At 39.8% G+C, this 144,179-nt stretch overlaps 3 protein-coding genes across 11 annotated transcripts in view; all 3 read right to left on the reverse strand.

Annotated features, from left to right (window-relative positions):
- Positions 1 to 48,912: 48,912 nt before the first annotated feature.
- rbm6 (RNA binding motif protein 6) lies at positions 48,913 to 66,692 on the reverse strand. The gene is made up of 23 exons (XM_077198161.1): positions 66,616 to 66,692; positions 65,819 to 65,929; positions 63,039 to 64,584; positions 62,618 to 62,707; positions 62,365 to 62,434; positions 60,925 to 60,998; positions 58,656 to 58,727; positions 58,249 to 58,537; positions 57,999 to 58,156; positions 57,786 to 57,886; positions 57,552 to 57,615; positions 57,199 to 57,283; positions 57,044 to 57,108; positions 56,811 to 56,934; positions 53,028 to 53,125; positions 52,637 to 52,933; positions 52,386 to 52,529; positions 50,636 to 50,707; positions 50,175 to 50,411; positions 49,947 to 50,021; positions 49,677 to 49,753; positions 49,519 to 49,570; positions 48,913 to 49,425 (listed from the first exon to the last, which is right to left on the reverse strand). Exons 2-23 carry the CDS (start codon positions 65,863 to 65,865, stop codon positions 49,333 to 49,335), a joined length of 3,930 nt encoding a protein of 1,309 aa, XP_077054276.1. The 5' UTR covers positions 65,866 to 65,929; positions 66,616 to 66,692; the 3' UTR covers positions 48,913 to 49,332.
- Positions 66,693 to 66,998: 306 nt separating this feature from the next.
- camkva (CaM kinase-like vesicle-associated a) lies at positions 66,999 to 93,575 on the reverse strand. Of its 4 annotated transcripts, none has more exons than XM_077198142.1 (12): positions 93,389 to 93,575; positions 75,573 to 75,934; positions 73,984 to 74,091; positions 73,631 to 73,762; positions 73,335 to 73,409; positions 72,759 to 72,897; positions 72,396 to 72,516; positions 70,380 to 70,455; positions 69,876 to 70,012; positions 69,705 to 69,783; positions 69,281 to 69,368; positions 66,999 to 69,006 (listed from the first exon to the last, which is right to left on the reverse strand). In XM_077198142.1, the coding sequence occupies exons 3-12, from the start codon at positions 74,076 to 74,078 to the stop codon at positions 68,755 to 68,757; spliced, it is 1,194 nt and encodes a 397-aa protein (XP_077054257.1). In that variant the 5' UTR covers positions 74,079 to 74,091; positions 75,573 to 75,934; positions 93,389 to 93,575; the 3' UTR covers positions 66,999 to 68,754. The 4 variants fall into 4 exon arrangements, with proteins under 4 accessions (XP_077054257.1, XP_077054255.1, XP_077054256.1 ...); XM_077198140.1 differs by having other exon boundaries at positions 75,048 to 75,934; XM_077198141.1 differs by lacking the exon at positions 75,573 to 75,934.
- A 37,343-nt stretch (positions 93,576 to 130,918) lies between these two features.
- mst1ra (macrophage stimulating 1 receptor a) overlaps positions 130,919 to 144,179 on the reverse strand; it is a 17,705-nt gene continuing 4,444 nt past the window's right edge. For 3 of the 6 annotated variants that reach the window (XM_077198149.1, XM_077198145.1, XM_077198150.1), the window contains exons 3-21: positions 139,891 to 140,064; positions 139,384 to 139,509; positions 139,048 to 139,212; positions 137,539 to 137,699; positions 136,602 to 136,737; positions 136,390 to 136,526; positions 136,088 to 136,258; positions 135,875 to 135,968; positions 135,590 to 135,793; positions 134,894 to 135,040; positions 134,645 to 134,798; positions 134,430 to 134,519; positions 134,155 to 134,349; positions 133,956 to 134,036; positions 133,261 to 133,442; positions 132,884 to 132,993; positions 132,564 to 132,729; positions 132,218 to 132,354; positions 130,919 to 131,643 (exon numbers count right to left, since the gene is read on the reverse strand). In XM_077198149.1, coding sequence (XP_077054264.1) covers positions 131,430 to 131,643; positions 132,218 to 132,354; positions 132,564 to 132,729; positions 132,884 to 132,993; positions 133,261 to 133,442; positions 133,956 to 134,036; positions 134,155 to 134,349; positions 134,430 to 134,519; positions 134,645 to 134,798; positions 134,894 to 135,040; positions 135,590 to 135,793; positions 135,875 to 135,968; positions 136,088 to 136,258; positions 136,390 to 136,526; positions 136,602 to 136,737; positions 137,539 to 137,699; positions 139,048 to 139,212; positions 139,384 to 139,509; positions 139,891 to 140,064 — 2,844 coding nt within the window. In that variant the 3' untranslated portion in view covers positions 130,919 to 131,429. Of the gene's footprint in view, positions 131,644 to 132,217; positions 132,355 to 132,563; positions 132,730 to 132,883; positions 132,994 to 133,260; positions 133,443 to 133,955; positions 134,037 to 134,154; positions 134,350 to 134,429; positions 134,520 to 134,644; positions 134,799 to 134,893; positions 135,041 to 135,589; positions 135,794 to 135,874; positions 135,969 to 136,087; positions 136,259 to 136,389; positions 136,527 to 136,601; positions 136,738 to 137,538; positions 137,700 to 139,047; positions 139,213 to 139,383; positions 139,522 to 139,890; positions 140,065 to 144,179 lie in introns of all 6 variants that reach the window. The other 3 variants (XM_077198144.1, XM_077198147.1, XM_077198148.1) reach the window with 1 other exon arrangement.

The raw sequence follows: 144,179 nt of genomic DNA on the forward strand, positions 1-144,179 counted from the left end.
TACCCCAAATTTTAAGGTGAAAATGGGAGAATGAGGATTTAATGTTAATACAATTCCCAGATATTAATTTAATTTCATGTCTCAGAATGTGTATTTCTTGTTTGTAATTTCACCATTGTAACACCATAAAATATTACTGAAGTAGGAATCACCACTGCTCTTCACCGAACGTGCCAAATCTGCATATGTAATTACAATCGTTCGGAAAACCTTGCTAAGGCGAGTCTGAGGTGATAGAGAAGGGTAGGGGGAGGAAAAAGTCTCGGTTACGTATGTAACCCTCGTTCCCTGAGTAGGGAACGGAGACGTTACGTCGGATGATGACGAATGGGGTTTCGCTTAGAACGCCTATCGACTTCGAGTATTACAAAACGAGCCAATGGCAAAGAAATGCCATGGGTATGCGGAATTTGCATAGCGTATCTCCGCCTTACCTCGTGGGTATAAAAGGAGGACGCCGGCAACAGGCAGATATGTTTCTTCGCTGAGGAGCCAAGACTGAGCTCAGGCGATCCCCGCGGTACAGCGGAGAGTGGCAGGAAGACGTAACGTCTCCGTTCCCTACTCAGGGAACGAGGGTTACATACGTAACCGAGACGTTCCCTTTCGTTGTCACTCCGAGTTACGTCGGATGACGACGAATGGGGTTACCAGTCTAATAACGCCACCTTCTCAGCTGTCTTCCAGTGCCCTGCGTAAATCTGAGATCCCTGTCGTGAGACTGGCACGGACGAAGGACTCCTATTTAGCCCAGGAATACCAAGGTTCACTGGGGAGCATATCCCAAAGTTTAGGGGAAATATGCAATTACTGCCAACCCAGAGGGGGGGACTTAGAGGATACACATATGACCCGAAGGAGACATATGGAGAACACTGGGGTGTCCAGCCGCAGGTGGAATATTTCAACCCCAGGGGTGGCAAGGTGGCTTGCCAAGGGAAAGACACATGCTCAAGAGGCTTACAGTGGAAATACACATGTGGGGGTCGCTCAGAGGAGGGACCGTGCACACGGGAGGCACCTAGCCGACGCGCAGGCAATAGACACTGGCGCCGACATCAGGAGTGCTGGAGGAGCTCAGGGCTTTAGGGGAAGCTCACCTGAGGAGAATATCGCACGTATCCAGTCCGTGGAGTGGAATGGCGAGCAAGCAAAGACACCTGAGCGGGTCCGGTACTAGCTGGTTGAAGCGAGTACACGAGAGGACACTGGCTCCACTCGGAGATTATAGAATCTGGCGAATGTGTTAGGTGTCGCCCAGCCTGCAGCTCTGCAGATGTCTGTTAGCGAGGCGCCATGCGCTAGAGCCCAAGAGGATGCTACACTCCGGGTGGAGTGGGCAGTCACACCAAGGGGGCACGGTCGACCTTGCTGCTGGTATGCCAAAGCAATGGCGTCCACTATCCAGTGAGACAACCTTTGCTTTGAGAGAGCCTTTCCCTTCAGCTTCCCACCATAACAGACAAAGAGCTGGTCTGAGGTCCTGAAACACTGCGTCCTGTCTACATAGGCGCGGAGAGCGCGTACTGGACAGAGCAGTGCAAGGCTGGGTCTGCCTCCTCCAGGGGCAGCGCTTGCAGGTCCACCACCTGGTCCCGGAAGAGAGTGGTAGGAACCTTGGGCACGTATCCAGGCCGGGGTCTCAGGATCACGTGAGAGTAAGCCGGCCCGAACTCCAGGCACGCTTCGTCAACGGAGAATGCGTGCAGGTCCCCTACCCTCATGATGGAGGCCAGTGCAACCAGGAGCGCTGTCTTCATAGACAGGAATTTAAGCTCAACTGATTGCAGGGGCTCAAATGGAGCACTTTTCAGGGCAGTTAGAACCACTGAGAGGTCCGAAGAGGGAACGAGAGGAGGGCGAGGCGGATTTAGTCTCCTCGCTCCTCTCAGGAACCTGATAACCAGGTCGTGCTTCCCCACCTACTTACCTTCGATGAGGTCATGGTGTGTGGCAATAGCGGCAACGTAGACCTTCAGGGTGGAGGGAGACAGCCTTCGCTCCAGCCCCTGTTGAAGTAAGGAAAGCACAACGCTGATCGAGCATCTCCGGGGGTCTTCTCGGTGAGAAGAGCACCAGCTGACGAAGAGGTTCCACTTCAACGCATAGACGTGTCACGTGGACGACGCTCTAGCGGAAGTGATGGTAGCCACCACCGCTGGTGGTATGGTACTCAAACCTGCCTCATCCCATCGAGGAGCCACACGTGGAGGTTCCAGAGTTCGGGACGAGGGTGCCATAGGTGGCCCCGTCCCTGAGGAAGAAGGTTCTTCCTCAGAGGAATCGGCCAGGGAGGTGCTGTCGCGAGGAGTACTAGTTCGGAGAACCAGGTCCGGGCGGGCCAGTACGGCGCGACCAGAATGACCTGCTCCTCGTCCTCCCTGACCTTGCGCAAGGTCTGCGCAAGAAGGCTCACTGGGGGAAACGCATACTTGCGGCCCTGCGGCCAGCTGTGCGCCAGAGCATCCGTGCCGAGCGTGCCCTCGGTCAGGGAATAAAACTGGGCGCAATGGGTCGAGTCGTGGGAGGCAAACAGATCTATCTGTGCGTCCCCCAACTGGTCCCAAATCAGCTGGACCGACTGGGGATGGAGTCGCCATTCTCCAGGGAGTGGCTGAAGCCGTGAGAGCTCGTAGGCTGCACAGTTCAGGGCTCCGGGGATATAAATGGCATGAAGCGACCTCAGATGCTCCTGACTCCATATGGGGAGGTGGCGAGCGAGTTGCGACAAACGGCGGGAGCGTAGACCACCTTGATGGTTGATGTACGCTACAGTGGCGGTATTGTCTGAGCGGACTAGTACGTGTTGGTTCTTTAGCACGGCCCGGAAGCGGCGCAAAGCAAGACGTAGGCCAGCAACTCGAGGCAATTGACATGCCAGAGGCGACGGGGTCCTGTCCAGGAGCCCGCGGCAGCACGTCCATTGCACATGGCACCCCAGCCCGTGGAGGAGGCATCTGTCGTTACAACAACATGCCGCGAAGCTCGTTCCAGGGGCACTCCGGCCCGTAGAAAACTGAGGTTCGACCACGGGGTGAAGGTCTGATGGCAGGTCGGAGTAACTGTTACTCGGAGGGTGCCGTGTTGCCATGCCCAACTCGGGACTCGGAAGCCAAAGCTGAAGCGGTCTCATATGAAGCAATCCGAGCGGCGTTGCCGCGGCTGCAGAAGCCATATGCCCCAGGAGCCTCTGAAAAAGTTTCAGTGGAACCGCACTCTTGCCCTCGAACTGTCTCAGGCAAGTCAGCAGTGACTGCGCGCACGCTAGCTCGTAAGCTGCGCGGACATGGCGACCGAGTCGATATCCATACCGAGAAAAGAGATCCTCTGCACGGGGCAAAGTTTGCTCTTCTCCCAGTTGACCCGAAGGCCCAGACGAGCTAGGTGCCGAAGCACTAGGTCCCTGTGTTCGCAACCTGAACTCGAGAGTGAGCTATGATCAGCCAGTCGTCGATATAACTCAGGATGCGAACCCCGTGTTCCCGAAGGGGAACAAGGGCAGTCTCGACGACCTTCGTGAAGATGCGAGGAGACAGGGCTAGCCCGAAAGGGAAAACCGCGTACTGGATGCCTGCCCCTGAAAGAAAACCGAAGGAACAGTCTGTGTCAAGGAGAATAGAGACATGAAGTAGGCGTCCTTCAGGTCGATCGCTGCAAACCAATCCTGGGCCGTATGCATTCGAAAATGCGTTTGAGCATCTCGAACGGCATCCTGTGAAGGGAGCGGTTCAGCACGCGCAAGTCCAGGATTGGCCGTAACCCACCGGTTTTCTTGGGGACAATGAAGTAGGGGCTGTAGAAGCCGGACCTCATCTCGGCTGGAGAGACAGTCTCGATTGCACCCTTCGCCAGCAGGGTGGCAATCTCTGCTCTCCTGATGGGGGCATAGCCACCGACAAAAGTGGAGCGGACTCCCCAAGCGGGGAGGAGACCGTGCGAACTGAATCGCATAGCCGAGCCTGATGGTCCACGCGACCCAGCGGGACAGACGGGGAAGCTCTAACCAGGCTCCCAGGAACTGAACCAGCGGGATCATGCGAACCACAGGCCTCCCCCCGGAGGGGCAGCGAAGCGGAGTAACTGCCCCAGACGTGGACGGCATAGCGGCCCGATGTGGGGGCACAGTTAGCAACCGCGCCCTGGCAGAGGGGCCAGGGGAGGACCAGGCTGGTCGTCCCGCGGGGGCCTGCTCTGCCAGGGGTCTGGCGACAGAGGGGGAGAGGGGCGAAGCGGTCCGTGGACGGCACGCCATGTCAACCACCTCTGGGATAGAGGGAGACGAGGAGAGCACGGCTTGTGGGCGGCGCTCTGTGACGTCCGAGAACTCTGTGCTCAGAGACGGGAGAGTCAGCTCTTTGGAGAATAAGGATTCTTCCCCGGCCCTCCCCCGGGGAAAGGAGTGGTCCTGCTACCAGCTCCTGGAAAGAACTGAGTCCCATCTCTGAGGAGCCCAACTCAAGAGCGCCGCTTAACCCGGCGTGTAGCGGGGTGCGGGGCTGGAGAGGACTGTGGCGTCCGACCGCGGCCTCCAGAGCCGACCCGGGTGAACGGGCGGGGTGGGAGCCTCGGGAGGGCGCCTTCGGCGGTGGGCAGACCGAGGGATCTGAGCGGACGGCGGGGCCGTAGGGACAGAATCAACCTCAGTCTGCTCATGGGCGGCTGAGAGCTGTTGGGCAAGCAAGCCCTCAACCGCACCGCCGAAGAGGCCGACCTGGGATGTGGGAATGTCGGACAGACAGGTCCGCGCGACATCCAGCACATCAGACAGGTTCAGCCACAGAATGGTGAGCATCACCTGACCCTGGGAGCGTACAGCCACTTTCGTCGCTCAGAGAGCAAGGTCAGTGGCGGCGCGCAGCTCAGTGAAGAGCCCTGGGTCAGTCCCGCCCTCGTGCAGGTCCATGAGCATCTGGGTCAGGTGGACCAGCAGAATGACCATGGCATGCAGTGAGGCGGCTGCCAGTCCCGTGGCGCTATAGGATCTCGCCACAAGCGTAGACGAAAAACTACAGGCCACGGGCGGGTGCTTAGGATTGCGCCGAGAAGAAGCACTCTGAGGACACATAGCATCGCAACAGAGCGTTCAGCCGGGGGGACCCCAGTGTACCCATGGGCAGCGGCCCCATCGAGGGGAGGAAAGGCGGATGAGATCAGCGAGCGGTCCCGAGAAGACAAGGGGGTCTTCTTGGACTTCGAGATCTCATCATGCACGTCCGGGAAGAGAGGTATTGGGGTTTGCCGTGGACGAGGGTCTGCGGCCTTACCCAAAACCCATCGTCCCAGGAAAGCATGGTCGTCATCTCCGGATCAGACTCAGGCACAGCCGTATGCACACCGGAAGGTGGCAGCTGTGCGAGCCCTCACTTCCAGAAGACTCAAACCCACCTAGTGATGCTGCAACAGACATGGCATCTTCCTCTGTAGCTTCAACTGAAACACGCGGGCCACCAGAGGGTAGACTCGCGGGAATCAGCAGTTCACTAGCGGGCACCGTCATTGAAGAGGGGGGCTGGGGTCACGGACACATAGTCGGCGCCTTGATCCAGACCGTAACCCTCAGGTCACCCTGGCCACCAGCCGAAGATCATGGGGTTGGATGAGGGGACTCTAACTCTTACGAGTTCACTGAGTCTCGACCTATATATGACGCGATGATCACGTTCCCAGCGAGAACATGAGTCACCCACGAGCGCTGTTCAAGCATGATCAAAGCCCAAACACACTAGACAGCGCTCGTGCCCATCAGAGTCTGATACCAGTCCGCTATAACCAGAAATGCACGGGCGAGCCGTCTTTAAAAAGACGTGCCGCGTGCGAGCTCTTTTATGAGAGGAGAAAAAAACTCCGCGATGTTGAAGCACACAGGGAGACACACACACACACTGGCAGATCACTGCACAGATCAGCAGGCACTGTGAGCTCGCTGCAGATCGCTGTCACACCAACACCGGAGAGAGAAGCTCGTCTCGTAGAGCGAAGTCAGAGATGACTGTGGAGCGAAGAAATACTCTTGGCTCCTCAGCGAAAACATATCTGCCTGTTGCCGGCGTCCTCCTTTTATACCCACGAGGTAAGGCGGAGATACGCTATGCAAATTCCGCAGACCCATGGCATTTCTTTGCCATTGGCTCGTTTTGTAATACTCGAAGTCGACAGGCGTTCTAAGCGAAACCCCATTCGTCGTCATCCGACGTAACTCGGAGTGACAACGAAAGGGAACTCATAATGTACTATCTGCCTTTATTATGGAGAGTAGAGATATTGTATATCTGATTGTAAACAGATTTACCAAGCTACTATTCAGACAGCAGCTACAAATTAAAAGTTGGATGTAGGCTACAGAAATCAGCTAGGTGAGTGAAATTATACTTGCATTGTCTTCTTGTACTTGTACTTTAAATTCTTAAAATTTTCTGTATAATAGTGACCCAAAAAAACAAACATTTTAAAGCAGTTAAGCAAAAAAAAAAAAAATTGTAGACTGCTACAATTAAGTGTGCCTCCTCTATTTTAAGCCCCACCAGCCACCACTGTGTGCCACATGAACCATGCATTGAATTTGGCAATGAAAATAGTGAGACAATGATAACTCAGGTAATATTTCATAAAAATGCTGTTTGAAAACAAACACAGAATCACATGTTAATGTTTTGGAAATTAAGGACACCTGAAAATCCCACACAAAAAAAACTAAATTGTAGTAATTATCACAAATAATAAGATTTTATCTTTGGAGACATGCTACAGAGCACTCGTCTCGATACGAAAGCATCCTACACGATTATTTGCTGAACTAATAATCAAAGAATTTGAAGAAAAAAAAGTTTATTACAATTATTACCCTGAACAAATGAAATGCTAAAGAGCTCTCTATGTTATCTGATATTTTATCGGTGTGTTAACACATACTTTCCTCTGCACCATCTTCAGCCATCTTCCTAATCTTTCAGACTCAAACAAATGCAGACACTTTGTCTAAAACAAAGCGAAGGAATGGTCTCAATGTCTAAGCGTCACTCTCAATACTGTTGCACGCCATAGAGATAATCGTCCAGGAACGCCTTTGTTCCTCAAGAGTGATGGGGGTATTTGACTTAGCATTTTTTGATGGCACGCATAGACTCCATAGCAATGCCATGTACAGTATGTATAGCATAAAATAACATCCGTAGTAGCTATGTTTGTCTGACTTATGTTCACGCTGACACTGCCAAAAACACATAAATAACATACTTGGTGATCATTCAGGGTCATTCAATCAAACTTGGATAAGTCAAAATTCAAAACTTAAATCAAAAGTCTAAAGCACATTAAAATTGTAGAGGATATCTTTGCTCTATTACACCCACACGAGGGAAATACAAACATCAAAGTGTGCAGGACACATGATTTACCCTAAAATGAAAACAAAACAGTGGAATTACCAGAAGGGATCAATATCTTTCCCGGTTTGTGTGTTTGCCCTGCATTGCGTGAGTAGATGTCTGTTATTGCTGCTTTTTTCAAAGCTGTCAACAGACAGCAGAGAATAACTATGTTTTGATTACATCATGCTGATATTGCTGCGAAGAGAGAAGTTGAAAAAGAGGCACGCTATACAGTAGGTTATCCTCCCATCTCGCCCAAGCGTGATTGGCTCACTCCCACAGATTCGATAACATCATTCTATCTGTGCTCATGGAGATTTTTGACTGTGGAAAATCTGGTTTAATGGTTTAATGTGCTAATTGTTCTATACAATTTACTTTTCTGTGCTTTTCACTAATTATATTTACTGTGGGGTCCAAATTTTTTAATTCATGATAGAATTTAAACCTGCAAATATAAAGAACGTTGGTGTTACTTTACAATAAAGTCCTGTACATAAACTTTAACCCTCAGCGAACCAATCAAAGATGTGATGTTATTTGCATAAACACTCAAAATGTTGTGGAATAAAGAAATTCCACATTCAATCAATGCTGACTGAAAGCTCTAGTTAGTTATACTGTTAGGAAAATAACCTTTTTTTTCTCTCAGCTAGTCAATTTAGTGCCAAGGATAAATCTAAAAACGAACGGAGATTGATATGCTCTGGGTTTTGTGATTTTCCCTTAAGTGTGCTAGCTCTCAACTGTCTCTTTGAAATGCTTCGTAAACAGTCTGCAAACCATCGGAGAGCAAGTTTTCTCTTCATCATCCAAATGAGGAAAGATTTCTCCACTTAAATGCGGGCTGTACATAAAACAAGAAGTATCAGTACTGAGATGCTATCACAACAAAAGATTAAAAGTCAAGTGGATCTCTCTTGCTCATCAAGAGTTATGAGATCTGATGAGACCAAAAAATGTATAATCTCAGACAGTTATCTAAATTAGCAGCACGAATCAAAACTTAGTACACTGATGAGGGGGGGGAAAAGGTTCAAAAGTTTGTCAGCAGGTTAGCTTAGCACAGATCTGTTAGCCCCTGTAAATAGATACCAAAACTACACCATACAGTTTTAAAATCATAACCATTGCAGCCATTAAGCTGTGCATTCAAATAGATTAAAATTGATTGCAAGTAACATATATATATACCACTTACATTTATAGGCTACATGTAGTACAACAGCTTAAAATAGTCACTATCGGCCATCAGCCAATGAGCAATATCATGACGTAATTTTCAGATGGTTCCAAAATGATTTGTCACATAATTTATACAGCTCAGGTAATAGGTTCAAAAAGTTATGTGGTCCCTTATGCAAAGACTACAGATTTCCAAGTATCCAAGAAACTGCCATTGAGATGAATGGGAATGCTAACGGATAGCTTATCTCAGGTATTGAAGACCTCTTTGAGATAGATAGAAAAAAGGAGCGTAATAGAAAGAGATGGCAGCCCTCTAGACATTTCGAACATACACGCCTCCTCAAGTTTCTCATGAAGGCCATCAGAGAGACACCACAACATGCTCATCCCTTTCTCCTGCACATTCCTGCTACGCAGACCTCATAGAGCGGCACTGGGATCCGCTTTCAGCATCAAACAAGATTGCCAACGGGTCTGTCGTCAATTGGACTTAGCTCCAGGGCCGGAGAAACTTGATCTTCAGCATATAGGCTGGGTCGAGGGGTACAAGAGTGTAGGAGAAAAGAGAAGAGTCCCTGTTTGAAACTGAAGGAAAAGAAAAGGAACAGAATACTGTGGGAAATGGAAGTGGAACTGGAAAGCACCTTTAAAAAGTTGAGTTTGTTAAAAGTGTGGGTCTCTAAACCTAAATTATGGTCAGTAAAAAGACACTATAGCCAGTGTTCTCCATCAGTTTGAAGCCATTCAATTCAAGCAGAAATGGCGTGCAGTCTTCATTTAGCAGCTAAGGGCTCAGCTTCCATCGAGGAAGTTCATTTAGATATTGTGGAACACATCCTGTAACTGTATTAGGATGCTAGAGTCAGTCCTTATCTGACAGATCAGCTTTGAAAAGGGATAGGGAAGTCGGCTCACCATCTGTAAGAGGCTCAGGTTTCATCACAACTTGTTGCCTGGTACTAAATAAACTCTGGCATGCTGTGTGTACACTCTATCCTCGTCCAAAGGACCGCTGACCCCGGTGAGGATCTTAACACCCAGGGCCCCTCCTATCCATGAACCTAATAGGAACATATTCACCGCTTTCTTCCCCCTTGAAGGTGGCCTCCACCCACCATTATGCAAACAAAAATCACTGCTCTGACAAACTGACATTGCAGTGATAATGAGACAACTGTACAAGCCTGCTGCCCATTTTCCTGGACAGACAGAAAGGAGGAGGTTCAGATGGATTGATAACCAGTGAGTGAGTTATTTGTTCTGCTAACTCCCTGACCACATGTTTGCAGCCATAGAGCATGTTTGTGTACAGTTCAAATTGAGCTACAGTAAAACTGAACTTGTGAAGGTACTCTCTAATGACTAATAATTGAAGAAAAAAAAGTACAGTCAAAAACAAGCACCAATGGGACAAATATACAATCACGCACATTCACAGATTATGTTCTTTCATATTAATTTGCTGTGAAAAGGAAGCTATGCAACATGTGACAAGGAATCAAAGAGAAAAGTGAAAGACTGTTATTTTGTCTGTCGACTGCCGATGATGCATTTTTAAAACTAAAAATGTCTTCGTTAATTGACAAATAAAAGCTGAAATAAAATGAAACTTCAATGAAAACGTCTCAGGTTACGACTGTAACCTATGTTCCCTGAGAACAGGGAACGAGACAATACGTCAACGACGTTATGGGGAACGCCTCAGGCGTGACAGGTGTCTGAAATCACTATCAAATCACGTCAATCATATTGACCGGCGACAGCCCGTGAATCATTAGCGTGAATGATTAACGTGCGACCTGGAAGTATAAAGGGGCGCCTTGCACACATGACTTTCACCTTATCGTCTGAAGGGACTGTACGGTAGGCAAGCCCCGAGGCATTGCAGGGAGACGTATTGTCTCGTTCCCTGTTCTCAGGGAACATAGGTTACAGTCGTAACCTGAGACGTTCCCTTTCGAAGGGAACTCAACAATACGTCAACGACGTTATGGGGAACGAAATACCAACTCCGCCATGCTAAGGGTTCATGCCAAGTGGCAGTGACAACTGTCAGAACCAGCAACTTCAAATGAAACGCTAGAACCACTCACCCTCAGGTCACACTGGGCTGTCAGTGACAGCATTCCCTACGGCCATAGCCCAAGCTACAGCCTCACAGAAAAACCTTCATAAATATGGTTAAATAAAAGGTCTACCTGGGCCGGCTCCGGGCCTGGGACCACAGCTTCTAATTAGAAGGGGTCCCTTCTAGGGAATGTGGCTAGGGAACCCGAAGGAACCCCAGCCAGTCACTATTCAGGGGAACGTACTCACCCCGAAATGCCACCAGGACGGCCTGACCTGCATCAGGACATAGACACTTAGTCTGGCCAAATCCTGTCTGTCTGAAGACAGAGCCTCTGGACAACAAAGCCTTAAGAAAGGCATCCAACCCGAGGGACTGCGAAGCTGGCAGTGAACCACTCGGCCCGGATCTCAGAGACGGGATATCCCGGAGAGTATGACTCAGCATAGTGCTTTCCGACCCTTGCTAGCGAGGGGAGTTTCTCTACTCGATCCACGGATCAACCCAGTGTCTGTGTTTCAAAACACTGAGGAGGCCTGTGAAGGCCTACGACCGTCTGACCAGACTCAGGAAGCCGCATGCTCATAGAGACCCTCGGTGAGGGGAGCACAAGGTCTGCCTGGTAGACAAACCAGGCTGTAGGCAGAAAAGGTTCCGGGAGGGAACCAATAGCAGAGAATGAACACTTTAGTGAGCCAGGGCGCAAGCTCGCCTTCAGCAGCTGCCTATTAAGGCTAGCTGAAACTGATAGCAAGAGACCACTAGCTTCATAAACCCAGCACCACTAGGGAACGTTACAGGGAGGCCCGGAGAGGCCTACTACCTGATAGCCTACGTAAGTGGGAATTCACCTTCAGGAAGGCACGTGAGGCCTAATACCTGATAACCAAAGTATGTGGGGTGCTCACCTTCGGGGAGGCCCAGAGAGGCCTACTACCTGAAAACCACTACTACCTGATAACCACAGTACGTGGGAACTCACCTTCAGGGAGGCCCGGTGAGGCCTGCTACCCTACAACCACAGTATGTGGGGAGCTCACCTTCAGGGAGGCCTGGAGAGGCCTACTACCTGGTAACCACAAACTGTGGGAACTCACCTTCAGGGAGGCCTGGTGAGGCCTACTACCTGACCGTTCTCAATCAAGGAGGCCTGGAGGAGCCTACTACCTGATAATCACAGTATGTGGGAACTCACCTTCAGGGAGGCCTGGTGAGGCCTACTACCTTTGACAGCCAAAATATTTGGGAGCCCACATCCTAGGGAGGCCCAGAGCGGCTTACTACCTGACAGCCACAATATTTGGAAGCTCACATTCAGGGAGGCCCAGAGAGGCCTACTACCTGATAGCCAACGTAAGTGGGAATTCGCCTTCAGGGCGGCCGGGTGAGGCCTACTACCTGATAACCATCTTAAGTGGGAATTCACCTTCAGGGAAGCCTGAGTGGCCTACTACCTGATAACCACTGGTAGCTTTGAGCCCTGAGTCCGGGTGATAGTATAAGGTGGCCTGCTAAGGCCAGCCAGCTGGGGACTCGCCTATCAGGGAGGCCTGGTCGGGCCTACTAGCTAATAGCAAGTCATATTCTGCCATAAAGTACACTGTTGGGAACCATACTACACAAGCATAATTTACTAATGGGCTTCCAGTAGCGCTATAAGGTATGTCCCACAATGTTGGGACTCACCTCCGAGGAGGCCTGTTTAAGGCCTACTACCCATCAGTGAGTCAACTGCCCGAACCACCAAGGCCAACCACGTAAAGTGAGCTGGCCTACAGTGCCCTCTAGGGGGCTGTCCAATCAAGGAGGCCTGCTGAGGCCTACTACCTAATGGCCTTCGTTGGCAGAAAAACTGTTTACACAGCGCCTACAGCATCCTGGTGCCTAATCACATTGCCCATGGCAGTGTACTCTGCAAGAAAGCTAGCACCCTTAAAACAAGGGGAGTACAACATACGCCACTCTGCCTCAACGGAGGCCCCAGTTAGTCAGGGGCCTACCATCTATGCATGGGCGTCAGCTCAGGGCAATGCTCTGGCTTCAGGGGAGCGTACTTCGACCAAAGAAGAAGTGAAGCTTACTTCATACTCGACCCGAGCCATAGTGGTGCGAGGTAGGATAAAACAGAACTGGGAGTGAAGTGCTCAGACCTACCTGTATCACAGGGTCACCCTGAGGTTACCAGGGTGCGGGCCTGCCAGCGGCTCTAGGGGTGACAGAAATGTATCTGTGCCCAACCTAGGGGAGTGGGGCTTGAATGAAAGCCAACCACCTACAACCTAGCGCTCGAGCAATAGCTCAGCGAGGTGAGTGAAGCCTAAAATGGCGGCCTAAATCCGTAGGCCAGTTCTGCACGGCAGGGTCGGGCAGGAAACCCAGTCTTCTTCGTGAAGCGAAAGATGGCCTAACCCTGCTCAGTGAAGACATATATACCACGGAGGCCTATTTGAGGCCTACCATGTCCTTATAAACCATCCTCAGCACCACGCTGCATTACTCTAGTCACCCCAGAATGCAGAGAAGGGGGCGGGCCTTGGCCAAACGACTCCCATTGGAGGAGGCTGTTTATGCAGGGATGCTAGAAACCTACGTTCACAAAGTGAAGGGTCAGAGGAAGAAATGCTAAAATTTTTAGCAGAGCGCCTCTATTATCCCTGGCACAGCCTAGGCCAGCTACAGAGGCGGCCCTGGTGAGGGCCAGCCTGCAAGCATAGATCTAACTGAGGGCTCGGAGGAGCCACAGCCTTACTAAAGAATATAGTCTGTATTATTCCATACAAAGGGCTGCAGAATCGCTCAGCCTAATGAAAACCCAAACAGAGCTCAAGGGGCGACATACTCAGGAAGAAGTCAAACGGACCCGTGGGCCGGACATAAGATCTATCTGAAGCTCTAGCGTCAGTCAACACTCTAAGTAAAACAATTTTAAGAGAGAGACCAACCACTCTACCCTGAGGTGGCTAGCAGCCCGAAGGCTAACACAGTTACCGTTCTGGCCACCTAACGGGGAACTTCAGGGCCCTGATAATCCAATATAGTTCTCTTACCTTATTACCTTGACATGACCCCATGACTCTATACAGGGAACGAGGTCTGTAAAGAGAAATATGTTTTTTTTTTTTTAATCACAAAAAATACTCTTTGAAAAGACCAGCAGCTCACCTGCGGCGTGCAAAGTGAAGACTCGCCAGATAGTTCTTTACAAACCTGGGATCCGCCACTTTACATGCCTGAAAGGGGCGTTTCCACTAACCAAGCCTAGGTGGGCCATCAGAACATAGTTCTCATCATAGGCCCATCCCCAGGCCTGATGTTATGAACGCCTGGGGGTCAGAAGAGAGAGGGCAGATTTCGTGACCCTCCGGGGAGGTTATCCATTACCGACGCTGTGTGCGTTTGCGCTGGATAACCTCCCTCAAATCTCTTCTGTTGCGGGAGTCAAGCCTTCTCTGCGACCTGCTCCTCAAGGGAGGGGGCGCACGAGAGGCGACACTGGCTCGCTGGCCCTGCCTACGGTCCTCAGACCGTGAAGGGCCTGGCCCTCCCGCTTGCCGGGGTACAGACGCGGATTCAGCGGTATACAAGTTTTAAATGCTGCTGAGCGCGCCTTCGCCTCCCTGAACTTCCCCACTACCGCCTCTACGGAGGTGCCGAAGAGTTCGGAAGGCGAAACCGGCGAATCGAGGAGAAAGGCTTTTTCTTTCTCCCCGATGTCGGCTAGATTTAACCACAGATGCCTCTCCGTGGCCACCATCGCCGCCATCAACCGTCCGATCGCGGCAGCGGTTTGCTTGGTAGCCCGGAGAGCCAGATCTGTGGTGCGGCGCAGCTCAGCCACCGCCTCAGGGGACATCCCTGCCCCCTGCTCGAGATCCCCCAGCAGGTCGGCCTGGTACGCCTGTAATACTGCCATGGTGTCCAGTGCAGCACCGACCTGACCTGTGCCGTGTATGCTCTGCCATTCAAACGAGCCGTTGTTTTCAGCGGTTTGGATGGCAGGGTTGGAGCTTTCAGTGTCGCTGCCCGCCCAGACACGAGATAGTTCGCGAACGTCTCGTCAATGGGCGGCATTGACACGTACCCATACTCTCCGATCCCCTCCACATCAGCGAAACTGGCCCGCTGATGTAGGTGAATACGGGCAGAGTATGGGCTCTTCCATGCCGTCTCGATCTCCGTATGGAGATCAGGAACAAATGGAAGTCTCACCTGAGCTGGTGGTGTATGGCCGGGGAGAAACCGATCGTCGAGCCTACCGCGAGCGATCTCTCCTCTAGCGCGCTGCCAAGGCAGCTGCAGCCTGTTGGCAGCGCGCTCCATCACATCCACCAGCTCTGCATACACGGGGCAGGATGGCTGAGGAGGTTCAGGATCTACCTGATCATAAACCTCCTCAGCCATCTCCTGCGCGTCCTGAAGAGCATCAACTGCAGGTACAATCGGTGAGTAACCTTCCCCATCGACCTGCAGTTCGCCCTCGTCAGCCGTCGAATCATCTGAGAGGTTAACAGCCCTCTCGAGACGATCGACAAGCTCCATCTGGGAGCCCCATGATGTAAGTCGCCGATCGGCCTCAGCACGAGCGGGACCTACACCACGAGGTCCAGACGCCGGACCCCCTTCACTCGAGAAGAGGGCCAGACGAGAGCGGAGCGTTTTAAGGGAAAAACGCTCGCAGTTCGCACAGAGGGTTCCCTCGAGAACCTCCCGTGTGTGCTCTTCACCCGAGCAAAAAACGCACAGCTCGTGTGTGTCGGCCGGTGTCAGAAACCTCGGACACGGGTCGGCACACTTACGAAAACAATCTGCCTTAGCTGTGCGTTTCATCTTTCTCTTACCTCGTAACTTGAATAGCGTTTTCAAACAAACAGTCCCTGAAGACGATGAGATGATTTGTCATGTGTGCAAGGCGCCCCTTTATACTTCCAGGTCGCACGTTAATCATTCACGCTAATGATTCACGGGCTGTCGCCGGTCAATATGATTGACGTGATTTGATAGTGATTTCAGACACCTGTCACGCCTGAGGCGTTCCCCATAACGTCGTTGACGTATTGTTGAGTTCCCTTCGAAAGGGAACTAGAAATGGTGCCTTAGCAACTAGCAGAATTAAAATATTTTTTTAAAATAGATATGAACAATAAAACTTACTAAAACTTAAACTAACATTAAAATTTACAATAAAAAATATGTTAAAGCAGATTCAAAATATGAATAAATACTACAATAGTATATAAATACTACTAAAATAACACTGATGATGACCTCTGAGGCTCAGACAAAAGAGGGTGAAATTTCAGAAAAAAAGGTGCTAAGTGTGACAACCTACTAAAATCAAGTTATTTTGAGTTGGATACTCAGACATTTTAACTACAATTAAATATATCTAAATTATTAAAATACAATATGTGCAAAAAATAAAGAACTATTTGGGTATACAGAGAGGCAAGAATGTACACTATATGATGCTTGCATAAGGTTGGGTTTTTATGAACACATCAAGTGCTGTACAGTATCCTTCTTCACTTTCATCAGCAATATGTTCATTCAAACATGAAAACCCACATCAATTATTTAAAAGTTTACAGAATCCAAGGAGACCTACAAGAATCAATTTCAGCAACAACCTCCAATGTCGAGTAGCGAGTTATAAAAGTAAGTCCTTCAAGCATGCCATGAATTTATCATCACAAAGCTGTGGAGCAATCGATTGCACATAGAATGGAGAAGACGAAACTAATGCAGGGTTCAGATTGAAGCCTGCCAACTGAGGCAGAAGGAGAGGAGAAAATGATGGAAAAATCGATAGCCCCCACCTGGCACTCACCCAGGTGACCGACTTTCCCCATGATGAACAGACCAAGCAAACAGATAAACGAAGTGTTGCTCCAGTAGAGCATCATAAAGGCGATGAACCTTTTTAGCTGGTTGCTATTTTAATTAATTAAATAAAGGTATGTTAATGAAGGTGTTTTGGCTTTATGCAACATTAGTGCCCAAAAGTTATAAAGAAAATTAAGTGCATGGTCCAGAATATTATAAATATAACACATATAATGGTCTCTTTTGACTAGCAACCACCTAGAACTGATCCAGAACACCAATGTGCCAAAAACCCTTCAGACAGTTTAGCAACAGAACAAAATGAAGACATATTGTTAGCTTATAGGAGATAATAGCATGTGAAATATATTTTTTTTCTTTTGAGATTTTAAAAAGGAAGTAAAGATTGATTTCCAAAAATAAATTATTTCCCCCCTTTTTTTCAAAAGCACGTACCAAGTGTAAAACCATTGTTATCATACTAGAGGAAATTTTAGCTGAAATTATTTATAGACACGCAATTAATTAGACCGATGTCATCACCATGCATGCACATCCCTTTTTTCTATTCTTTCCATCCATACAAAGTGTCCCCCACCAGCGCACTCTTCTTTCTCTTCCTCTCCCAAGTCTGTGACCCGTCAGTCAGGAGGAGAGCCCTTGGCTCCTGTGCTCATTTAGATTTTAACAGCCATAAGTACCCCTGACAGCTGTTGCAATTGAAATGATACAGAAATAACAACAGCTGGGTGTTGCACACACACTCTTGAGACAACCTCACTATGGCCCATTCAACCATGTATCCATTTGCTTCAGGCTATCATTAGTCCAGGGGGGGCAATATTTATGTAAAAGCTCTCGGTTTACCAGGTTTACTGACAAGAGAGGGCAGACAAATTCACTTCTTATTTTCCAAGCTGTTTTTCTGTTGCTTGTAAACAGGTTGGAAGACATATTTTACGGTTTGTGGAACTTCTCAGACAGCATGATTTGTTCTTTTTTTTTGTGTACCAGTTCCAGTACTCAAAGTCTAAGGGACTTTAACAACCATAGAAATATTTACTACTATCATTACATTTTAAAAGGCTTAATTTTGCTTAGCTGCAAAGCTAAGAAAACATGTTTGTTGGTGACGTAAAGTGGCAGCTTTTACAACAAGCAGAAGTCTTTGCCAACCGACTGCATCAGCAGCCAATCAAACGAATGAACGCACAACCAGTAAGTAATCATAAAATGGGTTGTACCTTTACCTACTAATCAGACTTCTGGTGCTGTGTCACCTACTTAATATTCAAGAGCCAGAGTTTGCCAGACTGATAAGGTTGTCAGATCATTCCTATTTGCATGTCAAGTTGCAATTCAAAGAAATTGTGAGAAATGAACCCTCAGTTTCACAGACAAGGCTTAAGCCTAGTCCCAGGCTATAGCCGCGTTTCCACAGCAGGAACTTTCCCCAGGAACTAGGAACTTTGGGGTGGTACTCGGTGTGTTTACACCGCAGGAACCAGGGTCTAAATGAAGTTCCGGGTAAAAATTTCCCCCCCAGAAAGTCCCTGCTGGCGAGGTAGTACTTTTTCAGCGTTCAGGAACTTTCGGGGTGGGACTTGTGCGCTGAACATGCTGATTGGTTGAGCTCACGTCACATTTGATTCGTTGACTCCACGCAGCATTTTATTTTAGCCGCCATTTTTAAAAATCGCGCTTCCTGGCTTCGTGCAGTAAAGAGTTGTCTGGAAATTAATATGGAGTTTACAAAAAAAATACGACCAGAGCAAAACGCATTCAAAACTCAAAACAAACTCGCAGACTGGGAGGAGCAGTCGCACGCAGTTCAACGTCACCAGACTACTCTTCCCGGTACTTTAGTCCGCGGTGTAATCGCAGTAAGCAACCAGTCTGGGGCAAAAAAAGTTCCTATGAAAAAAGTTCCTGGGACAAATAGTTCCTGGTAATTGTGGTGGAAACGCGGCTTAGGATGCATGTTTGAGCTGTTTTAACTGAAAGCAGCTCTTAAAATATATTGTCTCTTATAATACAGTATGTCTTATAACTCTTATAATATGTCAGTATCATTGTTTTGTCTAAAGATAAAAAAAAACAACAACATCTATACATATTTTCAATTCATTTTAATTGTACTTCCTTACATTTCGATTCAAACTGCAATTCTGCATCCTGTTGGTTACTTCAATTCATATTCAAGATTTGGAATTTATAAATAAAATAATGAATATCCGAGTCAGATCCCCCCCCCCCCCCCCCAAATTGCTTTTATGGTTTAAAAGTTGCTTGGATGTATAAAACATTACTCTCCTCTATTTAACATCACAATAGGACAAGTTCCTCAAGAGGGTGTTCACATCCATTTATCACTCTACGGCAACACTGCAACAACAACCACCTTATTCAGTGGTTGCTAAACAAGGGAAAACATTCCCAAAATGAAAAGGTTAATGATGTTATTTACTATCATCTAAGTTCCTCAGATAATTCAGACCCAGGAGTATACAGCAGATGTTTAGTGGATACTATAGTTAGCATTTATGCAGGCATCTAAAATGTCTTTAGACAGTTTTTTTAGGCAACTTATACCAAAAAACACATTCTCTCTTAATACTTGGCAATTTTCCCTTCACATTGATCAAAACCATGGGGGTAACATTCTCACACACTTGAAAGGAGTCATCTTCTCTTGATTAGCAACCAATGAACTGAAATTATTGTTCTGTATCTACTTCATTTATTCAATAAATTCCATCTATGTCTAAAATATCATGATGGATTCTTTCAGTAGATGCTACAAGCCTCCCTTGTCCCTTAATTCATCCATCTATTCTCTTGTTGACTTGTTGACAATACCTTTTCCGGTTGGCAACAAGTCATTTTTCTTCATTTCCCTAAACTGAACAGAACTTCAGTCCAAGGCTATTGACAAATGAGAACAAAACCTGGAACTGTTCCACCAACTGTCCACTCTGGGCCCCGGCAAGCCCTCAAACTCCATGGTGGCATTCCGGGGTGGACCTAAGACAGACTCCTGAGGGGTGGCTTTGATTCAAAGAAATGCCACTTTTTGTTTCAGAAGAGAAAAGAGCAGGAAAACCTCTGCAATTTCTCACCAAGTCTGAGGAAGAGGAAGAGAAAGAGGAGGGAAGATCAGCTCGGCCGGAGTTAAACCTCTCGCTTTGTGTGTGTTGGGTTGGGTGTTGTTTTGAGGAGGTGATTTTAACCCTCCAAACACTCCCTCCTCCTCAAGGACTCCCTAGAAACCAAAACCTTCTGTCCGTATCATCTCCATTCATTTAGCATCCAGTCAAGTGGTTGAATTATTTATAAAGGCACCAATGCCTTTTAATGGCTGCTTGGAAGTAGTTTGTTGACACTTCATGGCTAAGGGAGGGAAAATAGACAATAACCCACTGTTCTGTCATTAGTGGATAAAGAAAAGGAGAGCCTTGAGAATACATACTATGCCAAACTTAAAGGAACAGTTCACCAAAGTCATCAAAGAAGTGAGATAAAATCAATACTTTACTATAGAAAGGCATTTTGTGTACTTGGAATTTTTTGTCTACGCACCTCATTTTGACTAATTTTAAATTCCTAACTATTCTTCACTATTCAGTCCTCTGCATTTAACCCATCCAAGTTAGTGCACACACATCAGGAGTAGCGAGTAGTGAACACACGTGCAAACCATGGACACACACACCCGGAGCAGTGGGCAGCCATTTTTGCTGTGGCGCCTGGGGAGTGATTGGGGGTTAGGTGCCTTGCTTAAGGGCACTTCAGTCATTTCCATCCAGTATTGAGAATCAAACCCACAACTTTCGGGTTACTTTCTGACCATTAACCACAACGACTGCCCCAAATATAGATGCTGATATTCTATACTATTCTACTGTCTAAAAAATAATACAAAATAGTACAATAAAAAATAAAAATCCATAATTTTAAATGGTACATCACTTTACATAATAATGTACAGTATAGGGCTGTACGATATCAGATTTTTCACTACACGGTTATCATGGCCAAAAGAATTCACAAAAACTTTGATATCACAACAATATATTGTGATATCTATAGAAATCTTGAAGAAAAAGTAAAATAGAAATTATATAATTTTAATAGTATTATATACAGTGATAAAAGCTATGTCGATTGCCATTGCATTATAAATATACGTGAAGAATACCTCTATGCTGCCTTCAAAAATCGATCAGATGAAGGTGTCTCAGGAGACAGGAAGTGAAGCCAACATTGGATTCGGATGTGTCTTGATTCCTTCCTACCTTGGAATGCAGCCTCCGAAGGCAGCATTTTTAAGTTTTCAGACGCAGCCCATATTAGGGATTTGCTGCAACTTCAAAGCAAAGATAATTATAAATGTAAACACAGGGAGGAAAGCACAAATAAATATACAGAATCATATGAAAATGTATAATCTAATAAACAAATATTTAAATATTATTTTAAATATTTTAATAATAGTAATAATAATAATAAATTCTGAAAATCGATATAGTACCAATATATTGTGCATCAATAAAAAGTAAGGAATTATTAAATTTATTTATAAATAAAATTTAAATGGGACATTTAATAAAAGTGAACTAAGTAATTAAATGAAGGACTTACAGGTAATAAAGACCTGCTAAAGTACTCCATGGGATACACATATCACTGGTGTATATGCAAAAATGAAAACCTTTGTACCCTGCAGGCCAACAACAATGGCTAATAACAGCCTCACAGCTGCCCTCTAGCATACTGTGCAAACAATGCACAAACATGTGACTTCCTAAGGGCTCCAGATTTTTTTTTTTTTTTTTTTTTTTTTTTTTTTTTTTTTTTTTTTACAGCAGAACAAAGTAGCCGAACTGTAAAGAGCCACCACAGCTGGAGAGCCAGAGGGCACATCAGGGAGGAAGGAAAGCCAAGTGCTTGAATGACACTCCATGGGGAATGTATTCTTAAATTTTACCTCACAATTTTATTTAATATGACAGGGCAGAGGTGATAGTGGATACTTTTGAAGGTCGTAATATTTTGCAACACTGATAGACAAATCCACAAGAGACTGGGAAGAGAATGAAAAGAGAAGCCAGATGTTTTCTCTGTCACGTTTACTTTACCATTCTTCTTTAAAACCAAGAGAATTAATCCCAGTCTTGTTTTGAATTGTCTTAGCTTGTGTTTTGTGCAGTTGTGTTGTAAATAATTTGCAAATGCATGACCATCATTTTCTTAGGCCCAATCTCCTAATTTTATTTGGAAAATATGGACAGATTTTTTTTAGACATGTCATTAAGATTTCTTTTGAATTTTTTTAATGATTTTTGAAAGAAAGGTCTTCTGTTCAGATTGCATTTATTTCACCAAAAATACAGTAAAAACAATATTAATAATATTTAAGTGTTGTGTATTATTATTACAATTTAAAATAACAGAAATTCAGTCTTTAGAGTCACGATCTTAAAGAAACATTTCAGAAACATAAAGAACATTTCTTATTACGGTTGTGCTGCTTTAAGTGTGGAGAGTGATTTTTTTAACAGTAAGTTTGAAAAAAAGCTTTTTTTAATTTAAAATATTTTGTAACATTATATATGTCTTTAAATAAAATGCCTTTTTTAATCAATTTAATGCATACTTGCTAAATAAAAGTATAAATTTCTTTCAAACAAAACTACCACATTTTGGATCCTTACATCCTTAAAAGATATCTTAAATGGTCCAAGATTGAGTTTATGGTCCTAAAAGTCTTGAACCAGACTGTAATTTGAGATGTTTTCATGTTCGTGACTTATTAAATCTAAAGAAGCTGTGGAATCAGTGAACACATTTGAAGCCAAAGGAACATGATCTGGACCAAATCACAGAGTTTGACAGACAACAGACAACTTTTTTCAATACAATGCCCATTGTACACCCCGCAATGGCTGCAAGCTGTTACGACTGACTTTGCGAACCCCCACTGTGAATATTTGTCTGTGTTAGCCAGAATCCACCTCACACAGCAAACACACATTACTCTAGCATGCCCTTCAGAGAAGTCCTTGCCCACAGAAACATATGAATTCTCCTAGAAAAACATAAGATGTGGAGAAAGGTAGAGCTAAAGTCAAGGTCAGACTTTTACTACCTTCATTTCCTTCATATTTGGCCTCTAGGCTTGTCCACATGTCCCAAATCCTCATTTTTAAAGGCTATCTGGTATGAGGCTGAATTCAAAGCACCATAAAAGCATCATAAAATTAAACTATAAAACTATACCTATATCTTCTGAAGCCATAGCTGTGTGTGATGAACAGACCAAAACACCAGTCATTATTCACTGAAAATTCTAAGATCTAAATAAAACGGTTTCTTCGAAATGTTCAATCCACCAAAAAAAGTTCAAAGAGAGAAGCACCTCTGACACTGAATCTTGAAGACAACCAATAGTATTTCCCTCTCTGTAAATATCACAAAGTACACTCTTTATATTTTAGTATATTGCTCATTGTTACCTTTGGAGCAATACGCTTTTCAATTTCTCCCACGTATAAACTTGTCGAATAAATTCTATTTTAATTCAGGACTAAACTTCATTCCGTTATGGGAAACCATTCAGCCCTGTTTGAAGACTAATTTCCTGGAAAGTCAAGTCTACATACATGTCTGTCAGTGTCATTTAGCTCTATGACTACATTTATTCTGCATTACTGTTTTTGAATGTTTCTGATAGTATCGTATTTTCAGTGACAATGAAGCTATAACAATCCACCATAAATGAGTTGCATAAGAACACACAATGTGCAGTACGGGGGTGTAAGGTCAGGTGTGTTGTGAGAGTGACAGAAAGACTGTCAGCTGGGTAGACTGTGTTGGGGGTGATGGAGACATGGCTAATATTTGAACAGTTTGATTAAGGTTCAGCTCCATTCCATTCTGATATCTCTCCCTCTACCAGACTCACTACAGCAGATAATTGACTCTTTAATAGGAAAGCAATTCAGCCAGTAAAAGTGAGTGTATTTAAGGGTGGATATATGAAATGAGAAAGGTATCACCAATCATTCACTCTTTAGGCATCAAATGGAAAACCATTCTCCTCTGCTGTTGCATGCATATACTGCTCAAAATTGGAAACTTGGAAAAATCAAATAAATTATTTACTCAAACTGCTTCTCCTAGACAACAAGATTATGTCTTATTGAAGTCTCTTGAGTCTCAGAGAGAGAAAAAAACCCTGATAGTCTCAAAAGCATATCCTCTAGAATTTCAGAAGAGAATTCAACAATGACACACAATAAACATATTTTTCAAGATTCTAAAGTGTGCAATCAAAAGAGGTATCAACATCTCGGATGGACGGACGGACGGATGGACGGACAGACGGATGGATGGATGGATGGAAATTCTGAAAATGAAATTGAAAGAACGATGGGTGGATGGATGGAAATTCTGAATATGAAATTGAAAGAACGATGGATGGATGGATGGATGAATAGAAATTCTGAATTTGAAATTGAAAGAACAATGGGTGGATGGATACAAGCAGTAGAATGATAGATATAGAGCCATGACTGCATATTCGATATATACAGCACATGTAAATAAATAAGAAATAACCACAGAGACTTAAAAATACACTCTTGTGTGCAGAACTACTTTCTTCCTCCATGTATTCAAAGCTGCTGTTGAAAGTTAAAAAGATGTGCACAAGCCTCCATTATTAATTCTAACATGTCAACGATGGCTTGAGCTGCTTAGTGTGTGAAATTGTGTCTTGAAATTACTGAGAGTTTTATGAGAGAGATGCTACACACTGTTTGTCTCCAAATGAAGACCTCTATAAATGGAAGAATGCAATTACATCTCAATGCCTGAAACTGAGGCAGGATCTCAGTCTAATGAGGGTACCTGACTGAAATAGGCATCTTTAGCTCAGCCTCTTTATCAGCGATGATATTAGAGCATATTTTAATGGCTTTGTCTGCTACAACACAAAAGATAATATCCAAAGACAAACAATATAATGAACATCTCACTTCCCTCAGCATCAGACCTAATTTCAGCCAACATTCTTCACAGACCGTGTGTCTTCACACAGCAGGAAAACCAGCAATGACTTTGTGGCATATTCTGCCTCAGGCTACAGATTGCACAGGCATAACAAGAGTCCCATCGTGACAGCGTTTCACACAAAGACATCTGTATTCCACATGCACTTTGAACATATCTTTTTTTTCCCTTTCTTTTTTGGAAGGTAATGATGACCAGGACAAACCTTAGCTAAAGGTCATAAGTAGTCATGTTCCCATGCCTTGACAGGCTGTATCACGGAATCAGAAGCTGTTTTGGTATCACAATAGAACATTAGTTCACACACTGTATCTACAAAGAACACTTCTTGTGTGTGATGTAATGTAATTCTTGTGATTTATGTTTGGTATAATGCATGGAATACATTGGCATGGTTTTTACAGACGGGGCTTAGATTAAGCCAGGATTAGGCCTTAGTTCAATTGGGACATTTAAGTAGCTTTTATACACATTCCTTAGAAAAAAACATTACTGGTATGCATCTTGAGATAAAACAATGGCACTGACATATTTTAAAATATTTTAAGACATGCTTTTTAGTCTGGGACTAGGCTTAAGCCTTCTCTCTGAAACTGGAGGTATATCTTTACCAAAAATCATTCAGAAGGCTATAAGACATGGGCAGTTTCCAAGTGAAATAAACACTTAAAGAAGAGATTCTTAGCAATAATATAATATACACTCAAATAATATTTAATGTCCATTTATTTAATTTTATACTACAGGGCTGTTGAATGCTTGATTTTAATTTTGACAAACGTTTTAAGGAATGCAATTAATTTCAGGGAAAAGCACGGCTAAAGTAGTTACAGTGGTTGTTACAAACAAGAAATACACATCCTGAGAAATGAAATGAAATGAATAACTGGGAACTTTATTAACATTAAATCGCCAAAGGAGGCTTGGGATGAGATGTGTAAGAAATTTTTCCCACACACAAGAGAGTTTTAAGGACAAAACCCAAACGTCTTGAGATACATCATCTGAAAAATGTTTTTTTTAGGTATGTTAACCATAGTATAAGCAGAATAATTTACCCCGGGCCACTTAATTATTCGAAAAATAACGCAAATAATGCTCCCTTCGCGGCCACATTACCACCTCATTATTTTGAGGTGTGCATTATTTTTCTAATAATTCAACGGCTCGTCGTCAATTATTCCTTACTTATAAAGCTGTGTAATTGGAAGGATAATGTTCAGCCAGACATTTTTATCTGAAAATAAACTTAAGGGGTTTATTTAACTATCATTATCGTCGGATATTCCTGTACTGTTCATATAATATTATCTTTAAAAACATGCCTGGATGTTCTTAATTTTCTAATAATGCTTCACTGCAGTTCTTACAGACAGTAAACCTCCTTGGACCAATTATGCTTAGATTAATTATGTTAATTATGCCCTTTGCCACCTTCTCCAATGCCTTTAACAATTCTTTTTAAAGAAAAAAAAACATTTTTTTATTTATGCAAGTGTACTTTCCTGGACCTAACAAGAATCAGCAGTTCAAGAAGCCATAGGACTAAGCAGATCATCAGTATCAACAATCATATAGGAAAAATAGATATTTTAAATTCATTCAAATCAATTTAGCACAATTACATTACAAACCCTATGAACATTCCTTGTCATTTAGATTTTTGAAAGGAAACTAAGCTGCCGGGGCTCCAAACACAGACACTGAGAGCAGGTTTTGTGTGTGTTTGTCTATGTATGTCTGTTACAGCCTTCTGTCAAGTCTTAGCGTCTTATACTGCCCAGTAGTTGACCTTGGGTGGTGACAGAGTGGGTGGAATACATTAAAAGCCCTATCGCATCTGTCAACGAGAACACTAATGAGCCGCCAACAGACGGACAGACAGACAGAGCGTGTGCACACGCACACACACACACGTCGTACATACACACACCTGTGAGTAATGAGGCATTGATGCAAAATGCAATCACTCCCAACTGTCTGTCAGGAAAAAAATAAGAAACTGTCTGGCATGAAATGACAGCAGGCTCTACTGTTCTTACACAAGAGGAGGCTGTGGATATTTATTGAGCTGCAGTGTCTATCTGGCTTGGATTGTCTGAGCAGAATCTGACCACAATGTACATTTTGAATATTATCAGCCTTAGACATAAATACATGCCAGATACACGACTAGACAATGAGGGACACATCACTGATCACTACCTGTATCTATAATTTGCAATTAAGTTATACTGCATTAATGTTTTATTGTTGTTTTGTTAGATGGCATTATAAATCAGTGCATTATTTTTGTGCTTCTGCTTTATTTGTATAACTTGTTAAATACTTTCACCTGGCACCGCAACCATCCTCTGGCTACATTTGAACTTCAGAGATGTTTATGTTCTTTCTCCAGACTGAAGAAAAAAATTGCCTAAACCAACAAAGTTTGGCAGGACATATATCGTCAACCATATCGTCAAACATCAATTTAGTTTTGGGGTTTTTTTGTCAAACATTTCTTGGAAAGATTGTTTTAGCAGAATGCTGAAACTTATATTGAGGATTTTCAATACAAATATGTATTTCATGTATTTTTTTTATTTTAGAGAAATCAATGAAATCAAGTTAATATACAAATAAATAATAAATGCATTAGGAAAAAAAAAACATGTATTAAATATAAATGTCTGCCAATCCATTTGACAGTCCGGTCAGCGTTTGACACTGCATGGCCACTTAAATATTATGAACTGTATCTAATATTTGCCTAGTGGACATTATTTTAATATGTGCCACCTCCTCTAACATTAAAAAGTTTTTCTCTTGCCATAGACACTGGTAGCCTCAAACTTTAAAGTTGCTTTGGAACAATATGTATTGTGAAAAGCACTACACAAATAAAACTGCCTATAACTGTTAACTAAATTTGTTTGAAAAAATGAAGCAGTAAATGTATAATTACCCTTTGAAGTACCTGTCACACTCATGCACATACTGAAAGGACAAAAACAAAGGTGCATGATTGCATGTATATTTAACGTCTCACCTCTTGATGGTCTGCAGTAATGTTGCGCTTAGCCAGATTCCACATACTAGGGAACCTTAATCTGTGTACATTCTCCTCTACTGTCAAATTATTGCATATAAGCTTGAACGAATTTGGTGCAATATGTTCCATTAAATAGGTTTTCAACAAAAAAAGAAATGTGTTTGCTATAGTAACTGAAGGTAGGGACTTTTAGAGCTCCACTTACAACAGTGTAAAAGGACACTATTCTGAACTGTGTCAAGGACTTCTATACATTATAATATTTACATACTCGAGTTGGCTATCAAGCAAGTATCCTGATGAGAGTACTGATCCTGCCTGTAACCTATCACTTTTTTCAGAAACAAAAGGAATGGAATTCAAGCGAATTCCGACATCGTGAAGGGTGATAATGGAAATTAGTACCCTCAACGGCGTTCATGTGAAACAATGACAGTTGACACAAAAATTGCCGTGAAGTGCAGAGCAATTTGTGGCGCCCATGTCAGAACACACTTATTCATGCAGATTACCGCTGATGAGATTCATATTCAAAAGTGGAGGCAATAATAAAAAATTAGTTGAGACGTGTAAAAAATAGAAAGTCATAAAAAAGATCATGACATTTAACTGAACAGTGAATTTGTTATGCTTCAAACTGTGCTATGTTTAGTGAGATGACCTCTGCCTGTAATATAAATATATATGCAAGTTTTAATAGTTTTAATGTGTATTATTAATATCACCTCAAACTCACTTGAATATGCAAAAACATCTATATATTAAACTATTATATTAAACAATAAGAATTATAATGTTAAATTTGATATTAGAAAATAGTACCTGCTTAAAGCAGTGATTACAAGATAAAGATGTCTATGTTTAGAAACTATGAAGATGCCTTCATGCACAGGCCCACAGCTTTGTGCTGCCCCTGCTAATGCCAGATCAGATTTCTGTGGGAGATTTATACTGGGGCAGCTGGGCAGTCTCGCAACCTGTGCTCAGAAAATCAGTAGGTGAGAAACGGAGTTGTGTAACAAAATCCGAACAACCAAATCAATCCGTCAAGCTCAGAGAACTGCAGATAATTATCCAAAAACATAAGAGGGTCGACATTAGGGAAGGTTTATCCGATCCGCTAACAATCCACAGCAAACCCGATACTGTATGCTAATAGTTCAATCTCCATCAACATGAGCTGAGCTACTGTTTTCTGCAAATAGCTGACAGTTTATTTGGTATTCGTTGTCATAGCACTAGCAGCTAGTTCCCAAATGCCAAACAAAATTCAATATATAGCATGGAGAAGGATGGCATACAAGGTGAGCAATTACTTCGTTATCCTATAATTAAGAAGTCCTTAAGACAATTCCATAAACAAGACGTTATAGTAACTGATATTCAGACAGAATTTGGCTATAGCTATTTTTGTTCAATTTAGCTCCACTGCCTCTTATTATTTGTATAGAACAGTTCAATAAACAAGAAGTTAATATATAACTTACATATTCAATATAGCATTACCCAACATCTTTGTCTATTTTTGTTCCGCCAATTAAAACATCTCCAAAAAAGTCGCATCTCCGGCCAACTTACAATAGTGGTGTGTCGTTCCTAAATGAATCGTTTGAGTTAATGAGTCGATGATTTCTCAGTCACTTGTTTTGTTCTTTTATGAATCTGGCTGCGTCAAAAATCGCTATATAGCGATTATAACTATACAGCACACCTACTATAACGTTATAGTAGGTGAGATATAATGTGATGAAAGAATTATATCCAAATTCCCAGTTCTCATAAAAGAGTAGGAAAAAAGTACCCAGATGACCTACTACTTCCGACGAGATTCTGAAGTGTGCATACGATGTACACTGCCCCATGAGACCACAGGAGAGGATTTGTTAATGGCAGTGAAGTGACACAGCTGACGTTGGTAGGTCACATGATAATGACAACATGCCGAATGTAGTTCGTCCAGATTGTATACAGATCATTCATAGAACATACTTTTTTAGCTGGCGCAAAAAAAAAAAAAAAATTTTTCAAAAAAAGTACCTACTCAAGAGAGTATGCGATTTCGGACGCAGCCAGTCTCAGTTGTTTCAAATACTTTGAGTGGATGATTCAATGATTAACACAAATAAACAAATCAGCTTACTGAATGATTTAACAACTGGCTCAAGTCAATTGTTGCCACCTACTGGCATACAGATATAAAGTGCAGAACTAACTGATGTATAATTCTAATAGACCTTTTACAAACCTTTGATATGACATTAAAAATACATCAGTGTGATAAATTTGACATGTGGATCCAATGATCTGCTGCAGTCAGAAAGTGACATAGTTCAGGACAGTGCATGTGATTGGCTTGATCAAAAGGTCAATGCAAGCATTTTATGAAGCTGATATGCAATACGGTGTGAAGTTTAACCCTAAAGCCACGTTTAACACCACAGCATCAATTACATGTTGGACCAGCGGCACCAGTGTGAAAGTCAAACGTGTGGCAGTCAGTCAGGGTGGCCTCCAGAGGCCACTTACTCTCACTGTTTGACGACAATGCCCAGTTCAGGTTTCCAGCACTAGCTGGGAGGTCAGAGCCCGAGCAGGAAAAGTGGGGTCATTACCCTCTTTTGACCCCGATGACACCTCCCTTCCCTGATCCATCACGCTCATGACACACACACTCCCATTCCCACAGTCCAGAACACACACACACACACACACACACGTGAACGGAGAGCGTTTGACATCATCTGATTTATTGTCTCGTGTATTATTCGCACAAGTCCAGGTGTGGTCAGCAACACTTTCGATTCAGTCAGACAAACCACTCTTTCAGAGGCATTAAAACTCTGTGAAGGCTTCTTTGAGACAGTCTGAAACCTGGGTTGTTTTTAACAGAGAAGCCCACCTGAAGAGAATACTTGCCACTAGAAAGTAGAGCAGAGTGAAATTATTATTTAAGTATGTGCATTATTTCGATTAATGACATAAAATGAGATGCGAACAAAATTGCCTAAATGAAATAAACACTAATTTTATAATATATTTTCTCAAATTCCGCTAAATGAACAAATTTGAAGATTAAAATAAACTGAAATTGTTATCCATTCACAAGTGTCTCAGTAGGTTACAATTAGCCATGTATTGGTTGGTTAAACATTTGTTAGCCTACCTCTAGCAGTTAAAAAACAAAACTGCATCCATTATGCGGAAGATCATTGTTTTGGTTGTGTTTCGGCTCTGCGTGACTGTGCGGATGAATTATTCTACTACTCATAAAACATTCACTACTAGGCTTAAAGTGACAATGTGTAGTTTTTAAGGTATTTTATTATCTAAAATCAATATTTTTATTCATAAATATGTCCTCAATGGTGAACAAACGCCTCTGCCAATTATCTGACTTATCCTCGTAAACGAAGAATTTATTATCTTTATATACATGTGACAGGTAGGTCCACGGAGGGCAGATAGCACTGAATTCTAGACCGACAGAAGCTTGGCTTGTAAGGCGGGAACCTTTAGGTTATAAAACCTTATAAATGTAGACGGCGAGGCCCAGCCCGCCGCCGTACAGATATCTTGCAGGGTAATCCCACTATACCACGCCCACGACGAGGCCATGCCTCTCGTGGAGTGCGCTCTGACACCCAAAGGACACTGCAGGCCCTCAAAAGCGTAAGCCAGCGCTATGGCGTCGACTACCCATCTGGATAGGCTCTGTTTTGATGCGGCCAGTCCCTTGGAGCATCCACCAAACAAAACAAAGAGCTGCTCGGTCTGTCTGAAGACAGACGAGCGGGACACATAAGCTCTCAGTGCCCTGACAGGGCAAAGGAGACTCGCATCCTCCTCATCATCATGAACCGGGAGGGCGCACAGGTAAATAACCTGGGACCTGAACGGTGTGTTGAGGGATTTGGGCATGTACCCGTGCCTTGGTTTTAGGATGACTTTTGAGTCATTAGGCCCAAACTCCATTAATGACGCGCTTACTGAAAGCGCTTGTAAGTCCCCTATGCGCTTCACTGAAGAGAGAGCCATAAGAAACACCGTTTTGAAAGACAGATGCTTCATGTCTGACAAATGGATTGGCTTGAATGGGGCACCTTTCATGGCTTCCGAAACCGTAGAAAGGTCCCACACCGGGACTGAAGGGGGTCTGGGAGGGTTCAGCCTCGAGCTCCCCTGAGGAGTCGCACGACTAGGTCGTTTTTCCCCAGTGACTGGGCAGACATAGGTTTTACAAATGTTGCTATGGCCGCCATGTAGACTTTGAGCGTGGATGGGGTTCTGCCCTTATCCAGCAGCTCTTGAAGGAAGGAGAGTACTTCTGTGACCCCGCAGTCTACGGGTGAAAAGCCCTGAGCTTTACACCAGGCAGAGAACACAGACCATTTCGAGGAATAGAGCCGTCTAGTAGACGGGGCCCTCGCCTGCGTGATCGTGTTTAACACACCCTCCGGGAGGTTAGCGGGTACCCGTTGATGCCCCATGCATGTAGGGACCATAGTTCCGGGCGAGGATGCCAAATCGAGCCCTTGGCCTGAGAGAGGAGGTCTTTCCTCAACGGTATTGGCCACGGGGCAGTGCTGGTCAGCTGCATCATGACTGGGAACCAAGTCTGGTTTGTCCAGAGCGGAGCCACAAGCAGCACTGGGCATCCATCTTCCCTGATTCGTTCCAACACTTGAGGCAGGAGCCAGACAGGGGGAAAAGCATAGAGAGGACAGCGGGGCCAGACGTGGGCCAGCGCATCCTTGCTTTTGGAGAAATATTTCAGACAGTGAGCGTTCTCGTGGGACGCGAACAGGTCCACCCGCACTCTGCCGAATGTCTCCCACAGCAGTCGGGTCGTCTGCGGGTGCAGCGACCATTCCCCTGCTGGGACATTGTTTCTGGACAGCCTGTCTGGTCCCAGATTCAGGTGACCAGGCACATGCGCGGCTCTCAGTGAAAGCAGGTTGTGTTGAGCCCAGACCAGGAGGCGTTCCGTCAGCCTGTAAAGGTTTCGGGACCTGATGCCGCCCTGGTGATTTATGTATGCCACCACTGACATGTTGTCCGACCGGACCAAGACGTGGTGACCTTTTATCTGGGGACAAAAGCACCGTAGCGCGTTGTCGACTGCCATCATTTCCAGACAGTTTATGTGTAAGAGCTTTTCCCGTTCTGACCACTGACAAAAGAACGGTCTGCCCTTGAGCAGCGCTCCCCATCCCAAGGTGGAGGCGTCCGTGGACACCACCTTCACACTCGCGGGAGTCCCCAGACTCACACCTGACTGCAACCAGTCGGTTACTTTCCAAAGTTCCAAAGCTGAAACGCATTTTAGATCGACCCTGAGGCGAAACCGACCAGCGGTCCATGTCCGGGGCAGAACTCGCTCTCTCAGCCACAGCTGCAGTGGGTGCATGCGAAGCAGACCCAGCTGGAGTACTGAAGCTGCTGGGGCCATGAGGCCCAGCATTTTTTAAAACCTTTTGAGCGGGACTATCGAGCCGCGGCTGAAGGATTTCGCGGCGCGCTGAATGTCCAGTTCGCGCTCCGGTGACAGACGCGCTGTCATGGATAGCGAGTCCAGCACTGTTCCCAGAAAAGAAATTTTCTGATTGGGAGACAGTGAACTCTTCGCCCAATTGACTGTGAGACCCAGATTCTCGAGATGCTCGAGTACAGTGTTCCTGTGTTCTATGAGCTCTGAGTGTGATCGAGCCAGAATCAGCTAATCGCCCAAGTAGTTCAAAATTCGCATGCCCCGGAGTCTCAGGGGTGCGAGAGCCGCGTCCATGCACTTCGTAAATGTACGGGGTGCCAGGGACAGGCCGAACGGCAGGACTTTGTATTGGTATGTCTGGCCCTCGAAGGTGAATCTCAAGAATTGCCTGTGACGTGACGCTTTTTTATATTTGTAAATAGGCGTCTTTCAGATCTATTGACATAAACCATTCCTCCTGGCGAACTTGCGCGAGGATTTTCCTGGTTGTAATCATTCTGAACTGGTGCTTCGCGAGCGCCTTGTTCAGCTGTCGCAGATCTAGAATGGGTCTGAGACCCCCGTCTTTTTTCGGTACCAGAAAATATCTGCTGTATAGACCCCCTTCGCTCTGAGCCTGAGATAAAGGTTCTATGGCCCCTTTGCTCAGTAGTTTGGCTATCTCGGCTCGAAGTAGATGAGATACTTCGTTTTTTACCGTCGTTTCGACTCGCGCCGTGGAACGGCGGGGGCATCGAGCGAACTGCAGCGAATAACCTCTTTTTATAGTGTTCAGCACCCATTCTGATACCCCGGGAAGCTTCGCCAATGCATCTGCGTGAATAGCTAGAGGTAGAATGAAATCTGGGCTCTGGCCGCGGCATAACGGCGGCCGGAGAGCTCCGGTGTGCTGAGAAATAAACACTGTGTTTGCAGTGTGCGAGGCGGGGGGCGCGCTGATCACAGCGGGCAGCCCGACCACGCTCAGCTTCTCTATGACAGGTTGTGGAGAGAAGGAGAGCGGGACGAGGCCCGTGGGGTTCGGCATGTCTGTGAGGGAATGTGGGCGCGGGACAGCGGGCACACTCACCACACTGAGAAAACTGTCGGCTTGCGCCGACTGAATGCGTGTTGGTTTCGTTTTTACAGAAACCGTGGGACATGCATCGTGTAGTGTTTGTGGGCACTGTGTCGTGGGCACATTCACTACATTTATTGCACAATCGACATGAGTCGATTTTATTTGTGTTAGCCCTGTACTGTGGCAGGCTGTGTCTGTGTGTGGGAATGGGCACTGAGACGTTGGCATTCTTACAACACTCTTAATACCATCGGCCGTGGCTGGAACACCAGAAAATACACTATTGGATTTATCTGGGTAGACGTAAAAACGGCTTTTGTGTGCAGGCAAGCGGGCTGTGGAACCGGCTTGTTTACTGCGAAGTACGCTGGGACAGTCGCATTGTTTGGAACTGAACGAGCGAGAAGTTTCGGTGAAAATCCGGCCGCAGCGGGATTTGAACACCGTCGCTTTCCTAGAGAGGCTAGGAAGGCTTTGAGACCTCGGGCTTGATTTCAATCCTCGGCCGGGGCCCGCGCTGAGGGGGCCGGCGTCCAGCAGAGCGAGAGCGCGGTCTTTGGTCTCGGGCCTGGCGGCGCTGAGAAGCAGGCGGCGGCGGGTGGTGCAGGCTGCGGCTGGGAGCCCCGGGCAGACGGCTGTTTCGAGCGGCCTGCTGCGGAACTAGAGCGCTTCGGCAGGAAGTGCTTCATAGCCTGTGATGTCTTCTGCACCTCGACAAATCTGTCCATGAAATCCTTGACGGCAGATACGAAAAGGCCATCTGTGGAGATGGGCGCGTCGAGGAACACAGAGCGCTTCGCTTCCGTCATCTCAGACAGCGTTAGCCACAGATGTCTCTCAGCCAGGGTGAGAGAGGCCATGTTGCACCCAACGGCTTGTGCAGTGGCTTTTGCAGTGCGTAAAGCCAGGTCCGTAGCGCTTCTTAAATCCGCCACGCAGATAGCTTACGGTCCTTCCTCGTCCATTTTACGGAGAAGGTCGGCTTGGAAAATCTGCAAGATAGCCATTGTGTGCAGCGCTGCCACAGCTTGCCCGGTGGCGGTGTAAGCGCGACCGTGCATGGCTGACGTCACTCGGAAGGCTTTCAAGGGTAGCGCCGTCAGAGCACGCCGTCCAGCAGAGGGCAGGCAGAGATGGGATGCTACCGCTGCTTCCACTGGAGGTAGAGAAAGGTACCCTCTATCTTTCGCACCGTCCACAGTGGAGAATGCTGCAAAGACAGAGGTACGCATCCTGGCCGAGAAGGGGGCGTTCCAAGACTTCGCGACTTCCTCGTGAAGCTCAGGAAGGAAAGGCGCGGGTCTCGACTGTGATGGGGCAGTGTCCTTCTTGAGGAAGCATCCATCCAGCCGGTTGCGCACGGGCTGCGCGGGCGCCTTCCAGTCGAGGCCGAGGTTGTCGACGGCTTGAGAGAGCAGACGCATCAGCTCAGATTCAATGCCGGCTCGTCTCCCAGAAGGCTCGCGGGCAGCGGGGGAAGGTCCACAGAGCTCGCCCAGTCCTCGCTGTCCGATGCCAGGATAGAACAGGCCTCGGCTGGTTCGTCGAGCTCAATGGCGGAAGCAGCGGCAGACGGCGGCCGCTGTCCATCGGTAAGCGACTCAAGCGATGCCGGCGAAGCTGGCGGGCGAACCGGCGAGCTTTGGCGGGCAGGAGAGAGCTCGGGGGGCAGAAAGGCGGGCTCCGAAAAGGATGCCAGGCGAGTCCTCAGAGTCACCATAGGCATCAGCTCGCAGTGAGGGCATCCGCCGTCAGCGAACGTGAGAGCCGCATGATCTTCCCCCAGGCAGGAAACGCAGATCACATGGCGGTCCCCGTCGCTGAGTTGGGCTCGACACGAGCCACAGGAAGATGGCCTCTTGAAAAAGACACTAGCTCTTTTATGAGTTATAAAGAAGTGTGAGTTGCAACGGCGAACAAACACTCTCAGCAGAGGTAAAGGATATATAAGCTGGAAAGCGTAGCAGGTACGGCGACTGAAGGCGGCGAGGTGAAGGGCAGCGGCTTCAGGTTCAAGGGCTCGTCCCGCAGAAGGCTTGTGTCAACGGCGCAGCTTCTCACTCTGGATCCAGCGATGCGTGAGCTTCGCTGAAGAGATGAAAATCATTTTGTATCAGCCCATATCAGCCCATCGAGCGATATTTATAGGATGAGGCCACGCCCTTTCTGGCGGGACGTGACGAAATGGGTGCGAAATACCCCCCTTGGATATGGTGTCACGCAGGGCCTCTCTCGATAGGCTGCTGCTGTTGCCGCAGGGCAGCCAATAGGCGCGCAAGCCGTCTTGCCTATGTCTACATGCTGCCACACAGCGTTTTACATTAATTCAAAATTAAGGATAATTTTTGGCTTCAATATCTCGTGGAAAAGAGGTTTTCCCCATAGCGTAAGATATTACGCAGTACGAGAGATACTCTCGTAAGAGAACCTCTGCCACTCCCACACCACACACACACACACACGTCAAAGTAGCCAGAGCAACTTTTCCCTACGAATATCAGAGACACGCACGGGCGAGTGACGCTTGTAGGCTACATCATTTCCAATAAAAATAGCATAATTATTAAGACTTCTAAATTTACATTTTCAAATCATTGTTTTAAGCATGAAACTAATGTTTAGAAATTTTACTGAAAACGAGAAAAAAAATTGAGTTATACTGCATTTGAGTAAGAATTTAATGAAAGAAAATGATAGCAGCATATATGATGAACAGCCTAAAAAAGTTCAAAATTATTTTGCCTCTTCAATTCTTATTTGTTGATTTGGAGCATTTGATACTGTTAAGCGTCTAATGCCCTTATAATAATCTACTTTTAGTGCATGACTATCTCGAGCACAAATGTAATTTTTTTTTTAAAGTTCAACAAATGCCTCTGTTTATGCACGCTAATCACTTTTAAACTGAGAACAAACTAATCTCTAACATCAATTATATGACTCTCCAATAAATTACAAATAATTAAGACTTGATTCTATTTTGGCGGTTTGACCTTTCGGGTACAAACACTCATCAAACATAATTAGGAAAGGGGAAATGAGATATTTATTGTTTGTCAAGGCTGCCTGTCATTACAAAAAAAATTCTGACAGGTCATAATGTGAGAGTGTCATTCATTAGGTTGTGTTCACCTAATGAGATGAGATGGCAGTTATAGAGCGAGACTCATGGATGAATTATGAACATTACGAAGCTTACACTATGCTAAAATATATTTTCAAATCTAACCTTTACCTAGGTGCATTTTCATAAATTTTATCTGACTGTCTGTCTATCAAAAAAATTGGAGGGAGAAATGTATCCATCTTTGTTGGCTCAGGACTGCTGTTATGTTACTATAGCAACAATACACTGGAAATACACAGAAAAACAATTCAACATTCCTTTCATTCTTTGGAAAAGAGCTTTTTAATATACAAAAGAAACAGCATCAGTTTCCAGTCGTAAAAAGGGAAGCCTATTCTGTATTCTTCCTCAAAGCCCAGGGCTATTATTCCTGCAGTCATCCTGCACAATTCCTTTCAGGTGAAATAATTCTCTCCAAACAAAAGTCTTACGGTCTCATGTCTATCGTGTGGTTTACAATATGTCCTTTCAGTGAGACTTTTTCCAAAGTTGGCAGATTACAAAAAGTAGCTCGAAGCTTAAAGAAAGTCTTAGCAAGGGTGTTGGTTTGCGTGGCTTTAATTGCTGTTATCATGCCCCATTTGCAATGATTAACAGTGATTTGAGACAGTCTGTCAGTTTTTTTTTTGCACTGTAAAAGCTGACAGCAGCAAATTGTAGTTGGATGACATGAAAGATACAGCTTATGAAAGAGGAACATGATGATTATCAAAAAACATGGCTCCTTTTTCATTAAAATAGATGGCCATAGCTACCTGTTCCATTCCAGCAAATATGTGATTACTCATGTTAGATATCTAAAAATACGCATTTTAAAAAAATACACTTCATTTGCTCTTCTCTCATGGCCAAGAAGCCTCCTTTGAACTTTAGACATTGACCTAATGCATGAGTGGCAACCAATGCATTCATTTATACGGCAGCGAAGACATGCTCCCTCCAAAACTAGCAAGCCATCTCGGGGTTATACTACGTTTTTCGTCTAAACCGGAGAGGATGTAGAGTGTATGCTTTCCCTTCGGCCAAGGTGGACCCACAATGCGTCTCAAAGTGCAACCTGACACCAAACTTTACATAAACAATCGACTGACTGCATGTTAAACGCATTTGAGAGCAGAGTCCATTAAGAAAACGTACAAACAGATCCTGCAGGGATAAGGAAGTACTCAAGCACTGTAAAGGAAAGGAATCAAGCGCTATTAAGATATAAGATGACCAAAATAACAGATTATCTCCTACCAAGAAAAGCTCATAATTAAAGTGTCCTTGTGTGTCTCACATGGGAAACTCCGTCCTAGAATAGTCTGAATGTTTAGCCCTCAGGCTGTTCAGTATTTTATAAATATATAAGCAAGTGAGGTTACAAAGCCTAATGACGGTAAACATGGTGGTCTTTGAATCCTCTCTATAGGGGCCTTTCTCTGCTGTCATCTAAAATGGAGGGTAATGGTTACTGTACACCACTCTAATGGCATGCATAAGGGTCTGCATTCTTATGCTAAAATTGCATGCTGGCCTTTCAACCTCAGGAGAGGAGCTGAGATGCTATAATAGGCTTTTAACAGCCTCTTACTATGACAACAATTAAGAAAATAAGAAATATGAGATGATAGAACATGCATGTACTTTAAGTAAACAGGCTTTAACTTTAGATCTCACAGCAGTATGTCGCAATTGGCAATTTATTCATTTATTTATGCATGACACCATGGACACCTTGGCATGTCAGCCTCCAATTTTCTTGTGTGAAACAGTAGTCTGCATTTTGTGTTATGCTTGCTTTACAGAATTTAAAACACTGTGATACGTTTTTAATTGCCTTTTGTTTCCAAACCTGAAACCTATATATTACAGTAAACCTTCCAAGATATTTAATATGTTTATATCAGCTATCTAATGCTCTTTCCCCACCACAAAACAAAATTTAAGGGACTGAGAGGCTGTAATGGAGTCGAAGTCATTGCAGATAAAGAAAGTTGACCTCTGAACCTTTAATCCCAAGGAATAATGTCAAGTTTTGATCAGGACTGTAATTTATTGCACCTTCAGAGACATTTAAAGGGATAGTTCAGCCAAAAAGGAAAATTCTGTCAGTAATTACTCACCCTCATGTTGTTCCAACCCCGTAAGACCTTCGTTCACCTTCGGAACACAATTTAAGATATTTTTTATTAAACATGAGAGCTGGATCACTCCTCCATTGGCTTCTTCGGGGATTGAAACGTGTTCCCCGAAACGTTATTACAGACATTGTTAAAATAGTCGTGACTACAGTGGCTCAATCTTAAGTTTATCAAACGACGAGAATACTTTTGTGTGCAAAAAAAACAAAAATAACGACTTTATTTCAACTATTCATTTCCTTCTCTGTGGGCCTCGACTCAGTTCACTAGTTTAACAGCATAAGCTTCTGTTTTTGTACGTCACACGCATCACACACATGACCAGTTTCGGCCAATAGTGAGGCTACATGTGACGTAGCACTGCGCTGTCCCACTACGTTAACTGACTAGAGGCCCACAGAGAAGGAAATTAATAGTTGAAATAAAGTTGTTATTTTAGTTTGTTTTTTGCGCACAACAAGTATTCTCGTCGCTTTATACACTTAAGACTGACCCAGTAGTCACTTGGACTATTTTAACAATGTCTTTAATAACTTTTCAGGACTGGCAAGTTTCAATCCAGGAGTGATCCAGCTCTCAGATTTAATCAAAAGTATCTTAATTCGTGTTCCGAAGATGAACGAAGATCTTACAGGGTTGGAACAACATGAGGGTGAATAATTACTGACAGAATTTTCATTTTTGGGTAAACTATCACTTTAAGAAGTGTATGTATTTGTAGAAATACGAAAATGAAACGTAAAAGTCTGGGAGATTGAAGTGAAGTTCCGTTAATGTTTATGTGTACCGAAATTTGTTTTAACCTTTAAACTCCATGGAAAAATACAGCTTAGAGAACAAATCCGCTATTAATATTAATAATAATATTTTTTGCAGAATATTTTTTGGTGAAAGTACTGTACTTAAATATTTTACATTTTAGGATTTTTATAAAATAAACCATTTAGAATTTTGGAGATACAGAAAACAATTAATATATTATTCAATAACATGCATGGGTTTAAAGCACTTTGAGCAATTTAAAATATTTTTTAAATAATGCATTAATATACACTCCACACAAATAGTGCAAAATAAAGCAAAATGGTTAACTCTCGAATCCAGGAGAGCCCTCATGTTTTTACTAATGACAAAGAACAATTTTGAAAGCAAACCTATTAATGGTGATTGTTTGCTATTCATTGCTAGAAAAAGGAAGGTTCTCTCAAAACAAAGTAGTCTGAGGAAGGAAGAGAATGTTCCAGCTTGAGGCGTTCTGTACGAAAGGCTAGAATAACTATATCATGTTCACACCAGCAGAAAAATATTCAGTGTGGTGTAATAAAACAGAATGATCCTAATATCGAAGCTAAAATGGTTCTCTTTCTCCTCTGCCAAGAAAAATGAAAAAATGAACACACAGAAAAATATCATTATCAAACCTCTACATCTTTTTTGTTAAATGTTGAAACATTTAAATTCGACTTGTTCTTCCTTTGTCTATCTATCTATCTATCTATCTATCTATCTATCTATCTATCTATCTATCTATCTATCTATCTATCTATCTATCTATCTATCTATCTATCTATCTATCTATCTATCTATCTATCTATCTATCTATCTATCTATCTATCTATCTATTTGTCCGTCTCTGTCGGTCTATCTATCTATCTATCTATGAGTACTTTAAAAACTTAAAGAATGGCTAAAACCCTAAAATTACTGTAAACCCCACGAAAACAACGTTACAGCTCATATATACATTTTAACAGAAAAATGAACATTTTTGTGGTAATCAACATTATTCCATAAATGCTGGCAATCGAGCCTACATTGTATTACAGTAAACTCTGAACATTCCAACCAGATATTCCTGATACTTATGTAGCACATTTACTTTAAAGCTGAACACTAGGGACTAAATGTTTAACCAGTCTATGTTCAAGCATGCCTTGGTCTGGTTTCTGATATGTTAAGTTTAGGTAATGGTCTGAAGCAAATTACGGGACGTTGCTTTCGTTTAGCGGGCGAGTGTTGTAAGCCCTTTTCAACACTACCTTGATTCGCTGCACATTTAGGGGCCCAGTGTGGTTAGGTATTACCTTTAAATGCAACAGTGGGGGCATCCCCAAGTCCCAGCCATCATTCAGGCTCACATACACACATTCACGTGTGTGCACACACTGATGGGCCTTTGCCATTAGTCAGTCGTCACACTGCAGAGTTGCAAAACGATTGAGCAGCTGTTTGGGGCTGTGGAAGAAATGCTACCATCTGGGCTTAACCTCTAGGGCATTACCACCTCTTTCCTCCCAGAGAGTCCAGAATATACAAACCAATACATGTAAGCTAGCATGCATGGGACAGCTTCCATCTGACAGCTAGATGTTGTTACATTTCCTGAAAAACTAAGTGGTGCTTGCCCATGCAAAACTTGCCGTTGTGAAGGCTTGAAGCTAGGGTTTTTGCTATCCAACTGCTAAGGTATTCTGATTGCTTTTGTTGTTTTTACTTGTTGCTATGTGGTTTCTAGGAGCTTCAATGCCAACATGAAGAGGTTGTTTTACATGCCCTCATCCTTAAAAACCAAGAATAAATCTATGCAACATTAGAGAAAATACGACACAGAAAACATTCCATGCAGGTTCATTTGCAACAAGGAAAAATATAGTTTACGCAGACCATGTTTCATGCAATTAATTACTGTCTGCTAAAAACATGAAACCTTCAAATTTCCGAAGACTATAAAGGTTTCTAAGCTTATTTCATGCTGTTCTTTCTTTTCTTTTTTTTAACTTTTCAACAATACAAATATGTTGTTCTCTCTTGGATCGTTTCTATAAAATCTTAGTCAATAAAAAAAAAACACCAAGTAGATATTGTATAATCTTGCTGATATAATTAGGACTGTAAGCAGAAAAAAACTACAACATTTAAAACCAGCCTAAGCTACTGGTTTGCTGGTCTTCTGGTCTTAGCTGGTTAAATATGGTCTCTGGTTTAATATGGTCTCTCAAAACCCCAAAACACTAGACTGTGAGACCAGCAAACCAACTTACACTGGTTTAAGATGTTTTATGAGTTGGTCATTTTCAGCATAAGAAACTTGTGGTTGCCCATAAACCTGAGCAAACATTTGCCTATAAATACATATTTTATCTTATGGAGATTTGGTATGAGGAAATTGTTTGAGGAAAGACAAAGAAATTAAATTGAATAAACTAAATAAATAATTGAAATAAGAGCCTTAGATTGACGGGAGATTGAGAGAAAAGGTGCAAATGGACAAAATAAGAATTAAATGTCCAAGGGAGTGAGCAACAACCTTTCATTTCCCCAATATATCTCTGTAGGCCAGCGGGACAGACATCTCTACCCCCAGTAAATGACACAATGACAGATTACTGAGAGCAAACAGATAGAGGGGGGAGAACAAAAGAGCATAAAAACCATACATCTCTCATAATGTTTTTGCGGAGCCCTTTCACCCAAACTCATCCCAGGATGGCATGATGACAGACTGCAGACCTTCATTCTCTCCTTTCCTCCCCTTCATTTTTGCCTCTCACTCCTCCCTGATGGTGCTAGTAAAAACTAGAGAGATGGTGCCATTAATCTCCTGTCAGAGAAGATTATACTTGATTCCAAAAGGCTAAACAAGGTTAAAGACATGCTTCACTTGCTGAAAGGCCGATGTTAACAGCCATTGCGCACAAAGAAAGTTACTTTGGTTTGTTAGCATTTATCAGTCTTGAACTGTGGGACGACACTATACTTGCTGATGAGATAAATGTGGATACTGACACTGGCTGCCTTTATGACAAAGAACCTCAGAATAAATGTGGAAATAAAGGTAGTTTGCGGTTGGGAAAAGGACAGACGTGTCAACAGTAAAAATGATTTGCTCTTCACAGCATCGTATAACAAACAAATTACTGAACCATCACTGCCTATCGTTTGCACCTTGTCTGACACTGACGTATGGAGTCAAAGTGTTTCATTAATAAACTCAGAAATGAGATGTATACATTTGAGGCAAAAAAGTAACAGAATATTCCAAATAAGCAGTCCTACCTTACAAGGCAAATGCAATGTATTATTTATGCCTAAATGAAGCTGAAAGTAACAGAAAATGGATCACGAGATCAAAGCTAAGGTAATAACTGCAAATATTCTGATTTATTAGGGAGTCAGAAACTATTGCAAAGTCCTCATGATGACTGCAATAAAACCAGCTGATGACAACTGTAAAAAGACAAATACGCTATAGCCTAAGTTAGCAGAGCAGAACGCTGCTTGCCAATTGGCCAAAGACTTGATTTATTTCTTAATCACGGTTTTTGAAGCTTTTTCCAACTGTACAAGCAAATGGTTTGGTGAAAGGATTTGAATTACAAGCCCCCTTTAAATCAAAGGTCAGAAGAAAAAAAGATGTGAAATTTCACAGATGAGCACTGAAATGTAGCCTATCGCTTTAATTTGAGACCAACCAAACGATAAGCCATATTTTCATTTCATACGATATTTTATTTACAAATGCACATACAAACGGATATCCAAATATGAACAGCAGCATGGGGCAAAAGGTCCTCATATTACAAACACTTCAGCTAAAGGTTATTGGGGTTTTTTGTGTTTTTTTTGTGTAATATCCAAGTTTTAATAGGCCTACTTGTTTAAAACAATCACTTCAGGAAGTATGAACCATATTCTGTTTCGATTAATAAAAATAAAAAAATTCTTTAGCTGAATAGCTTTATACCCATTAATCGGCATGGTAGGCCACTTCCCTAAAAAATAATTCCAGCACAGCACAACAACAAATAATGAAATCACCCTTCACAATAGATAATGCTTTACAATGAACTATGTTAGAGAGTTCAATATAAATGTTCAATAAAGTACCTTACTCACCTGTTGAGTAATTAAGAAGCCACCTCCAGGTCGCTTTTACAACATTTCAAATCCCTCAGTTCTCGCCATCTCCAACACTGTAAAAAATTATTTTTTGGTAAGGTAAATACTAATGAAAAAAAACAATGTAATTTACAAGAAAAAGTTAGTTCAGGCAAGAATAAAAAAAAACTAAGTAAATTCCATATCAGTACTTAATGCAAGCGAGTAGAAATGAAAGCGTAAATATCAACTCAATAACATTAAGTAAAAATTACTCAACTTTTCTGACACTGGGGTTCCCATCATCCACTGGACCTTGAATAATTAATGAGGTTAATTTTTCACTGGTTTCCAGCAGTATTTACACTGTTTTATCATTGCTTTTGTTGTCAGGATTTAGTAACTTGCCATTTTGTGACATTTTGAGTAAATTTTCTGCTCAAAATGACACATTCAAACACAAAAACGATCCATCAAATGTTACCGTCATTGTGTACCAAGTATTGAGGTCTTTGCATTCACCTCATGCCCAACATCTGACATGATGAAGTATAAATTACTTAGATACTCTAGGTAAAACACATACTATAAATGACTGGTATAATTCAATAAAATTGTTTGAATGAAATGTAATGCAAAGGAAATTTCAACTAAATTGATATTAATCAACCTTTTACTAGCCAAGTTAAAATTACTTATTTTCTTTGTTACTTTCACTTAACTAGGTAAAGTAAAGTTTACTTAATTCCATATTCCAAGTAAATTTTAAATTAAAGATTTCTAATTAAAGCTACTGATAAATATGTTTAGGTTTTTACTTGGCAAATCTTTGTAAATTTACTAGCATTTTCTGAGTGGAAAAAGTTGCCTAGCTTTTTTCAAGTAAATCCTACCCCAAATTTTTTTCAGTTAAAAAGCCAAGCCAATCATGATTCTCATTTAGTTACGAGCTCTGTCCATAGACTGTAAAAAACTGGCTCTGTCACATTCTCTTTTTTCAAGCTAGTTCGGTCGTTTTTAAAACAGGTGATTCCATCCATGCCAACTTCTCTAGCTCGTTGTGCAGCTATGTCAAAGTAGCATAACAATTTTCTCTAGCCTACAGATGAGACACGCAGCTTGTCTGAGTTATGAAATGTAGGACAAAAATAATGCTTTCGGAAATGAAGGCATCTTTTGTTGTAAATTTAGTAAACTAAACTGCCAATCATGTAAACTGCCGGGAGTGCACAGACGGTTTACATTCACTATTAATATAAAAGCCGATTAATATATTTGTTTTAATAGTATTTTCGTGGCGTGACCGTGGGGGTGGGAACATTTAACATAGACATGCGCATATAGACCATCTCATTCTAGTGATTAAAGCTGAAGAGGACTCTAATAAGCGTCAGCAGGACTGACTTGTTTCCTGCCTGGAAACAAATGCTGTTACGCCAAACCCCCTCATGGAAGAGGAAGGGCATCATGTTTATGGGTGCTTTTGGCTGCCAAAAATGGCTGCTTTTCAGGATCAATTAAACGTTGGATTTCTAAAAGAATTATGAGTAGAGAATGTAAGAAGTATGTAAAGTTCAAGTAAAGAGTTTTACACACCGGTCATTTGTGGGGACATCGACGCTATATTTTCACCCCCCTAAACATGACACTGAACAAAACGAACTGTGATTGGTTGGTTTACATGTCAGTCAGACGGCATCTGAAAAGAACAGGATTGAAGATGCAGTCCTGATATTCATTCCCATGTTTTTCAAACGTGCATACTTGGATACTTAGACTAGAGTTTGTTTTTGGTAATTTTACACGATTTGTCCAGATGGAAATTATTCCAAGAATCAGTTTTAACATTAAGGGTTCTAGTGATTTACTGTAGTTAGATTGTGCTGATATAATTATGATTACACATTGTGGTGGGATTATTTTCAGCTAAATAAACTTGCGGTCAACCCCTGGAAATCACAAGTGAGAGTAAACATTTGCACAGTAGGCTACTTATTAAATTGAGATTTCTGTGGGTTTTCCTTTGAGTTTCCTTCAGCGTTTGAGCTGACGGATGAGGAACGGAAGAAATGGTCCAATGCATCTGGCGCCGATCTGATGGGGAATTGATATATTTTTATATTTATATATAGAAATTAAATGTAATAAACAGATCAGTTTTCATATCAAGATGGTCTATGGCAGTAATTTGAGAGAAAAAAAGTGCCATAATAAAAAATAAATAAAGAACCTCAAAGCACACACATCTTAAACCAACCACATTATTTAGATATCAAGTCCTAATTCTAAATAGAATGAATTACGGCTTTAATTAAAATGCTCAAATAATTGCTTCCTCTTGTATTGTTGGTTCAGCCCTGCTCTCTGACTGTGTTGTGTATTTTCTGAGGGCCACCTCAAGGCTGGCCAGAGACCCCATGCAGCTCCCGCTCTATGTAAAAGAAGAAGCTTTGGCTGGAGATAATGAGGCTCCCCACACGCTTTCCACAGTCAGTCCTGCTGCCTCTGAGGACTCCCGCCGCACGTGCAGTGGGTACAAAACCCCAGACCCCCACATTCATCTTCACCGGCCCCTCTGTATCTCCACTCTAATGGTCTGGACTCATCTGAAGGCCAAAGGTAATTTGATGCGCTCTGCAGTAATGAGGATGGTGTTGCTGACATCTAGCCCACTAAGGTGCAAGACGACAAGCGAGAATACAATGATGGATTACAAAACTGAGGACTGCTAAGTCTTAGATACAAGGAGAATATTTTCTTGTACATGCAGAAAATCTGGTTGGACTAGAACTCCCTTAAGCCACCGCAGACCTTTGGCAAATAAAGAGGAAAGAAGGTCAAACCGTGAAGCCAACACTATGCATTGTTGTTCGACTTTGCTGACAGATGCTCAACCAAACATTTGGAACGTATTTGTTTGACAATCAGCAGGGTCCAAATGTCAGACATGGAAAAAAGAAAGCGTTCCAGGTGGAAAATTAGAAACAAACGTTTAGAAATTACTTTTTGTAATTTAAAATGTCTATCATAAAAACCGCTATAGATTTTTATGTATACACACTTTTATATTGTGTAAAAAAATGTATATCACAAAGGCCACATACTATCTCATACACAATTGAATGCAAATTCAAAATAGTAAGTATCTCTATATGTAAATAATATTAATATTACATTAACTTTGGCAGCCCTATATATATATATAATTTTATTTTACTTTATAAAACAATATGTTTGAGCACATTGATTGCACATTTCAATCTTATTTTAGCTGTAAACTTTCGCACTGTGAACTTAAGGATAATCTTAAAAGTCTCACCCTAGGACACGTTTTCTAGACTTCTTTAAACCATAGACACAGAAACAGGCCAAGAAGTATGTATGGGAACAAACTGAGAAGATTCAATACGACAAAAGTTCTCCCCTTCAAAAGAAGCTGGCTGAAACGGACATTTGCGAGCTTTCCTTTAAAGAATGACTATTTAAAAAGCAATTTCAGATGACAACAACCATGAGGAGGAAGGAAAGCAAGCCGACCTTTGACATGCTCTACATTATACCATGACTACAGGCAAGAGCCATTTACACATCAAAGCGGAGTCTGATAAAAAACAGAGTACTAAAATTTGCTCTGTGGAGATCTAGACGCCGTGTCCATATGTTATCCTAACACAAGTATTATCAGCTTTTATCTGTGACTGAAAAGGGAGGTGGAAGTGTAAAAGAAACCTTTTTGGGGTGCATTACTCTTTTTCCTTTTTTATGGTCCTACGCCTGATCAATCATTCAAGCATGATTGACCAAAACAAACAGTCCACATTCCTTTCTTTCAACAAGCTCAAACTCAATGGACAGAGACTATTTGTCCACCAAGAAAAGGATCAAACACTCATTGAATGTCAGGGTGAGGGATCTTTTTATTGCAGGTTCTGCTGATGTATTTCTTGCTGCTGACTTCTATAATACCTTCAAACATGTGCTTCAAAAGTTAATGTTGTGCACATAAATGTATCTAAATTTAAATAAGGAAATGACAAAATCCTGTTCCTGCAGAGTTCAGATCTAACCCTGATCAATCACACGTATCTGTAATTATCAAGTTCTCTTAAAGATCTCGGTACCTGGCTCAGTTTTGTTTGATCAGGGTTGGAGCTGAACTTTGCAGGAAGGTAGATCTCCAGGAACAGGATCGGGCATCCCTGAGTTAAATGCTTAAAACATGAAGACTCATGTTGCATAGAGGTTATTGGCTCTAATAAACTACATGATTCAACATTTTATAACAAAGCACTAAAAGGTTCAGTGAAGGCTGTAGAACTTTGAAATGTAATCTCTGCCTTTGCATGCAATGAACTAAAGCACTGTTCCTGTCAATGCATCACTTTCAAGTTTAACTCGAGGCAATCTTCTACAAAGATGAAATTCAAGACTGCATGTGTAGATTCATTCTTTCAGCATTAGACATTTCTGAGGTGCGGCTTAATGTGAAATTGAAATAGCAATGTTGACAATAGTTATGTACTGCCACCTGGAGGGTGTAGGAAAAGAGGCTCCATCCTCTTTTAGTGATTCCTGACACTTTTGTGAACTCTACAAGGAGTAAAAAGGTGTAAAAGATGGTTTATGTAAAAATAACACATTAAAAAAAAAATCAGTATATAAAGAAAACAGAATAACTGTATATTTTCAGTCACATTGAGGCAGTTTATTTACCCAAGGACAAACTTCAGTAATTTTTAAGCTCCTTAATTCAAATATTTCATTTTACAAATGAAATCCGACTTAAATTTACTACATAAAAAAGGGGGGGAAAACATGGTACATCATCAAATTAGGAAATATTTTTTAAAACGCCCTGAAGAATAGAGCTACAAAAAGAATGATTAAACATAAGAGTACATTTGGCTGCAAGGAAATAATAACTTCATTTTACACAGGCACACGTCACCATATTCACAAAAATGAGGGGTCAGTCACAATAAGCTTCTCCAGGAATTTTGTATCAGTTCAGAGAGTAAAGCCTGGAATGAGCTGCCAACAGACCACACAACACTGTGCCTGTCTGTATATATTCACAAATTCTTGTGTTCGTTAATTTCACTGTCAGTCTAGCTCATTGAAACGTGCAAACATGGCCTTCCGAACCGCCTGCTTGTATGTGGCATGATTCCAGACGACGGGTTCCTTTTTCTTCCGCTTTGGTAAAGAAACAAGAGGGAGAGAGCAGATGAAATCAATGACCCTCAACTGCCATAACTCAAAACATCCTGTAGCTGAATAGACACTCACCTCAGCGGTCTCTAAACCCAAGCCTGGTCTCTCGCTGCCTTTATGACTGTCCCTGTAAGAACACCGCGATGTGCCATGTGTCAATATTCAGGTATGAGGGTCCATATCAATGCCAAGTTTAAATGAAATGTATTAGGATTCTGAAAAAAATCACGAACCTTGAGGTGCCGGCCCATGTGTTTTGCGGCTTTCTTCTTTTTGCTTCAGGTGAACCGTTCGACTCTTTAATTTTCATCTAAAAGACAGGGGTTCAAAATGAGAGCAAATCATTTCATTGAGGACTACTGTGAGAAAACAATGGAAAATATACTTGTATTTGAGTTAAATGTTTATTTTATAAGTCAATGCTGACCTGAAATGATTAAAAATCTACTAGAAACAACTAAAATGATTCAGCTGTACATAACTGAAAAAGGGAATAATGATACCTCTTTTTCCTGGTTTTCCAGAGCCTCAAGTTCTCTCTTTGACCTTTTGATTTTTAGGTGAATCTCCATATTTTGCTAAAATACAGAAAAAAACAATGAAGGGGTCAAAACCTCACCCACAAGTTTTTAAAACTAATATATAATATGCATTTCTTCTCTATAAAATTTGAATTGCATTATGTCAACAGTCCTCAAACACCATAGAAGTTTTAGTCAGAGATTTGGTACCTTATGCAGGTCTGAGAGCTGCTGATGGCGGAGCAGAGCGTCTTTATTAGGGAACTGCCTCCTGCACAGAAGGCACGCCATCTTCTTCCAGTCTGTCAACCTGTCCTCCTTCTCGTCCGCCTGCGGCTGGCTCTTTGTGGGTCGAGCAGCTTCTTGCTTCTCATGTTTCTCTTCTTCCTCTTCATCGCTGCCTGCCCCGTAGTCGGCCGCCAACATGCCGAGAGAGCCCATGGGCCGCTGCCAACACACAGAGGGAGAGGGGGGACTTTTGCTTTCATCTACAATGACACTCACTGTAAATCTGCTTTAGTGTGGGTTATCAAATAACCTTCATCAATCAGGGTCAAGGTGATGTGTGTGCCCTTTTAGCTGTTTGGGAAAACTGAGTCTGAATTCATGAAGTTTGTTTGTGTTCATGTTAAATGTGTGTTGTTGTTGATCCTAATACTGTAAAGTCTCACCTTCAATGATTTTTCATCTTTTTGTTTCGGAGGAGCAAGAGGCTTCTTGAATAATTCATCTGCACCAGAGACCTATATGAATAAGGGAACAGTATGGAAAAATTACAGACAAAACGTTTAAAATAAAGATTTAAAATTAGCTAAAGTTTCTATGGCGTTTATAGACTTCATTTAAAAAAAACACATGTCTGGCCTATTGCATTTCCATTCTTTGTCAACGAGGATGCTAAAACATGCAGGTGAAAACAGATGAGCAAGGATTAAAGAGAAAATTAAGATTTTAAAATGCAGGTCCATTTAAATAATTTATGGGAAATTGCAACACACAACACTCCATAAGAGTAAAAATACCATGTTACAATATTTTGCTGACAGATAAAAAATAAACATGGCACATACAACCCAATCGGTTTAAGTGAAAGGCAATGATTACTTTTTGCACAACCTCTGGAAAGAGTAATGAGAAACAATGCATTCTTATATTTTAAAGAATAAAAAGTGGTTTGTAGCATGTTTCAGGGTTTCCGTTGTCCGGTAATTACCAGACATTGGCCGGTAAAAAAATGAAATGTCCGACAAAATTAAATCTGTCCGGTCAAATTGTCCGATTAAAATTGCCTAATAATCCCGCCCCCCTAACACAATCTGAATTTGAGAATAAGCCTAAAATGTATAAAGCAAAAATACACCGATATTTGGCTATGTTATAAATATAAAGGAACAGGCTCTACCGTTTGAAAGGTATGAAACAACATCGCATGCTGCATTTCAAATCAAGCGCACGCCTAAAATGGCTGTAATATAGATCTAAACAACGAACGATTGAGTGAGACGTTTCAAATATGGCCAAGCCCAGGCAGACTAGCCTTAAAAGCTTTTTTCAGAGGCCAGACGATGGTGAATCAGGAACATCTCATTATAGCCTATAGATCAGTGGTTCTAATCCGCGCACTCGTTTTTTTTTCTCTCTCATCAAAACTGAATATGTTTATCAGTGCATAGTTACAGTCTATATCAAGCAAGGACACGTTTGTGTGCATTTTATTCTGTGATTTCACCGGGATGAATAGAGTCACCACAAAGGCGATAGATTGAAATGCGCGTCCGAGTGAAGATTGCGCAACTCGCGCAGCGCATCGTCCATGCAACTGATAGCAGCGGACACGAGCGCTCTGCTTGATTTCAAAAACAACAGATTTTATCGCTAGATCTCTTATTTAATAGCAAACTAAATGAATGATCTGCTAGTTAACTGGAGATGTTTTATTTATTTGTATTAGTTACATCCGTGCCTCAATGTTTCAAAAAGTGAATGTGTCTGAAACCATAGTAAAAAACAATTGGCGGCCAATCGGACGTTCATGTTTTTTTCCGTCTATTTGAAAGTTAAGCTAATAATAACAACATGTTGCATTCTATACGGCCTGATTATGTCATTTTTTAAGTTACATAAACTGCCTCCAGTTTTCCTCAACTTGACTATTAAGAGGCGATATTTGACCAGCATATCATCAAAATGTCCGTAAAACGAAACCATTTTTTTCTAGCGAAAACTCTGGCATGTTTCTGTGGTTGCTAGCAGGGGGTAAATTACACATTTTATTTAGTATGTAAGGTTTGAGGTTTGTTTAAATTCTTAACTCAGATTGAGCCATAGCAATATGAATATTTCCAGAGCAGAGTCACCATACCTTATTTACATGGACAGGAGACAAAAAAAGAAAAGAAAAGAAAAGAAGGGTTTTCTCACCTTCCTTTCAAAGATGGCGAAGGCTGCATCAGCAGCCTTTGAAGGCCTCTGGTCATCTCCAGACTTGAAGAGAGGTGAAGGAGCTCGTACGGTTTCTTTATGCCTGTTCTGGATTTTCGCCCATCGCTCCATGTCTTTCATTATCTGATAATCAGATCCAAAATTACCCCACAGATTTAACACAGTGTTTTTTTGTTTTTGTTTTCATTTCTTGTAAGGGACAGAACATGTGATGCAATACATGTTAATACCTTAAAAGCTGCTAAACTTCTGGGCTTTTCCTCCTTTTCCTTCTCTTTTTTTTCTGCACGTGGGGCAGGTTCCTCATCCGCCCGCACCTCTGCCCCGGGCTCTGGAGCCACCTCTGGAACAACCTTCACCTCCTCCTCAGTGATGGGCGTTGCTATAACCTCAGCAACAGTTGCCACAGGAATACCAACTTCAGGGGGTGGCTCGTGAACATCAGTGGAAGAGCTCTGGACTGGGACGTAGGTTTTTGTGGCACTATCCCAGTACAGGTACTGCTGATTCTGAGCATCGTAGAAATACTACACAAGCAAAAATAAACATTATGTCATTATACACTGTATTTTATTCATATTACACATTTAGGAGAATTAAAGGGCTATTTCCTGTACTTACCCTTGAGTTGGGGTCATAGTACAGGGTAGTCAGGGGGTCATAGTAGAAGCCTGATGTAGCATCATAAAGGAATGCTGACAAATCCGGAGCATCAGATCCTGCAATAACAGGAGCATGATTATAAGATCAGATCAAAAAGGATCTTCAACTAGAGTAAGTGAATACTGTAAATATACATCTATGCAGAATATTTTGAACATTATTGAATATTAAAATTTACTCTGCCTTATTATTATGCATCAAGTTTCTTAAAGACCACAACATTGGTTTCAGAATCCCAGTCTATTTGTCTGTCAGGACAAGGGCTGAACGATTAATTGCATTTGCGATAATATCGCAATATGATGAAACACGATTTTGTAACCACAAAAGCTGCGATTACACTGGTCACGTGACACGCGAGAGAAAAGCAGTCTGCAGATCAAGCATCAACTTGGCAAGCTACGCATATAGGTCTGGCATACAGGAAAGAACACTTTATTTTTAAAGGGGTCATGACATGGTTTTTGGTTTTGTTTTATTATGTTCCCTTAGCTGCATTTATAGTATTACTATAGTTTTTTTGTACAAAAAAAATAAAAAATATAGTGATTTATGACCTTTTCCCACCCTGTTTCTCACCTCTGATTCAAACAGTCTGTTTTGGAGGTGTTTCCCCTTTAAGAGTTCAGTGTTAACGCCCACTGTTATGATTGGCTAACGTCAGTGCTGCTTATGCATAAATTATTAACATTTTGTATCATTTTTTTCATTATCATTTTGTATCACACGTAGACTACACAATGCTCCACCACGTGAAACTTCGGTCTTCCGATCTTTTACCATCGTGTCAATTCTCAATTGATTTTGATTCAAATGTGCGAGAGAGAGAGGGGGAGAGAGAGAGAGAGAGAGAGAGAGAGAGAGAGAGAGAGAGAGAGAGAGAGTTTGAAGGCGCTCGTGCGGCCGGGGCTCTCTCTCTCTCTCTCTCTGCTCGTTCTTCAGTAACATGCCATGTCACACTCATCCGATCACTCACCGTTCAAATTAAGCTTTGGCGGGCTGCATATGCTGCAAATAAACTGCATCCGACTGTTTTCCCTGATTTCTGGATCGTTCGGCAGCGTATTCAAAGACTCAAACCGGAAACAGCACATCTGCCTAGCATCGCAGTCACCTTGTAAACAGACCTACTCGCTGCACGACAACGCATGCGATGATGCGAAAGGCGTAGTTGTCTTGCGCTGGAGGCGGTCATATGCAAACGACTGGTACGTCACTTCATACCATGGATCTAGAACGAGCTGTATTTAGAGCTTGATTAAATAAATGCTTCGTTTATAATGGGGAGGACGTCTTAAGCTAAGAAACTTGCAGGAAGTTTTAATAGTACATAGATCTCTTATATACCAAAAGATCAAGGCAAATTTGGTTTCTCATGTCATGACCCCTTTAATGTATGTGATATTGTGTTACTTATTCTCTCTCCAACAATTCTGGATCGAGTCTGAGCTTAGTTTTTAAACACAGATGAGTGATAATGCTGCACGTGCTTTAGAAACAACCGTATTCTGCTTGCTTCTAATTTCTTTCTCTCTCTCTCTCACACAAACACACACACACAAACACGACACAGCTCGAACCTTCCGAAAAATAATCTTTCATAAAGTTCGGGGTTTAAGCGAATTACAAGGACAGTCGCGGGCTTCATTGCACAGGTTTTGTCGCTTTGATGTTACTCTTGCAGTGCGCGGTCTTGGCCGCCGGAATTTTCCTTACAAATGCTCCACAAAGGCATTATGTCTTTTGGAATGCAGTTGGCTTATATATTAAAAATATAAAAATCACTGAGAAAGCTGCTTTCATTTTAAAATACTTACGCGCGCTTTGTGAAGAGCGCTCGTGCATGCGGCTGTGAGCGACTCATTGGTTAAATGTACATGCATCTCAAAATGCTTTTATGACGTGAAATTAATGTTAACACTGTCAGTTATATCTTAACCCACCAAGACAAACCACATTTACAATTTCAAAAGAGATATGTGCATTAGTGTGAATGCAGCTTATCGTATCTAAACTGAGGGGGGGGGAAATCACTCCAGCTCTTGAATGAAAAACGTTCAGACAGCCTACTTTTAAATACTGAAAGCACTCTTTGTTTATTGCTTGTAATGTTTTTTTTTTTTTTGTTCCTCTTTATTTACTAGCTCTTATATTTTGAAGCTATATTAGTTTATAGCTTATTTAAAATTCTTAACATGTAATTGGTTTAATTAAATGTGTTTACATATATTTTTTATATTTTCTATATATATATATATTTTTTTTTTAAAGTATGTATATTTACACATGTAATTAAATAGATATTTTAAGTGTTAAGATTAATTAATAAGAAAAAAATTAGATCGGACCATGAGCTGCCTAAAGATTCCCATCCCTACTGTACAATGATTTATTGCTTGTCTTTGTCGACTACTACAGAAGGTAAAGAACTTAAAAAGTAATCGCATATTAAATCGCAATCGCAATATTGGTTAAAAAAAAATCGCAATTAGATTATTTTCCATAATCGTTCAGCCTTAGTCAGGACAGATGTTTTAATAGCATTCCTGATTTAAAATTAAGTAGCAAAAATGTTCAATTCATTTAGTTTCAAACTGTCAGCTTTATTAAATCAATTCAAAACTCTGATTCAACTACGCATTTGAATCATTGCTAAAAATTGTTTTTCAAATGTTTTGGAAAAATATGTTTAAGAATGTTAACAAGATAAAACAAAAAAATAAATGAATCAAGTATTAATAATAAATTATTATAAAATATTGCATATTAGCATGTAATGCTTTATTGGTTCGTATATTTATAAACAAAACTGTTTATTATTTGGCTTAGTTCACCCAAGAATAAAAATTCTGTCATTAATTTATCTCCCTCATGTTGTTCCACATTCATAAGAGTTTTGCTTCTCTTCAGAAGACAAATGAAGATATCCATTGACAAAATTCTGCTGTCCCTCCATTGACAGATAATCAACTACCAATTTGACGCTTCAGAAAATTTGCACTAAACCTCTCGATTCATAGTTTAACAATCTCTTTATGAACTTTTTGAAGAGAACAGTCACTTTATATGAACAGATTGAATTTAGGATTTTATTCACATTCATCAACTCACACATCAGTTATGATGTTACACGGCACGTTTGAGCTTAAGGTTTATTCTCGCGCATCAAGCAGGTTCAGTTGGGCTTCTGTTTATGTTCACTGATCAATGTTTATATGTGAATAAAAGCCTAAATTATATAATCTGTTCATTATATAAAGTGATCGTGTTTCTTCAGAAAATTTGGACTAAACCACTAATTTCATATGGGTTAGTTTTAAGATCTCTTTATGAACTTTTTGAAGCGTCAAAATGGTAGTTGCCTAGCTGTCAATGGAGAGTAAAGAAATAGCACAGGTTTTATAAAGAATAACTTCATTTGTGTTCCGAAGATGAACAAAAGTCTTACGGGTTTGGAACAACATGAGGCAGAGTAATTAATGACAGAATTAACATTTTTGGGTGAGCTAACCCTTTAAGTCAAATAATATACTCATGTTATTTCTATTCAGCCTTTTTACAGTAATTATATAATGCTATAAGATAGCAAGCCCTACCCCTTGACCCAAATGTTTTAGCACGATAAACATTATACTAACAAAAGAGTACCAAAAAGTACCATCAAATTAAAGCCATTGGCAAACAAAGCGTTTCCAAACGCTGCACAAAACCTGTTAACCTTTAAACGGAACAGTGCCATACCGTAGCTGTAGCCGTCAATGTTCTCCGCAGCTCCAGGGAGAGCAGCGTCAGATAAAGCTGCAGTCTGGTGCTCAGCTGTCTGGACTGACTGCACAATTGCCGTTGTCTCAGAATACATCACACCCTGTGCAAGCCTGAGAGTCAGTTACAGTCCAAAAACCAATCTTTCCTGGCTTAAATTGGCCACCCTGTCTAAAAGATGTGTCTTTGTGCTAGTATAACTAGAAAATCACCTGTGTAAAGCTTGAACTCTGCATCGCAGCTGATGACAATGTGACATCCGCTCTTATTGGGTCACCTGCAGAAAGTCCCACAGAACACACATCTAAATATACTATGCTACAATCAATTTCAAAACCATAATAATGAAAAAGTAAAGACCATATACCTTGTACAGCACGTGCAACACCCATAGTCGTATGAGAAGGCGGAGGATAATATTGCTGCTGTGGCGGCTGATATTGATGTTGTTGCTAGAAAAAGAAAAATTATATATGAAAACTTTAATACAAGATATTCGATAAGAAGATGGACCATTCACACAACGTTAAAACACACTAGATGGAAGTGAACTCCGACCATCTGATATATTTAGCTGGTTTTCAGCATCTCACACAATGGGTGCTACGTTTTTTAAATGTTGTATGAAGTTAAAGAAAGCTCAAACTTAAACTTGTTAAAAAAAATACATTCTAGGTGTCTGTTCATTAACAACTAATGTTATGCCTAAATATGACCTACCATCATAACATCTGGAGGGAATCCCAGGAGAGAAGTGTTTGACTTATCATTGTCCCTCCTATAGCTGGAGTGAAAAGACAAGTAACCTTAAAAGGCTTCAAAGCTCAATCAACAATTCAGATCGAAATTTCTTCGTCTATGTTTTATGAAATGTTTCCTCGAAGAACTAAAACCAGAATATCCATAAAATATTCTTTCATTACTTTCATATATTCCAGCAAAGATGAGACTTACTTCTGATTTTTTAAAGGCTTAGCAACCTCAGCATAAACTCTGACTCCATCAATCATGATAGGGCGGGGTTTAGTGAGCAGCTCCACCAATCGTGTCACATGCTGAATATAAAAATGAGTGGTATAGTTTCTAATGGATCAACCAACACCATTACGCTTTTAAACATATTATATTCTAGTTAGCATCATAATATTGAATGAAGGAATAATATACCTCATGCGAATCCATATCAACAAAGCAGAAGCATTTGGATCCAGGTGACTTCCCTTTAACCAGACGTACATTTCGCTCATCAAGGTACGCAAATGGATCGAGTGCTTGCAAAATTGTCTCCACGGTGGTGGTGGGCAAAATGTTCTTAATAATCATTGCTATAAATAAACAAAAACTTTAGAACAAACTGCCACCTTTTATAATTTTTTTCTTTTCTTTTAGAAAATGTCATTCACAGTTGACCACTTACTCTTACTCTCCTTGAAGATTGGATCTGAGTGTTGCAAGTTTTGTCGTGATGCTCTTTGATTGGTCCATTCCTCGGTCTGCTGCTCCACCTCCTGCTGTTGTAGCTGCTGGTCCACTTGCTGTTGCCATGCTTCTGGAGTCAAGTTGGAGCTTCTCTGCCACACACCTTGAGAGGCGGGATCCTGCACAGGTTCGGCATCAGTTTCATCCTTTATATTCAGTGGCAAGACTGGATTTGGTAACAAACCGTCATCGCTGGCTGGAGCAGCTTTTGTTGGTGATTCATGATACTGCAATCCAAATGACATTATTATATTTAAGGATTTCAATGGATGAGTTGCATCATAGTTAAAATCAATTCAAATCTCTACCATTTAAAAACAAAGCTTTACCAAAAAGGAAACTCACCTGTTCTTTCACACTTTTGTCAGGCTGGATATATTTAAGCAGAGCAGTCTTGTCACCAACCTTAACAGATCCCTAAAAAACATGAATAAAGTATTTTAATGCTAATTTATTGTCATCTTCCCAAAAAACCAACCCAACTTAAAGAAAGGTATTTCCAAAAATGCCCAGCAAACCTATTTGAGGCCATTAAAAACTGGCAGGTCTGATCTGGGCTTTGCTTATGCCCAGGTTTGGACTAAAATCTGCTTTTATCTGCCTATTTAATACAGACACTACAATGTGAAAATGTTTATGTATAGTAAAAGCTTTTTGTGGTTATATATTGTTTGTGTACTATCACCTTAATGTGAATGCTAACTATATAGTAATGTCAAACTATATACAAGAAGCAGATCCACTGCAAATTAGTCATCCGTAAACAGGACTAATAAAGAGAAAAGTGCACTTCTTGCAAGTGTGCAGACAGATAGCAGGGGAGAAACTTGCAAAAAAGTTAACCACTAGTACACAATTCACTATAATAATGGGTTGGATGGCCATAGAATTTAATGTTTAAGAGAGGGTGAAAATGGCTCAAAACAGCAGTGACATTCTATACTAGGCCATCAACCTTTTACCTTTTAAATCACATACATTTATGCTGTTTATAAATAGGGTTTCAAAAGAAACTCCATGAAATGGCTGGCCCATCGGGAAAAGTCCCAGTACTCCCTACTGTCGCCAGTTCATGCCTGATCAAAGAAAAATACTGTTTATGGACAAATGTTAAAAATAAAAAAAAATCTTTAAAAACGCTCTTCAGCTTTTAGGTTGAAAGATCATTCTAGGTAAGTGACCTAACGGTGTTATGTGATCAGCGTTTTATCATCTTACCCACTGTCTTGCTGGACCACTGTCCCAGTGATTTGTTGTAGTTTTTTTTTAAGTGGATCAAAGACATAAAGAAAAGTTTTTTTTTAAGTTATCCTGCTATCTGGCCAGCAGAGAGATAGTTTGTAGATTCAGGAGAAACAAGAACCCTGGGCAAAATTATTTTCTGAAAGGTACTTTTGCAGACATTTAACAAAAACGGGGGACATTATATGCTGATACAACCAGAAAAACTCACAGGGAATTCAAGTTTCAGCACAACTGCCAAAAAGCTTTCAACACAAACCCAAGCAAACTTTAGTTTTTGTACTCGCCTTATATTTACAGAAAAGTTTCATTAGAAATGCGGAAATACTAATACACACAAGTCTAGATTTTCCAAGTCTGAAATGTCCAAACAAACATCAGCATGGATCTCTACACATCCACATACACAACAACCATGAAGCCAGTCAAGCTGGAGTAAGCAGGAATGGAAAGAACAAGTTTGTTGTGCTGGATGAGATAAGACACCCAAACTCAAGAGGATGAAATCACAATCCAGGCAAAGAGGAATAAAAGACTTTGGGCTAAAGCAGAACCAAAGAGCACAGTTCTGGAACTCCATAACTCCGTAAGGATGAAAGATAAGTGTTGACACAGCACAAGTATAATACTGAGTCTGCTGCTGCGTGCATAACAGCATAAAGCTTCACCTACAATCGTAGAACAACCTATTAATCAAAAATGTAAAATGTGGAAAACAGCAACTACCACTTTCCCTTTAAGTCAGCAAAATATGACAATCTACAAAAGCTACAGAGCATTTCAATCAACACAGCAATCTTGAAAATCCAACGTTGAATCATTGTAATCTAAGAAAATACAGGAGGCCAAAGAGGAATGCATAATTTTGCTTCATTACCACTTCAGAATGTGCCAGTGGGAGCAAGTAAAAAGTGATCATAAGACCATGACAAGTTGGACAAATGAGGGTGAAAAAAAAATGAAGCAGTTGAAACGTTGAAAGTAATATCAAGAGTTGAAGAAATGGTTGCTGCACAACTTTTTGCACATATGGAAATCCGATTCCAAACTCAGTATGCAGTGTAACAATTCATAAAACTATGTATTTCTGTGTAAAAAGTTGAAAGCGATTACTCAGCTAATACACCTATGGCAATCATCAAAGAACATTGGATTCCTTTACACTATGCTCACTTGCTACGTCTGAAAACTAATGTTGCAAACTAAGTGGCGTGTTTTAATTGGTCATGATTAATGAGTGGGAAAGGTCTTTTCTTGAAGGTCTCCCATCTACCCCATTCCCACCCAGAGCCCAGCCACCTCCCCCTCCCCAGGCCCAAGCCTTCTTCCTGTTAGCAGACAGAGCCGTTGGATGAGGGCGAGGATGGGCCACCTTGTTGGATTCCATGAAGTGGACAGCATCCTCGAGGTTTAAAAACTCCACATAGGCCGTATCGTAGCTGTAACCTGGGAACAGCATTTGAAATACAGATGGGTTTGCGTTAGTTAATGCAGGTAAATAGGAGAATTTTCAAGAGAAAATAAGCAGTGGTTCGTTTCACGAAACATGTCATAAAGCGAATTCATACAGGATGTCTTTTGCCTGTTTTGGCACATTGTATTTCATTAGCAATTTTGCTTTTAATTGTTTGAAGTCACTGACAAAGAATCAGACCAGCCTCAACTCAGAGACACTACAGATCCCAAAATCTACATTTATAAAAAAATAAATAAAAATAGTAGTAATACAAAAAAAAAGAACCAACGTGCAAAAGAGAGCTTTATCTAACACTGATTAAATTTTAATCAGTAAATGTCTAATCACATTACACCTAAAACACATCGTAAAAGACCCACATGCAACAGCAACAAACTCGCAACAGTTTGAACAATTAAAAAATAAAGTTAAATAAAGCAAAGAAGTGTATGGGATCACATGGAATATATTGGATCTTCAAAACCCTTAACTGATTTATTAGATTATGATAAAAATCAAAACACTATTCACTAATAATTAATTGAAGTTCTAGGGATGCCATTGCTACACATGATGTCATGTTAACATCACTGCAAGTTTAAAAAAAGGAAGATAATTATGTAATTAAATGCAGTAATTAAAAAAAAGAATTATAAATTATAAAGATGTATAAGAAGAATTATTAAATAGCATTTTACAGAAATGGAAGATTCTTCAAGTTAAACAAGTAATTTAGAACTGTGCTAAGTAAAGTTGTAAAAGTATAATGACTACAGAATCTTTTTTAATGATTTTATTATAATGATTTTATTAATTTCCAAAAATGTGTATTCCCAGCCCTATATTTTTAGGTTTCGCAGGGAACACTGAACAGCATATTGGTATATTGGATAGTCTTTTGTGGAGAAAGGAAACTATTCTGGCATATTCAAAAACCACTGAAACCTTTGGCAAACGAACCCAGAGAAGAGCATTTTGCAGCAACACTTCGTAGGGCTGGTTGGTATCATCACAAAGTAGGGATGGTTGGTATTTGCGTTTCGACAGTTATTGACTTGTTTATAATGAGATCCGTGTTTAAGAAATTCCAAATTCCCTCCAAACGCATACCACCTTAAAGATGGAAGCCACTCAAAGAAAATTCAACCTCCCGCACAAGAACATGGGGAAAGGGGAAAACAAGAGATCCTGTAGCATGTTCGGAATACTGATGAGCATTTCTTTAGAAAGCAAAAGCGACTCAAATGCAGAAAGTACAATCGATGTAAAAGAGACAGTGAGCGTAAGATTCGGAGAGCGAATAGCGAAGTGTGGTTGCGAATCGGTCAACAATATTTACAATGAACAAAATCTCACCTGGCACTACGTCCTTTATTTTCATGCCCTGCATTGGCACACCATCACGAACTGCGAAAGCATCCAAAATCTATTAAATAAAAATAAATAATTAGAGTAAATACAAAGAATGCTACAGTCAGATTCAAAGACAAAAACACTTCCTTTGACAATCATTCCAGTAATTTGTCATGTTTTTTAAAATCTATTAAGAACTATTTTTCTAAAAATAGTATGAAAATGATCACAGTCTGAATAATAAAATCTTGCTCACCTGCTGCATTGTGGCAGTTTTAGGAATTCCAGAGATGGAAATGGTTTTTGTGACTTTTTCCTGGACACCTGCACTCCTGTAATCCTGGTCCTTTGTATTAAAATTCACAGCAGTTTAAATATTCAGTTGATTCGCAAGTCAATTTCTAATACTAGCGCGTCTGAATCAGCTTAATGTATTAAGTTTTAAATAATTGTTTACTTAAGATGTGAAAATAAATGTTATATTATCCATTATATGTCATATGAATTACCATATGTCACAAGAATTAAGGCAATTTAAAGCAACAAAAAAAAAATCAATTGATTTACAAAGTATTTTTTAAAAAAAAATGTATATACTTAATGCAAGTCAGAATAAAATAGCAGTTGGAATAGAAAATGATTTTCTTGCTTTCCATTAAACAAAAAAAAAATCCAACCTGAGAACCAGAGTCATCTGGTCTTTGAGCTGGACCCAGTTTGGATTCCTTGACATCTTTCTCAGGGGCTTGAAGATCCCCAAGATTGTAGTCGTATTTGCGTCCTGAGCCAGTGCGGTAATCAATGTCCCTATAATCCTGATCCTGTCTCTCACCTCGATTACCCTGGTTTTCCTTTGGCCCAGACACCAAGCTTTCTCTCGGTGGTCCCTGATCTGAAGCAATGTCACTGGATCCCTTAAAGGGCACATGATCACTTGCGAAATTATGCTCTTGTTTTGGTGGGTTCTTGTCTTGGAAATATGGAGGTCTACTTCCTGCTGGTGCAGTTCTGTCAGGCTTTTCGTCTCTGTCACTTGGCCAGGGTTTATCACCTTCTCTAATTGGGGCATTTAGAGGGGGATCAATTGGAAGAAGAGCTGGCTTTGGAGTTGTATCTCTGCCTGGGAAATCACTAGGAATATTTTTGTCCCAGTTTTGGAGTTTGGAGTCTCTTTCTGATCGATTAAAGCCTGTGCCATCTTTTCCCAGAAACCCAGACTGCCTGTCTCGGTCTCTTTCCTTGAACTGAGACCGCTCTCCAAGATCTACATCTTTTCCACGGTTAGAGAAAAACTTCTCTGGCATCTCTCTCGGGAAAAGTGGCGGCGTTCTACCCAACATCGGTGGAAGAGAGTCTCTGTCTCTCATGCCTTGGCTGCGCCAATCGTCTGAGAGTGAATCAATTTCTCTTCCTCTGAATCCCATGGGGCTGTCAATCGGTTCTGGGAATTCTCTATCCCTGAGGGTCAACTCGTCGGCTCTGATCATGGATTCTGGGCCACCACGACCCAAAGGCATATCAGGTCTTCCTCTGATATCCATGGGAACACCATCATTGTCTCGAAACATCGGAGCAGGATGCTCCCTAAAGTCATTGGAGGATCCCATGCGGTTTCTCAGATCCATATCAGATTCAAACCTTCCTCTTGGATTAAGTTGAGGAGTCACACCATGTCTTTCAAAATCCATCACTGGTCTGTCTCTGGAGGGCATGTCCATGCTGAATCCATCAATGCCACCCATTCGTGACCTCTCCCTATCTCTCATGTCCCCAATATCTCCATTTCCACCCATAGCCACCATAGCAAGTCTCCTCCTAATGTCAATGGGAGGAAGCCCAGGCATATCCATTTGAAATCTCTCCCTCATATTCATGAATCCATCCTCTGGCCCCCTCATATTACCACCTTGCATGTCTCTGCCGCCCATATCCATTGGTGGCCTGGATTGACCCATAAAGCCTGGAGAATTCTGAAGGTTGTTTCTCTGATCCAATTCAAAGCGCCTTCGAAAATTCATGTCCATTTCATCTCCAGGCCTGAAAAACTCTCGGGAAGGCTCTCTTCCTCGGTCATGAAGACCCATATCTCTCCCTCTCATATCGGGTGGGCAGTCGAACCGCCTCATGTCCATGGGTGACCTGTCCATATTCATGCCATCTCTACCTCTGAAGTCCGGTATTGGGCCATCTCTACCTTCAAACATGCCTCCACGAGGTTCCCCACTGCAATAAAACCAGATGCATTAGTGCAACCTTGCAATCTTTTACTTTTTCTCAAAATATAAACTGACTCACAAAGATGTAATTCATCACATTAACAATATACATTTTCCAAAACCAGAAACTGTCCAAATAATGTCAGAGAGTATATCTCTATATAGATATAGGTATACAACAGTACCTAGTGTTTTCCAATAAAACCTAATAGACGTCTTTGTGTAAGAAGTTTTGCTTGAAATATGTGCTTGAGATATACAATACTGTGCAAAAGCCTTAGGCCACCATTAGACTTTGTTTTAGCAATGGTATAATGACCATATATAATATTTTTTTTCAGTCTCTGAATATGACAAGAAAATACAGGAAACTTGTATGCAGTATTAAAAAATAGAAAGAAAACCTGAAAAAACGGTTTCTATATTAAAGTGGCAAGTATTTAGTGATCTCCCCTTATACTTGAGCAATAGCAGGAACCTGGCTCTTTTAAAGCTAAATGAAACCGAAAAGGACTGGAAGGCCAAGAAAACTTTCAAAATGAGTCAGAAAAGAAATCAGAGTTTCTACTTTGAGAAACTGGAAGTAGTCCAGGTCGTCACACTAAATACTGATTTTTGCTTAAAGAAGCCATTTTGTTGTGAATTTGTGGTGTACATATTTCCTGTATTTTCAGTTTGTATCTTAATAAAGAGACCAAAAAATAAATATTGATGTTCATTAAAACTTTGCTAAAACAACAAAGCTAGTGGTGGCCTAAGACTTTTGCACAGTTCTGTATTTCTTGAAAATAAAGGCTATTTGGTTTGCTACTTAGTCAGCTAGTTTGACACCGGGTTTTTTAAAATCAAATTGAAAGCTTTTTAAGATTAGCACAAATAAATGTTATATTGTATGATTACCATCTTAACAGTAAAAGGACTGTAAAATGATGTGAAAAACAACAACAGTTCAAAAACCGAAGTATTATAAAATAATAAACCTCACATTTCAGCCTTTAAATATTTTTTAAGAAAATGCAAATGGCAAAATCTGCAAGTTTTGATTTTTTTGTGTGTGTGCGATGCATACTGACCGCAATTAATTTCAGGTACAATAAAATGTTAGCAATTTCTAACAGAGTTTTTAGGTTGTCCCACAGTATAACTGCACTACAATAAAGAACCGATAGGAACATAACAATTGATGACATACTCTTGTGTGGGAGCATCCGATGAAGTGTACTTGATTTGAAATATCTTACCGAAAGGGCATTCCTCCTCGTGGTCCAGGTCTTGAACCGTTCCACATTGTGTTCCTCCTCTCCTTGAAACTTTCCCTTCAGCGCGAGTTTCGCGTGCTGAACGTCGTTTCACTTGGGAAATAAATAATATAACTGATCATTAAAGATCAATTAATTTGTCATTTAATCTATTGTCACATAACATCCGGGCTTTAAAGCTTCATTCGGATAAATAACTTATACTTCACGGAACAAAGAAAATAAAGATATTCTGTCATAGAAGGAATAACGCATTTCATTAACTATTAAACGTTTTAGAAGGCAAATGCAAATGTGATATTTGCATAGCAACACGACGAGGTCTTATGAAAACCGTTTTCATGTAATTTTTCAGGATTGAAAATTTGGGGTTGAGATTCAGACTGAAAAGCAAGTAACGTTACGTTGTCAAACCCTCATGCTAACGCAATACGTCTGACTAGTGTGAGTATCTAAAAGCGCTGAGGTCAAACTAGATGTCAAATACATCGTTGTGTGAGTAATACACATAAGCATCATGTCAAAATACTAGTTTGAGAGCTCATATATTTATTAATAAGAAGGCGGGTTATTTCTTTATTCAGCTCACAAACCCGCCCTCATAAAAGAAGGCTAACGTGCTAACTTTAGCTCTCAATCAAGACATTTTTTTCATGTCACGTAGATATGGGCGAATTAAACAACGTTTTTTTAATCCATCTTTATTTTACAAAAAGCTACAACTAAAATGGAAAATGTCTACTCTTAAACGTCTGTAAAAACAATTTAAGACGTCTCACCTATCTTGTTGTGTTCTTTCCGCGGGGTCCTTGGGGTTTAACGTTACAGACAAAAAGAGGCGGAAGAGTACATAAGTTACTCCGTTTCCGGTGAATGAGGGCTTATTGGAGTTGTAGTTTTAAAAACAAAAATAAGACGAGTTACCCTATGAAAGGACTATAAATGTAGTTCATTACAAATAATGGATATCTGTCTTTCTGTCTGTCAACAAAGTGTATTATAATTCAAAGTATTATTCATGTAATATGGATTTTTACTACTGCCATAATACACATTCGCAGCTACACAATATATGCTATCAGAGGGCACAGGTAAGGTTTTATTTGCATTTTTTTTCGTTTAAATTCAGTACTAGACCAGAAACGAAGCACTATAGATACTAACACTGTCCAAAAACATTTATTCTGCATATCGAGTAACAAAATACAGAAGCCACAAATAAACAGAGACAAATAGTTTAGGCTGAGCTGATACATGAAAATGCGAATCACACACATATTTAACGGAGTTTACGATCACTTATTTTCTGCTCTGTCTTCTATTACGAAAACTTTTCTCAGAAAAAATATTTCAATGTTTACAGAGCCTGCAGTCAGTGCATCCTAAAGAGGAAAACATAAACAGGAAAAAAAGTTGATCTGAGTCAAACTATTGCACATAGAGGTCAAACAAAATGTACGTCCTTACATTATCTTTTACATTACGGAGATAATACTAACAGAAACAACTCAGGGAAGCTATATACATTTGAGGACTATATTCAGCAAATGCTTAAAAGTAAACATGTGATTGTGATCACCATTAGGTCATGCTAAAGACAGTTAAGTAAAACTAACAACATTAAACAAATAACTAGCTCATAATGGCCAGTAGGTACAGTGGGATTTGCAGTTTAAAGACATTTTGTTTCATCTCTCTCCACTTGGACAGTAAAAATAAAGTCTGGGTTTGGCAGAATACATTAACTGGACATAATATACACAGCTATATTAAGATCATGTCGAGAACACAAATGACCATCAAGAGCAAATTGCTTGGTTACCTGTATGAAATATGGCAGGAACATCTTATCACCTGTATAGCAGTTTCACAGTATTACAGCAATATTCATATTGCTTAATTTGTACTGCACATTTACAGAACGTTCTGGAAACCCATAGTCCTCAATGTATAAGACTAAATGACACCAGTTGCATTCTATATAAAATGCAGTGCTTTCAGAATACAGATATAAGGGCAGATTGAATAAAAAGAGCTACATAATTTCTTGTAGGATTGTACAGTGGATGAAAAGAAACATGATTCAGCAGAACAAAAACACCAAATACTATTATATTGATATGATGATAGTATTGATAATAACATTATGATTTGTACATTAATGAAGTACAGCAGCAGTTTTAATTGCTAGTTAGACAATATTATGACGCAAAATATTTTAATTCAGCAGCTGTGCTCTTCTGCATCAAACAGACAATTGGAGAAGGTCTATATTAAAGTCTACATCAAAGTCCAATATTTCATAAATGTACATAGAGCATAATATAAATGTTGTTTTGTGTTTGTGGGCATTATCTTCTGTAATGGCTTTAAGATGTATCTCATTAGGTTGTATTTATAAAAAATAAAATAAAAAAAGGTTTCTAGACTTGCAATGTGGGAAAAACAAAGGTCTAGAACATATCATAGTTTTCCACTTGCAAGTTTCAGGTATGTAACAAATAAAGCTAAAAAAAATAACCACATAAACAGAACTTAACACAAACTTAAAACTAAAAACCAAACAAATAAACTGTAATGGCAGCAAAGGTTTGGAGGAGGATTTTTTGAATTTGTTTGAATTAACAATGGCAAGTTTTGGAATTTAAATCAGTATGTATAATTTGAGAAGTAACAAACAATATTTCTTTGATAAATCTATTTAAGAAAATACAGACAGACTACTATGGGTCTGGGATTTACATTTTAAATTATTCGTAGATTACAGCATTTTGCACAAATGAAAATGTAAAATGGCGATCAAGCTTCTAAGCACAATTGAACTTTGCTCCACCAATAGATTTCAATATGGTGCTGCTCTATTTTTCACTATATTTATCTTAATGTATCCAGCATTTTATTCCTCCCTAGTCTCCCTACTAACGCTGCTGGGATGTCAAAATCTCTCCATTGCACCGTGTTGGAGCTGGTGCCTCCTGCCCCTGGGCCTCGGGGTGATCTTGGCCGACCAGGGTGCTGTGGGGAGGCACTGGTCTGGCAGCCAGGGGAACAGGGGTGGTGCTGGGGGTAACAGGTCCTCCTGAGGCTCCCAGTGCAGGACTAGAGGCTCCAGAGTCACTCTGATCTGGAGCCCTGAGTCTCTTCATCATGGTGGTCACACGAACAGCTTTCTATATAACAATAATAATAATGATGTTTTAACTAATAATTATAATATTAATGATTAATAGATTTTTTAATACGTAAACCCATTGACATTTTTTGTATACACTAGTCGTATACTACTGTTTGTAACATTATAAATGCCTTTACTGTCCCTAATATTCAATTGAATGCTTGCTGAATAAAAGTATTAATTTCTTGAAAAAAATGTTTTACTGACCCTAAACTTTTGAATGGTAGTGTATCTCGACGCAACGACTAGACACAACTAGATCACCTTACCTTCCATTTAGCTTTAGCAAAGTTTTTCTCGATCTGAGCACAAACGCCATCTTTGATGTTCTTGTCTGAGGCAGCATTTCCAGATATCCTAAACAACAAACACAAAAATGCACAGCAGTTATTTTTTCAAACAATACTGCAAATATTAATTGTAAAAGGGTAACTCTTTAAAATAAGGTTCATTAGTTAACATGAACTAAGAATGAATAATACGTCTACAGCATTTATCAATCATAGTTAATATTAATTTCAACATGTATTAATACATTATTAAACAGCTGAATTTGTATTAACTAACATTAGCAAAGATTAATAAATACTGTAACAAATGTATTGCTCATTGTTAGTTAATACATTAACTAATGTTAACGAATGAAGCTTATTGTAAAGTGTTACCTAAAAGACACTGGAAAAGGCTCCTTACCACTCATGGTTGATGGCTTCCTGTGCAGTCAGTCTTTGGTCCTGGTCCACATCCATTAAACATGCAACTAGGCTTTTTGCTGCAATTCAGATGGCTAAGTTGAATTTGTGTTTTGATCACAACCCTATAGATTAATTCCAAACATACTCTACAGTGATTTGACTATTGTACCTGAATCTGAGATGTCATCCCAATAGGGCGAATCAAACTCGTATTCTCCAGACAGAATTTTCCGGAACAAGTTCTTATCGTGATTATCATATTCATCATCATCTGTCTCATCATAAAAAGGTGGGTTTCCTGACAGTCTGTTGAAAATGATAATATGACCAGAGTGTTAAAATTTCCTAGGGCAAGAAGATAATTAGGACTGCAGCATTACATGAGCAATTGATTGTTTGGGAGAGATTAGGGAGAGAATTAGATACAGAAAATGCAGTGCACTTACAGAGTGGCAATGGATCATCTAACACACAATGTGACTACAGGAAATGGAATGTACAAGCTGATGAACTCATGAATGACTCCAAGGACGTGTCAGGCAAGTGACTCCAAAACAGATATCTTTGGGGTCTACTAATAAATAAACATCTCCTTCAAGAGCACAATGAAATTAACATGTTGGACTGTCTTGCACAATGAATCAAATGTATAGATGATGACGCATGGACTCACAGGATGTACATGATCACCCCGATGGCCCAGCAGTCCACTGGTCTGCCGTATCTCTGTCTGCCAACCACCTCTGGAGCTATAAATCACCAAAAGGTGAACTTTATTAAAAATATATAGTTTAAAGCGCATATTCTTGGACATGTAATGTTTGTGCTCACGTTGGTTTCATACATTTTTGCAAAACATTTATGTAATGGCTAAAAAATGTTGTGTAACCATCCAGTAAAAGTATTTTAAGGTCCCATATTGTACACCTTTCTAGAGTGTTATTTTAGGTGTTAGGTCCTTAAGAATATACAGGTGCTGGTCATATAATTGGAATCATCAAAAAGTAGATTTATTCCAGTAATTCCATTCAAAAAGTGAAACTTGGATATTATATTCATTCATTACACACAGACTGATACATTTAATTGTGATGATAATTTTCGACCCCAGGTCGATTTTGGCCTGTCTAATTAATATTCCCGAGCCTCTCTTCTAATTGGCCAGTTACTAGGGTCATGTCTGCTGTGGCCTGCTGTGGCTTGATGATGCTCACAAAGTAAGTTAAATAAAACACCTGTAATGATGGACATTGCTGAGGGAAATGTTATCCGGCCTTGTATGTTCGAGCTGGACTCAGACCCCGAATCGGCGATAACAGGAGACAACCAACCACCTCCTCAAAAGTTTTAGAATGGTAATTTATTTATTTTTTTACTTTTTTACTTTCGGCGTTATTGTAAGAGTATTATAATTACCAATACACCAATGCTGCACGCAGATTTAACGTTAACACTAATATAAACTGTCTGTAAACAGACTTTTGATGCAACATAACCCATGCAAGTAAGCTACACTAAACGTTAGTTTCTGTTAGCAAAACAAAAGACACAGAGACTGAGTGAACTCAATCTCACCATCTTTAACTCAATAAAAAACAGCAGACACCAACAGGGCCGGTGTCTGTTACTTAGGAAAACAAATAACGTATTTTGTCTTTTTTTTTTGTCTTGTTTCCAACAGATATTCTATCAAAGGTTGTGGCAACCATGCACAAAATAAAGTTAGCAACACTAAAGTTAGCGTTGCATATCCATTTACAAACTATAATTTCAAATTATGCTGGCTCCATAATGTAACATAAAATGCGTTAGAAGTTTATTCAGCCTACGGGTTGCGAATTTGAGGTCGGACCGAACAATGTAGGGACTGCAGCATCTTTAATGAGTAGCTTCTTTGAAAAAACGGCATTGAATTGTGCCTGATTGACAAAGCAGTCACTTGTGAAATGTGCAGAACAGGTCGAACGAAATTGGTGTGGTATTTCCGAATAAATAAACATTAGCCACTAGTCTCTTATAATAATTATGTTCGGAAGCCTGTGCAATGATGTAGTTTCCTGAAATCCATCGTTTTCTCGAAATGTTTCCGTGTTGTAGTTGCTCAGCAATGGCACGTATGCGATGTTTTCTGGGGGTTGGGAGGCACGCTGGCCAGTGTTCGGGTAGTGACTGAAGGCGGTGACTGAGTAGTTCTGACGTCACATTTTTACGGAAGACACAACGGCTTGCGAAAAGGCACAGCTACTTTATGCAGGCTGTGTGCATTTGTCTGTGGATTGACTGTTTTGAAACTTATATGGTAGTTACCTAGACCTCTGTTATCATGAAAAAAGCCAGGAAATTTCACAAAATGAGTTTTGACAATATGGGACCTTTAAATAAGTTCCTGAGATCTTGAATGCAAATTTTTTAAATTATAAAACAAACTATTTTACAAAAAAATACTTTTTTGATTTTAACGTAAACCTCACAAAAAGTTTTTTTTTTTACATTTATTTTAATTCAGAAATTAAAAAAGGTGTGTATTGAATTCATTGTCTGTATGAATTTTTTTTTAAAATAACTTAAATTGATTAGTGTTACATCATTGACCTTAATATATTATGGTTATACCATTATATTTATTAATAACCATAAGTCATAATATAGGGTGCAGTTACACCTGAAAACTCTGATACTTTTTCCATACCAAGGTACTCTGGTGTGCCACATGGCTCTTTGATGAGACCATTTTCCAGTTTGGCCAGGTGAAAGTCACTGATTACAATCTTGGAGTTCTTCAGACGGTTGTAGTAGACCAGATTTTCCAGCTGACGAGGTGAGATATAGTAGTTAAATCAATAAATTGTATTAAACCTCTAGAACTTCACATTGCAAAACCTTTTATAGGAATTATTAGGCTTGTATTAAAAAACAAGAGATGAAAGTCATGTCAATGATAATAGAATTTTCCTTTTTGCGTAAATTAACGCTTTGCGGTGTCTAGTCTGAGATTGTGTTCTGGTGCAATACTATGTGGTGACCATTAGATGGAAGTGAAGCCCCAAGTCACCTTTAGGTTTCTGTGAACGATGTGGAGAGAGTGTAGGTAAGCCACAGCCTCAAGCACCTGCCGAATCACATTGCTGGTGTCACGTTCTGAGTAGTAGCCCTGGTCTAAGATCCAGTCAAACACCTCCCTTCCTGTGGCCCTGAAGTAAAGCCAAACCAAATATCCACATAATAGTCAAATTTGTGCTTGCAATGTATAGGATAATTGCACAACGATGTCCACTCTTTGGTTTATAGATCAAAATGATAAAGTTACAAAAAAAGCAAATGCATCTTTACTTAAAGAAACAGTTAACCTAAAAGAAAAATTGTCAAGATTACAACCATTTACAGTTTGAAAACCCCAGTCCCTACTACTGGGGAAATACTGTTTACTTATTTTCTATTATTCTATGTTCCACATCCCTAACCTTTCAGGGGATATATATATATATATATATATATATATATATATATATATATATATATATATATCTTTAAAATCAAATTATCTAATAAAAGTGGAAGCAAATAGTATTCATTCACATTCTTGTATGTTCTTCTCCCCTCTCACACACAAAAATCTCAAAGCACTTACAGCTCCAGAAAGAGGAAGTACTCTTTTCTCGTCTCAAAGACATCTACCAGCTGGAGGATGTTATGATGCTTCACCCTGCGGGGAGAGACAGAGAGAAACTGTGACACTGTGAAAGGAAGCAGGCTAGGAACTGAAAAGAAATCATGACTATCTGAAAAAATAAAATCATTTGCATGGTAAAGAGTTGACTGCATTCTGCTATTCTTTTTAAACAAATTTCAGCACCGAGCACCATCTGCAAGCACCTTTCTTCACTAAAATGTGTAACATGTAAATAACCTGCACGGAAAGCGTACATTTTCAAGATGAGGATCTCGTTTTTGGCTGCTTTGCGTACTTTTCTCCCATCTTTCTTCAGGAACTTTTTACAGGTGTACATTTTCAGGGTGTTCTTGTCCTTCGCCCTGAAGATTTCACAAAACTCCTCCCTGGTAATGCAGACAATAAACAGTGCTATTGAGTCAACATTGAAAATCTGGGATTTAATCTAATTTAAACCTGGAAAGAATTTTTGGAAATAATTTGTAATGAAGAAAAAAACTATATTCTTTTAGAAAAGTGCAAAAAGGAGCATTTTTTCTCAAGCATATATTTTGCACAAAAAGATTACTATAAACAGGAAGAAAATAAGAGGTAGATTTGTACTCACGATTTCACTACCTGACCCAGGTCATACTTATCGGTGACCTCTGAAGGATTGCTGTAGTCCTTCTTCTCTCCCAGAGTCAAACAGCCAAATGGCATGGCTGCTCCTGCCCTGGAAAGCAAACACAAAATCATGTTTTTTTTCAAAAGAATCGGATGTACTACTGGCATGAATGATCACAAACCATGGTTTATCGAGGCAATGTGGGTTATTACTTTTCTAATCAATTTCGATTGAGCTTATTATTTTAGTTTGGTGCGTAATAAATTTACGGCACATTGAAAGAGGGACGCAAGCTATATCTAGGGACCAGAATGAGATTTGTGCCAGTAATAAAAAAGCATTGTAGTGAAGAGTTTTGAATGGGCAAACACCACAAATATTTTCTTCTGAAAATGTTTTGAATTATATTTACTATAAGATAATATTGCAATTATATAACAGGATTGAATAAACAGCACTATGCCTTGGTACTTTTTAAATCATACCATGATAATATAATACGATACAGTTCAAAAGTTTGTGGTCAGTAAGATGTTTTCTTTTTTTGAAAGAAATTAATACTTTCATTCACAAGGATGCAATAAAAATTGTGACAGTAAAGACCTTTACATTGTTACTAAAATGTTCCATTTCAAATAAAGTGTTCTTTTGAACTTCCTATTCATCAATTCATCAAAAAGTCAAAGTTATTAAACATATTAAGCTGACCTTTGAGGGATCAAAGGAATACATTACATTTTAAAATATACTTTAAATTGTAATAATATTTCACAATATTACTGTTTTACTGTATTTTTGATCAAATAAATGCAACCTTGGTGAGCATGAGAGACTTTTGAACGACCACAAACTTTTGAACAGTGTTGTATACATACACATAACAATACGAGCAAAAATCTGAAAAGAGCTACTGTCACATCAATAATAATGTAGAGGCACAAATCAACACTGCTGCATCAGTCTAATCCTCTTTTATCTTACATGTTCAACATCGCCAAGAAAATTATCACCCTCTCAATGCACAATAACGTTGATGATTAGAGAATTTTTTGTCTTCTATCTACCCTTTGAGTGCACATTTTAATTGAGCATGTTTTGAAAAGCCGTTGATGTGTTGATGATGGTGTGAATTTAATAAATTATGAAGAGTTTTTGCAGTGAAGCCTTGCGATGCCACTCCACGTTCATTCATTGACAATTAAAATGCACACAGTTCTTTCTTTTTTTTCCTTCCATTGAGCTGCAAGTGAGCTCCGCGACCCTTTGCATTTCTCTCTGTCTAAGCCAGAACTCAAAGAGGAATAAATTCTCATTTATATGAAAGTGAGAGAAAAGTCAGTGAGAAAGAGAGAGATTTGGCAGACTGCACACTCATAACCACACATGAGTAATGCCTACAATTTATTCCAAAAGTGACAATTTCCACTTGTGGCAGGAAGTAGCTCTGAAAAATTCTGATTCTTTGAATAAGCAGTAATCATACTTATTTATGACAGATCTGAGAGCAAGCAATAGGAAAAGACCAGAGCAAAATCAGATAGATAAAAATGACACTAATTGAACAGTCTTATTTAGTTGCATTTGGATACCAAATGAGCGATATTGGGTCTGTCAGGAAAATAAACAGAAGATCCAGTTGCAAGTAAAGTATATTTATTGAGAGAGCTTGGTAGCTGATGGTAGTGAAGTCCGGTGAGAAATGCACGAGGCAGTACAGTTGGACGCTGAGGTCCAACCCGATCTAGATGGAATGATGAGGGTGAAGATGATGATGATGATGATGATGATGATGATGAAAGTAGACCGTAGTTCGGGAGATCCGGGAAATGGAAAGGAGACCGGAGAACAGGAAGCAGACGGAGCGAAGTGCAGGACGAACGAGAACACAGGAACTGGAAGGACACACCAGGAACTGCAGACAGGCAGGATACACGGAACATCCAAAAACGATCTGACAAACACAAGACAAAACACCATGAGTTTAAATAGAGGCCGCTGATCAGAATCAGCTGGCGCTGATAATCAACAGCGGCTGATTAGCGGCCACGCCCACACACACACACCAGACGAGAAAGGAGACAGCGAATCATCAACCGTGACAGGGTCCAATTGAAATAAAACATAAATTGATAGAACTAAAAATGTATATTATGCCATCATTTACTAACCCTGAAACTTGAAGAAGGGTATTTCTGCTGTCGAACACAAAGAAGATTTTCTTTTTACATTTTTGTACATTTTTCAAAATATCTTCTTCCGTTTTCCAAATGAAAAAAAAGGAAGTAATACAGATTTGGAACAATTTGAGGGTAAATTATCATTTTTGGGTAAACAATGCCTTTAAAGGTGGAATTCACTGCTGGTAAAATTAGCTTTTAATAAAACCTGGCAGTTTCACCTGGCAGTGAAACTTTTAAGCAAGTTATATTTTGAAGAAAAATAGCATAGATACATTTTTCTTTCTTGATCTTTCTGATCTGGTACCAAGATGGTTGTTCTTTCTGTTACAATTGATCTTAGAATAAAAAATATAATTTGGCCATGACAAACATGGCTTCATTTTTTGTGTGTATCACTAGAAAGCATGATAGCTTGGGATTTTCTCTTTGTGTTAGTACTTCCTTTAATGTGCACTTTTTAAAGGTTTCCTGGGGCTTTATTCCTTCGGTAATAAACACAACAGTGTTTTACATTAAAATGAACTAGTCAACTGGTGAAACGACCAAAGAAGAACACAGTGCTCAAATCTAAATGCATCACACGCAGAGCCCAAAAGTCCCCAACCAGTGTTAAATTCCCCTTATGCAGCACATCATGTGATACTCCGTTAGTTTAATCTTCTCTGAAGAGACTGAATAGACTCTCAAAACTCTAGTGAATCTTCTAAAAATGTCACCTAACTGTTTGGAGAGCTGGGTGGACAGCTATTATCTAATGCAGTATAACATACTGAAAGAAACAACAAAAATGCCTCACACAAACAAGCAATTACGCATCAGGCTGGCAGTACAATTGCACCGCTGCTCGGGTCTGACCCAACAATTTGCCAAACACCATGACAGTCCTCAATCACACTGAAGCTCCACCGGATAATGTGACAGGATTTTGTCTCTAAAGCCTTCACGCTTTTAACATTAACAAAGAACCAAGACAAAAACCAGCACAATAGTTCACATGCACTGCACGACTCTGAACTCTGCTGGGCTTGAACTTACTCTGAAACTCGCTGTTTGATGTTACAGTACAAAAACATCCTATTTTCTCTCCTCCACTCTCCCAGAATAGTCCAGAAAAGGCAGGAGAGCAGACTGAAGCATTATTACCACCCAGCAACGGAGTATCAACCAAAAAAAGTTAAGAAAAAAAGCCATTCCTGATATCCACAGTAAAGGGGGCATTACATAAATTACAGGCTGAGAGAGAGGCTGTTTGCTTTGCCCGTCAGATGAGCACTAAGGTCTCTAATTAATCTCCCTTTGGCCCCAATGATTGCAGGAGACACTAGTTTTGCAAGGCCAATATATGCATGGTAATGAGGGGAGAGAGGTGCTTTAAAGACAGTTCAGAGAACAGGAGAAGGGATGTTTAAACCTAACTGGGACTGACGTATTTAGTAGGCTAATGTTAACGCTTTGCATAAGCACTTAAAGTCTGAGTATCAAATATTTACATTTAAATTAATCATTTAGCAGACGCTTTTATCAAAAGCGACTTACAAATGAAGAGAGCAATAGACGCAGTCAAATCAACAATAGGGCAACAATATACAAATGTTGTGACCAGTCTCAGCTACACCAGCGCAGCACACATAGAAAGGATTTTTTAATATAATAGATATAGAATAGTAAGTGTTAGTATTATTAAGTTAAATGTTGGTGAAAGAGATGCGTCTAGTAGATTCTTGAAGATGGCTTATATCTTAATGAGTTAAGATATAGGGGTGCAGAGCCAGTGGTTGTTCTGTAGGGAAACATCTAGGGCTGAAACGATTCCTCGAGTTACTCGAGTTACTCGATTACAAAAATTCCTCCAGGCAAAAACTCTGCCTCGAAGCCTCGTTAAATTCCTATGACGTGCACTATACGCGCGGCGCAGGGATTTGATTGTTTCACACGGACCGTTTATTCACACGGACCTGTTCAGGAAGCATATATTTTGAATTTAGTTAGCGCGATGGCGGAGAATAAATATGTAAATAAACGACAGAAATTTTCTAAAGTGTGGGATCATTACACACTTAATTCACTTAATACACTTAACTCGGTGAAACAAGGTAACATAGTCTAAGCCTATTGATGTTTGCTGATTTTAATCCCATACTGAATTTGTAGCGATGTCGTGATGCGGTTTGACTAGATATGATTTTTAGCTTTGATGACATTTTTAAGTAGTAAACGTAACTATCACGTTCAATTGCAAGAGTAAAGCCTAAAAAAACAACCCCTTCACACACACACACACACACATACACACACGCCAGTCAGACCAATTGCAGCAATGCATCGTATGCTTAAACTTTTATGTAGCCACGCAACAATAATTTCAGCATGCATTCACTGTACACACCGTGATGGAGGAACAAATATTGTATTGCAGTCTTTGCGAGACCTTGTTTGTATTTCACGTCTGCCAAATACAGACAACAACAAAAAATTAAAGTCCCCAGCCTGTTGGTTTTTAATAAAGATTCGAGGTACTCATTTTTCAGTTAAAACGCACGGAACAAAAAGTGCGTCAGCTTTTACTGCGTGTTCAACAACAAGTCACGTTACAGCTCTTCTTCAGCGTTAAACTACCAGAATACACAAATATGCTTAGATGCTTAGAGTGGTTATGTTATAACATCTTAAAGGAAAATTCACATATGAGATAGCTTTATAACTTGCATACTATATAACTTATAGAATGTAACTTATAACAGCTTTAACTGAAATAGACAAAAGTTTAATATAACTATTCTGTTAATAAAACACACACAAAAAATATCCGATTACTCGATTAATCGATCGATTAAGTGCTAGATTAATCGATTACAAAAAGAATCGATAGCTGCAGCCCTAGAAACATCACTGCCTTGAATTTGATGTGAGCGGCAATTGGCAACCAGTGCGATTTTATGAGAGGTGTGACGTGTGCTCTTTTCGGCTCGTTAAAGACCACTCTAGCTGCAGCATTCTGGACCAGTAGTAGAGGTTTGACAGTTGATGCTAGAGGACCTGCCAAGAGAGCATTACAATAGTCCAGTCTGGATATAACAAGATTTTGGACAAGGAGATGTGTAGCATACATCAGCGTCCAAATGCTGTATAAGGCAAATCTGCAGGACTGGGCAGTTCTAGCAATGTGGTCTGTGAAGTTTAACTAATCGTCAATTACAACTCCAAGGTTCCTGGCTGTCCTGGATGGAGTTATGGTTGACGAACCCAGCTGAATGAAGAAGTTGTGATGAAGTGCTGGGTTGGTCAAGACCACAAACAGTTTTGTCTTTGTAAGATTGAGTTGTCCTCCATCCAGCAAGAAATGCCGGTCAGGCAAGCCGAGATGCAATAATCTACTGTCAGATCGTCTGGTTGGAATGAGAGGTAGAGTTGTGTGTTATCAGCATAGCAGTGATAGGAAAAATGAAAACCATGTTTCTGAATGACAGATCCTAATGATGACATGTAGATGAAGAAGAAAAGTGGTCTAAGCACCGAGCCTTGAGGCACCCCAGTAGTTAGACATTGCGACATAGACACCTCACCCCTCCATAACACCCTGAAGGACCTACCTAAGAGGTAAGACTTGAATCATTGGAGTGCTGTTCCTGAGATGCCTTTCATCTTGAGGGTTGACAGGAGGATCTGGTGGTTAACTGTGTGAAAAGCAGCAGACAAATCCAGCAAGATCAGTACTGAGGATTTGGAAGCTGCTTTTGCCAGTCTCAGAGCCTCAATAACCGAGAGCAGGGCACTCTCACTTGAGTGTTTGCTTTTGAAACCAGACTGGTAGTTGTTCAGGAGGTTGTTCTGTGCAAGAAAGGAAGATACTTGGTTGAACACGACTCGTTCAAGTGTTTCAGAAACGAATGGAAGAAGGGATACCAGTCATTTTCTAGAAGCGCTAGATTTAGAGTGGGGTTTCTTAAGCCGGGGGGGGCAGCGGTTTCCGAGCCAGCTTCTCAAATATGATGCAACATACATTTAATCCTTAAAAGCATGAATGTTTCGCCAATCATTATTACGTATTCGGTCTTTAGCGACCCAGATCTATATCTGATATTGTAGATGGATTTCTAACTGCCGCAAAAAACTCTCCTGATACTTTAATAACAATTGGAACTTGGAAGGGTTCAATTCAAGCAGATGCCTTTTGCAATCATCCCTGTTATTGTCAAAGTTCATTTCCCCAGTACATTCAGCATCTGGCTCATATTTGCGATCTCAACCATATTCTCAAACCCATTGTTTTCAAAGTCTTCAAAATCAAAATTTTGATTGCTGACAGCTTCTTCACCAAATCCCCCATCAAGTAACATTAATATTTGATTGTGTACAGTAATTGCTCTGCAGTAAATCGTTGAGGGATTCAAGTTTTGCCGATGATACTTGTATTCAATGTATTCTATTGTTTTATAACTGCAATAATTATGAGTGAAACATCATTGTGTATCAGACATTGCCACTTTGAGGCATAAAGGTGAATTGCACTTAAGTGATCTGAGTTCAATTGTTGTTGTGTAGAAAAAAATTCACATTCACATTCCTCGGGTCGAAAAAAAGTTAGAAAACAGACATTCTTTTACGTTTTTTCTTGTTATATTGTTTATGATGGATAGGCTGATGTCTAACTTAATATGAGGGGGGAAAATTAATGAGGTAGGGTTGTGAATGACGACCAGGATCGATAAAGACCCGAATCATCATTGAATTGCATTGCATCATAAGTTTTGCCCCCACTATAAAAACTGCATATTTTTGCTCACTTTGGGCTTCTGAATAAAGACTGAGGTGTTTTTTCCCTCCTCCAGGATGAGCTCCATATTCTCACCATATCATACAGAGCCAAAAAAGCTCATGTATATGATACTTAACAAAAATACATATGCAAACTTTTTCTTTATTCTATATTTTGACTCAAAGTGTTTTACAGGGTTAAATATTACCTTTATCCAAGCTGTCTTAGGCGAAACAAAAAGAGAAACAAACTGTTCAAGTGTATTTAAAAAATAATAGCTCAGATAAACCTGGAAGAATTTGTTAAGAAATGTTTGAGTTCACACCGAAATCTGCAACAAAAAAAAAAATTCTCTCTATTTGAATTCACTGTTGTCTATGAGACCAGAACCCGATTTCACCAGGTGCAACATGTTATTTGATCAACATCTTTGTTGATCCTGGAACAACATTCCAATCAACAAATCAGATTTTAGGGACAAGTTTACAGTTTATGTCAAGTTAAGGCTTACAACCAGGGTTAGGTGCTCCTACAAATGTTATTCACCTATCATTTCCCTTTGATTTTAGGGATAAGTAAGTTATAGGGTTAGGTTTAGAGGTAGGGATACGGTTAGGATAAAATTTCTGAAAAGGAATGTTGTTCGAGGATCAACAAAATATGCTGACCCAGGAACCCATCTAACTCAGCGAAATCAAGACTTGCGTCTATAAGACACAACGGGGATAGATTTAATTTGTGATTTTTCTTTATTTTTTTCTGAAAGGGCCTCATCACATCTGAGGTGCATGTAAAAATGCAATCATTACAAGTCTTAAAAAATAATGTTTATTTGGTAACACAAACATAAAAGAATCATTTTGACTGTACTGTCTCAGTGGCAGCTGCACTTTTTCTTTGGCAGCAGAAGTTAGGAAAAGGGCAGATGCGAGAACACCAGGGAAATTTATTCCCATTTTAAAGTACATTTCGAGTGAGCAAATTTGTAAATGAAAAACTCCTCAATGTTTGAGTTACTCGAGCTTCCATCAACAGGGAAATGTACTCGTCTAAATCTTTTGAGGATCGGGGGTCATCTGTGCCTCTTGTATTTTTGCATTAGAAAATAATAGACACAATATAACCCTTTAACCTGGTTTCTGATAAATTATGCAATCAAGCTTCAGTATTTGTGTGTGTACATGTGTCTCTTCGACGGGAAAGCTGTCTGTTCTCTGTAAAGCTGAACATTGAGTTTGAAGCCTTGGGCATTGTTTGTCTCTCTCTCTGCAGAGCTGCCAGCCGTGTCTACATTTGCTGTCACTCAGCCTTTTTTATAAGACATGCTTGCATGCTGCAAAGCTATATAGTGTTTTACACTGCCTATTGACCTTAACATCAAATAAGATTTTGGAATTGTTTAAGGACCAGCATTGTTCAAACAAATAATGATGTTTGGATTCATTTGTGTGCTGGGAGTTTACCTGCCCTTTTACCTGGGCTATTTAACTGCCCTAGACATCAAAGAGATTAAATGGAAAGCAAATGGAGACTTTTGTCTTCTGTGTCTCAGATATTTATTTTGAGAAAAAAAGAACGTCTCACATGCATCTACTCTAGAGATTCAAAAGAGATCTCAGCCAAGTAAGTCAGAGATTTCGCTAACACTTTACAATAAGGATTCATTTGTTAACAATAGTTAACATCAGATTTATATGAACTATATGGAAAAAATTCTAAAGTATCACTGTGAGTCTTAAGGCCAACGGCGAAGTTCTTTTTCGTTCTTCGTTTTGGGATAAAATATACTGTGATATACTGTTATCGAACATCTGACACTTCGCTTGATTTCGCTTGAAGTATATCGGGGCCTTTAAGCCATGAAAGAGCAAAATTTTTTAAATTAAATTTTCTTCAGAGCAGTTTAAATAAATAAAAAATATAGTAAACATGCACAAAATGGAACAGCAAAAATACATTTAAAAACATGCAGATTTACATACTTTTTGTATAGAGAAACATGTACGTAAATGTCTTACAATAACCCAGTTACAATTTGTCCTGTAATTCCATTATGTTTGTGTGTGTCTATGTTCAATTAACAAAATGGCATTTGAGCATTTAATACTCTAAATTGGCCATCAAGCCCCAATCGGCCATAACAAATGTGTTTTATTCTCCTCTTAGCTAAAAAATGCTCTCTAACAGCAATCAAACAAATGAAGACATAACATCAATTAGCTGTGAGTCAACAAATGGAGACAGGCATTATTTATCAAAACACATTCATATGGATTAGTTTATTTTTAGAAATGGGTACTTAGTAATCTAATTGATGGTGCATCATGTTGTTTTGTCTCTCATTTGGCACAATCATAGCATTGAGCTGTGTGTTGTAAATGTACTCTGGCCATGAAAGCTGAGACTTGATTAAAAACAAGGGAACTGTCCCAAATCATGTGACTGTGATTAATCATGGACATTATAAACACAACAATGGACGTTTCTTAGTGGAAGCTTAAAGATAATATACAGTTAAATCATTAAAAAATTAATTAAAGTCAATATTGGCAAGTAATATGCTGGGATAATGTACAGTCAGGCTTACATGCATGACACATTTCTATACCCTCTTGCCATATAATGCACAAAACTGCCGTTAAAATTGTTGTTGTAAAAATGTATTAAAGCCTGAGACATCCAGACACCTCAAGAAAGATTAAATTGCAACCTAAATGCTGCTTCTGAGTCCAAAATAAAATGAAAGATACACTTCACTGACCTACAAAACTATTTCCTAAACACATTTTACAGGTTTAAATAGCTTTAGAAATGTTTTATTAAAAAAGAAAAAAGAAAAAGAAAAGCCTCTAACAGAATGTCAGACATGGGCCTTCTAATGCTTTTCTTTTGCTTTCTAAAGTCAAATTGTCAAACTGACCCTCCCACAGAGCTATGAACAAATGATAGACATTAGAAGAAGACCTGAAGCTTACAATCTTTACGGTAATAATCTTTATTACCAACTTTTGTAATACAATAGATAAAGACCTCACTAATTTACATAAAGCAGGAGGAATGAAATTTCCAAATTTCCATGAAATTTGTATGACCTCCACCTAATATACATTCGGTGAACAGAACTCATTCACAGTGAATTCAAAACATTTTCAACACAGAAAAAACACTTATCTAGTATTATTCACCACATTATAGGGTTATTACCACATTATACTATTACAAGAATATTCTTCACAATTATATTGTGGAATAAAGTATAGCCAGATTGCGATGTCCAGAAAAAGCAAATGTGAGCTATTCATAATGACTCAAATGAGAAAGAATACACCTTGCATCAAATGATCTGAGGAAGGTGAGACTTTAAACTGACCAAATTTAGAAGTGTAAATCCATGTTTTCTGACAAGTACACTGTTAATATAACCTACACTAACAAGCCAAAAAAAAAAATCTTAGAAGATACATTTAAAATTAATCTTCTCAGAGAACTGAATTCCTCCTATTTGGTCAAAAACACGTCATATCTTACGTATGACTCTTAAATAAGGCAACCCACCAGATTTCTGGTGATTCTATAGATGACACCACAGGCCTAGCAGACAGCAGGATCCTTAGGCCTCTTCAAAGGGTGAATCTTATCAAGCTGTGGTGAAACAGTAGGTGCCAGATGGCTTAGTACAGCACCAAGACACACACTCACACACACAAAAAAATCTCCTTCTGATGTTACAACAAGGAGAATTCTGACACAAATGAAGGAACTCACTACACATTAACTACACATTTTATCCATATTAAAACGTACAACTGTACTTTTGTAGTGTAAACGGTCATATGGAGTGCGAGTCAAAACATTCCTGAGACTTAACAGACAACATCAAAGAGCACAATACAACCTTCAAAGAGGGCAGTGCATCTTATCTTACCTGTCTAATGCCTCCACAATGCCACAAGCTGCTGCAGTCAGAACCTTCCCTTCCCCAAAACACTCGTGTGGTCCCTCTGAGCAATGGCTATTTGGAAGGATTCTGTACGTATTAAGAACCCTGGATTCACTTCACACCCAGTCGGCTAATCTGTCCATTCAGTTCCTTATGTTGTTTGTTGCCTTGGTTACAGTCATACATACATGCAGTGGTACAGTACAGTGCGGCTGCTTTAGAGTAAAGCCAGCAGTAGTTGGGCTGGTGGAATCAAGAGGAGGGGAGCTGGTCATTGCGCAGCACTGCACAACACATTTAATTCTACATTTAAGGACTCACGAAAATCTCTCCCTAAGGTATGCTTGGAATATGACCAAAAAGTTTAGATTTGTGTACTTGACCAGTGTGGGAGATGACTTTTGAGAATGTTTGATAAATCCCACTGTACTATTCTGCCGTGCAAATGTAATCGGTCCAACTCGACCTGCTTCGATCATGCACAGCTCTTACTTGGCCACGTCCGTTACACAAAGGCAAAATGCAGTTACTACATGTTTTGTCAGAACTGAGTTATGACGAAAATCAAGTCTCTTTGATCATGATCTGTCCTGTGACGGATAGGTTTGGATCAACTGTGCTCAGATTCAGAGAAAACAGATTGTGACTGATATCAAATCAATCAAAAATAGTTGAAGACATTTTTCTTAGTTTCACAGTTGGAGTTGTTTCTTCAGAGTCATGTTTAAAGGCATGAAACTTAACGCAACAATGGTATAACAATGGTGCTGTGAACACCAACACATATTTTTCAAAATCCATAGTTTAGTTGATCTTGATAAGTGCTCATTGTCACAGTTGTAAACACAATGGCTTTTTTCTTCCATAAGGAGGTTTGGCATCACAACGGCTTTGTTTCCAGGCAGACCTTTAAAGAAGCCGACACACACGTCTTCTGGAAATTCTGGAGAATTCAACCAATCAGATAACGACTTTGAAACTCCCAAACTGTTTCCCATTTTGTGTGCCATATACATTAGATGTTCAGCCAACAATCCAAAGGTTGTGACGTCTGAGGCTGAGACTAAAGATAATTAAACGATTAGTTGAAGAAATTAAATGAAGCAATGAATAATGCAACACTTCCTCTAAATAAATTTGTAAGTGTCAGGGCAAATACTAACTAATTAACTGGGTAACCAACTATATGAATAAATAAAATGAAATGGTTATTCATCAGGAATCGAATGAATCATGAAAAATGATCTATATTACTGGTAGCTGGAGGGGAGAAGTTGGAAAATAAAAGGGTTTTGTTTTGTGATGTCAGTAGGAAGACAATCCTATTCGATTATTTTTTAACCCATAACTTTCAGAAAATATTTTTCACAGACTGCAGAAAAATGTTATGCCACTGCACTGAACAAAGAGTGCTGCTCAGTTAACTTAATTTCCAGCCTGTTCTGGGCATGCTTCCACCGAAAAACATTGAGGGTGGATCACTTAACAACAAGCACCCGCCTCATGATAACACCGTTTCCCAGGCAACAAAAAAGGAGGGAAAAGCAATAGCTTCTGGATTCCAACAGACTATAAAAGCAAAGATGTTGCTCTATTTTATTCTATGGCTGCTTTTCAAGTATTAGCTTGCAATGAGAGAACCATAGCACTTCTCAAGAGAAGTCTCAAATTCTCAAGCTTTACCTTGGAAGTCTTACATCAGACTGCTCTCTTGTGGAGTTGGAAATAGTTTTGGGAATCAGTGATGGGTGTATTAGCAGCAAACAATATTTCCTGAATGCTGGTAATACAATAAAACATATCCCTCAGAGCTTTCCACATTACACCACTGGGTTTCCATATTCTCACTGCTAACCCAAACCACTGTAACTGTAACAGCTAAACCTAAAAAAGAGACAATTAAATATAAAATCTGAATTAAAAACCGATATCAGACACAGTTTACAAATACAAAAACCCTCAGTCTTCTCAAAAGTATGAAGACCAACACTCAATTAAAAAAAAGAAAGATATTGTGATCAATGAAACCCTACTGAACATTCAATTAAATTGGACTCGAGCCAATAAAACTAAAATAAATAGACTCTCCAAGAGAACCATTATCTACTGTTACTGGAAATATTATGCAGATGTGGTGCTTTAATATCCCATGAACTTGTGTGAAACTAATGACTCCAACAAATCCATTAACCATGCCCATAAGTCCAGCTCCATTAGACCTGCATGCTCTATGCATCCCCAGATGTTAATGGAAATGTTGACTATGTGAAATGAGGGGGTGTGTGAAATATTAATTAACATCTCCATTTTAAATTCCCATTTATATTTGAGTTTGGACAGACAGTCAAATCACAGTCACACTCTGAAGCTAGCAGAGTAATGCTTAACCTGAAGTGAAATTTCAAGTGAAATTTCTTGTACTTTATATGTAGTTTTCGCATAAAATAACATGTAAATGTAAAATTTACAGACACAGTTGATTGCATCTCATATTCATGGTAAATAAAGTTATCAGTTTTGAAATCAGTGTATTTTCTGTCAGGAGACAGGACAGATTGAGATACTTTTGGGGGCATTAATCTAGGTCATGAGGGCATGTGTCATGTGTGATGCTGAGTTGTATGGGCTCCAATAAAACTCAGAAACTGTAGATTCAGTCCTATTATTTTTCTTCTGTAATTTTTTTACTCCAAACTCTCCTCTCTCATTCACACACAGACACATTGATACTCATCCTCTTATTTTATATCCGTAGAAGCTGCTCCAGGGAATTTGGTGTCAACTGGAGGTTTCTATTTAGACACAAATAAAACAGATGAGTTCTTGCGATCCCAAATTTCTCGGCTAAGGCAATAGTGACAGTTTTAAGCACTGATTTTATAGATATAGTCACGTGTTGAGTAGCTGATTAAGACTAAATCAGGTTATAACAGTTCTGCTGCTTAAAGGCCCACTGAAGTGAACGCGCAGCTTTGTATGAGGCGTTGACGTAATTTCCACTGAAACAGGAATCTATGGCGGGACATATTGAATGGCTCCTCTGACTTTTCAAATAGCCAATAGCGTTTAGTTTACCTCACAGACTGCAGTCGTACTGGACAGCAACATGGAAATGAATCCGAGCGCTGATACGTTGGATTCAATAGTAACGTTAGTGGTGTGAATAAATTCTAGCCATTTCATTCTGAAAATGGAATAAAACTCGAGCATATGAGGAACTGAACACACAAGCCACGGTCGCTTTGGCCAGGTGGTATTTATAGCATAGGGGGCGGGACGCTTCAGATTCTAGAGAGCATTTGATTGGACTGAAGATGTGATGAGAAGCTGAAGTCCGCGGTGACGTCATAAAAATCTGTGATCCATTTTAGCGGAAATGAGAGACTGTAAGTTTTGAATGCTTATATCTCCTAAATGCGAATTTTGTCATTGTTTTGGAATACACAAGCTTATTAATAACATTAAGGCTAACATACTCATCCTAAGAGCTAAAAAACTTAAATTTTGATTTCATAGGGCTTTTACATCTGACCATTATTCACAATTAAAAATGTATTTATATTGCATTTTCTACATAATATATCATTTTATATGTTGTAAAATAGCAGATTGACTGATGCATTCTGGAAAGGTTTTTGGCACTATTCATATATATTTTAAATACAATGCTTTTACATAAAGCCTTATGAAAAAATACCTTATGTCTAAAAGTAAAATAAACTTAATTAGATTAAATTTAGATTTCAAGATTTATAAAGACTGCACTTACGAAAAGTTTTAGTGAATTAAATATTTTAGAGCTTAGGGTTCTAAGAATAAAATTTTAATCAATCTGTAAATTTTATTAATTCTTAATTTTGTTCATTTCAATGACTTTTCCATGCCTGGAAATCAAAATTTAAAATACCGTGATAGTTCCAGATATTTCATGATTATTGGAACCTTGTAAAAAGAATCAAAGGTGCTGTATGTAATGTTTTTCGACCACTAAAGCATTAAAATACCATAATATGTATGCAGATACTTAGGAAACATTCTAAATTCACATACTTCTTTCTACGAAACACAATGCTACGTTATTGCTAATGCCAGTTATTCTATTTTGAAATGTGTGTTCTGTTCCGTGTCAGAATGTCTGTTTTTGTTTTGGTCTGTGTGATCCTGCCCACTGCCAATTTACTCCATAGTATTTTGACACCCCTGGTTGCCAGTTGGAGGAAAACACAGAGTATTGTAGCCATGGAAGCCAGCAATTGAACTGGGTCTGAGATTGCAGATTATACCTGACTAAAAAGCCTCACCATCCATCTGAAAAGCTCTATGACCAGAGGCAAATTAAATTGTGGATAAATCAACTCATAAACTTACAGTGTAAGGCGTTTCAACGTAATTTCGTATTACGTGACGTCACGAACGCGCATCACAGAACAGAGCAAGGCGAGCATTTGTGCTTATAAAACTTAAACCTATTGATTTATTTTTTAAATGACCGATCGTTTTGCTAGATAAGACCCTTATTCATCGTCTGGTATCGTTTAAAGCCCTTTGAAGCTGCACTGAAACTGTAATTTGGACCTTGAACCGTTTGGGGCCCATTGAAGTCCATTATATGGAGAAAAAGCCTGGAATGTTTTCATCAAAAACCTTAATTTCTTTTTGATTGAAGAAAGAAAGACATGGACATCTTGGATGACATGGGGGTGAGTAAATTATCAGCAAAAGTTTTTTTAAAAGTGAACTAATCCTTTAAGCATCACGTCTGAGGCGGAGGAGACAAAGGAAACAGCTCTCTCCAATATTTCTAATTTTGACTGCAGTGCCACCAGTACCCATTTCAACTACTGTCAAGATTACATAATGCACCTGTAAACAATTGCTGCATCCAAAATCGCATACTCTCTTGAGTAGGTACTTATTATGAATAAATAATTGCTTCACGGCCACTAAAAAAGTATGTTCTATATAGTATTATTAATGTGTGTAGTATGAATGTAATCTGGACGTACTATATTCGGCATGTGGTCATTATCACCTGACCTACCAGCATCAGTTGTGTCGCTTCACTGCCATTCACAGGTCATCTGGGTACTTTCGACTTCTCTTTTATGAGTACTGTGAATTCGGACATACTTCTTTTGTCACATACTGTTTTTCGCCCTATACTATATTGTAGGTAAGTATGCAATTTCAGATGCAGCCAATGATTTTCTGTTTTCCTCAAAATTACATGCACATAAACATTCAAAATTTTGGGGTTTGTAAGATTTTTATATTTTTGAAAGAAGACATGCTCACCAAGGTTACATTTATTTGATTCAAAATACAGCAAAATACAGTAATATAATATTGTGAAAAATTATTACAATTTAAAATAACTTTCTAATTGTATGTATTTTATATTCAATTTGTTTCATTGTTTTATATATCAATTTATAATGTACTTTACTATTGTAATGGCAAGGCTGATATTTCAGCAGCAATTTCTTCAGTGTCGCATGATTCAACAGAAATCATTAATATGCTGATTTGGTGCTCAAGAAACATTCTTATTATTAACAATTCTGAAAACATTTTTTTAGGATGAAAAAAGTTCAAATTAATGCCAGGTATTTGAAATTGAAATATTTAGTAAAATTTTAAATGAACTTTTCTGTCACAATTTTACACACCCTTGATGAATTAAAATATTAATATATATATATATATATATATATATATATATATATATATATATATATATATATATATATATATATATATATAACATTCTGACCCCAATTTTTTGAATGGTAGTTTATGAAACGTTATGTTAAAAAAACAGTCAGAAATAGCCAAAACTCTGAGCACTAATATTTCTGCAACAGGCACTTGAATGGTGGAAAAGAGCACATTGAAAAGACCTAATCAATGGATTATATTTAGTTTGGTTATATTTTTTGGCAACCTCCGAGACACACTGATCAACAGGTTGTTGAGAAAAGATAGAAAGATCTGGCTAAAAACTCTAACTACTGTGGCTTGTGCTCCGCCATTATAAAAGTGTATTGTTTTGATTCAGTTTTAGGAAAACTGTAGTGGGGAGAGGGAGGGTGTGCTCTTGTTCATCACCTTTGGTGCAGTGCTGGTGTTGGCTGGGGGTGGAGGTGGGCCAGGTGTTATGTTATATAAAGGGATGATGGGCCCTGCTAAAAGCTCTGGAGAACAGGATGGTGTTTTGAACAGAGGTGGTGGGTGTTTTAACCCGTGGGTTGCATTCACACACACATATACTGTACAGACACAAACACGGTGTCCGGGCTGCTTTGTGCTCGTCTTCTATGGGAGCCACAGAGAGCAAGGTCAGTTATGCTATTCTATCTATTGATGCCATAACATCATCAAATCTAGCAGATGGACTCCTTTGAGCAGATGGATAAAATTGTCAGACAACAACAGTGACAAAAAAATAAGAGGTGGACACACAATACAAACTGAACGAATTTTACAACAAAAATGAGATACATACTATTTATCTCCTCTTCCATGAGTAAAAAAGAACAGAATGCACCAACTAAACAACTAGTGCAACAATCATTGACTGTTACATAAGAAATAATTGCCTCTCAAAGAATACTGTGACCATTAAATTACAGGCTGAGAGTGTTTTAAAAATACATCCTAGGTTAAATACAAGTTAAGCTCCATTACCACAGAACAAACCCCTTGATAAACATAAAATGTTGACAATTATGGACTCACAATTGAAGTCTATGGGGAGAAGTGAACAACAGTCCATTGTTACACACACACACACACACACACACACACACACACACACACACACACACACACACACACACACACACACACACACACACACACACACACACATACATATATACCAATTAGAAATGAGCTCCAAAGAAAAAATCATACATGGCCACCAAAATATAAAGGATTATATAATTTAGCGATCTTGAAGATGAGGGAATCAAATTAAATGCCTGGTTTACTGTTATCATGTTAGTGGATTTTAAATGACAGAACCAGTATCATTTTTGACAAGCATTTTTGTTTTACTCCAAGACAACACAAGACAAGACAAAGTAGCATATTGGTTATGCACCACACACACACACACACACACACACACACACACACACACACACACACAGTCTGTCATTAAAGTTACTAGGTTATTTATATGGTTTGCATTAAAATGTCTCCTATTTGTTCACATTTATGAATTAAATAAATGGGTAACACTTCAAAATAAGGTTTATCGGTTGACTACAATAGTTAACATGAACTAAGAATGAACAATACTTCTTCAGCATTTATTAATCTTAGTTAATATTAATTTCAACATTTACTAATGCGTTAATAAACTCAAAGGTTGTATTTGTTAGCATTCGTTAATGCACTGTGACCTAACATGCACAAATAATGAACAGCTGTATTTTTATTAACTAATATTAACAAAGATTAATAAATAGTGTAACAAATTTATTGCACATTTTTAGTTCATGTTAGTTATTGTAAAGTGTTACCAATGTCATGGTGATCTTATCTCTATAATGAATGAAGTAAATTTGATCACCACAATAAAGTAAAAAGTAATGTGAGTAGTGTGTTAGGTTGTAACAGCAGTACTCTCTGTACTTTACACAATTTAAGTATATGAGTACATTTATTAACCACTTTAATCTGAGCATAAATATGGGACTTACATTTGAGATATATAGAACAAAAACACAGATGTTGTTACAGATGCTGAAACAAACCCCTCAAAATGTCAATATTTACAGCATTGGGCACCATGGTGTCATGGACTGCAAAAATTAAAAAAAGCAAAATATCAAATCTATTTACCACAAGAGTGTACGCAGCATCCATACAACATTTATATTACCTGTAGGTGTACTTTGTTTAAAAAATTACATATCACATTGTTGGCCAATACCACACAGAATTCTAAACATTCCAAAATTGCACTTTTGTCATCTATAGCAAAAAGGTTGAGACTCACTCAGAGTAGGCTAACGTTACTGCACTGGTGGTGGGATCAACTTCTAATTAACATTCATTTAAGAAATTAACTGAGGACTGATGAATTAGGCTTCAGAACTTTTTCTGTCAAGAAATAACGAACGAAAGAAAGAAACAGCAGTGTCCACTTGCGCACAACATACGCAGTGATGATTTATGTTTGCTGTAAGCATAGTTTTGACATACAGTTAAATTACAAAATTCACCTGACGGAAGTTCAAACTGTAAACACAGAGGTAGCCTATACAAGCATCATGAGTGTGCGCGGAACCTCTTAAAGTTGTTAAAAGAGTTTGTTCAGTCCGCTAGTTTTAGTTACAGGTGGTGTCACAGGTGAATTTGCTTCAGTAAAAAATAAAATAGCGAAATAGCGTCCCGTTCTGTTAAACGTAACTGACACAATATACTACAAAAGCGTTGGGTAAAATCATTAAGGGGAAACAAATATACGCATTCAGCGACAACCTTATAGGTTGAATTAATGTAACCACGAAGACTTACCGGATAAATTCAGCGATTCAGAGAAATAGGTGTATGAAGGTTGGCGTTCTTGATCGCTTCCCCCCAGAGAGTCTCCTGATGTTTGAGTTCCCGGTAATTTTTGGCTAATATTCCGCGTGCCACGCTCTATTCGCGCGCTCTGCTGCAACCCCAGAAACCTGCACTAAGAGCGCGCGCTCGATTGCTCTCTCTCTCTCTCTCTCTCTCTCTCTCTCTCTCTCTCTCTCTCTCTCTCTCTCTCTCTCTCTCTCTCAGAGGTGCAGTATAGGGTTTAGTGCTGCAGCTGAAACTGCTCTATGCTGGTTTAACACAACTATATCTAAGGATATATTTTTTTTTGCATTAAAACGTAACGTTTTAACATTCATTTACATACAGGTATTAGTATGTTGTGAGAACACAAAACGGCAAAATGGTCGACAACAGTTGCAAGCTAAAGGATAAGATAAAATCAAGCTATACCTATAAGGTTTAAGGGCCTGAGTTTGACCAAAGCATATTTCTGAAAGTCTTATGTATGCTTTTATAGAAAAGATTTATTTAATTCAAGACAAGAATAATCTTATTTAAAAAGTCACAGAGTTCCTAAGGTACAGCATAACAAGAATGATCCAAGTGCAAAAAGAAACAGCTGCAAAATAGGCCTACTCTTTTTTATTATTATTATATATTTAACAATGCCTCCTGCAATTACAGTTATTTTTGCAAAAGGGCATGTACCGTAGGCCTACTGTCTAAAATTAAGCTTTGTAACCGCATGGGTGTAATTGTGGAGTGTGTGGCATCTGTTTCTGTTCTTTTGGCTTATAAGATTGTAGCTCTTCTCACACATAACTTATAAATAGTGTGTTAGTCTTGTTCGGCTTTCTTATAGTTCTTAGATGTTACACCATTAAAAACAGTAAACCTTCAGTCATACATGTGTTAGATGGCAAAATAATCACTAGTACCATTGTCTTTTTCCCCCCGAAAAATTTAGTGATAGGGGTATGCCGATGCTTTTTTAATAATGTTTAAGTAATGCAGCTCTCACAGAGTTTGTGATGAATGTCTGCATATCTCTGTCATTTTGCCAATTATTGTAATTGTGACATTGTCTTTAAAGTCTAATATGTAGATTTAAATTTTGTCATTTAAATCGACACTTAATTTTTATATTTTCATATTCATATTCGCAAATTTTGTTTGTAAATTGTTTGTAAATATATATCACTCCAGACATCAAAAATCCTGGATAGTGAACATGCTTTTGTGTCTTTGAAAGAAGTCTCTTGTGCTCACCAATACTGCGTTTATTCAACGCATTCTCATCCTTTGGCGGCATATGTGACGCCATATGACAAAACGGCGAAATACTACGCACATGGCACCCTTTATCGTCAATATAACACGCACTGTGATGGGTAGGTTTAGGTGTGGGGTAGGGTCTGCGTCTCATATTCACGCTAAAGGATGCCAGTCAACTTTTTGACGCCTTGGGTTCGCGTGTTATATTCACGCTAAAGGGTGCCATGTGCGTAGTATTTCGCCGTTTTGTCATATGGCGTCACATATGCCGCCAAAGGATGAGAACGGGCTCGTTTATTTGATCAAAATTACAGTAAAACAGTAATAATTGTTTTCAGGATTCTTTGAGGAAAAGGTCAAAAGAACAGCGTTTAATTTTTTTTAACACCATAGAAGTCTTTACTATCACTTTTGTGTTTAATGCTTTCTTGCTAAACAGAAGTATTAATTTATTTTTGAAACGTTTATTAATTAAACTAATACTTTTATGCAAGGATGCATTGAACTGATTATTGTTTTTACCTCATGAAAATTGCTGGAAGTTTGTGACAGGTGAATGCTCAGGTTTGGTGACTTTAAAGATTGTGGATTGCTAAATACTTATAATGCTTTATATCTGGGTATAATTGATTATGCCAGACACAGAGCCAGTGAGAGAGTGTTTTTGAGTCCGCTGGTTCGTATAGCCTGTTGGAGGCTGGACAACTGCGCTATATTCCAACAGCGTGGGTGGACTCTGATGTGGTGCACCAAAGTTGTTTCATTAGTGACGCCATCCTTACAGACGGCCTTGTGTGTGTGTGTGTGTGTGTGTGTGTGTGTGTGTGTGTGTGTGTGTGTGTGTGTGTGTGTGTGTGTGTGTGTGTGTGTGTGTGTGTGTGTGTGTGTGTGTGTGTGTGTGTGTGTGTGTGTGTGTGTGTTTGTGTGTGTGTGTGTGTGTGTGTGTGTGTGTGTGTGTGTGTGTGTGTGTGTGTGTGTGTGTGTGTGTGTGTGTGTGTGTTTGTGTGTGTGTGTGTGTGTGTGTGTGTGTGTGGATAAGGGAGACAGAAAGACATACAGGACCATTCTTAAACTCACAAAAAAATGAATAGCTATGTTTAATATTTAAAGATTCCAACCCACTCTTTTTAAAAAGCTTATTTAATAAAAATAATGACTTTTAATTTCCTGTTATTTCTTTTTTTGACCTGATGTTCTGTCATTCTTTCTCTCTCATTCTCTCTCCCTCTCTCGCCCCACTTTGCTAATTATGACATTGGTTTAATTCAATCATCTGGACTGTCACTTAGCAAAGCGCAATGGTGTAAAAAAGTGAATGTCAGCCTGGAGAAATTACAAACTTTGAATGGAAGGTTCTTTTAAGTTCCTTAAAATGTTATAGTTTGAGGGTTTTGAGGTTTTAAGCTTTGTGATTGAATAGTCTATGTCAAATGGTACAGTTAAAAGGTACAGGTAAGGTGGCTATCTCAAAAGGTACAGTTAGTTTTTCAAGTCAACAAGATGCGTAGTCATGTTGTCAATATAACGGTCTCTGTAAGTATTTTCAGGTGTAAACTATGGCTACGATTTTGATGACAATGATTAAAAATGCACAAGACTGCACTTTATCTGTATGGCTATATACAAATTTCAACATTTCAAGAGACTGGACAGAATTCACAGTTACACTTTTACTGTTGGTCTGTCATCAAATTACAGTAAATTGTCATTGCGATATATATATATATTTATGAAAGTCTGTTAATTTTGCCAATAAACCTGATTAGCAATGGGGTTGAATCATTTTGATTACAACTGTGCATACATATATATATATAATGTACAGTTGTAATCAAAATGATTCAACCCCATTGCAAATCAGGTTTATTGGCAAAATTAACAGACTTTCATAAATATATATATATATCGCAATGACAATTTACTGTAATTTGATGACAGACCAACAGTAAAAGTGTAACTGTGAATTCTGTCCAGTCTCTTGAAATGTTGAAATTTGTATATAGCCATACAGATAAAGTGCAGTCTTGTGCATTTTTAATCATTGTCATCAAAATCGTAGCCATAGTTTACACCTGAAAATACTTACAGAGACCGTTATAGAGACCGTTATATAAGATAGCCTTCGCTATCTTTCTGTGTCCTGTTCCTTGCTTGTGAAATATTTGAACTTTGGCAAAATTTACAGACTTTCATTTATATATATATAAATGAAAGTCTGTAAATTTTGCCAAAGTTCAAATATTTCACAAGCAAGGAACAGGACACAGAAAGATAGCGAAGGCTTTTAAATGTTCCTAAAGACACAGTTGGAAGCATAGTTTTCCTAAAGACACAGTTGGAAGCATAGTTTGCGAGTTCAAAGTTAAAGGAAAGGTGGTTACACTTTCTGGATGGGGCAGAAAAATACAACTCCAACCAGATTTCTGAGAAGGCAGGTTCAGAAAAACCCTTGAGTGACTGTAAAAGACCTGCAGCCAGACTTGCAACAGGCACTGAGGTTTCAGCTTTTACAGTAAAGTGCATACTAAACGCATGCGGTTTCCATGCCAGAACCCAAAGACCTATACCACTACTGACCCAAAAGCACACGAAAAGTCAGCTCCAACTTTCTAAAAATCATAAAAAATAAGCCACAGAAGTTTTGGGATTCTGTTCTGTGGAGCGATAAAAAAGGGAACTTTTTGGCCCTATGGATCAGCGGTATGTTTAGAGGAAGAAGAATGAAGCATACGCTGAAAAGAACACTCTACCAACTGTTGAGCATGGTGGTCACCTGCCTTGAACCCCATCGAAAATCCCTGGTGGGATTTGAAGAAGGTGGTTGCAGCACACAAAGCCAAGAATATTATTGAACTGGAGGCCATTGCTCATTCTATTTTACATTTGGCAGACGCTTTTATCCAAAGCGACTTACATTTAATTTCAAGGTACACATTTACAATCTTATCAGTTCTTGCTTTCCCTGGGAATCAAACCCATGACCTTGCAAGCGCCAATGCTCTACTGTTTGAGCTACAGGAATGCTCATTAGGACTGGACTCAGATACGTCAGAAACTCTGCTGTCTTGTTATACATCTCGTTTGCAGCAGGTCATAACAGCAAAAGGGTGTTCTACTAAGTATTAAAGATGTTTGCCATGAAGGGGTTGAATAATTTTGAGACTGCAGAAGTCAATAAAAGTTTCATTTTCTGTGAATTTTGGGAAACCACTTGAAACATTTGATGTGTTGAGCAATTTAAATTACTTTGGTTGATTTGTTCATTGCAAACAGCAGATAGTCTGTAAATTTTGCCTGATTTGCAATAATAAATCAAATAAATAAAGTCAAAAAATTTCGATTAACTCTACATGTCTATTTGTGTTACATTATGTCTAATGAATATTTACTGTATAATGTCAAATGCAATGGATTACTGTAATACAGAATTACAGAAATTATAGCCTACTGTATAGTGAATATTGTATGAGTATATCTGTTTTGTCTACGAAATGCTTGAAGTATTGAGGAATTCTCCCGACATTCGGCTGCCTCAGCCATTGTGAGGTCATGATTGAGAACGTAATCCACAATAGTGGCCCATATTTCACCAGAAACATCTCTACAATCTTCGCCTCTTCTATACCTCTTCCACTGTTTTGACTTTGTAACCCATCCACCATGCATCATTATTCCTGCTCTTCTTCTTGCCAGCTGTTGACCCTGTTTGTTTTCTTGTTGTTCTTCCATTGTCAGAATTTGTAACTCTGTCTTGTGCTCTGTTTATATATGCTTGCCAAATGAAGCTTCATGAGATGCAAAAGATACAAAAAAGAAAAGATAGAAATGTATAGAAAATCTGCTTTTATATTACAGTTTATGTCAACCAGTTCAACCACTTTGCTTTTAATTACTTACAAATAACTAATGTCTACATGTTTTGACTATTCAACAGGGAACCAGTATAATATATTTTGATCAACATGATATTAGCGATTACACACACAGCAGAGTATTGCACATATTATTGCATGAATGTCAAAGCATTTGCAAGTTGCTCAAAAGAACGAGAAATTGGTTAACTTTATGTAGGCTACAGTTTAAAAATCAGATTTTAGATAATGTTTCAGGAACCTGAACATTTAATTCATACCAAACCAATATTTTTGTGACCAAATAGCATTTAGCATTAAGCATTTATTCATTTAGCTGACGCTTTTATCCAAAGCGACTTACAATTGCTATATATGTCAGAGGTCGCACGCCTCTGGAGCAACTAGGGGTTAAGTGTCTTGCTCGGGGACACATTGATGTCTCACAATGGATTCGAACCCAGGTCTCTCACACCAAAGGCATGTGTCTTATCCATTGCGCCATCACCACCACTATTGCGCCATCTGAACGCAATAGTGCGTTCAGATTCATAAAGAGGTGCAACAAGTTTTTTCTTTCCTAAATATTTTTAGAAAAGGGTCTTGGCTAACTCCGACATCATTAACCCTATAGTTTTCAAATGCTTTTTGCATTATGAGTTCTTTAAAGATGATTGGTTACCTTGACAACGATCGTCTAGTCTCGTTTTCTTTGTCATGCGTCATGACAGAACGCAGAGGTGAGAGTGAAACGTATCAACTAACAAGCCTTGGCTTGCTGGGAACAAACAGTCTCTATCACAGTTTTGTGAATACAAATCTTTTGGGAGGGAGATGCATTTGCAAAGAAGTGGTAAAGAATTGGAGGCCTGACATAGAGTCCTTCTAGCAGAATGAGAATAGTAGAGAAGAAAAAAAATGATATTTCATGCTGCAACCATGCAATATTTTGCATATCTGAGTATACATCAGAAAAAAACGTTGACTTTTTAACTAAAGATACACAGTCAAGTAGTTATTTATCAGACAGATTAATCCAAAGTGACACTTATTTTAGCAACAGTCTTCTTGAAAAAGGCCTTCTGAAGTGCATGGTGAGATTCAAACTTGCAACCATTCTGAATAACAGTTCATAAGAATAAGATGCTTTTACGAGTGGCTTAAACCAGAACTGTAGTATGTTGCATGTGCACATATGTGTGTGTTTGTGTGGGCGGGTGTGTGTGGTACATACGCAGAATCATGAGCTCAATCCCCTCAGAGCTTTGCCACTGTAGATGACAAACTCTCACGTTGTCATAGTTACCACAACACAGATGCCCCAGTTACGTCCAGTGCCATGAAGAGTGGCACATTCTCCATCACAGATGAAGACACATCTTTCATAGACTGAATGTTCACATTAACGTTGCATAAATGGTTTGATACGTATCTGATTAGAACAGTATGTGAACAGTTTCAGATGGTCAGATATAAAATTAAACATTTTTTCTGATAATATAACTTTATTGATGCATTTTCAGGCATGACTTTTTGAAAGCCAATCAGAAAGGCCCACTGAATTGCGTCCTCTTAAGTGCACATCGAGGGGAAGGAATGAATGGAGGACTTGCTCGCTGAATAAGTGAAATGTATGTTTAATAAGTGAATGTTTAATAATGTTGTTTCTTACAGAGCAATCTAGCACAAGCCTTCACACCGGACTCTCAAACCTGATCTAAAGGCCACTAAAGAGCACTATTTCTTTTCTTTCTTTTCTTATGAATACTAACACAACATATTTTGCTTTAAATGTGTTATAATGTAGTATCGAATATTTTGGTTTGTCTATAAGACCTTGTGATTTGTCAGTTCCAGCTAGTGTTGAGAGTTGGCTGGCATTATGATTCCCAGTGGTGACGGTTTACTTCTCCTCAGCAGAAACTCACAATGGAGCAAATATATGTTTTCTGCACAAATTTGAAATCAATTGATACAGCAACGTGATTTTCTAAAGAATTCTGTTGGCCATCCAACATATTCAGCGTCAAAGCTAGGTTGCCATGGTGATAAGCACAGAAACCAAATCAGGGTCCTTGGAAGATGAGTGTTGTGTGTGTGTGTGTGTGTGTGTGTGTGTGTGTGTGTGTGTGTGTGTGTGTGTGTGTGTGTGTGTGTGTGTGTGTGTGTGTGTGTTGAAGCGCAGACATGGAGTATAAGTAATGGAATTAACCATTTGCTCTGCCCTGATCATCCATCGGTACTGTAGGTTTTCGAGGTTAAACTATGACTCAGGCTTACTTGCGGTACAAAAAGTGTACTAGATATTATTCATGGCACAAATAGATAAGTGGCATTATTAATCTTTCTTTTAATGTACTCCTTGCACAATAAATTACAACATTATCTGTGATTGATTTGATGACTTTAAGAAATGAAAGTCCTCTATTAACCAATAGGTTTTAATATATTGTGCCTATATTGTCTATATTTGACAAGCGCCCCCATTATCTACATTAGTTTATATTAATTAACGGAAACATTCTAAATTGTTTACAGTACAGACTGTACAAGTCGTGTTTGTGCTCAATGGAAATCTCAACTATGGGTTTAAAAGGAGTCAAGGCCGATGAACAACAAAGACAGACACCAGTGAGCAGCATGTTCTCATCAACTTTTGAAGAGATTCCAAACCTCTATGACTTCCTTTCTCTGTGGAACTCAAGAGATAATATTTGGAAGAATGTTTTGGTGACTGACTTCCAGCGCATGGAAAAACATTTCTCAAAATATCTGGTTTCTATTCCTCAGAAAAAAAATCATTAATAAAGGTTTGGATGACACGAGGCGAGTAAACGATGACAGAATTAAAATTTTGGGGTAAAATATCCCTTTAAGAAATGCTTTTATTGTTGTAACCTGGCCCTTTAAGTCCCTTAACTGCCTACTGTGTTCTTGTAGCTAATTGGTGGTTCAGATACACACTCCTTAGCATAGAGCATGAAGTTACGTTTGTAACGTTAGTTGTTGTTCTGGTCGCTCGAAAGCTCACCTCACGTTGGAAAAATTGCCGTCCAGTGCCGGAGCAAGAGCGCCTGTCAGCTTCAGAAACCTGATATAAGTCTGTGTTCATGAATGTAACACTGTTGGTGAGTGCGCTGTGAACTGTAACTTACATCTGTGTCCGAAGAACTTCAGTAAAACTTGTGAAAGAATCTCCATGTCGTGGCTCATTCCACCCACGTTTCCATGTGCATTATTACATATCAACAACACGACAACTGGTGTCAGAAGCGGGGATGTGTTTGAAACAACGTGAATTAACCCAGTAGAATATCGGATATCGTTTTTTTTTTTGTTTTTTTTAAGTGGATGCAGCAGTGGCATGCTAATTTGTTAGCGCTTCACTTGAGGCCTGAGGCGCGAGCTTGCTGACATCCTCGCACCCGATGAGAACCGTGTTGACTCAACTACACTGTGAACTGTCAAGAGACATCAAGAAAATCAAATGCTCCTGGAGGCCGTCTGTGAGGATAATTGACGGAAATACAAATTAAGACAAAACTATATAAAAAGCCCTTTACCATTCATCAAGACCAGGCAGTTCACTTGAGGCCGGAGGAGCGAGTTTGCTGAAGTCCTCTTACCCGATGAGAACCATGTTGACTCAACTACACTGTGAACTGTCAGAGAAATAAAGAAAATCAAATGCTCCTGGAAGATTTATGTGAGAATAATTGACTGTAAAAACAAACATACAAAACAAAACAAAAAAAACCCAAGATAAAATAAAAAAGATAAGAAAAAAATAACCAAAAAAGAAAGAGAGAAAAAAATAGAGAAATATTAAAACATGTCCCAGAAAGATTTATACCAAGGAGCAATGGCAGCAGCAGCCCCTGATCCCGACCAACCTCCAGACTGGTTGAAGGCAATGCTTGAAAATCAGAGCAAGAATAATGAGCAACTGAGAACGATGATGACTCCAATATTGCACCATACTGCAAGTAGTACCCAAGCCCCTCAAACATCCATGTCTACGTCACCTAGGTGGGACACCCGTGAGAGCTTGCAGCCCACTTTCAGAGATAGGCGGATGCTTTACTGTGATTCACAGTTTTCCTTAGAGAATCCAGAGAGTTCACACAACATTTCAAGTGGACCGTTTGCTGCTGAGCTGGAAGTCATACAACAGAGAGCACGTACTTCAGGCCCCACCAGAGCTACCCCCTCAAATGTTAGGCAACGAAATAGTGAGCGTGGCTCTCAGCTACTGCCACCTACTTATGCTTTTGAACAAAGACACCACATTCCTCATCATCAAGGCCAACCCGTTTCTCATGAGGGTCCCAGACCAAAGCTTGCTATTTTTGATGGTAGTGGGGACTGGGAATCATTTCTAGTACCATTTGAACGGCAGGCCAGAAAGTATGGATGGAGTGGAGCCCACAGGATGGACTATTTACATTAATGCCTGAGGGGGGCAGCAATTAAGTACGTCTGTTCACTTCCTGAGCATATTCGAGAGGACTACACTCTTCTGAAAGAGCAGCTAACTCAACGTTTTGGTCAACGAGACCCCCTAACCACAATTAGAAGGAAGCTTGGAGAACTCCGCCAGTTCTTAGAGTCGGCAGCAGGATTCGCAGAAGAGGTACAACGCTTAGTCACCTAAACCTACCCTGGTGTGGACCTCGATCTGCAAGACCAACTTGCAACAGATTTCTTCCTCAAAGGGCTTTGTAACCAAAAGGTGGCTTATGAAGTAATGAACAGAGATCCCAGTTCATTAGTGGAGGCTCAAAGACTTGTAGAGGCCCACGACCACAATTATCGAGCCTCTGTGGGGCGTGATGTTGATTCAAAGAGCAGAGCCAGGCGGATTTCATGGGCAGATGATGACGTGTCCATTGAAACTCCAGCAGCCTCACGCAGGGTGCATAGTCCAAGCTACGTCACTGCAGACCAGCTAGCCCTTCTCTCACAGAAAACTGCATCCCTAACAGAGACAGTGGAGAGAATTAGTAAGAACTATGTGACTGTTGACCAGTTCCACCTCCTGATGAAAAAGATGGAGCAATTGCAATCGAAACTAGACAACCCTGTAGTTAAGGAGCCAAGAAAGCTGGAGGAAGCAAATCGGGAAAGTAGGCCAGGGCGGTCTCCAACACAATGCGGTGCAGCACAAACCAGATCCTACTCCCCAAGTCCCAGCCGTGTCGGAACAGGTTTGTGTTATCTGTGTGGTGAAGAAGGACATTTTCGCAGATAGTGCATGAGGCTGGAAACCCTGCCACCCAACTCCAGTCAAAGTAGTAAGGATCAAAACCGCAGTACTGCTACAAGGGACTCAGTAAGCTGGAGAAGTCAGTCCCCCACACCCCAGGTGGGACGCGCTACAACTAGAGGCCCAAGCTAGCTCATTGATGCAACTGTGAACAGCATTCCAGTGAAAGCCGTTGTAGACACAGGAGCTGAAGCAAGAGTTATCTCAGAAACCTTGTATCAGAAGTTTCCCTAAAATGAGCAGACGGCTTTAACACAGACATGCCTCCATAATGCAGAATCAGGGAAAGACATGAGCACCAAAGGTGGACTAAAAGTTAAATTCCAAATTGGTACCTGGAGTGCAGAATGGGATGTTTTTGTGGCTCCAATACGTGACTGTTCTTCTGGGCCTCAATCTTCTGCAAGCTGCAAACGTAACAATCCACACTAATGGCAGAGTATTAATTGAGGAGGAGCTGGTTCCTGCTAGGATCGTTGGCGGGGATGGAACAGGCTATCACGTTGCACGAGTGGTCCAGGAGACCGACACAATGTTACCTCCAGAAAGTGAATGTCTTTTCTGGGGAGAAGTTGACAATCCAAAACCTGGTGTCTGTGCTGTTTTGGAACCCTACCCGATCACAGAAACTGTGGCTTCTGGAAGTGTTGTCACAACCATGGAGCAACGGGTGATTGTTAGGCTCTGCAATCTTTCCAGCCACAAGACTACCTTACTGAAAGGAGCCTGCCTTGATCTCTTCGTTGAAACTTATTCAGATTAGAGTTTATCAAATTACACGCAGCAAGAAGAAGACTGTAGTCTTCAAGAGCAGAGTGATGACGCAGAAGACTGACAACTGCCACTGACTTGCCTGAGCGTCTCCAAGCCCTTTATGCTGCTTCAAGCGGGGCATTAAGTGAGGAACAGCAACAACGATTTGTTAAGCTCCTGCATTCATACAGGTTTCTCTTTGCCATTTCAGATGATGACCTTGGATTCTTTACAGCTGTCACGCACAAGATAAACACTGGAGCAGCTAGGCCAGTACGACAGCCTGTAAGATGAACTCCCCTTGGGTTTCAAGGAGAAGAGGAGAGGTATCTCAAAGCTATGTTGGAAGCAAAAGTCGTTACACCTTCCTCCTCAGAGTGGGCATCACCTGTGGTGTTAGTCCGTAAAAAGGATGGTGGTGTCCGCTAGTGTGTTGATTATCGGCGCCTAAACAGCCAATTAAGGCTGCTTATCCTCTCCCCAAGATTGAGGAATGTTTTGATGTTCTTGGTGGCGCTTGTGTTTTCTCTACCCTAGACCTCCAGTCTGGGGACTGGCAAATTGTAGTAGATGAAATGGACAGAGCAAAGACGGCCTTCATCACTCGCCTTTATGAATACAATCAGATGCCCTTCGGATTGTGCAATGCTCCAAGCACTTTCAGTGCACTTTCAGGGATTTTCACTTTCAGGGACTTCAGTGGGAAACCCTTCTAATTTTCTTGGATGACATCATAATCCTGGGTAAAGAGGTAGTTGAGAGCCATGATAATCTCAAAGTTGTATTCCAACGCCTTGACAGTTACGGGTTGAAGCTGAAGCCATCAAAGTGTCATCTACTCAAAGATGAAGTCCTTTTTCTGGGCCATGTGGTCAGTGGGGAGGGTATACGCCCTAATCCAGCTTTGATTAAGGATGTGGAAGCTTGGAAAAACCCCACAAGTGTGCGTGAGCTAAAGGTCTTCCTTGGACTCTGTAACTACTACAGGAAGTTTGTTCCGGCATTCTCTGAGTTGGCCAGCCCTCTAAATGAACTCCTTCGAAAAGGAGTAACATTCCTGTGGACTGAGGAACACCAAAATGCCTTCACACAGCTCAAGGAAAAGTTGAGCCACTTCTGTACCGATACTTGGGTATCCTTTTGCGGAAGAGAAATATATCCAGAATATGTGTAACTGTTATCAGGCGGGGAAGGATGTTTCAGATTTGCCATATGGAGGTTGCCAACACTTCCAAAGACTCCATGAAAGTAGGGAAAGGTTCAAAGAAGACGTTGATGATGTTGTGCCACTAGCAGTAAGGCGCATTGAGTGTGAAACAGAGGAACACAATGACATTTGCACAGGTAAAGAGATAAGGCCAGCTTCAGAGTTGCTTGGAGCCCCACGTGTTAACTGGTTAGAAACCATTACCAAACAACAACTGGCTCAAGAACAAAAAGCTGATCCTGATCTTTCAATCTTGCATGAGTGGAAAGAGAGTGAAACCCTTCCCACAAAAGAGCAGGTAGCATTGAAAAGTCCAGCAGTAAGGAAATACTGTCTGTGTTGGCCGCAAGTCCATTCACATCAAGGTGTTCTCTTCTATCGTTGGGAAAGGCCTGGGGGACTCCACCCTTCCTTGCTGCTACTAGTACCAGCTTCAATGCAAACAGAAGTGTTGCAAGCCTGCCATAACCCGCGCCAGTCTGGCCATTTGGGGGAAGGCAAGACGTTAGAGCGACTCCGTCAGAGTTTTCACTGGTATGGCATGGGTGGAGAAGTACATTTGTACATACAATGGTGCCAACACTGCAATGCTTGCAAAGTTGTAGGATCTACTAAGAGAACCAAACTTCAAAATTACCAAGCAGGGGCCCCAATGGATCGGATCCATCTCGATATAATGGGTCCATTTCCTGTGTGAAGTTCTGGAAACAAATATGTCCTCATCATCATTGATCAATTCACTCAATGGGTGGAAGCATTTCCAGTTCCAGACCAAGGGGCAGAACTACATCTAGGACACTAGTTTACGAGTTCATTTCCCGGTTTGGTGAACCACTTGAACTGCACACAGACCAGAGTCGCAACTTTGAAAGAGACTATTCAAGAATGTTTCTAGTCTCTTGCAGATCACAAAAACAAGGACGACCCCTTACTACCCTGCCTCAAATGGGCAAGTTGAGCGGTTCAACCGTACACTCCTGCAGATGATCCGCTGCTATGTGAACCAGGATCAGAAAAACCGGGATGTGCATCTTCCCCTCCTTACATCAGCGTATTGTAGCTCCCAGCATGCAGTTACCGGATTCACACCAAATAGGCTGATGCTCGGAAGGGAAGTCTACCAACCTCAAGATCTGTGGTCTGGCATAGCAGAGCAGAGATCAGATAGTTTGGGAGTTCCAGACTTCCTGTACAACTTGGAAAAAGGCTAAAGAGAAGCGCATGGCACTGCCAGAGAGCACCCCTGAACAGCTCAACAACGTCAAAAGAAGATGTACGATCTCAGGGCTCAAGAGAGGATGTATAGTGTGGGAGATCTTGTGTATATTAGTGACAGTACCAAAAAGAAGGGACAAAGTCCAAAACTCCAAGCACTTTGGAAAGGGCCCGTTGTGATATCTGCCTGTCGTGGCCCTGTACTTTATGAGGTTCAGGGGTTATGACACAAGAGAATCATGCATCATGATCGTCTCAAACCTTATGACTGTGAGGTGATTCCAGCATGGGTGAAGCGCCAAATGAGTCTGCAAAAGAGCAATGCTACCCCGGATAATCCTATAATTTAAGAACCTCAGCTTGAACCTGAACAGCTCGTAACCCAGGACAGCAGTGAAACAGATTCAGGATCTTATGATCTGGAGCCCAAGGAAAACCTGGACAAAGGAAGAAAACGTCAGCCAACAGCTCACCGACGAAGAAAAAACACAGAGAACTTTGGTTTATGTTAGACCTAGGACAAGAATAAACAATTAAGAGAACAAACAAAGGAATAGAAATGTGTAAGCCTGCCAGATACAACGATTTAGAGAAAAGAGAATGACTGTTCCAGACTTCAGATAAGTGCAAGTACTTATGGACTGTTATTTCATAGTTAACACCTTTGAGGGCTTTTCCATGCTAAAGGTACTTACTGTTCATAATAACATTTACAATTTTTAGTTACTGTTTTGGTTCCTGTTTTGGGGATATTGTACTGAAGGGACTCAGTACTGCTACAGTGTTGTAACCTGGCCCTTTAAGTCCCTTAAGTCCCTTACTGTGTTCTTGTAGCTCATTGGTTGTTCAGATACGCACTCCTTAGCATAGAGCATGAAGTTACGTTTTTAACGTTAGTTGTTCTTAGAGGTCACTCGCATGCTCATTGCACGTTGCAAAAACTGCCGTCCAGTGCCGGAGCAAGAGCGCCTATCAGCTGCAGAAACCTATTATGAGTCTGTGTTCATGAATCTTACACTGTTGGTGAGTGCACTGTGAACTATAACTTACATCTGTGTCTGAAGAACTTCAGTAAAACTTGTGAAAGAATCTCCTTGTCGTGGCTCATTCCACCCACGTTTCCATGTGCATTATTACATATCAACAACACGCCAATACAGTAGGGAACATTTGAAGTGGATCAAAAAAGTTAATCAAAGTTGTCCTAAGACAAGAACGGGTATTGATCAAAATTCATGTATAACTTTGATGAAAGGTTTTGATCCAAATGTTGACTACTGTATACATATGCATATATATATATACATATATATATATATATATATATATATATATATATATATATATATATATATTAGGGGTGGGGGGAAAATCGACTTGGACGATTCTGAATCGATTCACAAATGTCAAAAATCGATTTTCAAAAAAAAAATATATATATATATATATATATTTTTTTATATGTAGCCTATTTATAATGACGTAATATTGACGGAACGCAAAAGACGGAACTCTGAAGCGCGGAAGTGCAGTGCCCGGACCGTCTGTCTGTGGCGTGTGCACATAACAGAGACGCGATGGCTGAGCGCGAAATCCAAACACCCTCCTCGTTAAAAGCTGACGTGTGGAAATATTTTGGCTTCTATGAAGTTGAAGGGGGAAAGGAGCTGGACAAGAGCCACACTAGTTGTTAGCTTTGTAGAATAAAACTAAAATATTTCGGCAACACGACAAATATGAGAAGCCATATGACACGTTTCCACCAAGCGGCAACCTCCCTGTCTCCCTCTTGAAACCAACACGGAAGTGAATTAAACTGCAATTCATCGACTGGCCGCTTGAGGCTGACTGCAAAAGTGAGCCAAATCTGTATCTCCCCCATGTTAAAATGCCCAACTTTACAGCCGAAAAAATTATGTTTACAGCCTGGTGCCTTAAGTTGTTTTGGTCTATACAGCTAATTTTGCCCTTCATGACAACTGTGAGGGGGGTGAATTTTTTTATAACTCATCCGTTTAAATTATATTAAGCATTAAATTCCTGCATAATCAAGGGCGTGGCCACTTGAGTGACAGGTGGATTGCCGCTGCTGTTATTACTAGCCGTTTGTCTGCTCTCTGTTAGCCATCATGTCACCTCAGCTGATTCCAGCTGCTGAACTTGTCATCTCTGCCGTGTTTGTACTCTTTTCGGGATTATTTCATACAGTTTATTACACGCCGCCCTTATACCTTCGCCCACGCCGTTGGATTCCGTCGTTGTCGAGTATCGAGAGAACAACCAGCGCTGTTCTTCAGTTGTTTTCCTCTGTGAACATGCACTCATGGATGTCTGACAATATCGTTGCTTTTTGGAGTTCAGATTTAAAAACGTCTAAGGTATAGAGGCCACACTTGTTCTGCTGTAACTTACCGTTGATCTTACGGAGCAGATAGACTATGTTATAATATGCTTTTAGTGTTCAATAAAAAGTAACGTTACCGTCAGATTAAATCCTGCAGGTGTCAGTGCTTTCTTTTCGTCCCTTAAATGAGCGCGGATTTCTAGTGCATTACTTGAACTTCTTAGGTAATATCTATCAGAATTTAAAATGGACTGAATAAAGCTCTCTACGAACTTGACGTGCATTGCCGCGCTGACTGACATGTAGCCTATGCGCATTTATCACTGTCACACACACACACACACACACACACACACACACACACACACACACACACACACACACACACTCAGAGCAAATATTGTAAGTTACTGCATGAGAATAATAATGCATCACAATACACGTTAGTCTCATGGTTAGTTATGTTTTTTAACTATTATAGTATTTCCAAGGGCAAAAACATAAACTTTAACTATTGGCTTTAGGTCTACTTCAAGTCAGCTGTCACTTTAGCGCGAGGCCAGTAGCACATTAGCTTAGCCTGAGCAAACTCGATCACGTCGAGCTAGGCGGGCGTAGTTTCAGCATCCAGGCACCTCAACACCACCCACGTCCCGCCTTTTTGCCCATTTTCGCTTATCCGGGAGTGACGCACTGTGACGCGCTTCCAAGATGGCGACGAGTGACTCCGCCCACTTTAGGCTTCAAAAACGCTCTTCAGAAACCTACGGGTGACGTCATGGATACTACGTCCATATTTTTTTACAGTCTATGGTTTCCACCCAGAGGAGGAAAAACACTCGGCTGTACCAGAGCCGTTGTTCTGACGATTCATGCTACCCATCGAGATGTGCTACTTACTGGTTATGCGCATGTGCAGACTCATTTTTCTTCTGCTTACCACGCCCATAAATCTATGCATCCTTGCTGTGGAGACTTGTAGGAAACTTTGACAGGTCAAAGATGAATATTTGATGATAATTTTTACTTTTCACACCGTTTTAAAAATAAAAACAGTACAGTATACTGTACTCTTAACTTCGAATTTTATTATAATTATATTTCATATAATAATGTCATTTTTACTTGTTATCAAAAGTGATAATTGCTATATGAACTATAGTTCATTTAAAACATCAAAATATGCTCCCCATACACCTACCCTGATTTAAATGAAATAAAGATGTCATAATATTGTGAGATTTACACAATTATGGAAACAATAGAGAATGTATCAACATCCTCTGCGAGTCTGCACATGCGCATAACCAGTAAGTAGCACATCTCGATGGGTAGCATGAATCGTCAGAACACCTGTTGTTGTTATATTATTAATTTACTACAAGTATGCTCATGCTGCTAGTACAAGCACACATTTATTTTCCTGTTGGTTCTTTGCAATTTTAATAAAATATATTGTACGTTAATTCTTTATGGGTCATTACTTTGTACTTTTAAAGCAAAGTATTTATATTCACACACACACACACACAAGATTCAGATAATCGATAATCGCTTTAGAATCGAGTCGCAGGCCTCTGAATCGTAATCGAATCGAATCGTGAGGTGCCTCGAGATTCCCACCCCTAATATATATATATATATATATATAATACAGATCAACCTGATCAAAATCTGATCAACCTTTTGCACTCAAATCTGTTATATCTTTAATATAAGAAGTTATTATTCATGTTAAAGTCAGCATGGCATGATAGTCAATAGTCTTTTCTGCACAATTGAAATATATCAGAGTGAAATGACTTCTCAAAACAAGAAAAATGGAGGATGGGACTTGATTGGATGGTTGTGGTTTGCTATTGGTCAATCTCCATGTGTGTGACAGGTTGTCCCGCCCCTTCGCCATGAACACGTCATCAGAGAAAAGATGTTGCTGCAAAAGGGAGGGGGGACGTTATTTTGATGAAAGATTAGAGGGTACATGATTGAATAAATAAAATAAAAAGATAAATCTTTTATAATACATATACACCCCAATATTCCATAAAAAAAGCATTGTAAATTTTGATTTCATGGTGACCTCAAGCTTGTTCACTTCGCTGATTTTAGTGTTACTCTCAGGCACATTGGTTTTTGTTATATTTTATATATATATATATATGAATAAAAATTTACTAAAAATAATGGTAACACTTTACAATACGGGTGCACTAATATGCATTAATTCATGTTTAACTAATGCACAGATAATTATGAGTTAATGTATGACTCATGAAGAACTAAACCATTAATGAATTATTACTGCATCAGCAACTAATAAAGAGTCTATAGGATTAATAGATTAAGTAATACATTAAATGCTATTAATTGGGTTGCGGAGAGATTGTGAGATTGTGGTTGGGTCTCAGCAGCAGGAGGGATGTAGAGGTCAGTAAGCAGGGCTGAGTTGAGTAGGGGACGGAGGGGGGTGACTCTGGGACGCAAGAATCACTGTCTTCATGTTTTTTATCATTTACGTCCGTGTTATGGAAATCATTATGAACAGCAGCTACGCTAATTATTTTCCCCCCTTTTTGCTTTTCTGCTGTTATCTCAAACAGCGTTTCGTCAGCTCCAGTTTGTATCCAGCCTCCCACTGAGACTTCAGATGCCCCAATCACAAAGCCTGTGAAGAGACGACTCAACACCGGTGATATGGACCCTCTATGGTGGACGGCAATGATCCTCAACAACTCGTCTCAACACCGGCGTGATTACTTGGACTTCCAAAAGATGGAAATGGATAAATATTCTAAATGTTCCGATCCAATCTGACTTTTAATGCTGCCCGATTCATGAATCATGCACTGTCCCTTCGTTGGCCAGAGGAGAACTGGCCCTCCGACTGAGTCTGGTTTCTCCCAAGGTTTTTTTCTCCATTCTGTCACCTGATGGAGTTTTGGTTCCTTGCCACTGTTGCCTTGGCTTTTGGCTTGCTTAGTTGGGGACATTTAATATTCAATAATATTATTGATCTGCCTTACTTAAGGTGGACGTTGACGCAATTTTCTTTTAGAAACAAACTTTTGTTATATTATTTTCATGTTATCACTGTGAAGCTGCTTTGATACAATCTGTATTGTAAAAAGCGCTATATAAATAAAGGTGACTTGACTTGACTTAATTATGTGTCATTGTGAATTAATTCCTTAATAACATGTTTTATTAACTAATAGTGTAAATTAATGTGTTAATTACCACAATGGGTCAAAGCAATATACTTCAACTTCCAGTTGTCTGCTTTAATTATTCATTAGCTAATGATTTGCACAGGTATCATTATGTTATGACTTTACTTGTTGAGGCACATGACTATTAACTAATTGTTAAGTAATATGTCATTATGGTTATGGTTTTTGACAGTTGCACATGCTGTGAATGTAATGTCAGAGAGTGTTTGAAGGATGGGTAAGTTGGGCTGCACACAAATATCAGCACACCAGAATCTGAACTCCTGACCGCTGTTACACCGTGTTTAAACTGGACGAGACCATTACAGCTGTCTACACTGGACATGACAGACCATTGCAAGTCCATTTGTCCTTCATAGCAGAAGTAGCCTAAGAGCTTGGAGTACGTCAGAAATAGAGTGGCATCAGTTTACTGTCGGGGTTTTGTTGTGTCATGTAGCATTGTGGCGCATCCAGTGTAGTATCACTGATTATAATGGGTTCTAGTGTCTTTGTCCAGTCTAGACACAGTGTTATGAAATAGCAGAGCCCGGCCACATATTCTCAGTGTTCTGCCTTTAAATCCTCAAGCTCAAGTTTAACCTGATACCTGTGTGACACCTTATATTGTGCCATGAACTATTGGATGTGGCAGTTCATCTGGCACAGTGAATCCTGGTTGAAGAAGGCTGGAAATTGAAATCCATAGTGTGGATGTCATAACCAAAATTACATATTACTTAACAATTAGTTAATAGTCATGTGCCTCAACAAGTAAAGTCATAACATAATGATACCTTTTCAAATCATTAGCTAATGATTAATTAAAGCAGACAGTGAAAGTTGAAGTACATTGCTTTGACCCATTGTGGTAATTAACACATTAATTTACACTAGTAGATAATAAAATATGTTATTAAGGAATTAATACACAATGACACATTTAATTGATAGCATTTAATTTATTACTTAATCTATTAATCATATGGACTCTTTATTAGTTGCTGATGCAGTAATAATTGATTAATGGTTTAGTTCTTCATGAGTCATACATTAACTCATGATTATCTGTGCATTAGTTTAACATGAATTAGTGCATATTAGTGCACCCGTATTGTAAAGTGTTACCAAAATAATTTATATGATATTTAATGTTAAAATCTGCATATTTTAACATACTAGAGCTGTCAATCAGTTTAAAATTGTAATAGAATTAAATGCAAAATATGCTAATTGTTTAATAACATTAATGTCACATTAATATTTGCTGAGAAAATCCCCCTAATGAAGATCATAAAAAAATTTAAAAAAAACATTACATTATAGACTGGCAAACTTAGCATTCTAGTTCTGTTAACAGTTACTGGGCAAACAGATTTCCCAGCAACAGTTCACGTACTTCAATATCTATTATTTTAGATATGCACAGTAACAAGAAAAACAAATTGATTATTTAGAATATGCTGGGCTTTGCAATCTGTTATTTGTTATATGCTGCGTGTTTCATTTGATTGCTTGTCTCAGCATGCAGTTTATGAAATTAGAAATAAAAAAGACAGACAGCTCAAAACAAGAAATAAAAAGATTCAATTTCAGTAAGCACAATGTTTTCATGAAATTGCTCAAAATGTAAACGTCTCGGTTACTAATGTAACTTCAGTTCCCTGAGAGAAGGGAATGAGTATTGCGTAAGGAGCTTACGCTATGGGAAAAACTTTTCTCGAGAATATTCAAGCCAAATTTTTTAAACGCAGTGCAGCTGTACAGCAGACACTAAGCTGAGCGTCTAGAGCAGTCATTGGCTGTGCTGCAGCTACTGCACGAACCTATTGCGCCCTAGCGCGCCATATCCGAATCACAATAGCCGTGGCTTACAGTATAGCTATATAAGGCCCCATTCTCCGCCATAAAACCAGGTTAAATCGACTGAAGCGATCCCCCGATCTAAGCACAGTAGCACGGCGGGTTACGAAATACTCGATCCCTTCTCTCAGGGAACCGAGTAGTAACCGAGGCTTTCCGTTTCGAGAGGTCTCTAGTATTGCGTAAATAGCTTACGCTATGGGAACCCCTTTCGAACCCCTGGACGTCCCAAAGCCCATATAAGAGTAAAGTTATGAGTCCTAATAGAGGCCAAACCCATGTTGAGCCTTCTAGGGAACCAAGGAATGGGCCTAGAGAGGGCCAGTCCTTATATAATATGTATGAACTAGGACCAGATATATGCATTGGCCTTATAGTTATGTGCTTAACACTTATTATATTGAAAGATATAATATTGAAATATTATATTGAAAGATATAAACCTTGCAAAGCGGGAACTTTCAGGTTATAATAGCTCATAAATGTGGATGGCGAGGCCCAGCCGGCCGCCGCACAGATATCTTCAATAGGTATTCCACTCGACCATGCTCAAGATGAGGCCATGCCTCTCGTGGAATGAGCTCTGATGTCCTATGGGAGGCCTTTAGACTCATAAGCCAGCGAGATAGCGTCCACTATATAGCGTGATAATCTCTGCTTTGTGACCGCAAGCCCTTTGGAGCGGCCACCAAAACATACAAAGATCTGTATGTTTTGGATCTGTAGATCTGTACGCTAGCGCCAGCAAGAGAGCAGTTTCGAGTGAAAGATGCTTCAGGTCAGCGAGCTTGAGGAAGCGCACCTTCGGCACTCCGCATGAGTAGGGGTCCACTTTCCGAGCTGTGCACCAACCGGAGAACACTGACCGTTTAGAGCGTAAAGACGCCTGGTCGAGGGTGCTGAAAACCATTACTGAAGCTAGAGCGCCCCCTGACCAGGCGTCTTTACGCCCTAAAATGGTCAGTGTTCTCCGGTTGGTGCACAGCTCGGAAAAAGTGGACCCCTACTCATGCGGGGACCTTTCTGAAAGGCCATGCATGTAGGGCCTACAAGTCGGGACGGGGATGCCAGATCCTCCCGTTCGCCTGTGAGAGGAGGTCTCTCGTCAGCAGAATCGGCCATGGGGCTGTTTCTAGCAGCTGAGTCAACTCGGAGAACCATAGCTGGTTCCTCCAGATAGGGGCTATCAAGAGGACTGTACACTTGCTCTCCCTGATCCATTCTATGACCTGAGGAAGCATCGAGATTGAAGGGAATGCAAATGGGGGTGGCTCGGCCAATCGTGGGCAAGCGCATCCCTGTCCCTGGAGAGGAATGTTTGGCAATGAGCGTTGTCTTCTGAGGCGAAGAGGTCGACCTCTGCCTCATCGAAGATACTCCATATCAGCTGAACCGTTTTCTGGTGAAGCAACTATGTCTCTGGATAACATATCCGCGCCCTGGTTCAGAGTGCCTGGCACGTGCGCCACCCTCAGTGAGCACAGGTTGTGCTGAGCCCATATTAAAAGGCTTTTGGCCACGGTGTGCAGGTTTTTGGACTGGAGTCCACCCTGGCAATTTATATAGGAGACCACGATATATAGGAGACTTGCTCCGTCCGGACCAAGACGTTGTGTTCCTTTAGATATGGGAGAAAAGCTTGAAGCGACAGAGCGACCACTCTCATCTCCAGACAATTTATATGTAGGCTCCTCTCCGGACTTGACCATAGCGCGCATGCTCTGAATGATGCCACTAGGTGCTGAATGGTGAGCGCGCGCTCTCATTTATATAGAGTTTATGACTGATCCCAGGAAGGAAATGTTCTGGTTGGGAGTGCGGAAGTATTGATGGCTGTGTATTAACTGCGTTCGCGATTGTGCTATAACCAGCCAATCGTTGAGGTAGTTCAACACTGCATACTTCATTGTGGGCACACAACCTACATTTAGTACACTTCCAGCATGAGCCGGAGGTAGAACAGACAGACAAGTGCTCTTTTTGTTTGTTTGAAGACGGGCATGTTTTAAAACAGACTCGTTTACTGCAGTAAATACATTTCCAGCTGCCTGAAAAGAGGGGACTGGGAGATGTGTAAGAGCTTCCTTGGAGATTGGTCCGGCCGCAGCGGGACTTAAACACTCTCTTTTCTTTCCTGCCGTTGTGGCTGAGAAGGCTTTCGAGGCTCGGGGTCCAACACAATCCTGGATCTGGATCCCCATCGCTCCAGGAACTGCTGACGTGTTGCTGAACGAGAGCGTTGACGTACCTCAGTCACTGGGTGAGGCTGGGAGACCGGCGGCGTTGGCTTTAAAGGCTGACGGGGCAGCGCCATTTTGTGGCTGCCCGAAGCAGAGCTGGAGCGTTTAGGGAGGAAGAGACGCATAGCCTGCAACGCTTTCTGAGCTTCGGTGTAACGTTCTGCGAAACCCTTGACTGCTGGCCCGAACAGTGGTGGAATTAGGCGAGTCCTATAAAAGCTGCCCTATCCGTATTCTTCATCTCCGTTAAGTTTAACCAGAGATGCCGTTCAAGCAGTCTCAAGTTCGCCATGCTCCTGCCAATCGCCTGGGCGGTTGCCTTGGTAGCTCGCAGAGCTAGGTCAGTAGCGCTGTACAGATGTCTAAAAGCCTCCGGTTCAGATCCAGACTCGTCAATTGAGCGGAGAAGTTTAGCCTGGAAAACTTGGAGGACAGCCATGGCGTGAAGCGCCGAAGCAGCTTGGCCAGCGGAGGTGTATGCACGGCCGGCGAGAGCTGAAGTGACGCGGCAAGGCTTTGACAGGTGAGTCACTTTAGCTTTCCATCCCGTGGCTGTGGGCGGGCAGAGGTGAGCGGCCACCGTTTACTCAAGGGGAGGAATCGCCTCGTAACCTTTTTCCACAGCGCCGTCGACGGTGGACTTTGTTAGCTCGTTGTGTACCTCGGGGAAGAAAGGTGCAGGCCTCCGCTGAGGGGCCTGTCGGTGCCCCTGCAGGAACCATTCGTCCAACCTGCTACGCGTGGGCTCCACTCGACCCCGAGGTCTTCAACGGCTTTAGTCAGCAAGCGGAGAAGCTCTGCATCGAGGCTGGATCTCACATCACTCGTGCTGGCTTGCGTTGAGGGGCAGGGTCCGTCTGAGTGAACAGGACTGGAGAGGGGGTTTCTCTGGGAGAGAACAAGGCATCCACTCATCCACTAATCATCCACTCTGGCATCCTTTGTGCGCAGCGCTTCTTTTTGTACGGCTCAAGCAAAGGGAAAGGAGCCGGCGAAACTGGCCAGTCGAGCCCGCAGTGTATCTCATCTCATCGCACTCCGGGCAGCCGCCCTTGGAGAATGCAGCTTCCGCATGGTCACGGCCTAGGCAGGAAGCACTGAGAATGTGGCGATCTCCGCCGAAGGCGCAGTTGAAGGTGCTGAGGCGCAGTTGACACAAGGCATTTGGAACAACTCCTGAAATCTGCTCTTTTAGAAAACAGAGTTGCAGCGGCGAACCCTCTTAAGCTTGTAAAAAGGATATAGTGCGCCGGATGGTACAGCAGAACAGCGGGCTGAAGGCGGCGTCGAGTTGAAACAGGACCCGGCGTCCTCAGACTGCTTTGCAGGCTCTTGTTCCGCTGAAAGGCTTTTTGAAGGCGGTGAAGTGTAGACTTGCTGAAGGAGATTAAATCTGGTTTTATGGCAGACAATGGGGCCTTATATAGCTATAAGCCATGCCCACTCTGGCTGGCTATGATGCGCCAGGGCGTGAAGCGACCTGATTGGTTCGTGCGCATGAGCCACCTCGCCATAGGTTCGTACAGTTGCCGCAGCACAGCCAATGACCTGCTCTAGATGCTCAGCTTAGTGTCTGCTGTGCAGCTGCACTGCGTTTAAAAATTTGGCTTCAATATTCTCGAGAAAAGGAGTTTTTCCCATAGCATAAGCTACTTACGCAATACGAGTGACCTCTCAAATGGGAACTGAAAGGCTTTTTAAAGCACTTTCTTTACATTTAAAAGGCAAGCATGTGTTTATTTAAACTAATAATATTTTCTCATTGAAATATTAAGAGGCAGATTCACCTTTTGTAATATAAAAGATTTTTGCATAATTGTAATTTTAGGTTTAGGTCTGACCTTTGCCTTCATCTTTGCACAGCGCTCGGAAAGATCATATATCACCGCCTGCTTTTTCTCTCCCTCTTTGTCACACAAAAGAATGACTGCATGGATTCACTAAAAATAGCACTGTATATTCTTTTCATCTGAAATGCACATTGGAAGCCTCCACTCCATTAAAATAATAGATGGTTGTATATTATGACACAAAAATCCAACCTCAAATATAATCCAAATTTATAGTCAACAGAGCACAATAAAGTGGTGCAGAAAAAGCTTAGCACAATCAAGCTGATTCTTGGGTGAAAAAAAATAAACTAAGCACCAACACCAACATATGAAAGCATTAAAGTGACATTAAGTCATCATCACACACCCCCTAATCAAAAGAATGAATACACTTTTGTGGGCTGAATCGAGGGTGAAAACACAGAGCATCTACAATGATGGATCCTTTGGTCTGTTGTATTAGGAGTTGCAGATGGTAAATCAAATTGCATTAATAATGATGATTCACATAGAGTTTTCACAGCTGCTAGAAGCAGCCTTACGAAGTAAGTGTAAAGGGTTTCTATGACTACCTCTGTCAAGAAGAAATAGAAAAGCCCAGCTGTCTCCTAAGCTTAACTCAGGTGTATTGCATAGAACTCTGCAATATACCAGCTTTGAGCAAAAAAAACGACAAAAAAAAAATATTTAGCCCGGGGCACAAAAATTCTGCTGAGGAGATTTTATAGACACAGAGCAAATGGAGACAGCCAAAGAAAGAAGATCTCGGAGAGATACACAGTCTAAGTCACTTTTGTCTTAGTATTTATTTATTTTGGAATGGCTGCAGCAAGAAGAAACAAAAGAAAAAAGGTGGCTTCAATGAGATTCTGTAGTATACATTTTTCTTTGTGCATCCAGGCAATAGCATTTTTCTCTATTGAACGCCATTCAAAGGCAGCAGTGTATTGTGAAAAATAATAATTTGTTAGCAACATACACACACACACACACACACACACACACACACACACACACACACACACACACACACACACACACACACACACACACACACACACACACACACACACACAAACAAACACACACACACACACACACACACACACACACACACACACACACACACACACACACACACACACACACACACACACACACACACACACACACACACACACACACACACACACACACACACTCCTTTGTGTTTTATTTAAGTCAGTAAGATTTCAAAAGTGACAGTAAAGATATTTATAGTTTTACAAAAAAAAGTGTATTTCCAACAAAGATTGAAACAAAAGTAATGGATTCAAAAATGCCAACTTTGCCATCACTGGAATAAATTACATTTTAAAATACATTAAAATAGAAAACAGTTCATTACATTGTAAAAATGTTTCACATTATATACTGTTTTTACAGTATTTCCAATCAAATTCAGCAAATTACAGAGTTAAAAAATATTTAAAATTCTTGGGATTTGTAATGTATATAATCCATATATTTATAAAGATGTATATATACAAATGGTGACTTACCAGAGAATTAAATTAAGTATAATTAAATCAGAGGAAAAATATCAGTATAGAGTGCTTGACTAGAAGGTTACAGTTTCATTCATCAATGAAACTTTTTTTTTTTAATTCAAAGGACTATAAATGTTACAATAAACAATGCTAAAACATGGAGATCACAAGGCAAGCTGTCACACTTATGACTCCAATAATATTTCTCAGTGTAGCTTTATTTCTAAATAAACTTTATTTATGTATAAACAAGGCTACTCAAGTCTTGACAACAAAAACGCTTTTAAATATTTACACCGTTATTGTTTAGCAAAAATACAGTTCACGTGACACATTTTTACCAATACCGGGGCATGTTATCACATAAAGTTAAATAAAAGTATCGTGCCAGTCTGCCATTAAATAGCCTATAGAATATAGATAGCAAAATGTAAACAAATAAAACCATACTGTTTTCTGCCTTTCCCTCTGTGACAACTAGCCCCAGTCAGATAAATGAAGATGAATGAAACTGTAAAATGAGAAACAAGATCCAAATACATAGGGAAGATCACTGTTACATAATCGATTTGTCAAACAAATTCACCTCATCAAAACCTTTGGTGCACATTTTTGTCAGATGTATCATTGGCGTATAGTTTATACGTCAGCAACCTCGCAGTACATACACTGAAAAGTGCAGAGGAAAAAAAAGTACATGGCTACAGATAACAGAGTAATGCGAATATGTGATTTTATATATTATAGATGAAACGAGTTGATGCATATTTCATACCCAGGCAAGTTAATTGAGCTGCACAAGCAATACCAGGAAAGTGCAGGTCGTGTCGTAACTCATTAAACTCAAAGGTCTGCATAATGTCAGTATGAATTTTCAAATAAAGTTTTAAAGGGGTCATCTCATGGCAAAGTCATAGTTTTTCATGACCATTTTCTGTTCAATTCTAATTAAAAGTTCATTCATCAGCAGCCATCTTGGTAAGCTATTTTCTATGTAGGCTGATTAAAAAGTATACAGGTACATCAATGTGAATAACAACATCAACAAAAAAATATTACAAAAAATGTTTGTCAAGAATATGCTTGGATAACATCAATAAACTCATTTTGCTCCTTTAGCTCAAGATTTGAAAACAGACTTTAGAAACTTTTTGTTTGTATAGCACATCAAGCTCTTTTATCTTAAATGATCAAGGGAAATTTGATTTCACATGATATGAGCCCATTAGAACAATTTGGCTTAATAAGACCTGAGGTAGTCTATATCAAATAGCTGGAGGAAATTGATAGATAATGGCCTGAAATTGTTGGTGAAATATTTATTTAGCCCAAACTATTTTTCCCCTTATACTACCACTAAACAAATGCCGAGAGTTCACTTCAAACTTCAGCTAATGCACACTTCATCATCCTTAGTGTTTTCAAGTAAAAAATGCCACCAAACCACATATAAGTATGAAATATAAGCAGAAAATCATAGAGATGATTAAAAAGATTATATTCATATCCATGTCAATTCTGTATATCCATATATCCAGGTTTAAAAGATTACTTTTCCAAAGACATGACAGTTAATTAAGTCTTGAAACATCCATGAGCTCTTTTTGTAACATCTTCCTCTGGTGTTACTCTCAGATGTGTAAGCTCCAACAACAAAACAAACTGCAGATATCCGGCTTTACCTATATGGCATTTAAAAAAATAGCAAACTTATATCATTTACAACCATTTGCAAGAATATTTCTTTACGAATATGCTAAAGTCGAATAATTTTCTCATTTTGTTTTGATAGTAAGTGGTGAAACATTAATAAAAGACCTCAAACTTTCTTTCATAACAGAACATTCTGTCACTCTCAGTGTAATCTGCAGAGATCAAAATGGCTTACCTTAGCATTCACTCCTATGCCGCATATAGCCTTGGGTCTGTAAAATGCTTTTCATGGCATGGAAACCATTTTTTCAATTAATTCTCATCCACAGACATATTCAACCTAACAGCATTCATGTGAATACCAATAAATACCTTTGTGACCTCAGTGGGACTTTACATAATATCTCTAGATGTTTTGCGACAATGCAGAGAAGCAGTGACAGAAAGAAAGAAGAATGCACTGCAGTTCTGTTTGCTGGAAACACACAGACTCAAGGCTAAAATTGAAACTGAATACAGAAAATAAGATGTCAGGGTAAAGAAGCATGAATGCACAAAATCGTGACTTTTGAGTTAATGGTTGAGCTTGGATATTCAAGATATATACTGAAACAGGAAGGCATTAAAATCAATTAAAAAATAGAAATATAACCAAAATACAGTATAACATAGTAGTATATACACAATTATATATAAATATATATCTCGCACAAACTTTTTGTAATGTTGTTCTTATGCTCAGCAAGCTTGTATTTATTTGATACACATATACATACACTACACTGCTTTAAGAAAAAGTCGCTATTTGGATTTAAATAGGCAAATGTAAAATAAAATAAAAAATAGGCAAATCTATGGTCGAATCATTATTGAAGTGATTATTATGTTTCTAGCATGTTATATGTTTGGCAACAGTTCTTCTAACCCTAACTAATGGAGTGTGTAGCTTTTCCTTTCTTAAACATCCATGTAGGAAGGCAAATCATGGCCATATTCCAGGATGACAATTGTAACAAGTGGATTGTTAGTTTTCCTGTCATGTTCCCAAGGGGACAGATTGGAGTGACGCACGAACGGATTTGGGTGACGTACAGACAGAGAGCTAGGCTATGGCACTTGTAATGCTGTTATGCACATGTAATGAATAAAGTAAGCAATGATACTGCTTTAATCGTCCATTCTGTATAGTTGACAATAACAGAACAGTATGAAACATGGTGGCAGCGGTCGTGAATTCAGCCGAAGTTAGTACCGAGCCGTGAAGACTGAAAAAGTGCCGCTAGCTTGTTGTAGTTAGCCTAGCCCGCGAGCTCGAGCAAGGGACAGCCCAGTGTTTACGGAGCCGAAGCGGGAGCAGAAAAGAGCGCCAGACGTCGCGATGGATGGTCTCAGGCCGCCTCCAATACTTTGTTTGGATACGGCCAACTTAGCGAAAACTTGGAAAAGTTGGAAGGAGGAGTTTACGCTGTATACGGACCTCACGATGCCCGATGCAGAGGAGACAACTAAAGTTAAGTTGTTTAATTACCTCCTCGGAGAGAGAGGGAGGGAACTTTTAGACACGCTGACAAGCGGTGATACATCGGCAAGGAGGACAGTGAGTACAATGATGACGCAGTTTGATAAACATTGCAATCCGCAACTGAATGAGACTGTTGAGCGATATAAGTTTTTTGTTAGAGACCAAGGTCAAGACGAAAATATTGACAGATATGTCACAGATTTGAGAGTATTGGCCAGCACATGCAATTTTGGTGACATTAAGGACTCACTAATAAGAGACCGCATTGTGTGTGGTACACAGAGCCCTGCGATGAGGGAAAGACTGTTAAGGGAAGACAACTTAACGCTGGATAAGTGCATGCAAATATGCAGAGCTACTGAACTGTCAAAAGAGAACAGCAAAACCATACAAGGTAAAACGGTGGAAGAAATACATGCAATGAAGACAAATCTAAGGAGAGACAAAAAGGAGGAGATTAACTGTAACTTTTGTGGCAACACACATGAGAAAAATAAACACAAATGTCCGGCCTATGGAAAGAAGTGTAAGAAATGTGGGAAAGAGAACCACTTTGCGGCAAAATGCAAGTCAAAGTTTGAGAAAAACAAGAAAGGCAGACCGGTACACACAATTTCAGAGTCAAGTGAATCGTGTGAGGACATCATGACAATAACAGACATCAAAGAAAACCAAGAGACAATAAATCAGGTGAAAGAAGCACACAGCAAAAGTCAACATCTCTTTGCAGGGATGTTGTTGGACAAAAAGCTAGTTAACTTTCAGATAGACTGTGGTGCTACCTGTAATGTTATCCCAATGCAACTGTTGAACCCAAATATACAATTGGATCACACAGAGAAAGTACTTGTCATGTACAACAAAAGCAGATTACGCCCACTTGGAAAATGTAATGTCAAACTCCGAAATCCGAGAAATGAGAAACTATACAGACTTGAGTTTCAAGTGGTGGACCAGGAGGACAGGATCCCGCTACTGGGAAGAAAGGCTAGTGAAGCCATGAAATTGATCAAAGTGCAGTATGAGAACATACTGGCGATTGACAGTATAGTGAAAACACAAAGTACAGACAAAACGACTGACAACAGTGTGCAGCTGACAAATATGGAGAAAATAAAGTCAGAGTTCGGAGATGTTTTCACAGGCGTTGGCTGCCTAGAAGGCGAGTACAACATTGAAATAGACAAAAGTGTACCACCAGTAAAACTGCCTAAACGCAGAGTGCCAGTAGCAATGATGACCCCCCTCAAAGAGGAACTAAAGAATCTTGAAAGCCAAGAAATCATAGCACCTGTGGAGCGCAGCACTGACTGGATAAGCAGTATGGTGTCAGTGACAAAACCAAATGGAAAGCCAAGGATCTGTATAGACCCCAAACCACTGAATAGAGCACTAAAACGGAGCCATTTTCCTCTTCCGACTATTGATGATGTCCTACCAGGACTCTCAAAATCCAAGGTATTCACTGTTTGTGATGTAAAGCATGGATTTTGGCACGTCAAGCTGGATGAAGTGTCCAGTTACCTCACCACGTTTGCAACCCCCTTCGGACGGTATCGTTGGCTCAGGATGCCAATGGGTATAAGCCCAGCTCCGGAAGTCTTTCAAAGGAAACTCATGCAAGCACTAGAGGGCTTACCGGGTTTGTATATCATTGCGGATGATATACTGATCACGGGGGAGGGTGATACACAAGAGGAAGCGGACAAGGATCATGAGGAAAACTTGAGATGTTTTCTAATGAGGTGCAGACAAAGAGACATTAAACTCAATGCAGAGAAGTTTAAACTGAGGAGAGAGTCTGTACCCTACATTGGACACTTGTTGACAGCAGAAGGCCTCCGCATTGACCCGGAGAAAGTGCGGGCAGTGCGGGAGTTGCCGAGGCCTACAGATGTCAAGGGGGTACAGAGACTTGTAGGTATGCTGAACTACCTTTCAAAGTTTTGTGATCATCTATCTGATGACTGTGAAGTTTTGAGACAACTTACACACAAGGACACCATGTGGGAGTGGACTGAGGTGCACGAGACAGCTTTTAAAAGATTGAAAGACAAAATAACAAACGCACCACTGCTAAAGTACTATGATCAAAATGAGGAGTTAACCCTGCAATGTGATGCCTCAGAGACCGGACTAGGAGCAGCCCTGACACAGAAAGGTAAACCTGTGGCATTTGCGAGCAGAGCGCTGACACCCACAGAAAGGGGTTACGCACAGATAGAAAAAGAATGTTTGGCCATAGTGTTCGGAATGGAAAAGTTCCATCAATATACTTATGGTAGAAAAGTGACTGTTCAAAGTGACCATAAGCCACTGGAGAATATTGTGAGAAAACCGCTACTTAGTGCACCAAAGAGATTGCAGAGAATGTTACTCAGACTGCAGAAATACGACATTAATGTGATCTATGTGCCTGGGCGAGACATGCTACTAGCTGACACACTAAGCAGAGCATATTTACCTGAAAGCAATCAGGGAGACACAGAGGCAGATCTAGAGACTGTTAGCATGATCACATACTTGCCTATCTCTGCAGAAAGACTAACAGCCATTCGCGATGCAACAAAGGAGGACGCAAAGTTGCAAGAAGTGATTAAGTTGATTCTTACAGGATGGCCTAAGAACAAAAAAGACATTGAGCAATACATTCAACACTATTTTGCTTTTCAGGACGAGCTGAGCTTTCAGAATGGCATAGTGTTCAGGGGAGAAAGAGCAGTTATTCCTGACACACTAAGAGCTGACCTGACCAGCCGCATACACTCAACACATCTGGGCGTGGAAGGATGCCTCAGACGAGCACGCGAGTGTGGGTACTGGCAAGGGATGACTGAGCAAATAAAGACGTTTATTTCCAAATGTGACATCTGCAGGTCAGTTGACCCTAAGCAACAAAAAGAGACATTGCATCCCCATGACATTGCCTACAGACCTTGGGCTAAGGTAGGAACTGATTTGTTTTCTTGGAACAATAAAGACTACCTGGTAACTGTGGACTATTATTCAAATTTTTGGGAGGTGGATTATTTACCGGACACCAAAAGTACCACAGTGATTCACAAACTGAAAGCACACTTTGCTCGGCAGGGTATTCCAGATGTGCTCATCTCTGATAACGGACCACAGTACTCATCACACGACTTTAAAATGTTCAGCCAAAAGTGGGAATTTATGCACAGAACATCGTCACCCGGGTATCCACAAAGCAATGGAAAGGCTGAGTCAGCTGTCAAAACAGCAAAACGTCTTATGCAGAAAGCTGCAGCTGCTGGACAGGATCCATACTTAGCCCTACTGGACCATCGCAACACACCGAGCCAAGGTCTCGCCACCAGTCCAGCACAGAGGCTTCTCAGCAGGAGGACCCGGACCATTCTTCCTACTAAAGAGACACTGTTGGAGCCTAAAGTGTCAAACAACAAACAGGGACTGATTAACAACAGACAAAGACTGGAGAAATACTACAACCGTACGGCAAAAGACTTGGACTGTTTCACATCAGGGGACAGTGTTCGAGTCCAACCATTTGAGCCTTGTAAAACCTGGAAAACAGCTAGAGTGATTAGACCAGTGAGTCCCAGATCTTATGAGGTTGAGTTGGAGTCGGGTAGTGTTCTGAGGAGAAACCGTCGCCACCTCAGGCACAACTACTGCCCACCCTCAACGTCTGCACAAACAGGGGTTTTGACAAACTCACGAACTGTAGCTGCTGAATGTGGTCAGGGTAGTGATCAAAGCACTGTTACTACGAGTTCTGGTCGTCAGGTTAAAATGCCTACCTATTTGAGGGATTATACTAAGTGAGTTTAAAATATGACCTGTTTGGTAATTTTCTAGGTATGGTTGTGAGTTGCGGTTGCACTGTACAAGAGAGGGGAAAAGGGGAAATGAGTTATTGATTGCACAGTTAATTTGTCAAGAATAAGTTTACAAAATATGCACTTGAAGTAATATCCTAAGAGGACATATTATAAGTTTGCTTTTGAGTTTAGGCAAGATCATTACATGCATTTTTCTGAAGCATTAATGTTTTACATCTGAAGGCACTAAGAAGAAAATGTTAATTTTGTTTACAAAGAAGAAAATATTAATTTTGTTTACAAAGAAGAAAATGTTAATTTTGTTTACATAGAAAATGTATAACTTGTGAGGAAAAGAAAAAAGAGAAAGGATGTAACAAGTGGATTGTTAGTTTTCCTGTCATGTTCCCAAGGGGACAGATTGGAGTGACGCACGAACGGATTTGGGTGACGTACAGACAGAGAGCTAGGCTATGGCACTTGTAATGCTGTTATGCACATGTAATGAATAAAGTAAGCAATGATACTGCTTTAATCGTCCATTCTGTATAGTTGACAATAACAGAACAGTATGAAACAACAATGTCAAGATTCCTCATGCTCAAATTGTGAAAGAATAGTTAAGAGGGAGCATGAAGAATCATTTTCACACATGAATTGGCACCTATGAGTCCAGAACTTAAACTCATTGAAAGTCTTTGGGATGTGCTTGAGGAGACTTAACGGAGAACTGGACCCTTTGCATTGTCAATACAAGATATTGACCAAAAATGTATGCAAATAATGATGGAAATAAATGTTGTGATGTTATTTCCATCAAGAGGTGCAACAATTTTATTGGCAATGCAAGAGTTAGAAGAACTGTTGCCAAACATATAAAATGCTAGAAACATAATAATCACTCTTAGACTCTTAAGCATTTGCCTATTTAAATCCAAACAGTGAGTTTTTAGCCGGTGTTTGACAGAAAACGATTCTTTATTAAAGATGAAAAAAAAATTGTTTTTTACAATGGCTCTGTTGTCCCCCCCACTTTTTTTTTTTCCTTCTTGCAAATTTATGTGTGTAGCACATTTTGCCAAAATACAAACACACACACACATACCGTACATGTACAGATAAGCTTCAAAGCTGCTGAGGGAGAACACAGTGTTCGATAGAAGACAGGTTCCTGCTGTGGCTCTGACATCTGAAACATCCTCACCATCCTGAGCTTCCCAAAGACTCCAGCACTCCGCTGACAAAACACGAACAATACTCTGATTTCGAGGAGGATTGAAAACGAGACACAAATAAAGCACACCTGTAGAAAGACCGTTTAAACAGCTCACTGGTCAGGTTTTATCATTTTTATTTTAATGGAATCTTCTACAAGATTGTGACTGATAACCTTATAAGTCAATGTTGCTCTATCAAAGTCTATGTGGTGTTCATATTCATCCTTCCTGCGATTTTTCCAGGTTTTGGACACAGGGTTTGTATAAACATAGACCAACAACACTTGAACAATCAATGGAGAAATCATGAACAGACAAGACAAGAGACACTAAACTTCAAAATAAAAGCACACCAATTAAGGAGACATGAAAACAGACTAAGAAGAAATTTTTAACACTTTTTTTTTTATTAGGTCTGATTGCTTAGAAAAGCAATAGCACACTTCTCTTAATAAGTAGGTATCATTCATGTTGCACAAACACTATGAGACAAAAAGTTGTTTTGATTGATACTGTGAAGCAGCTTTGATACAATCTGTATTGTGAAAAGCGCTATATAAATATATTTGACTTGACTTGACTTGACTTGACAAAAACTGGATTAATGTTTAAAGAAACGTCTACGTCTGAGGGATTCTGAAGAGTCGGAAGTTTGTGTAGTTCTGTCATGCGTGACTGTTCCAGAATCCCTCCACTAACAAGCTTATTGAACAGTAGCAACCCTCCATCATTCAGTTCCAGCCCTTCTCGCTCTCTTTTTCTCACACTTACTTTGCTCTGCTCAAACTCTGCATAGTCTCTAACAAAGGCTGAGTGATGGAAACAAAGAGAGTTAAATACACAGCGTGTCTTCAAAGTGAGTTGAGATGAAGGACAGTTGCTGGTTGCTATGCAATCAAATCTGGGAAGTTATAGAGGTATATAGACTAGAGTTATAGATGTAGCCTATGTTTCAATAGCTGCATCATGTAATTTTCCTGTTGAGGAAGCTATACTGTGCTCGAAAGTTTCAGTTTGTTGGTGCATGGCATGGCATTTGCAAACCATTTTACTTTGCAACATGATGTAGGCCTATTTATGAGTGAAAAAGTATATTCAATGAAAAAAAGGTGTCTTGACTTGATCTTATCCATCATAGGTTGTTGGATCTTAAGAAGTAGATGTTTCATAACAGAATTGAGCTAGGCATGTAAGGAGGCTGAAAGTCAAGTCTACACTGTATCTGATGGTAATGTGTATTTTAATCTATATTTATTAACGCCTATTGTTGCTAGTATTTCATCACAAAATCTCAGCTCTAAATTACATTAATTGCGAGACTTTTGAAAGCATTTCTAACAGCAGAAGCGTAAAACAATCACTTTATGGAATGCACCATGCAATTTTAATTTCATGTTGACATTAATTCAAGCAGTTAGACTGAAAAGACAGAAATGACTCAGCATTTCATGACACTGGCATTTAAGTGTTGCGTTTCTTCCCAATGTGACAACTATATGACTCATTGCAGTCCACTAGAGGACAAACCTCAACACAACATGATAGCGATACTAAAGTTATGTGGAAAAAACTTACAGGAGGTCTATACTGACCTCCAGTGACGAGGAAGGTGAATCCCTCCAAATACGTCCAAAATCCTAGAATAATTTATTATCAGAACATTGTCACAGCTGTTGTAGGTCACTGAGCTATAGCTATCCCAGATAGCAAATTGGCTTTGGGCCGGATCTGGCTAAATTTCGGCTGAGATTTTGGCCCATACTACATGGAATTACAGTCCAAGGTTGGCCCATGTGCTGTTTGACGAAAGTCAACCAGATCAATGCCGGAAGCAGACCAAAACTCGCGCAGAGCTGTACAATGTACCTAGATATTATCTAGAACTATCCCAAAACAACCCTGTAATCCCCAGATGTCAGCCAGACAAGAGCCAATCTGCCACCCTAACCCCAGAACTCAGCCACAACTTATCCAAAGCTCCAGACGTAGCCATAATGGGGCCAATACTATACCAGATTCCCCAAAACTGAACCAGAAGTTATAATAGTAAATATTATATTAGTAAAAAAGTAAAATCACTTTACTAAAAACAATGTAGCTTATTAGCATCATGGTTCATATTATTCGATAGCCTGCACTTTTAGTAGCTAGAACCAAGTCGCTAAAGAGTAAAGTGCTAAACAAATTTCTTTATTTAAATTGAGTAATCAAGTTTTCCACCATTTTAATCGCTTACAGCTATACCCAGCTCACAAAAATATGTTCTAAGAAGATTTTGAAAATGTTTGCATTAAATTATGTAAACATTTAATTTCTGAATGTTCTCTTAACGTTCAAAACATAGTTTTTTAAATGTTTTAAAATTTTTGTTGGTTTTGTGAATGTTAAGGGAACGTTTAATTTAATCATTTTTCAAACATTATGGGATTGCTACTTTTGAATGTTGAACGATGTATAAATAATACTTGTGTGCTAACGTTTTGAGATCATTATTAATGACCAGATAACTTAGAATGAACATTCTATTAACGTTACTGAAAAAAGATTGTTTATACCTTTGAGAGAACCTTGTCAGAACATTAGCCAAAGTTTTGAGAACGTTGGCCGGATATATTCTTAAGAAATGACAAAAGAATTTTGAACAACTTTAGTAAGATCAAATAAAACTACATTTGCAATAACTATGCAAGAATTTTAAAATGTTGTTTAAAAAAAGTTTGTAATTTAATGTCAACAACATTAGTTTGACCTCTTTATTTACACTGAACAAAATATCACAAAAAATGTAGTAGAATGAAACTGATGGAATCATATTTCAAGTAATAATATTGCTCTTATCATTTTTACAGGCAGTGTGAACATAAAAATGGCTTGTTGCTAGAATCTTCCGGCGAGTACACACTTTAAAGTATGAGCAATAACGGATGATTCAGTTGTTATCAGGGTAAGAAACAATTTCATGTGCTTTAAAAAAGTATAGTATAGTTCATTTAAAAAGTGCACTTGCCCAGAAATTGTTAAAATCCCAAAGACAAGACACTAACTCGGCTGTGAAACTAGTTCACAGAAGCATGACCCTTACAGAGGCACACAAAGAATGTGCATTGTCTTTGGCTGGACACACATTGGGATTCTCCAAATACAGCAGATCATCTTCAGTGCATGCTCTTTGGTTCTCAAACTTCACAGGACTATATGAGCCGTTGAATCCACAGGATGAAGGCAGCTCAGACTTCATTTGGGACCAGGGTCAGGTGGAAGAAGAGTGGTCCGAGTGCACGGGTGGGGCCGGGGAGAGTGAGGAGTAGGGCCGGGGCTGGTCTAGATTCACATAGGTGATCTGGAGGTTGATGTAATGCTCCCCCTCTAGGTCGGAGTGGATCTCTTGAATAGCTTGTACAAGCGTAGGGAAACCTGGTCTCTTCTCAGGCTCAGGATGCCAGCACTGCATCAGGATAGACCACCTATAATACAAAAGTAAAATACACAATAAAAAAATATGTATATATAAATTAGTATATAGTAATTCATAGTATGTAATTTATACTCTATATAGGGCCAGATTTCTTATCAGCTTGTGCCAGCGCAAAAACGTGGACAGGGTTATTTTTGCGGCTGACCTTATTGCATTTGAATGAGTTTCCCTTTCAAATGGAAAAATTATGGTAATAGAGTATTTAATATACAAAGTTGATTTACTAAGGTTTGCGCTAGTCAGTTTACTGGTATTTTCACCATTATATAACGCAGAAGAAAGCACGTCTTAAACCAGATCCTAATTTGGGCTGCTCTTGGTAGATACCATTGGTCATTATGGAAAATATCCGGCTGCATCTGTGTTCTTTAATTTGAACATTGTCAGTAGATCACGCACAGAGCTTTCCAGTCCCATGTGCACTTTTTTGGAATTGCACTCTCATGCTAATTTGCCCTGTTTAGTAAATCTGGCCCATAGAATATAATCAATGAGACATCAATTTTGATTCCACATTAGATGCCCCCTTTAAAATGAACAGGTAAATACATATAAAATCATACATGGAATCAAAGCAGTATTGTGGCTGTGGCAGTCGACGGCCTTGCATCAGATATGATGTAATGTCATAAGGGTCCACATCAGGATATGGACTGGCCCCTCTTGTCATCATCTCCCACATCAACACTCCATAAGACCACTAGAGGGAATAAAATGCATACATTTGTATGTATGTTATATAAAGAATGTAGCGTCATACCTATCTGCTGAAATTGAAATCCCTCTATTTGATACATTTACATAAACATTATTATTTTTTACCCTAATTCTGATTCTCCCCAATTAATCATGTGATTTTAAAAACATGATTCTTGAAATGGTATAAAGATTTTTCATGTTTAAACATACCACATCTGATTTAGTGGTGAATTTCTGTGTCTGCAGACTTTCTAAAGCCATCCATTTGACTGGCAGCTTTGCTCTCTTGCTGTCCTGGATGCTGTAGTATTCCTTATCATAGACATCTCGTGCCATGCCAAAGTCAGCCACCTTCACTGTAAAGGACTCATCCAGCCTAGGAAAAGCAGTTCCATTAAATTCGATAGAAATGTATTTTTCCATACTCACTGTACTTTGGTAGGACAACAAAAAAGAGGCTGTTGATAACAGTTTGGAATATACATACTCTACTTGACACATTATGATAATTAAGGTTGCCGGTTACTTACATGCAGTTGCGTGCAGCAAGGTCTCTGTGCACAAATTTCTTGTTTGCAAGATACTCCATTCCTTTGGCAACTTGTAGACCGAAGCCAACCAGGTCCTTCACTGTGGGATTCTGAACATGAAAGATGTTTTTATGAGGCATTTTTCAGTGTAACATTTTAGTAAGGTGACCTGATTTTAAAAAGATTAAAAAGTTTCTGGATAAACATCCTTGTAGGTTCTGGAGCAACATTACTATTGACAAATCATATTTTAGGGTTAAAGTTAGGCTTAAAATGGGGTTAGGGATGAGCTGGGTCATCAACCTATCAATTCTGATGATTAAAGTACAGTATGTTGTTCCAGACACTGATTTGTAGTATAAAATGAATATGCTTACCCTCTGTGTAGAGCGGATGAAATGCCGGAGGTCTCCATGTTTCATGTATGGCAGGATCACCAGGGGAAGTCCATCACTGGGAAGCACAATGCCCAGGAGAGACAGGACATGGGGGTGGTGGAAGGCCTTCATAAAGATTCCTTCTCTTAAAAACTGCTCCACCTCCTCCAGATCAGTGATCCCTTTAAACAAAGAATAGGACATGCATATTTACGATTGTCTGTTCCATAATAGCTAGACATGTTAATGTTGTAATGTAAACTGTAATGTAAAATACTTTGTCTTTTCATAAGCTTACTAAAATACTTTAAACCTAGGCATGCATAATTTATTTGTACAAAATTGGTTATCAGCTGATATTAAAGATTTTGGAATTTATCGATATTGGTCTATGTGAGCTATATAATGGTTGATAATGATAACTAACAGTCACTTAAAGTTACTCTTTATTAACACTAATACTTTGATAACAATGTTAAATGTAATCTCTAGCAAATTTTTATTCTGTATATTATTATGTTGTGATGCCTGAATTCACTTTAAAAATTTAAAATGATAGATTTTTTTTTTTTACATTATTCAGTAATTGGCCTTAACATTAAAAAATAACTCAAATAAAATAATTACCATCTTATTTTTTTCAGCCACAATTTTAATATTGGTGCACCTTTATTTAAAAGTGTTAATTTACTTACTATTGAGTGACTTGACAGCACAGTGAATCTCTTTGTCATCACTATCAATAAGATATCCATGGTACACAGTTCCAAAATGACCTGAGAAAGATTTGGGATGAGTATTAAGATTTGGGATGAGAATGTATTATTAAATGAAGGAAAAATGGAAAATAATGCACCAAAACCAGATGGATTGCTATTGCCCTAAGAAATGTACCTTTGCCAATGATTTGGTCATGCTGGATTTTGACCTTCTTTGGTGGGATCAAAACATTCTTCACCTCCTCCAACAGATCTGGCCGGAGAGCAGACATAGAGATCGTCTGAGGTGGCATCAAAGGAGCTGCTGCAGAGTCCATCGTAAGACTGGAGAACGTTGTACTCGAGGCTTGGAATGGAGAAACTGCCAGACCTACAGGACACAATTTATTTTCACTGAAGAATGGATGTTCTTTATAAATGATGTCTCATTGTTTTCACATGGTGTCTCACCTCTTCTGTAGTCACCATCAGGTGATCTGTCATAATTCTCCACCACCATGCGAGATGAACGCATGGACAGTCGAACCTGAGCAAGTGCAGCTGCCAACCAAACAGTTTTGTTTTGTTTTTTACATTCATCTTCACCAAATTTGACATTCATTTTCCATACAGTAAAGGGCCCCTCATCCTGTTCTTGGTACCAAAAAGTTATTGAGGGCACTTACCTTTCTTTCTCTTGCGCTCGTGTGACATGCCTACGTAGGCCAGAGCTGCCCCCAAGCCAACTGCAGCTATAATGCCCAGCACCATGCCCAAAATAAAATTATTCTTTATAGTAACTACCACACCAATGTCATATTCTTCTCCATTCACTAACAACTGAGAAAAACAAAGTGGAAGAGAAGAGCATCATGAATAAAAAACAGAGCGATCTTAAACGTATCAAAGCTGAATTCAATGTCACAGACTCTGACCTTGACTGGCGCCCCCTGGCTAGGGATTGTCAGATTTTTGGGGATCCGGCAGGTGATCTCATTGTCCAGAACTGTAGCCTTGCAATCCACTCCATTAATTGTCATGATGATTTCCATGCAACCGGACACCAGGGTCAGTTTTTTGTGCTGGAATAAAAACAAGCATTTGATTAGATTATAATACAACAAATTTGAAAGTCTTATAATAGTTGAATTGGTATTGTAAATGCAAATTATGACTTAAAACTAGCATTCATTTTTGCACAGTTTTAGCCATAATTTTAATTTAATAAATAATTGATTTTGTTGATTTACATGTCATGTCAGTCAATTTGATTTTTTTTGGCCCAAAAAAATATGAAGAGAAAAATTTTTAAATATTACAAAATACATTTTAAAATACAGTAAAATGGAAAACAGTTATTTTAAATGGGAATAATATTTCACAATATTACCGTTTTTACTGTATTTCTGAACAAATAAATGAAGATTTATTTCAAAAACTAAAAAAATATATTATTATTAATTAAAAATGATCAAAAGTGTAAAAGTTACATTATATATAAAAACAAAAAAAATTAATATTAACATTTAACAAAAACTTGGCCTGATCAGATTCTATACTTTTTAGTTAAAGGTCTGGCTACGTGAGACTATATAAACCCATATTTAATATATGCAACCACCTAGACGCACATGCAATGAGACTTTGTCCTGCCCTGGGTTGAGTTCAAGCACATGGCTCTCAAACGGGATGGGTTCCCCATTAGCATGACAGGTAAAAGTCTGAGACAGGAGTTCCTTGGCTCCATCCAAATCTACAGAGAGAATTCCTGATGACTCCTCACATACTGGGATTATACATTCCATCTGGGTGGGATTCCTTTGACCAACACACACCTAAGGAGGTACATTATCTAATAAGTGGCAACATATTCACTATTATCAAACATGGCTCTTCAAAATAAAAATGAGTCCTACAGTTTGCATTGGTCTTGTGTTGTTGACTCTGTAGTTAATGACGGCCTGATAAACAGAGTCCAGATTCTGCCCACTGATGGTTATTTTGGATCCTCTTCATTGAAGCAGCACCCCAAAAATACATAACGAACAATTTAATGGTCTTTCACGTAATTTACTGTTAAAGACCCTATTAAATAGTTAACAAAAGAAAAACTGAATGTTTTGACTCACCTTTTAAAACCACAGTTGGGCTTCACACCCGTCACCTCAGGATTCACCATGTAGCTAAATGTTTTTGAGGCTGAAATAGTTGTTTCATCAATTACAACCTTCACATCTACTTCTGAAATCTCCTCAACACTTTCAGACCTGCAAATGATAGACGTTCCATTGCTGGAGATGCTGTGGAGAAATAACAGGAGGAAAATCCTCAGAAAGCAGTAGTTAAAAATGTAGTACTCACATTCCTATTATATTTCTAAACCATGACTTATAACTGTTAAACAGTGAATTTCATAACCTGGCACAATAACCTTTCAACAGGGCAAATTCTGTCTCCAAGGAAGACCGTTCTGCTTCCACCAGCATCCAGATGTTTTCCTGACAGGGTGACCAGGGTTCCTCCAATCTTAGGTCCAAAGTCTGGATTGATATCTGTGATTTCTGGGGTCTGATGGAAGTCATACATAATTACTTAACATAGTCAAGTGGAATAATTAAAGATTGAGAATGTTTTGGTCATTACCACAAAACTGAAGTCTTGTATGCTAGTCTTCCCAAAGATGAAGTATCCACTTCCCACTCTTTTTTCATTCACTTCCATTGTTATATCAACACTTTGCTCCAGGTCTGACACTTCACCGCCAATCTTACACACCAGCCTGAGAGATGAATGAAAAATAACATTCATGAATAGATTGTAAACTATTAAATTGTATTATCTGAATTGAAGCTGAAATAAAATAACATAAATAATAGATGGGGAAAAAAACTGAATTAAAATGTTTAAGTTGAGGTGCTAAAATTAAAACTTAAATAAAAGTAAAGATAAATATAAATATGTTGTAAAACAAACTAATAAAAATGACCCGTATAACAAATTATCTAAAACGTAAACCAGAAATAAATTTAAATTAAATTAATTAATTGAAAACTGAAAATACAACCATAAAAGCTATTATATAAATTATGTTAAATATTATAATGGTATAGTAAATAAAGCAAAAATACAATTGATAAAACATGTATGTGTGTTTGGATTATCAATATGAGTAACAACAAAGGTACTCTGTATACAAAAAAAGATTGTCTGTACTGCACTGATTTTTGTTCTATGTATCAATTCCCCTGAGTTTCACTGCTTATGTATGTGATCTGTAACATTTGTGCATTTTATGAAATTCTTGCTCACCTGTATCTGGTCTGTACTAAGTTGTAATTAGCACTAATTTAAAGCTTGTGCTTGCAAAGTACTCCTACCCTCACAAAAACAGTTTTTGATGACCCGGTTGAGCAGTAAATTTTTTATCTGTTCCTAAATGTTACACACACGTTTGTTTGACCTGAGTATTAACTATTTAAAATGGATATGCTTTGATACACCCCTGCCACAGCATCTTGTTTCAGTAGAAAGAAAAAAATGTATTTATCAAACCTTTTTGTGGGGAAACTAAAATACTTACTGGGAGCTACTGCTTTTCTCTGGTATAACAGTGCAGCTGTTATTTCCCACTTTAACCTGGTGAGAGGTTTGAGTGATAGCAGGTCGCGAAGCTGATTGGAAGTTCCAGCCGCAGAGAGTAAGGTCACTCTTACCATTTATGGGCACTGTACTGGGGAAAAACTGAAAAGCAACAGTGCACAAAAATCAAGTTTTAGGGTTGTGCATAAAGCACATAATAGTCACTATGTGACAATAGTACAAAATGAATGAAATATGTTATTTGGATCAGCCCCGAACTTAATGTACAACATGACTGTACAACATGTCTACTTAGTTTTTAATCATAAAAAAAAACAATATCAGTTAAGAGTCTGGAGTCTGGACACAGACTGAATTTGTCTTTCATGAATTATTTGATTAAAAATACAGTAAAAACAGTTACACTGTGAAATTTTGTAACAATTTAAAATAATGTACTCTACTTTAATATATTTTAAATGTAATTTATTCCTGTGATGGCAAAGCTTAATTTTCAGCAGTCATTACCCCAGTCTCCAATGTCAAATGATCCTTCAGAAATCTGATTTGTCAACATTGCAAATGGTTGTGCTGCTTAATATTTTTGTGAAAACTGTGATACATTTTTTTTTATATATAGGATTCTTTGATGAATAGAACATTCAAAAGTAGAAATGAATATTTTCTAATGATATAAATGTCTTCATTGTCACTTTTGGTCAATTTAATTCATCCTTAATTAATAAAAGCATATTTACAATAAGGTTTCATTTTTTAACATTAGCAAATGTGTTAACTAACAGGAACAAACTATGAGCAATACATTTGTTACTGTATTTATTAATCTTTGTAAACGTTAATTAGTAAAAATACAGCTGTTCATTGTTTGTTCATGTTACATCTAAATGTTGAAATTAACATTAACAAATATTAATAAATGCTGTAAAAGTGCAGTTCATTATTAGTTAATGTTAACTAATGAAGCCTTATTGTAAAGTGTTACCAAAAAATCTTACTGACTTCGACGTAGTAGAACAGAACAGTAGTACAGTATATGAAGTTAAAAAAACTAAAATTTGATTTCGTTTTCTCATTTCAATTCTTTGGAGAGCAAAGGAACAGCCTACAAATTCCCAGCGTACATCTTAGCAACTTACTGTACAAGATAGAATTTTTTTATTTTCCATCATTTTATAATTTTCATACTTCCATTTGTGTTATTTCAGGTTTGATGACTTTACTATACTAAAATGTTGTATATAGTACAAAACTAAGGTTCCTTCACTCAAATGACTACAAAGCTAAAGCTGGCATTACATCCGGTGTAAGACAAGGGTGAGAGTCCAACAAGAACTGTGGTTGTTAACACACCCCTGCCCTGATATGACTACAATGATATTATCAGTGCAGACTCATCGTATATAATGAGAAATGCAAACTTAAAAGACAGTTTATTGTGAGTTTACATTTACTGGCAAATTATCGTCATACTCCACTGGCAATGTGTTACCTGGGTGATAACAGGAGGGCAGGAAATGCTACTCCACTGATCTTCACACTTTTGGGAACAGACTCCACCACACCAGCTACATCCCATAAACTTGGGCGCCGCTAAACAGACTGAACAGTTGAGGAAATGGGCACAGCCTGGACCTCTGGGAGACACATCTATCAGCTGTACATAGGATGATGAGAGACAGATTTGACATTGGATGGATGTAAATTCATGCAGATGATGAAAACTATGAGTCACTTTCAGTGCACTGGTATATTTTTAAACATTAAACCTTCAGTTCTCTGCTGACGGCTGTTGAGCTTTTGAACTGTACAGAATAAACGTGCATACCTTGTTTCCAACAACAAAGAGCAGAGACTCGGAAGAAAGAATGGCAGCCATTCGTGAAACTCTCTGCATGTCTTCCACAAGAGAGTAGTTGGCAAACACTACAGGGACTGATCTGCTTAGAATGACCTGAAAAGTAAACTATTTTTTTATTGCTTTTTATATGTACACATTTAACAGAAGGATATTTAGTCAAAGCTACACAAATATGAAACATGCATAACATTTGTCCTTATAAGGGAAAAATTCATTCATAGTAACCATCCAATATATGGCGCCAACAAAAGCCTGGCCTATGATCAGATTGGCCACTGATTAGAGGGAAAGATATAAACTTTAAACTTTTTAACAACTGTTAAGGAGAGGATTCAGAGGGGGCAGCTTGTTGCAAATATTTATGGTGGGTGAGATGAAAGATTGGAGTTTGAAACCCGGTAAGATGCAAAACATTTTTCACAGTATTCAAAAAGGAATCTGTTTGTACCAAAAAATGAGTGATGCACTATTAACCTGCAAGAGCCTTCCTTGATCCGTGCCGATGTGTGCCACAGTCTTGGTCTCAATGGTGGTGACCAGAATAGAAGTGAAGAGAACATCGTTCATCTTTCCATTGAAGAAGTCCACTCTGTAGTAAGGCTTTGCCACCATGGTGGGGAAAGCTTTGCAATTTCCATCGTCTTGATTCTAGACAAAATAGAACAAAATAAATAAATATATTTTGTGACTGCAATTTTTTTTTCATTTAACATTGCTTAGCAAAAAATCAGGAAAAAAACAGAGAGTACACAGAAAATGTAAATTTAATGAAATTAAAACCGCAAAATCAACAATGACAAGAATATACACTCCATCCCCCAGTTTCAAAGATAAGGCTTAAGTCCTAGTCCTAGACTAAAATAAATGTTTGAGCTGTATTAACTGAAAGCAACTTGTACTGAGATATCTTAAAATACGTCAGTGGCATTGTTTTGTCTCATTGCACACATGTAGTGTTTTTTTTAAGACACGTTTATGAAAGCTACTTACAGGTCCAAATTGAACTAAGGCCAAATCCTGTCTTAATCTAAGCCCTGTCTGTGAAACCAGGCCTATATGTGAAGCTCAATGTATTGTTTGAATAAACAGCTATATTTTAATTTCATTGACACTTTCATCAAATCAACATTTTTACTAATTTTCCATTTCCTGAGCTATTTTTAATGGCATTGTGACAGCAAAAAATGCATCCACAGCAACAGCAACCAGTGAAACGGAAGCAGCAGCACTTGTAAACCGAAGGCTCCAGACACCATCTGGCAGTAATAAATGATTTCCTGCCCATAAAGCTTGAACCCTTGTACCAAATTAGGATTTTGTGGAATATGTGCAGTCTGTCAATGGTAACACTCTGTCCAGTCAAGGTTTAATTTGCATTGCTGAAGAAATTTACGAATTTAGGAACAGATGTTGTCATTTAAACATTACTGGGTAGTAACTACATGTAGTCTGGATTAAGTAATTCGATTCCAAAAATGTAGTACTTGTAATTAGAATATATTACATTTTAAAACGCTCATAATCATCATAATGTTACTTTTTTATGGATTAGGCTACATGATTACATATTAATCACACAATGGTAGTAAACTATTCAGAATTCATTGATTCTCTCTAACTCTTCTTATTCTCAAATTTCCTTTCTAAAAATGTATTAATTTTAATTTTACATTATGATTAATTAATCATTATCTTTTCATCAACTCACAATTCCCCTGCAGTTCTTTCATTAACCCCAGTTTATGAAACCCAGGCATAAAGTAATGCTTAATGCATTTCATGTGGTTGAGAACAAGGAATGGAATATATTTGATCTCTCTATGTTTTTTTGTTTTTATATACAGTGTCTCAAAAAAGAGAGTACACCTATCACATTTAAGCAAACATTTTAGTTATCTACTCAAGGGACGACACTATAGAAATGAAACTTGGATATATTTTAGAGTAGTCAATGTGCTGCTTGTGTAGTAGTATATATTTACTGTCCTTTTTTACAAAATAGCTGGCAACAAAAGTGAGTACACCCTAAGTTATAATAGCTGTATGTAATTTAACCATGCAAAGCCACATTTCATATTAATCATGTTCATGTTTTTGTCTGCTTGACAGGACCATCTTGTATTAGAGCTGTTAAAATTTGTGCTTTGAGTACAATTCTCATACTGACCACTGGATTTTCAACATGGCACCTCATGGCAAAGAACTCTCTAAGGATTTGAGAATTAGAATTGTTGCTCTCTACAAAGTTGACATAGGCTATAAGAAGATTGGTAACACCCTGCAACTGAGTTACAGTACAGTCCAGGGTCATACAAAGGTTTTCCAAGACGGAATTGACTTGGAAAAGGCCTCGCAAGGGTCAATCGAAGAAGTAGAGTCCTTGTGTTGTGCGTCAGGTGCAGAAGCTGGCTTCAAAAAACAGACGCATGAGTGCTGCCAGCATTGCTTTAGAGGTTGCAGAAGCAGACGATCAGCTTGTCAGTGCTCAGACCATACGCCGCACACTGCAACAAGTCAGTTTGCATGGCTGTCGTCGCAGAAGGAAGCCTCTTCTGAATCTGGCTCACAAGAAAGCCCACAAAAAGTTTGCTGAAAGCAACCCGTCCAAGAGCATGAATTACTGGAACCATGTCCTGTGGCCTGATGAGACTAAGATGAACTTGTTTGGCTCAGATGGTGTCCAGAATGTGTGGAGTGGCCAAGTATGTCTCCAGACCTGAACCCTATTGAGCACCTGTGGGGCATCCTCAACCTTAAGGTGGAGAAGCGCCATGTGTCTAACATCCAGCAGCTCCATGATGTCATTATGGAGGAGTGGAAGAGGGTCCTAGCAACAACCTGTGCAGCTCGGGTGAATTACATGCCTAGGAGGATTAAGGCAGTGCTAGATAACAATGAAGCTCACTCAAACACTTTGGACACAGTTTTGACATGTTCCCTTAGGGTGTACTCACTTTTGTTGCCAGCTATTTTGACTATAATGGCTCTGTGTTGAGTTATTTTCAGAGGACAGTAAATGTACAGTATACTACTATACAAGCAGCACATTGACTACTCTAAAATATATCCAAGTTTAATTTCTATAGTTTTGTCCCTTGAGAAGATATACTAAAATGTTTGCTGAAATGTGAGGGGTGTACTCACTTTTGTGAGATACTGTATATCAAGATCGTACACAATAATCCAATTCAAATTTAAGTAATCAAAAAGTAGTCAGAATACATTACCTAAAATGAGTAATCTAGATTATGTTACTAACTACAATTTTCGTCATGTAATTTGTAACTACAATTTGCAAGTAATCTACTCAGCACTGCATATATATTTACATAATTTCTTGCTCCCATGGAACATACAAGGAGAAATATTTTCCATGCTTTAAAAAGGATGTAAAAACATTTTAGTATCATTAAAGAGGTCCATACAACACATGCAAGATATTACAATTTTTCCTAAGTAATATGATAACTGTTAGAGAAATTTGAATTGCTATTCGCTGAAAATCTTGACCTCCATTAAGGAAGCATAGTTCATGAGACTGTGAGACTGACTGATCCAGTTCTCTTCGAGAAGGTGTATAAATAAATGATCATTATCATAATTCTCAGAAATTATTTACAATGGACATGCATGCGCAATCTTAGAAAAACTATAACTACAGGACAGCATTGTAAATATTGTTTTATTTCAGGCAATCCCTTTGGTATCTGTGTTTCTGTTGGTTAAAAACAAACTGTTGACGTCACTACTGAATATCCTACCAGCCCACTACATACTTTCTTTGATTTATCAGCTCTGGCTCAACGCCTGTTTAAGATCATGAGGGATAGAGTGAAATTCAGCACAAAACGGTTGCCACAGAAAGTTCAGTCTACTAGTAAGGTATTGAGTGACGTATTAGTTCATGTATGAGCATGTGGCGGCTGGTATCTACAAAACAGAAAGTGACTTCATGGATTCAACAGACTTTTAATCCACACGCGAAGAGAGTGTCTGATAAAGTCTGACTGTCACTGAGATCCCTGAGCAAGTGCAGCTCCACATCTGAGTTTAAACCAAAATCAAATGTTTGTGTGAGTCATTTCCTGAAAGTGGCTTTACTAACCATCAAATATTTTTTGGTCCACTCCTTTTAAGGTACAGGTTGTGTAATATAAACTAGACCAATTACAAAAACTCTTTGACTAAACACAAGACAAGATGGGGACAAGTCTTGAGGTACAGGTAAAGCATAAATGGCATTAGACAAATTAAAATGACTCATTCAGCTTTTCAGTTGCTAGGGCATTGTAGGCATTTGCTATGATGTTTTGGGCCTTGCCAGCCGGTTGCTAGACCATTGCTAAGTGAATACTAGGGTCTTCAGGGGGTTACAAGGGCATTGCTAAGGTAATCTGGGTGGTTGCTAGGATGTTCTGGGGATTTCTGTAGCATTGTTAACCCTTTGATGAACAAGCTATGCAAACCCCTTCTAATGCATAACATGGGTCTAAAAAGACCTGTATTAACTTCCTATGTTATTTCAGTCATGGCTGAATGTTTCTTTGCCGAATCTTTAAAATATATCTATTTTATCATTTCTTATTCCAGGTATTCATTAAATATCTTGTTTTTGATTACCACAAATCATTATGTTTATGTTTCCTTTCTTACTTTATAAACAAACACAGTTTTTGTATTTCTACATCAATTTTACATACACGGGTCTAAAATGACCCGTATTCATTTCCTGTGTTATTTCAGGTGGCTTTGACAGTCACAGA

This window comes from Siphateles boraxobius, unplaced genomic scaffold, assembly GCF_051911475.1.
Source record: "Siphateles boraxobius isolate OS27281-9 unplaced genomic scaffold, OSU_SipBor_1 41, whole genome shotgun sequence".
NCBI lineage: Eukaryota > Metazoa > Chordata > Actinopteri > Cypriniformes > Leuciscidae > Siphateles > Siphateles boraxobius.

Bases quoted from the DNA above. Each gene is read 5' to 3' on its own strand.
- rbm6 (XM_077198161.1), bottom strand. From the start codon at position 65,865: ATGTGGAACGGTTCAAGACCTGGACCACGAGGAGGAATGCCCTTTCG. The intron at 57,887-57,998 runs GTATATTATTCC...TTTTATATTCAG, and splicing joins TTGATATGGATTCGCATGAG to CATGTGACACGATTGGTGGA. The intron at 50,412-50,635 runs GTGAGACTTTAC...GTGTGTTGGCAG, and splicing joins AAGATGAAAAATCATTGAAG to CGGCCCATGGGCTCTCTCGG.
- camkva (XM_077198140.1), bottom strand. From the start codon at position 75,175: ATGAATGAACGTGGAGTGGCATCGCAAGGCTTCACTGCAAAAACTCTT. The intron at 74,092-75,047 runs GTAGATAGAAGA...TTTGCTTTCCAG, and splicing joins TTAAAATGTGCACTCAAAGG to GGCAGGAGCAGCCATGCCAT. The intron at 69,007-69,280 runs GTAAGGTGATCT...ATTGTTATATAG, and splicing joins TTGCTAAAGCTAAATGGAAG to AAAGCTGTTCGTGTGACCAC.